This window comes from Tenrec ecaudatus, chromosome 7 (genome assembly GCF_050624435.1).
Source record: "Tenrec ecaudatus isolate mTenEca1 chromosome 7, mTenEca1.hap1, whole genome shotgun sequence".
Taxonomy (NCBI): domain Eukaryota; kingdom Metazoa; phylum Chordata; class Mammalia; order Afrosoricida; family Tenrecidae; genus Tenrec; species Tenrec ecaudatus.
Window position 1 is genome coordinate 61,506,824 of NC_134536.1, and position 144,179 is coordinate 61,651,002.

The following is a 144,179-nucleotide window of genomic DNA, read 5'->3' on the forward strand; positions in this document are numbered from 1 at the left end:
TGCTTCCTCCCACCAACTACCATGATCCGAATTCTACCTTGCAGGCCTGGATAGGACAGAGGCTGTACACTGGTACATATGAGGGCTGGAGGTACAGGGAATCCAGGGTGGATGATACCTTCAGGACCAAGGGTGTGAGGGACGATGCTGGGAGAGTGGAGGGAGAGTGGAGGGTGAGTGGGTTGGAAAGGGGGAACTGATTACAAGGATCCACATGTGACCTCTTCCCTGGGAGAGGGACAGCAGAGAAGGGGGGAAGGGAGACTCCGGATAGGGCAAGATATGACAAAATAACGATGTATAAATTACCAAGGGCACATGAGGGAGGGGGGAAAGGGGAGGGAGGGGGAAAAAAAAAAGAGGACCTGATGCAAGGGGCTTAAGTGGAGAGCAAATGCCTTGAGAATGATTGGGGCAGGGAATGTATGGATGTGCTTTATACAATTGATGTATGTATATGTATGGATTGTGGTAAGAGTTGTATGAGTCCCTAATAAAATGTAAAAGAAGAAAAGAGAAAAAAATGATTAGGGCAAAGACTGTACAGATGTGCTTTATACAATTGATGTATGTATATGTATGAACTGTGAAAAGAATTGTATGAGCCCCAATAAATTGTTAAAATAAATAAATAGATAAATTTTAAAAAAGTGTGTTTGCATATTGATTAATAGTGTTTGTTCCTTCGCTCAAGCATATAGTTATGGGCCCTGTGGATACTGAAGAGGATGGAGCGTCGCCCCAGGTTGCCCTTCATCAAGTTGGGTGCTGCCCTTTTTAATCGCACCTTCTCCACTCATGGCCCTTGTGCATTTTTGTGCTAGATAATGAACAAGAGGACTGGTGGGAGAGCCAGTCAGGGACAGGAAGAGTCACGTGGCTGGTGTGACTCCCCCAAAGCCCTTCCGCATGCAGACAGGTGAATATGAGGGGCACAGGAGAAGCAGAACTGACAGGCATGGGCTTTGACACTGGCCAGACCAGGTCTCATCAGCAGTGTGACTCTGGGCAAATGGTGGAACCTCCAAGAGCCTTACTGTGTTCTCGGGAAGCTGGTGATATTACTCCCTACAGGACTTCTTTCAGAGCCTGGCATCCTGTAGGCATCAAGCGCTTGGTGACAGTGATTGTCCCAAGAAGCCCTGGTTAAGCACCCGGCTGCTCACTGAAATGCCTGCCATTGGAACACAGCACCCTGGGGATCTGCTCCCGTGGAGGTGACAGCCCAGGCAGCCCCAGGGGACAGTTCCAGCCTGCCACACAGGGTCACGCTGGGCCAGCACCAGCAACAGCAATATGATTTCCCCAGAAAAGAGCACAAACCTAGGAACGGAAGAAACCAAAGGTCACCTTGTTACTCTGCCTTGGAAGCTTGGGGAGGGTGCGGGCTGCTGAAGGCTGTGCCCACAAAAGCCATACAAAAACCACACATGCCACCTTGTATGTAAGCCTGTGTCAGGCAGGAGGCAAAAGACAGAACTGGGGCCGCTGGGTCCAATGGGCCCCTGGGTCCCCTATCGCATGGCCTTACTCCGATCCCTGAAAGCAGATGGAAGTAGCAGGGTGCACAGTAGGAAGCCCTTGGGAAGCAGCAGAGTCTGAGACCTTGTTCTATGAAGTCGCTGTCCTCCCTCCGCCCACGTGGCCCACTTCATTCACACACCGGTCGCACTGGGGAAAGCGACTGTGGTAGCTCCATAATCTGGTGTCAATTTGGGACTTGAAGGGGTGCAGTCTAGTCTGTCAATCGGATCATAGCCAATGAGGCCTCTGTGTGGGCGTGGCCTTCTCCTGAGAATTCTGGGAAATCCGGTATTCCTTCCACTATCTCTCTCGGCTCACATCCTTGGAGACTCTCTACTGACAAGGCTGACTCCCTGAGAGACATCCCTGAGGAGAAGCCACATGGACCTACCCTGATGCAACCAGAACCCTGGACCTGGAGAAGCCAGGTGGAGACCCCTGCCAGTGCTGAAATGTCTACAATGCCACTGGATCTATAAGACTTCCCACCCACTGGCCTGTGATCTTCCTGCACTCGGCATCATTGCATGTGTTGCATGAGTCTGAAGTGGACTTTATAGACTAGTATTGGACATATGGGCTAAAATCAGACTTAAGAACTTGATCTGCACTAGGCTGGGATGTTTCCTCAATGTTCAACTGCTCTTGTATATAAACCTCTTTTTTTTTTTTTAACAATTTATTGGGGCTGATACAATTCTTTTCACAGTTCATACATATACATACATCAATTGTATAAAGCACATCTGTACAGTCTTTGCCCTAATCATTTTTTTCTCTTTTCTTCTTTTACATTTTATTAGGGACTCAAACAACTCTTACCACAATCCATACATATACATACATCAATTGTATAAAGCACATCCATACATTCCCTGCCCCAATCATTCTCAAGGCATTTGCTCTCCACTTAAGCCCCTTGCATCAGGTCCTCTTTTTTCCCCCCCTCCCTCCCCATTCCCCCCTCCCTCATATGCCCTTGGTAATTTATACATCGTTATTTTGTCATATCTTGCCCTATCCGGAGTCTCCCTTCCCCCCTTCTCTGCTGTCCCTCTCCCAGGGAAGAGGTCACATGTGGATCCTTGTAATCAGTTCCCCCTTTCCAACCCACTCACCCTCCACTCTCCCAGCATCGTCCCTCACACCCTTGGTCCTGAAGGTATCATCCACCCTGGATTCCCTGTACCTCCAACCCTCATATGTACCAGTGTACAGCCTCTGTCCTATCCAGGCCTGCAAGGTAGAATTCGGATCATGGTAGTTGGTGGGAGGAAGCATCCAGGATCTGGGGGAAAGCTGTGTTCTTCATCGATACTACCTCACACCCTAATTAACCCATCTCCTCTCCTAAACCCCCTCTATGAGGGGATCTCCATTGGCCGACACTTGGGCCTTGGGTCTCCACTCTGCACTTCCCCCTTCATTTAATATGATATATATATACATATATACACATACATATATACATATACACATATACACATATATACACATACATACACACACTTATATCTTTTTTTTTTTTGCATGATGCCTTATACCTGGTCCCTTGGGCACCTCGTGATCGCACTGGCCGGTGTGCTTCTTCCATGTGGGCTTATTTGCTTCTGAGCTAGATGGCCGCTTGTTCACCTTCAAGCCTTTAAGACCCCAGACACTATCTCTTTTGATAGCCGGGCACCATCAGCTTTCTTCACCACATTTGCTTATGCACCCATTTGTCTTCAGCGATCCTATCATGGAGGTGTGCAGTCAATGATATGATTTTTTGTTCTTTGATGCCTGGTAATTGATCCCTTTGGGACCACTCGATCACACAGGCTGGTGTGTTCTTCCATGTGGACTTTGTTGCTTCTGAGCTAGATGGCCGCTTGTTTATCTTCAAGCCTTTAAGACCCCAGTCACTATCTCTTTTGATAGCCGGGCACCATCAGCTTTCTTCACCACATTTACTTATAAACCTCTTTTTATGCACATATGAGTCTCCCTGGATTTGTTTCTCTAGTCGACCCGGTCTAACACAGCGACCCCTGACCTGAGCACCAACAGACGTTTCAGTCTTCACGCATGCCTTAACCGTTATCGATGGTTATCAATGGTTATCGATGGTTATCAATGGTTATCAATGGTCGGTGTCAGGCAGGGTCAGAAGGCCCTCTTCAGCCGATGGGAATCTGATATGAAAGACAGGACAGCACCAAAAAGACAGCTGCCTTCAAGGGACACACGGAGCGCTGAGGGCGAGAGGAGGGAGCGAGGGAGAAGCTGATGCCACCAAGAGGCCCGGGGTTGGCTCCTTGAAGCAGGTGACCTCCAAGGGAATGGGAGGGGGCGTGGGCTGTAAGCCATGGAGACCTTTTTCTTTTTAGCTTAAGGAACGTCATGTGCTGTCTCACAGTTCTCTGTTAGCTCTAGAGGAAATCCTTCCTTAGCTGCAGGGACGAAGGATCCGGGAGGGCCTGTATTTCAGACAGGAAGGACTGAGCTTGCTTAGAGGCGAGTGGTCGGAGCAGAAGGGCTGAAGGCGTGGAGGAGACAGCTCGGTTGCTAAAATGGAAAGGAAGCAGAGAGCTCAGGTTCCGGAAGCCCCGGCCTCCCTTTGCTTGATGAAGCAAGGTGTCAATCCCTGGGACGAAGGATGCTCAGTCAGATGGGGCTTGAGGAGCGGAGTCAGCTTCGCAGCAGCCTCTGCGCGCGGGCTGCCCATTGGCATGGGGGGCTCTGCAGCCACGGAGAGGGAGGCTTGTGGTTTTGGGCTTCGTGGCGTGTGGTTTTCTTTAGCAAACAACAGAAGCATGTCACGTGCATCTGGCACGAGGCAGACTGAGGGGTGAACCACAGAAAGTCAGGGAGGTGGGGTAAGGTTCAGATCATCAACCAAAAGTCTGAAAGGGCAAGAGAAGTCTGCCAGTCTTGGCCCAAGAGGCTTCAACAGTGTGACCGGAGGTGCCTACGAGTCGACAGAGAGAGTGTGGGCGGAGGGAGGATGTGAGGGGCTGAGAGACAGAAAGGATGTGGGAATTGCTGAGCTGGCTTGAGGGATGGCTGTGTCCTCGCTCACTCGTGTGCTCTGTCGTAGCCGTGAGTAGGAGGAGGCTTATCAGAATGGAGAGATGGGTGGAGGTGGACTCCGCAGGAGCTGGGAACTGATTAGATGTTGCACTGGTGGGAGAATACCCAAAAGAGGCAAAGGTGCCCCCGAGTTTCCCAGCAGATCAAGAGGTGACTCACCTGCTCCAGGGTTCCGTGCTCTATCAGGACAGTGCCATCTTCCAGAAGAGGACAGTCTAAGAACTTGGTGATTCAGAAGTTCTGTCATCTCAGGAAAGGAACATGGGGGCCACAGTGCACCATGATGAGTTCTTTGTGGTGAGGGAATGGAGGTGGTAAGAACACATGAAGTAGTCAGAAACTGAGAAACGAAAGAGCGGAGGTGAATGAGGTCATTGCTGAAGTAGCCCCAGCCATTGCTGTACTAGAAGGAAGCGTATTCTTTGGATATCGGTGGAGGCTGGATGCTAATGAGGTATCTTGGGTTATGAAAAATGTCCCAACAAGAGTAAATTGAACGACATGTATGCATTGTAAGCTTGGCGATTGTGGAAAAGCTTCTATGTGAGTCTGCCACAGCAATGAAACAATTGGAAGAAGGCCGATGAAGAGTGCTTGAAGACTCGGCATCTCCCCCAATGGCCTCTAGACACTTGGGTTGACGGAGCTGATCGTGGCTCCCACCTGGCCTGTTCGCAGTATGATTATGAAGCCGTTGTGATGACAGCTGCTATCAGGAAATTCTGGCTCTGCGTCTTTTCTATTGAGCAGAGTCTGCGGCTCCGAAGAAGCTCGTTAACTCAAGTAAGGGCCACACTCCTCGTTCCTGTGCCGAGCAGCCATGGCTGCTTCCCCTACTTGTCCCTGCTTGATGAGGACCCACAGGCTGGTGTGGTGTGGTGTGGTGTCAGACTCCCACAGCAATTTGTTGTTGATGTTTTTCTTTTTTGTTCCTGAGCACAGCCCCTTGGCTTGCATTCCTGGCAGAGAAACAAAGAGCTGGTTAAAGCCAATCCCGAGCCTAATGGAGCCCTGGAGATCAAAGCCAGAGAAGTGATTAGGCAACTCTCCTCCTGGGCCTGACAAGCAGTTTTCCTTGCAGCACTTGTGACAAAAGCTCTCCCTTTGCTTGTTTGTCCAGATGAGTCTGAACTGTAATAGGATCCTCTTGCCCCACGAGACTTTATGCTTGTTTATTAGCACTTTACAAAGGATAGAGGTGAGTAGGGCACAGTAAGATGACAATCTACTCAAGAGTGGAGGCATTTTACCACCAGCCAGCCAGCCAGCTCAGGGCTGCTGATTGAGAGATAAAGGGGAAAGGGCTGGACCAGAAGAACAAGGGGAACTGGTAAATGGAAAGATGTCGTGGCTAAGAGTTCCTCAGCTTGCTCACTCAGTGCCCCATAAGTTGACAAGGTTTGGGGGTCAGTACTAGCAGAGTTCCAGGACTGGTAAAGCAGAAAGACAAGCTTTCTTTCCTCCCTCCCTCCCTTCCTATTCCCTCATTCCACATAGTGAGCATCTGCTACAGGCCAAGCGTCGTATTTCAAAGAAAGAATGAAATGGAATCGCTGCTCTTGTGGAGTGGTGGTGAGGGTTAGGGGCCGCCCGGAGCCCTCAGAGGAGGGAGGGGCAGATGCCGCCTACAGAAGTCGGCATGGTTTCCTGGAGGAGGTGATGATTCAGGTAACTCCAGAAGGGGGAATAGAGATTCTTTAGGTACAAAGCACAGCGTACCCAAACAGGACAGAGTTGTAAAAAACTTATTTTGTTCCAGGAACCGAAGGCTGGTGTGATTCAGGCAGTGGTATGGGGCGCCCCAGACAAGCAAGCTGGAAATATACTACAGGAACTCTCTCCTACATACGGAACTTGCATTTTATCATGTGAGTGGAGCTCTGGGGGAGAGTGGCTTGGTTAGAGCCTCATTTCAAAAGGCTAGCTGGATCCTAGAAGCTGGGAGACTAATCCGAAGGCAATCGCCTCCGGTTGAAGGCATGATAGGCGCAGGGTCCGGAGAGGAGAGGAGAGCTGGCAGAAGGTAATTAGGGCGAGCAGAGAATTCAGATGAACTTTCAGCTCCTTGGATGGGCGACTGGGTGGATGGGGGTGCTATTAGCAAGGTGGAACGTACAAAGTAGGAGGCAGGTTTGGCAGAGGACCCACACATTGGTTTCAAAGGTGTTTGATGTACCTGGGAGCTCTCTGGGAGAGGATCCTCAGGAGACAGCTGACAGGATGAGACTGGAGCGCATGAGATAGAACGCCCGCCCTTGATGGAGAATTACAATGGACACTTGCTGAGAGCCTAGGAATTAAGTGTGAAATTATGAGCAACCAGCTAGATGGAATTTAGAGTAGGAACTCTAAGACGGAGGCAGGAGTGTCATCAATGGAAACAGCCTTAAGAAACAAGTACCTCTAACCAGGAATGTCCAGCCCTCTCTCGCTGGCCAGTATGAAGTTAAGAAAATCCTGCAGGTAGAAAGCAACTGCCTATCTTTCCCCTTTTGTAAAACTCCACCGGCTGTCTCCCGGCTTCCTCTCCAGCCTCAGCCAAGCGTTGCAGCTACGGCGAGTGTCAGGAGCATGGAAGCAGGTTAGTCCTCTCGGGATGGCTGAGTTGTGCAAGCTGGAAAGAACACAGTTTCTTGTACTTTAAAGTTTGTTCTCTCACCGTGATGAAATCAACGCTATGATAACAAAATAAAATGTGGACAATGGAAAAGAAAGAGAACAAAATAAACGACTTACGGTTTCTGACACCACCTTTATCCTGTAGCATATTCACTTCCCATCTTCTTCCTGTGGACATAGAAGTCTTGTTTATTGTTGCTTGCGTGTATGTGTTTCAAAACACTTGTAGAAACATTCCACTATTTTCAAAATCTCCAGGAACTTTTTGAAGCCAATCTTCTTTGTTTGTCTGCGTGTGCATGTACAATTAATTTATAATGGTGGATATGTAAGATGATTCACTTAAAAATCATAAGCTATGTTACACATATTTCACAGATGACACCTTTAGGAACTATATAAATAGTTTTGTTGAAAATAAGCATGCCTTTAAATAAGCATGCCGTCTTTGTATTCCTCAATGTACATTGAAATATGCATTCACAAATCATTCTTCTTCCTCGCCCTGATGATGACATACTATATGTTTCTTCTTCTTCTCCTTCTTCTTCTTCTTCTCCTCCTCCTCCTCCTCCTCCTCCTCCTTCTTTCTTCTTCTTCTTCTTACTTAGCAGAATATTTTGGAACCTGTTCATTCCTTTGCCTGGAACTGTCATTTCTCAGGGCCAGAGGCAGCCTACCAGGACTGCCTAAACAAGCGAGGGACACCAAGACGGAGATTTCCATCTGCTGGCCACAGAGTGACAGGACTCAGATGCTCAGGAATGTCTCTTGTTAATAAATGGAGACAGCAGGGCCAGAGAAAACAAGACTTGAAGAGTGAACTTTGCTCAGAAAAGAAGATGGTTTTCAGTCTTGCGTTCACTAGCTTGTTCAAGTCTGCCTGCCCTAGGAATCTTCCCCAGACATTGACAGCTGTTATTGTCTGCAGTCACGCAAAGGCAGACGGGGTGACAAGGGCCAAAAGGCACCACATAAAACATTTCTCATCAATTGCCAGGGCTCTTTTCTCTGGGTTTTCTGGAGATCATCGAATTAGAGGCGCAGCCTTCTGTCCTCTGCTCTGCTGCTGCTGCACTGCAGAGCACGTTACAGATCAACTAGTCTGTGATTCGACTCCTAAGACAGGAGAACCCTAAAGTTGGATAGAAGCATAACACTGAGTGTGCTTGAGCAAGATGAAGCTCCTAGAAAGAGGAAGATCACTGAAGAGAAGTGTTGGCAATCGTCTTAAGGCCTTGTCAAGAACAACGTTCCCTGCTTGCCTGAACGTCTGTGATCCGTCAAGACGACCACTCCAGGCACAAAGGAAGGTTGGGAGACCCACAGGGCCCCGTGGTGAAGCTCCTGGCCTCAAGCAGCATCCAAGTCACTCTCTGCTAGGCACAGTGCTAGATGCTGTGGGTGCAAGGAGGAGAAAGGCAGAGTTGACGATCTAGAAGGCTCACAGGTGGCACAAAGGTTTGCATGCCACTACTGACATCGAGGTTGAGAGTTTGAACGCAGCCAACATCGCTGTGGAAGGAAAGCTTGGTGGTCGGTTCTGTAAAGATGACAGCCGGGAAACTCTGTAGAGCAGTTCCCCGGGTAGCACGGATTCGCAGAAATCAAAAGGGTCTCAATGGCCACAGGTTCGTCTTTTGGTTTTTAAACAGTCTGAATGGTGATTCGAGACGTTGGCATGAAAAGTCAAGTAATATGAAGGATGCTGTTGTTGCTAGGTGCCATCAGATCACTTCCAGCCTTAGAGACCCTGTCTGTGCACAACACACTGCCCTACCTGCGCCAGCCTCACAGTGCTTCCTGTCCTCTGGCACACTGTTGCAGCCACCAGTCAATCCACTTCCTGGGAGGCCTTCCTCGGTTTTACTGGCCTTCAACTTTGCCAAGCATGGTGTCCTTCTCCAGACTGTTCTCGTCTGACAGCCTGTCCAAAGATTGTGAGTCAGTCTCACCATCCTTACTCCCAAGGAGTTTTCTGGGTGTGCCTCTTTGGAGACAAGTCTGTTTGCTCTTCTGGCTGTCCGCACTGCTTTCAGCAGTCTTTGCCAGCACTGTAGTTCAAGTGCATGGGTTCTTCTGTGGTCTTCCTCATTCAGTGGCCGACTTTCGCATGCATGTGCTGCGTTGAAAATACTATTGGGACAAATACACCCTAGTGCTCAAACTAACATCCTTGCTCTTCAATACTTTAAAGAGGTCTTATGCATTAGATTTTCCCAATGAAATGCCTTATTTGATCTCTTGAGTGATGCTTCGATGTGCATTGATTGGGGATCCAAGCAAATGAAATCTTCAATCTTTCCTCTGTTTATCATGTTACCTGCTGGTCCAGTTGTGAGGGCTTGTATTTCTTTTTCTTTTCTTTCTTTTCTTTTTTTTTTTACATTTTATTAGGGACTCATACAACTCTTATCACAATCCATACATACATCAATTGTATAAAACACAACCGTATATTCTTTGCCCTAATCATTTTCAAAGCATTTGCTCTCCACTTAAGTCCTTTGCATCAGGTCCTCTTTTTTTCCCCCTCCCTCCCCGCTCCCCCTCATGAGCCCTTGATAATTTATAGATTGTTATTTTGTCATATCTTGCCCTGTCCGACGTCTCCCTTCCCCCCCTTCTCTGCCGTCCATCTCCCAGGGAGGAGGTCACATGTGGATCCTTGTAATCAGTTCCCCAGCTTGTATTTCTTGACACTGAGTTGTAATCCACACTGAAGGCTGCAGTCCTTGATCTTCCTCAGCAACTACTTCAAGTCCTCACTTTCAGCAAGCAAAGTTGTGTCATCTGCAGATGTAAGGTTGTTAACAAACCTTCCTCTAATCCTGAAGTTTCATTCTTTGTGAATTTTTCCCGCTTCTCTGATGATTTGCTCAACATAGAGATTAAATAAGTATGATGAAAGGATACAACTGATGCACATCTTTCTTGATTTTTTAAACACTTTATTGGGGGCTCATACAACTCTTATCACAATCCATTGTGTCAAGCACATTTGTACATTCGTTGCCCTCATCATTCTAAAATTATTTGCTCTCCACTTAACCCTTATCAGCTCATTTTCTCCCTCCACGCTCCTCCCTCTCTCATGAATCCTTAATAATTTATACATTCTTACTATTTTTTTTCATGTCTTACACTGTCCAACATCTCCCTTCACCCATTGTTCTGTTGTCCATCCCCCAGGAAGGAGGTTATATGTAGATCCTTATAATTGATTCCGCCTTTCTACTCCACTTTCCCTCAACCTTCTGGTAACGCCATTCTCATCACTGGTCCTAAAGGGGTCATCTGTCCTGCATTCCCTGTGTTTCCAGTTCCTATCTGTACCAGTGTACATCCTCTGGCCTATCTGTACCAGTGTACATCCTCTGGTTTCCAGTTCCTATCTGTACCAGTGTACATCCTCTGATTTATAAGGTAGAACTGGGATCATGATAGTGGGGGGTAGGAAGCATTTAAGAATTAGAGGAAAGTGGTATGTTTCATCATTGCTACACTGCCCCGACTGGCTTGTCTGCTCCCCACAACCCTTCTGTAAGGGGGTGTCCCATTACCTACAGATGGGCTTTGGGTCTCCACTCTGCACTCCCCCTCATTTACAATGATATGATTTTTTGTTCTTTGATGCCTGATGCCTGATCCCATCAACACCTCATGATCACACAGGATGGGGTGCTTCTTCCATGTGGGCTTTGTTGCTTCTCCGCTAGATGGCTGCTTATTTACCTTCAAGCCTTTAAGACCCCAGATGCTATATCTTTTGATAGCCGGGCACCATCAGCTTTCTTCCCCACATTTACTTATTCACACATTTTTCATCAGTGATCGTATTGGGAAAATGTACATCATGGAATGCCAATTTAATAGAATAAAGTGTTCTTGTATTGAGAAAGTACTTGAGTCGAGGTCAAATGTCCATCTGCTGCCTTAACACTAAACATATAAATATATACACATAGACCTATTTCCCCATCACCATATATATATTTATGTATGCACACTCTTGTATTTAGACCTCTATATATGCCCTTTGCCTCCTAGTTCTTTCCTCTACTTCCTTTGACTTTCCTCTTGTCCCACTATCAGGGTCAGCCTTCATTGGGTTTCAGTAATTCCTCTCGGTTACACTCTCTTATTCTGTTCCAATGACAACTTCTTGGTCCATGTACAGGTTGTGCATGAGCACAATGTTCTGAAATTTTCATTATTTTCAATGTTACCCATAGTTTGTTATGACCTGCATAGTCCAATGCCTTTGCATAGTTGATAAGCACAAGTAAACATCTTTCTGGTATTCTCTGCTTTGAGCCAAGATCCATCTTTTGTCAGCAATAATTCTTTGTTCCAAATCCTCTTCTGAATCCGCCCTGAATTCCTGGAAGTTCCCTTTCAATGTACTATTGCAACCCTTGTTGAATGATCTTCGGCAAAAGTTACTTATATAGAATATTGATGATGTTGTTCTATAGTCTGTGCATTCTGTCGCATCACCTTTCTTTGGAAGGGGTATAAATGTGGATCTCCTCCAGTTGGTTAGCCAGGTTGTAGCTGTCTTCCAAAATTCCTGGGATAAACAATTGAGTGCTTCCAATTTTTCTTCAGCTTTTCTAAACATCTCAGAATCTGTCAATTCCTGAAGCCTTGTTTTTGCTAATGCCTTTGGTGCATGTTGGCCTTCTTCCTGCAGTCACATAGGTCCTTGATCATTTGCTGCCTCTTGAAATAGTTGAATGCAGCCTAGTTCTTTTTGGTACGGTGACGATGTAGTTCTCCATCTTCTCTTGCTGCCTCCTGCAGCATTTATATTTTTCCCAAAGAATCTTTCACTGTTTCAACTCAAGGCTTGAATTTTCTCTTCAATTCTTTTAGCTTAAGCCAGCAGTTCTCAGCCTGTGGGTGGAGACCCCTTTGGGGGTCAAACAACCTTTCACAGGGGTCGCCCAATTTATAACGGTAGCAAAATTAACAGATATGAGGTAGCAACAAAAATAATATTCTGGCTGGGGGGGGGGGTCACCACAACATGAGGAACTGTATGAAAGGGTCGCGGCATTAGGAAGGATGAGAGCCCCTGGCTTAAGCTACGCCAGGTATGTTTTTCCTTTTTAGTTTTCTAGTCCCAGGTAAAGACACATTTCATTATAATATTTCACTTTGTCTTCCCAAGCTGCCCTTTGGAATCTCCAGCTCTTGTACTTCACGTCTTCTATTTGCGTTAGCTAATCTAGGATCAAAGCAAGGTTCTGTCTCTTCTAATCCTCACCTTGATCTTTTCTTTCTTCCCTGTCTTTTTCATCCCCTGTCGCCCCCTTCGTGAGTGTGGTCTTGATGTCTGCCCACGGCTTGGCAGGTCTATTCTTAGTGCTCAAGGAGTCAAATCTCATCTTGAGATGTTCACAAAATTCAGGTGGTAGAGACTCAAATTATATTTGGCTCTCGTGGACTTGTTTTAATTTTCTTCGGCGTCACCCTGGACTTACATAGGACAACTGGGGATCTATCTGTTCCACGCGCAGCCCGCCCCTGGCTTGGTATAAGCTGATGGAACTGAGCGGCTCTGTCACTTTGCTATCTGTGTGCTCCATCTGGAGACGACCACGGTGGCTAGATGCTGTTGCTACAAAGAGCCATTCGTGATGGAAGAGTCGTCAAGGTTTGTAATGCTGCCGGCTGCTTAGTTCTGTCACGGCGGCTTTTGTCTCCGCCATAGTAGATCTCAAGCTGCAGGACAGGAACATGCCTGGCTTACTCACAGGTAGAGCCCTAGGACCCATCGATAAGTAGTTGCTGAAAGAATGGATGTGAAGTGTGCTAGCTGGTATTTTTCTGGCCTTTAGGTTTATTTTTAACTCCGTTTGAAGTCCAGAAAGAAGAGAGCGCCCTGCCTTTCTGGATGGGAAAAGAGTAGTGCTTACATACAACTGTTTTGTGCTGGGGAATCAATTCTGGCGCCTAGAGACCTACCAGACAGAGCGGAACATTCCATCGGTGTCTAGGTCACAGCCTTCACAGACGCTGATGCTGCATCTTTCTTTCTCGGAGACGCTGAGCGTTTAACCGCGGTGCGGCCAGGGCTCCTTCTCTGGACAACCACCTCCCTCAGATGTGCTCTGGATTTCAGTAAGTCGTCCCTACCACGGGCCTCGGGGGGAATACTTCCTTGCTTCCTTGAAGCAAAAACAACAAAAAACATTGCCCTTGAGTCTGTTCCAACTCATAGAGACCCGATATAGAGTTTCCAGACTGTAAAACTTTATGGATGTACAGTCTCATCTTTCTCCCCCGAGCGGGCTGGGAGGTCTCAAGTTAGCATCTGGTTGGAAGTACAAGCAATCATCTAGAGCAGTGGTTCTCAACCTGGGGGTAGCGAGCCTTTTGGGGGCCAAACGACCCTCTCACAGGGGTCGCCTAAGACCATCGGAAAACACATAAATATTTCACAATATATAATTACATATTGTTTTGTGATTAATCACTATGCTTTAATTATGTTTAATAGTGTGCAATTTGTAACAATGAAAATACATCCTGCACATGGAAGAAGCACACCGGCCAGTGCAATCATGAGGTGCCCAAGGGACCAGGTATAAGGCATCATGCAAAAAAAAAAGATATAAGTGTGTGTATGTATGTGTATATATGTGTATATGTAGATATGTATATGTATATCATATTAAATGAAGGGGGAAGTGCAGAGTGGAGACCCAAGGCCCAAGTGTCGGCCAATGGAGATCCCCTCATAGAGGGGTTTAGGAGAGGAGATGGGTTAATTAGGGTGTGAGGTAGTATCGATGAAGAACACAGCTTTCCCCCAGATCCTGGATGCTTCCTCCCCCCAACTACCATGATCCGAATTCTACTTTGCAGGCCTGGATAGGGCAGAGGCTGCACACTGGTACATTTGAGGGCTGGAGGTACAGGGAATCCAGGGTGGATGATACCTTCAGGACCAAGGGTGTGAGGGACAATGCTGGGAGAGTGGAGGGTAAGTGGGTTGGAAAGGGGGAACTGATTACAAGGATCCACATGTGACCTCTTCCCTGGGAGAGGGACAGCAGAGAAGTGGGGAAGGGAGACTCCGGATAGGGCAAGATATGACAAAATAACGAGGTATAAATTACCAAGGGCACATGAGGGAGGGGGGAAAGGGGAGGGAGGGGGAAAAAAAGAGGACCTGATGCAAGGGGCTTAAGTGGAGAGCAAATGCCTTGAGAATGATTGGGGCAGGGAATGTATGGATGTGCTTTATACAATTGATGTATGTATATGTATGGATTGTGGTAAGAGTTGTATGAGTCCCTAATAAAATGTAAAAGAAGAAAATAGAAAAAAATGATTAGGGCAAAGACTGTACAGATGTGCTTTATACAATTGATGTATGTATATGTATGAACTGTGAAAAAAATTGTATGAGCCCCAATAAATTGTTAAAATACATTTTAAAAAAAGAAAATACATCCTGCATATCAGATATTTGCATGATGATTCATAACAGTAGCAAAATTACAGTAATGAGGAACTGTGTGAAAGGGTCACGACATTAGGAAGGTAGAGAACCACTGAATTCTAGAGTTTGCTCATAGTGGGGCTGGTGTCAGTTTGGTGAGAGAAGAAGTTAGAAGCAACTGTATACTTGAAATTGGTCAGAATCTAGTCATGTTCAGTCAAGTCCCCCCTCCACGCTCCTTAAAAGAAGACCTCTGAGTCCATTCCAACCCCTGTAAGCAATCCTGATGCATCATTCCCTGGTAACAATCCAAACTTTTACGTATTAGCGTTAAACTCTCACAGAGACCATGCTTTGTAGAAGCCCACGTACAGGGGACGATTTTCCCAACCACCACAAGCATTGAACTGTTGGACACACAAGAAAAAGGACTAGTAAACAGAAACCAGAATCTGCTACACGTCTCTAGCTGCCCAGGCCAGGAGTAAAAAGAGTCCCTTACAGTCTCCACCCTGAGTGTAAAACCTGGACATTCAGAGCTGGGCCTGCCTTGCCTCAGCCAACCATAAACATCTCCTTGTCTGAAAAGAGCTATGCCTGCCAGATTATTTGAACAATACAATTTTATTTTAAGACATCTAAATGTATACAAAGGCAGAGAGGCTGATCATCCACAAGAGGAATACAACCAATTACTGGTGTTCCATTAATAAGATCTACATTTTAAATTTTCCCCAAAAGTTTTATTGGCATAAAATTCACATATCACATAATTCAACAGTTCAATCACACCACAGTCATGTTTTTAGAATGCTTTCTTCAATCTTTTACTCATTATGTTTAGCTCCCCATTTCCCCACAAACTCCCTTACCATCTCCCCAAGGGATCATTAATCCAGTTACTGTCTCCATAGATTTGCCTATCTTGGATTTCATCTACAGAAAACCATTTAAAAGCAACAGCAACAACAAATAAACTAACAAGAACAATAAAATAAAATAGATCAAAATATCAATAGAAAAGAAAGCATATAAAATACTATAAGATTGACTTTTAAAGGTGTTTGTGGCCTCTGAGCATGTTTAAGAGGAGAAAAGAGTTATGCTTGCCTGTTTCTGCCCAAAGAATAAAAAATGGACAGCGTGGCTGAAGAATGAAGTCAGAGCTTTTGCCTCTACAAGAAATCCAAGTATTAGCTTCGCCATTTTCCTCAGGTCAGGGGTGTCTTCTTCTACAGGGACAACGCAGTCCCGAAAGATCATGTGCAAACAATACTTTTGGAAATGGAATCATCTAAAATCTAAAAAGGCCAAATACTTGAGAGAGCTTTATACTAAAAGTAATTTCACAATACTAATAAACCTGTTTATCATGAAAACAGTTACTTTCTAATTCATCTGTCTTTGCAAAAATCAGATTTAAGGGCTCAGTTTTGTTTGTTTTGTAAAACCTGGAAGCTCATTACTATTCAAATAGTAACTGAGCACATAAAAATGTGATATTTTTAAAATAGCATGATATAAAACATTGAAGGAAATTAAACCAGTGAAATGTGAATGTCTTGCCCCTTACAGAAGGTCACAGGGAGGATAGGAGCCAGTCAGGGTGAAGTGCAGCAACCATGAAACATACAACTTTCCTCTAGTTCTTAAATGCTTCTTTCCCCTCCCCCACACTATCATGATCCCAATCCTCCCTCACAAGTCCAGTTAGACCAGAGGATGGACACTGGTACAGGTAGGAACTGGAAACAAAGGGAATCCAGGACAGATGAACCCTTCAGGACCAGTGGTGAGAGTGATGATACCGGGACAGTGGAGGGAAGGTGGGGTGGAAAGGGGGAACCAATACCAAGGATCTACATATAACCCCTTCTCTGAGGGGTGGACAACAGAAAAATGGGTGAAGGGAGACGTCGGACAGTGTAAGACATGACAAAATAATAATTTATAAATTGTCAAGGGTTCACGGGGGTGATGAGGAGCTGATACTGAGGGCTTAAGTAGAAAGCAAATGTTATGAGAATGATGAGGGCAACAAATGTACAAATGTGCTTGACACAATGGATGAATGTATGGATTGTGATGAGAGTTGTACGATCCCCCAATAAAATGATTAAATTTTAAAATGTGAATGTCTTACTTTATGCTGATCAAGAAGTAATAGTGTAATAAAGACTGAAGTCAGGAACTTCTGACCCACTTCCTGTTCAACTTTCCTATGCCCCTTCGTCAGTCTTCCTCCGTCTGTCAACTTCAGCAAATCTTCAAATGTTGAGCAAATATGTCTGCTGCTTGGCCCCTATCCTGACTATCATGCTCTACTCCGAACTCAGAAAGTGCCCTCTGCCAGGGTTGAATGATGGCCTCCTCACAGTGTGTCTACCTGTTAACCCCCAAAATCTGTGACCATGACAACATATCCTTACAAACAGCATTAAGTTAAAGATGGGGAGATGAGATCATCCTGGGCTCTGAATTCAATGACAAGTGTCCTTATAGGAGACAAAAGAGGGTGACACAGAGACAAAGAGGTCATGTGACATTGGAGGCAGAGGTTGGAGTTATGCGGCCACAGATCAAGGAAATCCTAGAGCCATCAGGAAGTGGAAGAGGCAAGAAAGGATGCTCCCTAGCATCTCCCGAGAAGGTATAGTTCACCTGGATTTCAGGTTTCTGGCCTCCAGAAACAGTGAGAGAATAAATCTCTGTTGTCTGAAGCCAACAGGTGTTTGGCAATGTGCCAGCACCGAGTCAAAAACCAAGCTCACTGCCATCAAGTCCATTGGGACTTACAGTGACCCAAAGGGATTGGAGAGGGCTGCTCCAGTGGTTTCTGAAGCTGTCCATTTTTGTGGAGCAGAAAGCCTCCTTTTTCTCCTATGGAGTAGCTGCTGGGTTCGAATTGATAACCTTGTTGCCAGCAGCCCAACGCATAACCTACCATGCCGCCAGGCTTCCTTTTGTGGTAAGTCAGTCTCAGGAAAATGACCCAGCCCATTTCTATCGCCCCTTCTCTTCCAAACTCCCACTTTACCACACAGCCCTGTCCTTACCACACTGGGCTTTTAAGAAGCAATCCGAGGAACTAATTTACACCGACCTGCTAAACCTCGGTGACAGTTTGCTATGGCACCTCTGTTGGGAGCTCTTCATTTTTAAAAAGGTCAGTCAGAAGCTGCCATTCTTTTAATTCAAAGGAACATTGATTCCTTGGCGGATTCCAGAGAGGACTCCTTCTACTGTATTTATCTGGGCTGTTCCAGTGAGGCGGGGTGGGGTGGGCTGGGCAACTGGGGGCATAAAGTCAAAGGGAATTAGAAAGAAGATGGGAGGCAACAGGGAATATCAACACACCTCTAGGAAATGAAACTAGCAGACTGAGCTATCTGAATCCCAAATGCCTCCAGGGAACTGTCAACTAGAAGCAAGTCACTTCGTACTTCCCACTCTGGGCAGGACCCAGCACGGGAGAGACCAGGATGAGAACAGGGCTGAAACAGAGGGCTTGGCTGACAGACTCTGAACCAGCAAAGTGCCAGGGGAATGAAAGGGGCTTCTCTGTATCTCCTCTGGTTAGAAGGCCCTCTCTCTCTATCCCTCACTGCTAGGGGAAAGACCTTCCTTACTGCAGCATCGGTGAACTCAGGAGCGGGATGGTGTTTTTGTTTTTGTTTTGGAAACCAGTGTTTCAGTATTGTTTGAGTGTATAAATTCTGTACACGTCCTAATTTACTTTTTTTTTAAGGAGAGTCTAGACAGCCTGAGGGGAAATGTTCACGTAACATCATGTATGTATGAGTCCTGTCCACATGTATTGGGGTTTTACAGCGGTCTTATTGGCATAGAATTCAAAGATCATACAATTCAATAGCTCACTCACATCAAGAAGTGTTCTACAATCATTACTACCGTCCGTTTTAAAACTTGTCCTTCATTCTGTACATAATTACTCATTTAGTTTAATCCCACTGTGTTCCCAAAAGGAATGAACTTGGCTTTCAAAATGTGATGCAGCCCTGCAGTAGTGCTGATCTCTGAACAGATGCTTGGAGAGACATGTAGGCTGTACAGACGTGAGAGGGAAAGTGGATGCCCGAGTTTGACAGAGAACATTTATGTATGAGTATGGACCTTGACTGAAAACAAACCCATCAATGTGGTGGCGCATACCCGGGTAGGGTTGTGAAAACCAAACACTGTGAGGGAAGGAGGCGCTGGGCCTGGGGGATCAGGGCCACAGTCCCCAGAGACACCCAAGTCAATGCAAAGACAGTCTCCTGTGGTGAGCAACCATTTGTGCCTGAAAAGCTGGTGAGCTGTCACCTAAGGCACAGCTATTGGTCTCTGCCCACCTGGAGGAAGAAGAGTGATGAAACCTAGAGAAGAGATACCTGAGACCCAAGCTGTATCGGCAAGTACACGCTACCGACGGCTTTAAAAACGGGGAGTCTGCCTCCCAGAGAGCTAGCCTGCTTTCTCCCTCAGACGCCACCTCAACAGCGTTTCATGGAAACGAAGGGCACACCCACCTGACAGGCAGTATTTGTAAGGAGCTCGTGAATGTGTTTCATCAGAAATGTCTGGATATTTCTCCTGATTCCGGGCCAAAAAGGTGAAATAAATTAAAGCTAAGGAAAATTAAGCTAGACTGAGGAGATGGATCTCATTCAATTATAAATAAAATCTGAAACATGCCAAAAAAGAAATGTCTTGAAGCTATACACACACACACACACACAGAGTGATGAAGATCTTGAGCTAAATGGAAATACTTAGTTCAATGGACAAATGGGCCTCACAAACATGAGCCTCCACAACCCTGACATCAGAACTAGATGGTGCCCTGCTACTACTACCAATGCTCAGGAAAGGACATCCGGTCTTGGAAAGAGTGGGAGAAAATGTGGAACAAAATCCAAAATTACAAAAGATAGAGATGAGTGGAACCCCCCAAACTATGGCCCTTCACTTTCAGGTCTATAATGGAATTCACTGCTGTGTTAGAATAATCAGTCATTTACGATCAAAAGCATGCACTGACCCAAGGTCAGAAATACCCAGGGTTAGGAAAGAAGAGCAGTGGAAACAGGAAACACAGGCAGGAAGTGGGCAACCCTCAGGGGATCGCAATGGATGTGTTGAGACAGAATGCGTATGAACCATTGACTGCAAAAATGATCATCTGCTCTGTGTACCTTCACCAAATTCACAATAGCAAGTATATATATCTGAGACAGAGGCTATTCCGAGAAATAATAGCTTCACATTTTGATATTTTTGTTTCATAAAAATTTCCATGATTTTGTAGGCTCAAAAAAGTGCATGTGATACAAAATAATTACATAAAATGAAAACAAACGAAGAGAAAATATGGACAGAGAAGAGGTGAAGTGAGGAACAATACAGAATATGAACTCTTACTCCCTCTTCCAGTTATAAGGGAAGCACATCACTTTCTAGCAGCCAGCGCCAAAAAGAATCCAGTACATAAAACTCAGAATATCTCTAGGATCGAACCAAACTGCCTCTGACCTCTAGAATTATAGCAGAGGAAGCTCTGTAAATCCACTACCCAGCAAAACAAGCAAAACTGGTGAAAACACCCCCCCCTTCGTGTTAAGTCTCTAGAAGCTGTTTTAAGTAGATAATAAATATTTAAGAAACGTACTAAGACAGTGAGTGTTTTGGCAGTCTGGTCATCACCCACTGTGTGCTCTCCAGCTCACCTTGATGGAAGCTCAACTCTGGGGTGTACAGTGAAGAACACGGGGTTCACTCTGCCCTCTGTGCCTGAGGGCTACCATATCTCAACAGGAAGGGTAAGCCACCACCATTTTTCATCCAAGTTGCTTTGAAAATGGTAAATTATTGGTGAATGTGGCAGGATTTGGGAACCCTGGTGGTGTAGCGGTTATGTTAGGCTGCTGTCGAATGGTCAGTGCCTACAGGTCAAAGCTACCCACAGCAGTGAGGGAGAAAGATGGTCATTTGCACAATTTTCTACTCCTGTAAACCGTTACAGTCTTGGGAACCCACGGGTGTCAGTGAGTCCGCATTGATTTGATGGCAGTGAGTATGGCTTTTGGTTTGTGGCTATGAGTTAGAGATCTTTTCCTCCACCAAGAAATGGAGGTTCTATCCTTGGAAAAAGGAGCCCTGGTGGTGTAGTGGTTACTCATTGGGCTGTGATCCTCAAGGTTAGCCGTTCAAAACCTCCCGTTCCTCCACTGGAGAAAGATGGGGCTTTCTACTCCAGTAAAGTTACAGTCTTGAAAACTCCCAGGAGCAGTTCGGCCCTGTCCTATCGTGTCACAAGGAGTCGGCATCAACTCAATGCAACAGCAAACTAAGAACATTGTGATCCCTGTTGACCTTGCTCCAACTCAAAGGACAAAAGTTCTAACTCTCCTGAAAGGAACTGACTGCATTTGAAACAGACCATGAAATTCAGCTAGAAAAATTCTCTCCAAAATAATCAAGAGAGTCACTTTGCATAATGTATAGTTGAGCACAGTCCAGCTTCCCCCAGGACCTCCACTCTGCTAAACACTGTGTGAGACAGCGAGTTTAAGCCATAAAAAGGAAATTTTATTTAAAAAAATAAAGGAATGAAATACTAATAGCAGGGGACAACATGGACAGATCTTGAAAATATACCTGCTGAATAAAAAAAGCCAGCCACAAAACAAATATTCCATTTACCATATATACTCGAATATAAGCCAACCCGAGTATAAGCCGTGGTACCTAATTATTACCTGGGAAACCAGAAAAACTGATTGACTCGAGTATAAGCCTAGGGTGGAAAATGCAGAAGCTATTGGTGAGTGTCAATAATAAAATCAAATGAAAATAAAATTACTAAAAATTGAGACATCAGTGGGGTAATATATTTAAATATTTATTTTAAATTAAAAAAAATAAAAGGACAAGTCATTTAGCATTAGTAAACCAGCACAGTAAGTGGAAAATAGGTTCAACAAAAACAAGAAGGTATCAACAATGATACCTTAAGAGTACTATTCCCTGAGCTCAATCAGCAACCAAGCTAAAATGTAAAGAGTTAAAATCCTTCAAAACTGGATTCCTCCTCATCATCCATATTCCAATACAGAGCCTCAGCTGGTGTGAAGTCATCATAGACGTTGTCCTCACTGAGATCGCCATCATCACCATCACTGCTGTCATTTTCACACAAAGCGCAGTCTTCACTGCCATCCATAGCGTTACTAATACTACATTTCTGGAAGGCACGTCGCACCATGTCTTCTGGAATGTCTTCCCATGCATCGTGAACCCACTTTGCTATTAACTCTATGTCAGGCTTCATGAGATTTCCTCCTTTTGTTAGTCAGGCGTGACCAGATGACATCCACTCATGCCACATCCTTCGCACACGGTCTTTAAAAGGCTTATTCAAAGATACATGTCATAGAACGGCTCTGATTGGTTAGATGTGAGTAAACATTCAAAGCCCTGCAATGTCAGCGGGGCTTTGAATGAACAGCGGAGAAACAGCAATCACCCCCGAGATAACGGGTGCTCAACCTGTTCCCTGGGTGTGGGAGGTGGGGGGCTAGATGTTACACCTTGCTGGGGTACCACTGACCCGTATATAAGCTGAACCCGTGTATAAGCTGAAAGGCTCGGCTTATACACGAGCATACATGGTATATCAAATTCTACGGCGCCCTGGTCGCACAGTGGGCTAAGCATTGGGTCAGTAGCCACAAGGACGTTGGTTCAAAATGCGGCCAGCCTAGGAAATGTCAATTAACCCAGAGTTACAGGAAGCAGATCAGTGGCTGTCTTAGGGCTTGGAGAAAAGAAAGATTAAACTACAAAGAGGCACGAGCATCTTTTTGGAGTGATAGAAAGGTTCCACATCTTGATTGGGGCAATAGTTTCATGGATAAAGACAAATGTCGCTCTTGCGCAGCTCCATCTTCTCCCTATTCGGAGCAGGCGCTACCTTTCAGCCGCCATTAAGCAGCTCTTCCTTCGAGCCCAGGGGCTACACACACTCGAGGTGACCGGCCAGGAGACAGTCGCGCAGATCGAGGCCCAGGTAGCGTCGCTGGAGGGCATCGCCCCCAAAGACCAGGGGGTGCTTCTGGGAGGCTCGCCTCTGGAGGATGGGGCGACCCTGAACCAGTGTGGGCTGGAGGCCCCGGCTACTCTAGAAGTAGCAGGCCAAGCCCACGGTTCCCTGGCTCGTGCTGGCAAAGTGAGAGGCCAGACTCCCAAGGCGGCTAAACAGGAGAAGAAGAAGAAGACTGGCCGGGCCAAGCGGCCGATGCAGTACAACGGCGTTTTGTCAACGTTGTGCCTACCTTTGGCAAGAAGAAGGGACCGGATGCCAACTCCTAAAGCCTTTGAAACCCTGACTTGCTAATAATAAAGCCATGTCGCCCCGGGCCAAAAAAATAAATAATAAATAAAGACAAATGTCAAAGATCGCCAAACCGCAGTTTTAAAGAATGCACTTTGTTGTATATAATGTTAATAAAATAGAATTATTTCAATCAATGATTTTTCCCCCCTCTGCCATATTTATCAAGGTTCAGAGACCTTTCTTCGTCTTCATTCCTAGCTCAGGAACACACTTACATAGCTCAAGTTTCTCTGAAGTTGGTGCCCAGAACTAGGACCAATACTATAGATATGGTTTGAGCAGATTAGTGTACCCTCGGCCTCGGTTAGCTCCACTTTCAGCATTACTATATATTCACATCAGGCATTGCCATTTGCAGACTTATATTGTATCTAACGTATAGTATTTTAATCAGCCTGATAGCCCTCCTCTGTGTATGCAGCTTAAATTCCCATGGACCTTTCTGGAAGTCTACTACTCACATAGTGACTGACATTGGGTTGTCCCTTGGGTTGTTTCCCAATGCAAAACTAAATCTCTTTTATCCTAACTGTGTGCATATTTATTTTCCCCCTAGTAATGAACTTTTCATTTATCTTACTAAACTCCTTTTTTGGCTTTAGTCTACCTCCCAGCCTGCCAAGTCATTTTCTATCTTTTAATACTCTCATCTAATACTTTTGCTGCTTTGTGTCCCTCACACACTCAATAAGTGTGTCTTCTTGGTCTTCATTCAAGTGGGAGACAAAATTGTTTAAGAAGACAAAAGATCTCATGATAATGAAAAACTGTTGTCCAAGACTACAAAAAAAGCGAAAAGACAAACTACGGACTGGGAGAATATCTTTGGAAACCATACTCTTACCCCCAACAAGAAGCTAATAACGATAATATATATATATAAAGTGTCCACAATTTAACAACAAAAGGACAAGTAACCCAATTACAAAATGGTCAAAGGACTTGAAGAGACATTTCATCAAAGAACACATTCAAATGGCCACCAAACCCATGAAAACACGCTCCGCAGCATCAGTCATCAGGAAGATCCAAACAAAAAACAAGAGGTTTAAAACTAGTTTACTAAAAAACAAAAAGACATTGCACTATGAGTAGAATGGCTAAGATGAAAAATGAAATTAAACTCAATAAAAACATAACAATAATTTAAAATGTAAATAAGGGACCTTGGAGCCCTTATCCATTGCTAGAGAGAACTTGAAATTGGATAGTGTGACAATTCCTCAACACCAACAAAAAAATAGAACTACCATATGACCCAGCAATTGCACTCCTACAAATATACCCCAAACGATCTGAAAGCAGACTCAAAACGAGATGTGTCAGAATGAAACATTATGCTCGCTAACAATCATGACCTCACAATAAGGCCAGGCATGGCGAACATTATGCTGAGCAGTTAGTCAATTGCAAAAGGCAAACATTGTATGAGACCCTTGCTATAAGAACAAGACAAAGTCATTCAATGTGTGGTATGACCAGGCAACGGGTGGGCTGACCGCCTAATGCTTGTAACCCACTTGTCATTCTCTTATTTGTATATCATAGAGGCCACTTCTCCAGGGGAGACCTCACCTCCGCTAGAGAGTTTCCCAATAGGAAGGGACAGAGAGAGGACTAAATAGTCCACGCCATGTGGTAGTGCCTGTTAGTCATTCTTAGTGCACTCTGGTGGAAATTCATAATCAAGGAGGATGGGGGGGATGTGTCTGATGATCGGACTTCTGTTGATGGTAGAGGAAAGTGGAAAGGCAGCTTGCCCTTGGGGAAAACACTTGACATTGCTTTATGGACCACCCCCCACCAAAGGGGGAGAATCCACCACATACTAATGGCTAATCATATGTTTTTAACTGAGTTTCTTCTCAGCCCTTGGTGACCCATGGCCTATACGACAGACTACCTGGACTTCAGCTCTTGTCCCCTCAAGGTGTACAGCATACTACATAAGCCACACAAGAAAAATCTAAGTCTGAAACGTCACTAAGTGAACTAGGCTTTGCCTTTAACACAGCTGTTTCAGCTTAAAGGAACTGATATATCCCTTTGAACTTAAAATTGCAGTGCCCTAATAAATGAAGTAGAAAAGGACTATTATGCCAAGGTCGTGGATTTGGAAGTGATTGGCGTTCAGTTCAAATCTCCTGATTTTGAGATTGCCCAATAATAGGCAACTTAAGGGTAACATATGTATGCCACTTTCATAGTTTGTTAGCTGTCATGGACTTGTCTTAGTTCTACAGACATGGTTCTGCCACAGTAAATGAGTGTAATTGAATTTGTGCCTTTTAACTCTCATAGTTTTTAATATAGATCAGTGAACACCCCTGTATGTTAATCAAAAAAGCTTTCCTATATATGAATATTCTTCTCATCTCAATAATATTTTAAATTCTGTACCAGTGGCTAGTTTAATAATACTGTTATTAGAATGGCAATACAAAGGCCTCATGGACTACTTAATGATCTCTCAAAAAGCTAACAATGTTGCCACTAAAGTAGAACAGGGATATACATACTCGTAAATCTTAGATATATGAATGGATTTTGAGCTCGAACTTAACATAGATCTAGCCTAAGAACAATCAGTTCTTTTTTTTTTCTTCACACCAACAGCCTTACATCATTTATTGTTAAACTTGATTAAGAAGCAAAAAAACAAGGAATAAACCAGATTATTTGCCAATAGAAGTTCAAGTCATCAGATGGGGACAAAATTTGAGCCTGGGAAAATGCGGCCATGCGTGCCACCCTTCAGGGGGCTCCTTACAGCCCCAGCTTGGTTCTTCTCCAATGTCTTCTCTTGGAGTTGTACCTGATTTTATTACCGGTTTTCATTCGAATCCATTGGGGAATGGGCCAATTCTGCTTCTGTTTCTTGGCCAGGAATCTCTTGATCCTGAAAGTCTTATGAGACGACATGGTGAAGTCGGAGCACCACCACACTCGGGGTGGCAGAGAAACGGAGAGAGGGAGGAGAGGTGAACAATCAGTTCTTATGATACAGTCTTGCTCACTATTTATTTTCCTGAAGGGATCACTAAAGATATGGATGCTCTGCAAAGTGTGGTGAAGAAGTCAGACGCTACCTGGCTATCAAAGAACAGCATCTGAGGTCCTAAGTTTATCTTAAAACTAGCAGCAAGCCATGCCCACTGGAAGGAAACTACCAGACTGTATGATCCAAGAATTGTAAATAATAAAATCCAAAAGAAGAACGTGGCATCAGGACTGGAGGGTTATTAACAACCTGCTGTATGCAGGTGACACAACCTGCTTGCTGACAGTGAGGAGGAACTGAAGCACTTGCTGAGGAAAATCAAGGATCGTACTGTGGATGACAACTCAAGGGAAAGAGGACCCAAATCCTCACAACCGGGCCATGGTCAATGGAGAAAATGTTGACACTGTCGAGGAGTCAATCTTGCTTCAAACCACAACCAATTTACACGGAAGCATCAAAAGAGTATTAGGTAAATCTGCTGCTAAGACCTCATTCGAGTGTTGAAGAGCAAGGATGTTACTTTGAGGAGTAAGGCACGCCTGACCCAAGCCATGGGATTCTCCATTGCTTCATAGGCATGTGAAAGTTGGACACTGAGTAAGGAAGACTATAGAAGACTTGATGTATTTGAATTGAGGTGATGGAGAAGAACATTGAAAGTACCATGGACTGCTAAAAGGACAAACCAATCTGTGTTGGAAGAAGTAGGGCCGGAGTGCTCCTTAGAGGCAAAGATGGCAAGGCTTCGTCTTACATACTTTGGACATACTGTCAGGAAAGATCAGTCCCTGGAGAACATCATGCTGGGAAAGTGAAGGGGCAGCAACGAAGAGGAAGGCTCTCTGTTGTGCATAGGTCGCCCTGGGTCGAAACCAACTTGAGAGCACCTACTAACAAGATCAGAGGAGGGAATTGTAGTAGAGCTCAAATTCTGAGCATGGATGACAGTGAAACTCAAAATCCAATTCCGAATCACCACGGGGCTTAGCCCTACATCGAATTCCTTAGAACAACTGACTGGGAACGTGAATAGCCTTGCCCTCAGGTAGAGTGGACTAAGGCAGACACAGTCATGCCCAATTTAAAAATATTATCAAAAGAATATTATCATTTTCCCCCTTTGACTAATTTTTAATTTGTTCTATTTTGCTTTCTTTTAAATTTAATTAATTAATTATTTTGCTTTCTTTTGAACTCAAATTTTTCTGTTGTATTTTGGCATGGTTTTATGTGAAACTCAAAATAGGTGAATCTATAGACAGTAACTAGATTACTAATTCCTTAGCGTTATGGCAGAGTAGGTTGGGGGAGATTGGGGGAGCTAAAATAATGAGTACAAAAGTGAATAAAACATTCTAAAACTGGTTGTGTTGATGATAGCATAACTCTTATATTCAAGCCACTGAATTGTATGGTACATGAGTTACATCTCAATAAAAATGTTTTTTAACTAGTACACCAATATTCATTGCAGCAGTATTCACAGTAGTAAAAAATTGACAGCATCCTAAATGACCGTCCACAGATGAGTGAATCAACAAATGCGGTCCATACATACAATGATACCACTCAGCCAATAGGAGAAATTAAGTCTTTACATTAACCACAGTGTGGCTGGAGCTTAAAGAGATGGCATTGAGGGAATCAAGTCAACCACAAAAGGAAAAACACTGCATAATTTCGCTTTCTTAAAGACTAGAAAAGACAAATTCGGAGAAACCAAAGTTTATTTGTAGGTCCCTAGGGCAGCTGGGAGTGGGGATAACGAGAGCTAAAGAGGAAAGAAATCTTACATTGATTAACGGCAGGACTGCAAAGTCAATTATTGCCACTGCTGTCAATAAGTTGTACACATGTAAGAAGTTGAATTGGCAATAGATGGGCAATAAAAATGTTTACAATGATGAGAAAGAGAGAGGGGGCCCACACTATTAAAGCTGCTTTTGGGTAATCGAACACCTCATGGCATTTGATTCCTTGGTTTGGAGGTTTAGGATCCTGGTTTCATGGGACATCTTAGTTAATTGTTCTAACAAGCTTAGTGCTTCTGTTCTACCTCTTCGTTCAATGAGTAACACATAGGGCCTTAAAAAGCTTGCAAGTGGCCATTCAGGGCACACAGTTGGTCTCTATTGACCTGCAACAATAGAGGAAGGAGAGTCCAGGAGTAGGAGGATATGGAATATATGACTAATTACCTCCCTTATCACGCAATCAGAACTGGATGGTGACTGGTAACATTTTAATCAAAGATTCCATTGGAACAATCTGGTCAAATGGGCGGAAATCATAACAGAATTTCAATTTTTCATAGATTCCGGGCTTTCATGAGCCGTGAAAGGTGGATGAACTCCTGAAGCTCTTATCCTGAGATAATCTTTTAATCTTAAACCAGAAAAAGACCCTGGAGTCTTCTTAAAATTAAACAATAATTTGGTTTAACTAGTGAATAATGTCTGCCTAGAGCATTGTGTTCTTTTAGTATCTATCTATATGAGATTAAATTGATAACAGCAACTCAAAGATTATATAGAACCATTAGGGGGAGTGAATTTGTATCAGGCACATTGTTGTGGTGGCAAAACCAGACGCCCGTCTGCCCCAAATCAGGTCTTTTTTGTCATACACTGTTACACAATCCTTTTAGAACCTCTAAACAGAAAGCTTGATTAACAGTCTGTCCTGGCAGAATGAACTCCAAATGTACTACAAGTCAACAGATATCCAGAAGCAGGTTTGTCATCATCATTTCACCTTTTTTGAAATGAGAAAACTACTTGGACACTTGAGTTTTTCCCATAGTGCTGTCCTTGTAAGCTGTGTTCAACATCACAACAGTTTAGGGGGCATTCCCCCAAAACAGGAAACAAAATTTCACAGATGCACACTGTACGCTTGTCGGCCATCACAAAAACAAGGTTCGAGAGAAACTGCTTTTATGAAAAAAATTCACTGTGACCAGAGAGAAGCTTCCCAGGCAACACCACTGGGTGCACTAACTCAGAGTGAGTGGCTTGATGTGTACTATGATGCTCCGCCAGTGGAACTATGTTCCTTTTGGGGGGCGGTCCACCCTCATATATAAAATCACTAACTTTGCTTCTCTATACAACTCAACCTAAGACACGTAGTGATCGCATTTTCTCACTTTCTAAGGACAGAAATAAAATAATTTGTGACTTAAGTCTTCTGTCCTATCACCGGACCTTTCCCTTTTCTTACTCTTTGACATACTACTGCTAGACCACCAAAAAAGGCTATTTCTTTACCGTCCTTGGCACTTCTGGGACAACTTTGGGAACTAATGCTCCTAACACTGCTTTTAGGGATTATGATAGCTACGGTTTTGTGTCACTTTGTCTAGGTCAGGATTCTCAGCAATTTGGTGGTTAAGGCCTAGTAATCCTGTATGCAATTTCAAGGGTGTGGCCTGCCTACTTCCAATAGAAGCGGACACTGTGGAAAAGCTTGCTTCTTGCTGAGTCTGGATCCTGCATCTGGCTCACTGATCGCCATTTTTTTGGACATGAGCCAGGGGAATGCTGTATTGCCTACTGCCAACATTGGATTAATTTACCTCTGTAGCCAGAAATTTGACTTTCACTATGTTGATACTGAGTTCACCAGTTCCTGCAGATAATCGAGTCAAAATAATCCTTCAACCTGACATCGAACCCACTTGGAACTTGCCCACTTCTAAAAATGTTTGAGCCATTTGATATGTTTCTCTATCAATATACACATATAAGCTTCACGGATTTTTGTCTCTCTAGAGAACAAAGAATGGTTCTTGAAAAGATAAAATCATGAGTTTTCTGAATTGGTTTCCAAATCTCAAGTACGATTAGTTTTAAAGGTGCTGGTAACTGTTCCCCTAAAGAGGGTGCTGCCAATTCAATGTGCGAAGTGGCAATATTATTACAGGAAATATCACCAATGAGTCAAGTATTGGTGTTTGACCTTCTCCTGCAATGATAACGAGTAAGAGGGAAGCTGGTTGATTAGTCCTATTTTTAAAAAGTGGCAAAGGAAAGAGATGAGCTCAGGACTTCAGAGTTAAGGCTCAAACACCAAATAAAAGTCCTCAGATGTTCCATTTGTTCTGATTTATTTCTTGTACTAACAGGGCTGATTATTGCACACACAAAAGCAGAATCTTACATGAGTGGCTCAACTACACCAACTGATTCCCTAACCTTGAGTGGTTATCTAATATTAAAGGTAGGGCATTGATTGGGAAAAACTGGCATCATGAACATTGAGATGGAGACACATGGGAAGAATTAGGAAGACTAAACCAACTGTGCCTGTGATATAGCACCTGGGGCATTGTCTAGAGCATCACCTATTGTTTGTTTAAGTCCCAACAAGTCTCAAGAAGTTAAATACAAATTGTGACCCAGGAAGAGGTGAGCCACACTTTAAAGGAACTGCTTGATTTTGCTAATGTGTACAGACAGGCCTGGAGAATGAGTGTGGGAGTAGCTATTAATTAAGGGGAATATAAAGGTCCTCGTTAGATCAATCTGTCTGAATTCATCTATATGGATCCACTAAGCAGATTCTTCATTCAATGCTTCAACTTGAGATGTTAGGAAAGGATCTAATAATTTCTTTCATTGGTTCACTGATCGTACGGTGGCCTATAGTAAATCATATTGAGTCACTGGCAGAATCTCCACATTGATTTCTTGACATGTAGAATAAGGGTTAATATGTTAGAGACAACTAACTGGAAGCCATTAGAACAGCTTCTGGCTAGGAAAAGTCAAGCACAATCAATACCACATTGGTGGAGGGATTGCAGAGATTAGTGCCACTATCAAGGATCTGAAAGATGAACAGATAGTAATACCCATCACATGCCCATTGAATGGACTACTGGGGAGCCCTGATGACATAGAGGTGACTTGTTGGGCTATGACCCAAAAGGTCAGCAGTTTGAAATCATTAACTGCTCTAGGGAGGAAGGCAGGACTTTCTACTCCTATACAGTCTTGGAAACTCACGTGGCAGTTCTACCTTGTCCTGTAGAGTCGCTACGAGTTGCCCTCGACTCAGTCTATGCCAAAATCAGGTGAATTCTTCAAGGACAGATTATTGTAAACTTAACCAGATGGTGATTCAAACTGCAACTGCTGTTGCAGATGTAGTTTCATTGCTTGAACAAATACATCCATCTCCTAGAACCTGTTAGGAAACTTGATTTGGCCAGTGCCTGTCTCTCAATTCCCATTTTGAAGGATCACCAGCAGTTTGCCTTCAGTTGGTAAGGCCACTGACACACCTGCACCGCCCCACTCCAAGTATTTCAACTCGGCAGCCTTATGTCATAATTTAGTCTTCAGGGGCCTGGACTTTTCCCCCCGTCCAGACATCACATTGGTCCATTACACGGATGACATTAATCTGTCGTGAAAAACAAAACAAACTGTCATTGGGTCAATTCTGACTCACAGCAACCCTATAGGACAGGGTGGAACTGTCCCCATGGGTTTCTGGGACTCTACGTCTCTATGGGAATAGAATATCCCATCTTTCTCCCATGGAGCGCCTGGTGGTTTTGAACTGTGGACCTCACAGTCCAATTCATAACCATGTCACCAGGTCTCCTCTCTGCTTGCTAGAGGGTGGGTAATTAAAATTCAAGTACTTTTTACCTCAGTGAAGTTCCTCGGGGTCCAGTGGTGTGGGGCATGTTAAGCCCCTACTGAGTGAATAAATTATGTCCCCCCAATAACTTAAAGAGGCGCAATGCCTGGTGCGAACATATCCTTTTTTGGGGATATGCTACCCCAACCTACATATCAAGTGACTTGAAAAGGCACTAGTTTTGAATAGGGCCCATAATAAAAGGCTCCTTAACAGGTTCAGGCTGTGTGCAAGCTGCTCTGCCACTTGGGCCATGATTTAGCTGATCCAATGGTGCTTGAAGATGTAGGGTGGAGTCTTTGGTAGGGCCTTAATGGCAAATGACAACCCAGACCCTTGGGATTTTAAAGCAAAGCTCTGCTGGCTCTTTGCTACTAGGCCTTAGTAAAAGACTGAATGGCTAACCATAACCCACTAGGTCCCCATGCAGCCCGAGCTGCCTATCCATCATGGACTGGGTGTTGTCTGGCCCAGCCATGAACGATGTGCACAGCAGCACTCCTCCATTAAATGGAATGTTTGTAACAAGATCAAGCTGGAGTAGGAGCTGAAGGCACAAGTTGCATGAAGAAGTGGTCCAGATGTCCACTATCCACTCCTCACTTCCAGTCTATCTAGAAGGTTCTCAGCAGACTCCAGATCCAGAGGACATGCTCCACTCCCCGTTCTTTCTCAATGGTAGTGTGGTTCCCTCTTCTGCTAAGAGATCAGCCCTTTTAAGACTAGTGGGATGCCAAGACTGATCAATTGGCTTGTTAGGGTTCCATACACTGTTCTGGTGCTGTAGGTTATTCAAATTTAACAATTTGAAACCAGGTGGCCCACGGGAGAAAGATAAGGCTTTTCACTTTCAGGTTAATCCACTAGGGCAGTTCTACTGTCCTATAGGGTTGCTAGGAGTCAAAATTGACTCTCGCTGATTTGCATAGCCCCACCCAATCATTTTTTTCCTACCCAATCATTTCATCAGGAGTCAGAAGACAATATAAAAGTAGTTCATTGCACTATACCCATTGGCCTCCTTTTATACAGGCTCCAGGTCTACACAGTGCCACACATCTGTTTGGAACCTACTTTCTGATGCCCAGGTTGTGTGCGAGATAGTGAGAGATGGGGGGTGATGGGTTAGGTGAAGTAGAGAGGCTGATTAAAGACCAGGAACAGGAAGCACATTGGTTTCTAGAAAGCAAGATCTACTGTACATTTACGCAGTAAATTTCCCCCAATTGATTCAAGGTAGTTGAAAATTCCTAAATGGGCAAAATTAACATGATCTTGATGGTATGGGAAGCATATAGTGACATCTTTACTATTTTATAACTTTCACACTAAAGCTGTACTAAAATCAGTGGTGAAGAAAAAAAATTTTTAATCAAGTTTCTTCTCAGCATAAACCTCAAGTTGGAGGCCCAATTCATCGTCTTGTCCACGTTATTTCAATGGGTGTGGAACAGTAGTCTAAACAATTGTATAATGTCTATCTACCAGAATATATTCATCTTTGAGATTATGGGTTCTTGTGGTCAAATCTACAATCCATTTAGAGAACACTAAGGACCCAATATGAATACACAGAATGCCTACCCATGGGTCCACTCGCCACGTGGCCTGAGCAACTGAACTGCTAATTTTATGATGGAGGAAAAATAAACAAACAGCCACTGCCCGCAAAGCAACTGTCCTTTGTCTCGTTTTAGTAGTGCTTTAGCTTTCACGTGAAAGCTTGCTTGAATCTTCTGGGCGCACCGTCACACAGCGAAGGCCCTGGCGACCAAAACAACATCAATCAGAAGATGCTCGAGACCGTTCTCCATGTCCGGTCCACACTTGACCTTTACCCCTTCCATGAATGTGGTGTAAGCAGCCCTGGAGATGTGGACTGGGTTACAAGCTGGGCTAACCAAAGTCAGCCCTTTGAAGGCCCCAGCTCCTGAAGGACAAGGAAGAGGCTGCTGCTGCTGCTGCTGCAGATTACACGAACAGCCTGGAAGCCCACAGGGGCAGTCAGAATGTACTGTCACAATGAGCGATGGACTTCTGGATTACACTGTGGATTCGTCTCAAGAAACCTCGTATCAATCACCATTTAAGTTATAAAAAAGAACCAAGTTTTATATTATGTATAAAATAATTTGCAAAAGGGCTTCAGAAAGTTCACAGACAAGTTTTTCCAAGATCTCTTTGAAGATCTTGACAGTAGTCACAAAATGCTTGCTTTGGGCGGAGAAGGGAGGCAGTGTTCAGTATAAAAAAAAAATTAACATTTGCATCTACCAAAATCTGAAGTGAAACGAAACTTAAGATATGTAATTCCGGATATGTTAAAATGAGCATAGTGTCTAATTATGTTTCTTCTGAAGTACAAAACTGGAAATTAGAATGCATTCCCTACAAAAAGCAGTGGTAATTAGTGGTACTTTGGTTCAACATAATATTCCGTATTTTTAAATATATATATATTTTAAAGGGTAGAATTATTATTTTATTGTCATTTACAATCAGATGGTAGCTGGGTATATAGTCTTCATAATTGATTGTTCCTTTTTGTAAATACAAAGATTTACACAGCTGATGGCTAGTTATTTTCAGGAAGCATAATTAACTCATTAATGGTAGCTTCAAGTTTTTCCTTATTAGCACCACAAAATTCACCCACCTTTGGTCCCTTTTATATAACTGAAATGTTGGCATACATTGACTTCGCACTCAGAAGCAGTCATCCTCATCAACCTCAAGGCAGGCTGCATTGCCAGGCTTCGCACAGAGGGAATGACAGAAAGGCCCCACGACGACGCTGAGAAGTGAACCATTCCAAGCTTCTCTCCAGCACTGTTCAGAGCGACCTGAGAATCTTCCTTGCTATCGCTCTGCTTCACCATTTTGACCGTTGGGCTTTGTTGAGCGACCGGGCTCACAAGAGGAACAGAACAGGGCAGGGCACCCGACTGAGCTTCATATATATCTCCTAATAGAGAATACATCCTAATGATTATCAGACAATATTCTACAAGATACAAATTATTATGGGACGCAGAGGGTTGCATGAACAAATCTCGAATCCCCTTAAGCTACTGTTCCAAGTGCTGACAATGCAGTGAGTGCCAGGGCAGGTCTCTCTCACAGGCTTGGGTCCTGCAAGAGGCTGCTGGGAGACACTGCTTTTGTAGGCTGTCACAGAGCCCTGGGCATCAGCTGCATCAGCCAGGGAAGCACACAGCCGGGAAGGACTAGCCAGCCATCCGTCCTTTCTGATGACCCTTTCATGGCTCCCCTTGCCTAGCTTTTGTCAATCTATTTACAGATTATGGACTTTAGTGATTTTAGTCCCCAACTCCCCCATAAGTACACAAAGCTTAAAGTCAAAAGGCCTTCACTTCAGAGAAAATATAGTGTGGTCTTTGGTTAGTTCCCTCATTTTTCTGGGAAGAGCAGGATACAGTCATCTAGAAAGGGCACAGAAGGTAAAATTGAGGCCTTGTGTCAGCATTGTTGACCCGTAGCCAACAAAATCACAATCTCTCTCTCTCACAGCTATGCACAGGCCACAATCTCTCTCTCTCTCTCTCTCTCTCACACACACACACACACACACACACACACACACACACACACACAGCGCATGCACACACGGGCATGGAAGAGCTCTTTGCCATGAATGAAAACAAAAACACCTCTATTTCAAGTAACAGATGATGACTCATGTGTTTGTACTTTTACAACCTAACTGGCTTGTACTTGTGTAAATGGGATTCTTTGCCAGAGACTCCACTCTGGGAGAACAAACATGGAGAACTAGCAGGAAATAGGAAGCTCCATGTTCACAAGCACAGGGCCAGGGTCCAAGAAATTTTCCCATTAGCAGGTTGGTTTATTCTTACTCTATAGGTAAATACCGAGGGTTCTGATGCAACCTTTAGCTACCGAGGACCCTGAAGCGTTCTGTGCTTTAAACTCACCCATTCTCTCCTTCCTCACTTCTCTCTCATCGACGCCTTTCTCTCAGACGGTGTGTGTGGTGGTGGTGGTGGTGGTGGTGAGGGTTGTCTACTTAATCTCAAAAAACCCACTGCCTCCCAGTCGATTCCAACAGTGACTCTATGCAACAGGGGAGAACTCCTGAGACGGGAACTCGCTAGAAGTGAAAAGTCCTGTCGTTCTTCCCCCAAGGAGCGCAGGTTGTGTCAGGCTGCTGATCCTGAGGTTGGCAGCCCAACACAACCACACCACCAGGGCTCCTCAGTAACGGCCTCTTTAGTAGCCCACACTCAGGAGCCAATGGTCTGACAGGGAACCCCCTCTCCACACCCCCACCCATTTCTCGGGGAAATACCACAAAGGAAAATGGCACTGCACAGGGATTAGGGTTCAAACAAACCTAAACTCACTGCCATCAAGTTGTTTCTGGCAACCGTGACCAAAACAAAAACAAAGTAGAACCGCTCCCCAAGGTTTCCGAGGCTGTGGACTGTTACAGGAGCAGACCGCCCAGGGTGAACTGTGTGTGTTTGGATTGCAGACTGGTTAGAGACCAGTACTCAGCCCACCACACCACCAAGGCTCCTTATATCACACGTTTAAACAGCCAAACTCACTGCCATCAAGTACACTCCAACTCATGGTGACACTGATCACGTGTAATTGTATTATCAATCATATGTAACTGACTAAAGGATACTATTAAATGTGGGTAAATTACCTTGACATAAAAATATATAAAATCTGCTAAGAAAATGTGAATGGACTAATTGGTGCTTGAAAATTCCCTTAAATAGAATAAAACAAAACTATAGTTATTGGCTCAACTTCACGAATTTTGTTTCATTTTCTTTGTTTTAGTCTCCTCATTGTCTGCTATCCTTTCTGCTGGCCGTTTCTTCAACCCCTTCATTTTCCTGGTTTGTAATTTGCTTAGGTCTTGCTTCTGCATGTGAATCCTTCCATAAGTTGTGCCAAAAGTGTCTTGGGAGATATTTTTCTTCATCTTTGGCTACAAAACAATAATTAACATAAAAATATTACATTTAATAATCTACCTGTAAAAACTATCTGACTAGCTATACCCAAGCACCCTTTAATGGTCTTAATGGGACAAGAGACCCTTCTTAACTTAAATGTCTATACAGATCACCTGAGGTCTTGTTAAAAATGACCCTTTTTAATGATCCCCAGCTAAGCTGTCAGACTGCACTTTGGGAAGCAAGCACATAGACAACCTCAGTACTGTCATTCATCAAGAGCATTCCCTCTGTTCAGTATAAGTATATATCCTTTTGATCTTTACACTCCAGATACACAATTTGTACCTGTCTTTAAGAAATGCTAGGGCAAAAAAAAAAGGAAAAAAAAGAAATGCTAGGGCTCTAGTAGAAAGCAAATGTTTTGAGAATGATGATGGCAGCAAATGTACAAATGTGCTTGACACAATGGATGGACGGATAGATTGTGATAAGAGGTATACGAGCCCCAATAAAATAGGACAGAGGCTGTACACTGGTGCATATGAGGGTTGGAGGTACAGGGAATCCAGGGTGGATGATACCTTCAGGACCAAGGGTGTGAGGGACGATGCTGGGAGAGTGGAGGGTGAGTGGGTTGGAAAGGGGGAACTGATTACAAGGATCCACATGTGACCTCTTCCCTGGGAGAGGGACAGCAGAGAAGGGGGGAAGGGAGACTCCGGATAGGGCAAGATATGACAAAATAACGATGTATAAATTACCAAGGGCATATGAGGGAGGGGGGAAGGGGGAGGGAGGGGAAAAAAAAAAAGAGGACCTGATGCAAGGGGCTTAAGTGGAGAGCAAATGCCTTGAGAATGATTGGGGCAGGGAATGTATGGATGTGCTTTATACAATTGATGTATGTATATGTATGGATTGTGGTAAGAGTTGTATGAGTCCCTAATAAAATGTAAAAGAAGAAAAGAGAAAAAAATGATTAGGGCAAAGACTGTACAGATGTGCTTTATATAATTGATGTATGTATATGTATGAACTGTGAAAAGAATTGTATGAGCCCCAATAAATTGTTTTAAAAAAATTGTTTTTAAAGATATAGCCACGAAGGGGGAGGGGGACCTAGAAAGAATGCTAAAAAGCTACATAAAGTATATAGACACATGTGGTTTATATACTCTGTACTCTAAATGCTCACCCAACACCCCATCCCTCATTATATCAAGGCCGGTTCGATTCCCACTACTCTTACCGAGATTTTGAATATACAAATTGAGAAAATGTTGTGGGCGTTTTTGTTTGTTTTGTGTGCTGTGCGTGCACAGGCATGTGGACATCAAAAAGATTCTCAGCCCAGTTTCATGGCTAGTTTCTGCAATCCTGTTATCATCCTGTCTAACAGGCGTATTTACTTTTCCCTTTTCACCTCTGACTGTATCTTCATCACTTTCATGATGTGTAGCCTTGAATGCAATAGGCTTATCTATCCATTTAGGAAACAAAAGGATATATGCAAATAACATGACACTACAGTTCAAGTCAGGCACCTTGAGGGCTTTGGGCATTTTCATAGATAACTTATAAAGGTCATCAGAGGCCAGGTGTGTCCTCCTCAGAACCAGATCCAACGAGGGTCCAATCTCTTCCAGTTCAATCCGTGGAGTTCTGCAACCAGATTTCTTCAGCAGCAGCCTGCAGGGATCAAAGGGGGAAAAAGCGAGTTGCACTTTGAGGAACGTCCCGTGCACAAACATCTGCTAATGAGACGGGTAACGAAGCCCCCAGCCGTAGTCAAACCCCCACACAGTGGGTCAGGGCCGGGTTCCCGGGCTGTCCACTGCGCAGGGGCAGACTGGCGCATCTTCCTTCCGCCAAACGCTGGTGGGTCTAGAGTGCCAACCTGGAGGGGAACAGTCCATAGCTGACCTAACCGCACCACCAGGCCTTCTTTGATGAGAACGGAAGCTCCATCAAATGTCTATGATTATAAAAACTGAGACAGTTTATGAACAATGATTAACTAAGTCTTCTGAGACTGTGGGCGGGAAATCAACTCGCTCAATAAACCTCTCTCTATAGCAGACATTTACTGGCCTCTGTAAATTGGAATAAACATTAAAATCTTCATATTAACAAATCATGTGTGTGTGTGTACGTGCGCACGCACAGAGATAGAGACCTATATAAGTTATACTTAATTTACTCCAACAGATGGGATTCCACAAGCTAAAAGGGGTTGAATGGACTAATGGTGTTTATAAAAGATCTGCCTTTTTACACAGAAACGAGGCTGTGGGAGAAGCAGCAGGTGACACAAGAAAAGTGCAAAAAGAACAAAAGAGGAAACCAGGGGAGCAGCAAACACCAAGGAGCCAAGTGCAAAAGACTCTGGGCAGCGTGGGGTCCTAAGAATGCCATGCGCAGCTGGGTCAAGGCAGCAGTGCACTCACGCAGGCACGTCCTCGGCTACAGAGGCGAGATGAAGAGACACTGATTTCTACCCACTTGAACAAGAGCAGTTAGGCTTGCTACTTCGATTCTGACTGGTGGCAGTGGGTTACAAAAAAGGAAAACAAGAAAAGAATAGGTTGTGTTAAAACATCAACCAAGAAAAGCTATGCTAGCCATTGACAATTAAAATTAGTATATCCCATGAAGCCCAGCAGGGGACAAGCACAAGAAAAAGGTCAGTGTAAAGGAGGGCCCTGGACAACGCTTCCAGGAGAAAATGTGGGAAGAATGTTCGCCTCACGCCCACTGTGGGGGAGATGTTTTTAGGAACTAAAATTGGCTGCTAGCAGGACAAGTTCCCCATAAGCTAATTCAAAGACCCAGCGGGAGCAATGACCAGTTAGCTCTACTGTATCACACGTCCATCTGTGTCAATCTCTACATTTTTAGCACAAATAACACGCTCAAATAGTTCATAAAGATACAAGGAAGTCTTAAAGAGTTGATGGAAAAATGGAATTAAAGATCATGAAAAATTTCCACAAACTTTTTGAAACCCCTCTACAGCACAGGAGACCTTCATGATGTAGTGATTATGCACTGGGCTGGTAACCTCAAGGTTAGCAGTTCAAGACTACCAGCCACTCCTTGGGAGACAGACGAGGCTTGGAAACCCACAGGGTCAATGCGACCCTGTCCTGTGAGTCAGAATGGACTCTATGGCGGTGAGTTCTACAGCTCAGTAATCAAGTCAAATGTCAAATGTCAAATGTCACTGGAAAGATTCCCCACCTGCTACAGTGCTCGGTTCTAGCTGTGCTAGGTTTACATGCCAGCTGGACCCATGGACATGTGTGGGTGAAGGTCAATCGGGTCGCAGTCTGATTGGAGGGCAATGAGATAAATAGCGCTGCAAGACCCGCCCCGTCTCTCTTGCTCATTGAGTTAGCTAGTTCTCTGCCTCAACCTGTAAGCGACACTATCTGTCAGCCAGGCCAAGCCAACCCAAAGATCGTGTAGCTAGAGATCGAGGGGCTCCTTCAAGATCTGCTTCGCCAGAGTTTGAGGCTGGTGGATCCTGTCAGCAGGCTCGAGTTCCAGATCCGAGCAGGGCTTACCTCGGGAAGTTCTGGAGCTACTGACTGGTCCTGATCACCCTGCTGTCTGCTGCCTGTGGGCAGACTCTGCCTGCCTTGCCTGAGAGAAGACTCCAAAGCCTGCTTCCTTGACCTTGGGCCAGGAAGCCCATGTGAGTTGAAGGATTTCCAGTATATTAACTGTTCCACAAAGTGAGTTGAACTCAGCCCACTGTACTGCTGTGTGGATTCATTGGCTGTTATATTCCTTCACTCTGTATAAACCTATCCTCTTATACATACATAAAATCATAAGTGTCCTCTAGAGAACCTTGCCTAAACACACCAGTTAACTGCCAACTGAAACCGCTTATTCCATGCCTGCCATATGCACGCACACCACTCAACTGTCACTGTGCATAGCACGATAGTTAGCACTAAAAAAAATGCAGTTCAAACCTGTGGTAGTTACATAATCTGTTGTCAACTTGAGACTATTAACTTCCCTGGCGGTAATACTGAGTGTGGCTCAGGGTAAATGTTAACTGTGTACTAAAGTTTATCATACCTGGAATGTCTACTAGAGAGATTAAAATGAGTAAATTCTTAAGAATTACAGGCCTACAATATAAAACAACAAATTCTATGCAAAACAATGTACCGCTTTGGGTACAAAATTACTGACATAATTAGACCGCCCGGGAGGGTAAAAGCGAAAGGGTGGAGTTTAGCCTGTCAATCAGGTTACAACTTGATGACCTCATTTAGATGTGCTAAGGAGATAAATAGCTCACTGGCGGCAGGACACACACTCAATCCCTGCAAGACATTCCTGTTGACAAGCCACATGGAGCTACGCTAAATCCCTGGAGCTAGAGAAGCCACATGCAGACCCCTGCCACACTGCTAAGATGCTTCCACTGCCACTGGATCCATAAGACTTTCCACCCACTGGTCTGTGATCCTCCTGCATTTGGTGTCATTGTATATGTTGCTTGAGTCTGAAGAGGAATTGGTATTGGACTTAAGGACTTAATCTGGACTGGACTGGGCTGTTTTCTCACTATACAATTGCTCTTTTATTAAAAAGCTCTTGCTTATACACAAGTGTCTATTAATTTGTTTCTCTAGTCAACCCAGACTAACACAAAATCCACCCAGCAGCCCCACGAAGGAAAGACAGGGCTACCGCCTTCTATAGAGCTTACAGCCAAGAAAACCCTGTGCGGCTGTTGTGCTCGGCCACGCAGGGCCTATGCGTTCAGTCAACCTGATGGCACTCAGAACACGTATCCCACTACTGGATAATTAACTTATATCAGCATATATCCGTGTAGACAATCTTTTTATCTTGACCATTTTATAACTATGTTCATAGGGTTATCAAATTGATAGATGTAACAGAAAACTTTTCATATAGTTTACGGTAAAAGAGGCCTATCATACTATCCTTTTACCCAAATTTTTACAGAGAAATCTAGAATCTAAAATACTGAAACTATGATTTCTATTATAGCTTTAAAATAGCTAGGCTTAAATATATCAAATATCATATTCTCATATAAGGAATGTCATGTTTTCTCCGTCTACACTTGAACACCCTTCTATTTTCTCTCCCTTCAGGTTGGAATACCAACTTCAAATAGTTCCTTTAAGTCAAGAGGGTCTCGAGTATCTGGAACATCGTTTTCCTTTGTAAAGTTACTATATACCCTTCATGTTACAAGCTGACCACTTCCGTTTTCGTTAAACTCTGCCTTGTAACATGTGTTGGCTTTTTAAGGACTGTTGATTGCTTCCTGTTATTCCTTATTTCTTCCCATAAGAGCTAACCAAGACCAGAGATAAGAGTGGGGTTCATTCACTGCCATCAAGTCAATGCCAACTGATTGGGTCGCTGTGAGTTGGAGTTCTAACAACGGTTTCTGGGAGTAGAAGGTCCTGTGAAGCAGCTGGGGGTTCTGAACTACTAACCTTGCAGATCACAGCCGCAGGTGTAACCGCTCTGCCACCAGGGCTCCCAAAGGAGCTCCTTTAAGAGCAGCGTGGCAGTTACTCCACGTGCACAGAGGTCCATCCGGCGCTTATTCTCCTACAAGGTCAGTTACATTCGTGTCATTTCATGTGCAGAGAGCCTCTCATTCAAGAAGCTCAAAACCATCTGAGAAGCCACATCACTCCTCACAAATTACATCTGTGAATACTAAGCGTTACCATTTCTAGATAAACTGCTTATGGGCTGACTGAGCGGAAGCAGTCATGAAAAAGGCCAAGGCCCAGGACGGTAGCGTGAGAACGCCTGGGGGCTGCTTTCTTTGTGACACCCTCCTCTGGCCTGCTCCCACCTACACGTACCCCGTCTCCCATAAAGCACAGCTATTGACTCGCACATCTCAATAAGAGCCGATGACCTACGCGGACTGTACATGCACCAGAGAAGACACAGGCACCGTGAGCAGCAGTGGCCTGGCCTGCAGCCACATTACCAGCTCAGAGGTGATGCACCCTTCCACCTCCACCACCCCTCCCAGAGTGGCACATCATGACTGCTGAGTCACGTGTTCTGGGTCTGTTTCCTGTACCCCCACCTCCACTGCCCTGGCCCACACATGGTAGCTCGCTCACAATCATGCTATTTTCAGTTTCAAATCAATCACTAACAGGCATCATAAGGCACACATGAACCCTGTGTAAACTTTTACACACAGTTCTCTGGTGTTACAAACTCAACTTTCTGTCTTCACTAGTGAGAGGCCATGCTAAGCTGTCAGTGATTCAAGTTAAGTTCTTCATAAAGTAACGGGGGGTTTGATCGAAGTAGTTACACTGCTGATTCTGAAGTCTTATTTGCTCATCTTCTGCCCAGATTGCTTTATTGTCCTTGCATTTATTTAATTCTTACAAATTAATCTTTCATTTCACTAAATATAGGTTCTGGTCTAAGCAAACACTTTCCTTAAACTTGTTCACCATGAAAGGATTTTAAGCTGTCCTTATGATTAATTTCTCAATCGCAGCTACTTTTGTATCCCGAGTCTATATGCTTTAAGTTTTCACAAAGATTAAAAGATATATATTCTCGTGATTCTTCAACTTTGTTTCTTATTCTCTTAACAGCAATCCCCTAATAATAACAACTGTTGGAAGCCCCTAAACCAAGCAACACACTTAACACTCTCAATCTGAATTAGCTTTTAATCATGAAAACACTAGTTAACTAAACACAAAGTTATTTGGGTATTCACTGTATTTGGTCTTTTATCTTTTTAATGCAAGGAAAACAGAAAAAATAGCAGTAAGTACTCATGATATGCAAAAAGCAAGTATCTCTGTGCTGAGTCAAAAGATGGAAATCATTCGCTACCAAAAGATTTGAATCTTTTCATCTCACTGGGCTGGTCCAGACCCACAGTGCCCTGCACCGACACACGCACCACCCCCGAAATGCGAAGCCAGGGGAGAAGCGCTTCGGTCCACAAACGGCCGCACCGCACAGGCACCTCAGCCCAGAGGAAGCTAACAGCGCGCATCCAAGTCTGACTCCATCGTAGACACAGGTAGTCTGTGGAAGTCAATGTCCTCTTTGGGAAAGCGGGGGCTGCACCAGTTAGTACAATCCTTTCTTTTAAAAAAGTGCAAAGTATTAAGCTTACTTCCCAAAAGAAAAGTCTGCTTGCTAGGATTTATATCACAGTGGAAGAAGACAGAGGAACTCGGCTGGAGAGAGAAGAGGGGTGAATCTAGCCCCTCTGTCCTCTTGCTCCTGTCAAACTCCACTGTTCACACCCAGGGCTTGGAGAGGTACTTGGGCTGGCTTCCGAATAGCACGGTGCCCCAAACTCAGTGAGGCCACACAAGGAGACGCTGCAGAGAGCCAGGGGAGGTCAGGGCGGGTGTTTTACGCTGAGAGAGAGCATGGTGTCAACGTCTCTGGGGCCCTGGAAAACTGGGAGCTCTTCTGAAAATTCTCCAAACTTTAGGTTTAATACCCATTCCAGGTATGAGTGTTAGAAAACTGTCCCTATACCACCAATCGTGAGGTTTAACAAAAGCACGCTGAACAAAGGGCCTTACTTATAGCTTCGAAGATGAATCTTCCCATTCAGTGCAGTGAAGTGCAGGACATACTCCAATCCAGCCAGGCGGATATTTGATACCGTGGGGCCTCTGAAGAAATCTAAAAGCATGTGTTAAGTTGTAAAAAATAAAATAAAAATAAAGGACACATTTACAATTCAGTTACAAAGTGCTACATCTATTGAAAAAATGCTGAAGTCCCCCTGACCCCCATCCCCACCCCACTCCAACCATGACCACTTAACGTCAAGGCTTTCGGTGTTTAGTTCACTAAGCCATGTGACCTTTGCACTTTGAAGCAGTTCTTCCCCTAAACCAATGCTACTCTCAGAATGCAGCATATCCATCAAATCCAAATAGTTTCTAAAAATGGCTGTTCCAACAGTGACTTTTGAAGTAAAACTGATGACAAAACTAGACTTTTCTTCTAGCAGAGCAGTCAATCAATTTCTAGTAAGAAATCTCAACTATGTGCACAAAGAACAGAGTTAATTTAATACAGCATAGAAATCAGAAAACCTTTGAGAAATCAAGATGGATCGCCTCGCTTTACAACTGAGAAAAATGTAACTGGATGAGGTTAAATGAAAATATATGAGTAGTATTTAACTAAGGAACTATTACAAGTAAAAGTACAGCCAAGTTCATTACTTAAGAACTGCCCCACGGCAGGTAAAGAGCAGCAGCAGGAAATCTTGTTTCTAACCCAATCTGTACAACCCTGGGTTTCCTTCCCACTATAGGCCACTCCAGGATAGGGAGGCCTCCGGGCACATGGCTATGCACACCCTTGGCTGTTTGCTTTCCTCTACTTTTTCTGTGGTAAAATTCCTAACGTTTGTCATTTCAACCATATGCCAGCCTAAAATTCCGTGACATTATATTCAATGTGTTATGCAGTTATCACTGCCCATTTCCAAGCACAAAATAAGAACATGGAAACTATTCTTTACCAGGTTAAATTTTCAACATGATGAATATAGAAGAACTCCAGTACCCAATAGTACTAAAGAGCTGTCCTATTAGGCCAAGGTTGTCCAGTAACCACCGAACTAAAATTCACTAATGCTCACAAAGCATCCAGATAAAACAAACATACGTCAGAAAAGGGTTTCGGACAGCAGAGAAAGGCCAAACTTATTGGCACAAATGCAGGTATGTCTAACAACATGCTATTTTCTGCGATTGGAAAAGAATAAAGTACTGCTTACATATGAAGACCATTGACAAGAATTCACTTAATGATAAATGCTAGAGCAGGGCGCTCACACTCTGTCATCATGCGAGCTACTAATAAAATGATCAAGTCAAAACGATCTAACTACTAAAATGCAAAACATGTAGTTATTACATTATTCATAAATGCACTGAGAATCCTATATATGTACAATGTATGTTTATGTACCTTGCATAACCGCATGAATCCATATTGCACAACAACATAATTTACTATGTATATATTTTGTCATTATCTGAGTTTACTCTGATGACTTGCACGGAGTGGAATGAGCCAGGGATGCATAGTCCGGACAGTAGCTGCTGACAGCCAGCTTCAAGCACACTTCCCAATGCTCATCAGTCATGGTGGATCGGTACATGGACTGAATGATCTCTATGTGGGAAAAGGCTGACTCACATCAATAAGTGGAGCCGAATCATGCAGTCGAGGAGGGAGCACATTGTCTCGTGTTTGGGTACTTTCCTCTGCGAGTAAGTTCCAGAACTGTTCTGTTCATGCGCTCTGGACTTCAGCTGAATGTCGGCTTGTGGTGTCAAAATCTCCCATTCCGTATGAAAGTGATACGTTTTTGTCTTCTTACTTGGTCCAGCTCCCCCACTCACTTTAATACCCTTTCTTACGTTTAAGAGAAAAAAACAAGGTCCAAAAATTGGCAGTAACTTAGCTTGTCAGTTTTACTGCACTTAGCGCAGTTGTTTGCGCATGCGTCTGACACCTAAGATTGCGTCTGATTGGCTGCGCTATATCTCAATTAAGTGACGAAATTGATAGGCTTACATCTTTTTTTTTAATGCCATGTGATCTACCCACACGGCATTTGCGATCGACGTATGGAGCAGCCCTGCACGAGAGCATCTACGACGCACAAAGCACTGTGTTTGACGCAGTGCATGACATCACGATAAATGGTCCTCTCCAAGGACCCACGATTCAAGAGAAACAAGAACAACTGCTACTTAAGATAGCACCTTAGTAGGAGGGCAGTACAAAGGAAGGCCTCTGGCAGACCCACGGCAGATCAAGTTTCATGGAAGCCCTGCTTGAATGTGAAGGATGTTGATAGTACGAAAGGAAAAACAAGCATTTTAAGTGAAGTAAACACTGAAAAATGGTTTCATTTGAATCTGCATATGTATAAAGTGGAAAAGGTAGGCTGGAGCAAAACGAGGCATTGCAGCTTTATTTGATGGACATTGGCGAGCAACACGATTTTGTGCCGATCTCTGCTAAGAAAGAATCAAAGTGGCCGACAAGCCCAATCATGAGTGGCATGCAGAAGAGAATTCAGGGGTTAGATGAGCATGAAATATGAATTTGTTGCCCATTTACAGAAGTAAGGAAAAATGGGACAAGAAGCCTGTTGGAAAAAACAGAGGAAAATGTAAGAGCTCAGTATTACTCATATTATTTTGAAGTTCCAACAGAAATTTCAATAAATATCTGGTAGGCACCTTGCAGTTTATGATCTGAAAGACGTCCAGGTCAGAGAGTTATTACAGAATGGCTAAGATAGTGATTACAGTAACAAGAGGCTGGCGAAAAAAAGAAATATCTGCGTGTGTGTATGGCAACTCTGAAACAGCAAAAGACAGAAAACTCAAGGGCTCATTGGTAAAGTACTGGATTAAATTATGAATATTTACATAATTAAGTATTTTACAACTATAAGAAGGTATCAGGCATCATAGAACAAAAAATCATATCATTGTGAATGAGGGAATGTGCGGAGTGGGAACCCAAAGCCCATTTGTAGAGGCAACTGGACATCCCATTACAGAGGGGACGAGCCAGTCAGGGTGCAGTATAGTAACGATAAAACACAGAGCTTTCCTCTAGTTCTTTAATGCTTCCTTCTCCCCTACTATCATGATCCCAATTTTACCACACAAATCTGGCTAGACCAGAGGATGTACACTGGTACAGATAGGAACTGGAAACACAGGGAATCCAGAACAGATGAGCCCTTCAGGGCCAGTGGTAAGAGTGACAATACCGGGAGGGTAGAGGGAAAGTTGGGTATAAAGGGGAACCCATTACAAGGATCTACATATAACCCCCTCCCTGAGGGACGGACAACAGAAAAGTGGGTGAAGGGAGATGTTGGACAATGTAAGATATGAGAAAATAATAATTTATAAATTACCAAGGGTTCATGAGGGAGGGGGGAGGAGGGAGGGGAAAAATGAGGAGCTGATGCCAGGGGCTTACATGGAGAGCAAATGTTTATAGAGAATGATGATGGTAACGAATGTACAAATGTGCTTTACACAATGGATGCCTGTATGGCTTGTGATAAGAGTTGTATGAGCCCCTAATAAAATGATTTTAAAAAAAGAAAGATGTCACTGCCAAGTCAGTAGGGGAAAGGAAAATCTTTCCAGCACATGATACTAAACAATTGGGTACCATGGAGGGCAGAGGGTACTGAACAGTGACCCTTACATCATACTATACACACACTAAATGCATCATAAACCTAAATTAAATGTAAAATCTAAAAGTAAAAAGCTTCTAGAAGAAAATATAAGAAAAGTAACTGTAATCTTGGAATAGGCAAGGATTTCTTAGATAAAACATAATAAGCACATACCATTAGAGAAAAACCAACATAGACTTCATAATTAAAAAAAATTAAAACTTCTGTTCTTTGAAAAGCAAAAAAAGAGCCTTCACTGCCACTGTGCTGATTCCAACTCTGTGGAGGGTTCCGGGCTGTAAAGCCCTACAGAAGCAGCCAGCCTAGTTTTCTTCCTTGGAGTGGCTGGTGGACTTGAACCGCCAACCTATGGCTGGAACACAATGCTTATGTGACAGAGCCACCAGGATTCTTTGAAAGGTACCATTAAAACAAAAACGCAAGCCAGACTGAGAGAAAATATTCACAGAGCGTATGTCTCAAAGGATTTATAGTATACATGCAGGCCAAATACGAGCAAGAACGGAGCACATAGAACTCTCCTAGGCCACCTGCTGGTGATGACACAATCAGTATACCTGGCAAAACAGTTGTGAGTTTTCTTTTAAAATTAAAATTATACTATTCAAGTCTCCCAATCATTCTATTTCTAGGCATTTATCCAAAGGAAATGAAAACACATGTCCTCACAATCACTGGTACGTAAGTCTCCATAGCAGCTTTATTTGGAATAGTCAAAATCTAGAACCAACCTGAATGTCAATCAGCAAATGACGAAATAAACAAATTGTAACTGAACACTGATAAATGTTTGAAAATGAAAAGAATAAATTCACCACAAATGAATTTCAAAATTATTGTGCTAAAAGAAGGCACAGTCAAAAACTACATTCCATTTATCAAAAAACCTAAACATGCAAACTATTCTAAAGCAACAAAAAAACAAAGCAAAGTCTGCATGAAAGGAGGAAAAAGATGGGTCGCAAAAAGGCACAGGGACACTTCTGTGATGGTGGGCACAGTTCTGTATCTTGACTGCAACCATGTTCTCATGGGTTTGTCAGAATCCAGCACATTTTAAAACTTTACACTGCACCTCTAGTGAATTTGGAAAACCAAAGACTGGGTGCACCTCTGAATGATGGTGATGGAGAAGAACACCGACTACACCATGGGCTGCCAGAAGAGCAGAATAATCTGTCTCGAAGAAGTAGAGCCAAAATACTGCCTTTGGGGCACGCTGGTGAGAGGTGGGACATGTTGTTATCAGGAGGAGGACATCCTGCTTGGTGAAGTAGATCAGAGAAAAAGAGGGAGACTCTCAATGCGAGAGACTGACAAAGAGCCTACAACAATGAGATCAGGCACAGCAATGAATTTGGGCAATGTTTCAGCTCTGCAAGGGGTCACCAAGTAGGAGCTCTCAAAAGTGCCTAACAACCAAATACTGAAAATACGGGGAGTTGGGGGTGGAGATACAACGGTAAGGCCAATGAGGTTAAGTGAAATCGGCTTCCTTTGCCTTAAATTTGAACCAGAAGTCTGAGATATATGCGTAATTTATCTTAAACACATTGCATAAGCAATGACCAACTCAGAAGCACTTCGCATCCTAGAATCCATATCCATTCTTTCCAAAATAATTTTGCATTTACAAAAAATAAAAACCAACACCTAGGGCTCCTTGGAAAAATAATTGCCCCCAGAGTTGGAGCCAAGACAGTACAAGAAGAGCCTGGAGCATCCACTAGAGCACTGATAAAACGTCTCCCTCTAAAATGGGCAAGAGTGACATTCTACATTGAGTTACAAGCAATGAACATTTCCAACAGTAAATGGCAAAAGTTAAATGAAAACCCACCGACACAAGAACCTGTTTGCAGGTGGCTGACGTTCCTATCACACGGTCAACAAACTATGACGATGATGTTCTAGAAGATGTGGACAGGTGGAATCCAGAGGGTGAGCAACCTCAAGGTTGATTAAGACGCACCTCCTGATTTTGATTCTTGGACAAGAGCTCTCCCCTAGTGGCTGACATGAATACAGCCTCGGCACCCAACTTTTGATGTCTCCCTTCCTAACACAAACATTCCCAGGAAGTCTTGAGATTTCACTGATCTCACACCTCACCTAGCTGTTGTGAGGTGTCACCCAGTCAGTGCTGACTCAGAGCCACCCTACAGAAAGTACAGGCAAGCACTGCCTGGTCGTGCGCCATCCCATCGCGTGCTGTCCTTATCCAGTCCCTGTCCCTTGAAGGTATTTGGTGCTGTCCAAAAAGCTCTCCTAACATTGCCCGCTATGTGCTCCAGGCATATATTTGCAGTAAAGGGAATTCACATCTACAATATCCTCCGTCAAACCTGTGTCTGTGGGCCTACTCGCGCTCTCCTCCCACACCAAGTCTCCCTTCACAGATCACTGCTACTACAGGGCAGTGTACCCAACAGTATTTCCTTGGGTTCTCTTTAGCTCTTACAAACCTCCCACTAGCTTTCCTCCTTCCATCACATTTTCATAACTCTCCGCTTGCTTATTGCTGTCCCCTTTTTCCCAAGTTCACACTTGCTGAGGGCATTTTTTAAGCCCAGCAATAAAATCTGTAATTCATTTCAACCCACTGAAATTTTGGACTATGTACTTTTATCCCTGCCCAAGGATACAATTCCTTATTTAACTTTTCCCTCATTTAAAAACAAAAATTAGAGCAGTTTTCCCATGGGCTTTCTCATCACGAAAATGTACAAATGTATGGTTTTTTAAATATCATTTTATTAGGGGCTCATACAACTCATCACAATCCATACATACATCAGTTGTGTAAAGCACATTTGTACATTCATTACCCTCACCATTCTCAAAACATTTGCTCTCCACATAAGCCCCTGGTATCAGCTCCTCATTTTCCCCCCTCCCTTTCTGCTCCCCACTCCCTCATGAACCCTTGGTAATTTATAAATTATTATTTTGTCATATCTTACACTGTCTGACATCTCCCCTCACCCACTTTTCTGTTATCTGTCCCCCAGGGAGGAGGTCATATGTAGAACCTTGTAATCGGTTCCCCCTTTCTATCCCACCCTCCCCCAACCCCCCAACCCCCCAACCCCTCTCACCCCTCACATTTATGTTTTAAAGGCAATTTGAGGAGTTCATGAACCCACTAGAGCCCCACAGATGCTTTGAAGTCATTAAGCGTCAAGTTTTAAAAAGCCTTTATATTAGGAACTACAAAGTGAGTCTTTTTGCAACTAAGGGACATTTGGTGTTAGGGTAAACTTCTGTAACCAACCAGTAAGCCTCCATCCATCTCGCAAGACCCACACTGCGAAACCTTGTGGAAATCAAAATGTACTCCATGTATTGTAACAGCAGAAAAAGTCAGCTCCCCTAAAAGCCACTGCCATCAACATCCACGTCATCTGAGAAACAACTGACGCTGGCAACAAGTTCATTCAACCATCAAAATCCACGGCTACCACAGTGAAGAAATGCAACAGCATATGGCACCAGGCAAATCTGAATGCTGGAAAAGACCTTTTTCAGAGTTTCAGAAGGTAAAGTCCCTTTGAGGACTGATGTCCATCTGACCCACGCCACGGTCATTCAGTCACCTCATATGCACGCCAAAGCTGGGCACTGACAGTCCATGCAGAACAAAAACATGCATTCCAACTGTGGTCTTGGCAACGAACACCGAATACACTGAAGGCTGCCAAAAAGAATGAACAAATCCGTCATAGAGGAACTACAACCAGAACGTTCCTTAATGGAAGGTGAGATTTCCACTTGCTGACTTTGTTTGGACACATCAAGAAAGGCCCGTCACAAAATAATTTAAAAAAAAGAAAAGGCCCGTCACTAGAAAGGGGCGGCCTGTTTGGTAAAATACAAGGTCACAGCAAGAGGAAAGGAGTGTTGAACTGACACAATGGCTCACGCAGATGGCCCAGTACACAATAAGCCTTTGTTGCCCGAGATCACTGTCCTCCTTCCCTGAATAGTCTCTGGAAGGCACATGGAATTTGTCATCAGAAAACAACAGGGCCAGATCCCAATTTCTCCAATTTACTCTTTTACCCTGTGTACGTAAATGAGCAACTGGTCTCAGTTTCTTCATCTAAAAATTAAGCCACAAGTCTGTAGAGCTGTAGGGAGGCCTAACCTTACAATTATTTAGCCCAATAAATGGCAGTTCTTTTTATTTCATTATTACATGAAGAGCCCATATTTTTCAGATGAGCAAAGTTAAAAACACATAAAACAATAACCAGCAACCGAAGAAAAAGGCAAGGAAGAAAAAGCAACAACCCAATCGGGTAGCTAAATAATGGTAGGCCTTCAAAGAACCTTTGATAAAACTAACCTGCTGCTTGGTTTGCTATCACCTTCGTGTGAAAGAACAGAGTCACCGTAAAAATTAGGATGGGTTAAACTTAAAGACAAATAGTTACTGGTTTTCAAATAAAGAAAAGCAGGCTGTACCAAGAGTGATTTACAAACTGATGTAACATTTAAGATTTTAAAAATCAAGATTAAGAATTGCCAGAAAATAATCTCCAAAAAGTCGATAAATTTCTCACCTCTACGGAATTACTTGATTTCATTTGCGCACAACAAAAACCAATGATGAGCCATGTCTTACTTCATATTTATACTGAAAACTCAACTTCCCTCAACACCTCCTCTTCTACCTTCCTTTTCCATCTATGATCAATCACATTCCTCTTGGGCTTTGAGGCCCGCCCCTCACTACTGCCCCTCCTTCCTGCCATCTAGTGGAAGCACGAAATAAGGCAGCGGGAGCTGGTAGTAAAGCTGTGTGCTTGGGTGGTGGGTGGTTTTTCGGTTTGCCAGTATGTCAGTTCCAACTCTTTATAACAGTCTAACTGCATGCCCCTTCCAGGAAGCCCGCCCCCGCCCCCCTCATCTGTATACCTGCCTCCCTGACAATAACACAAGGAAAGGTTGAGGGACACAAGGGCGTACCAGAAGGCGTACACGTTAACAAGCCTATTATCTAGGTGTATAATACTGTAAAAGAAGGAAATTTTAGTCATTAACTTTCATTATGTAGACAAGGGGGCTTCCACACCCTCCCCCACAAACCTGTGAGGCCTCCTTGTGTGTGTGTATGTACAACCCAGTTTGAGGGGAAATTCCAGTATCTTTTCATTACATTTTTCTATGAACTTTTCTATGAACTTCCATATGTGTATGGAAACTTCAAAAGCATATTCATGTATATATAAGCTATATACATATATTAGTTTATGACAAATATAGCTGAATACCTGTAGGCAATGATTGTACAAGGAACTGTGTTCTGCACAGAAACAAGATGGACAGCAGAGGCAGAAAGAGAATTCAGGCTTACCCTACATACTAGTCCTTAATGTGTCTAAGCATTCCCATCTATAAACTGGCATAAATGCCCCACACTTGAGAGTAATTTTAAAGATTATATAAGCAAAAGTAGACCCTACCATTAGGAAGTAAAGAAATCTGATTGAAATCCTGTTAACAACCACCAAAAATGAAAAAGGAAATCCAATAAGGAAAAATGAAAGCAATGTGTGTACCCACATGCCGTCCGTCTACAGAAGGTTCCAAATTATAAAGAACATGTACACAATTTAATACAATTTACCAAGAGTGACAAAAGGTGTGGCATAACGTGTAAGAACAGTGCACAGCAAGCGAAACAAACCATTTACACTTCGGGTGGCGTGGCGCATCAGAAGGGGGCTGAGTTGTCAAAAGGAAGCCGAGGAGAGGGCATAGGGGCTGCGGTGGGACTAACAGTACAGCGGAGGAGAGGACTCTCAACCCCTGGGACCCCGTCTTCTGTCAAGGAAGGATCTACACAGAAAGAAGCAAAGACTCAAGGAGGGGCTTTTGTTTCTTTGGATACATACAGACAGTCTTGGATCTTTAAATGAGCTCAAATTTTCTGAATACATTACTTTCAGAGTAATAAAAAGAATTTGCAGATGCAATCGCCTAACACTAAACATCAGCAACCTTTAAAAAGTCACTGAGAACAAGGCAATTCCAGCTTTCCTGCAAAGGGGGGAAAGGCTCTATATTGAGTACAATAACTCCATCATAGAGCATGAACAACTCTCTAGTGGGTTTTTTTAAAGGTGGCCTGTAAACACAGAGGAGAGAACACAGTGATGTCAAGACAGAGCATGGTTCACTGAACAGCAGCCACCTATACGCCTCTAGCCTTACAAAGCTGCTGTGTGGTACGTGCCTGGCACGTCACTGAGAGCTTAATGGAAATCCATCTGAACCTTGAGAAGTGATAGAAACGGGATAAATAGGAAAGGGATCAGAAGAGACAAAGCGGTGTGTACACTTTCAGTAAGTGCTTTATGGAAGTGGGCATCAGGAAGGCAAGTGATACTGGGATGACAGTACTACCTAAGCTGAAGGGCTCCACGCACAAACTTTCTACGACTTGAACGGCAAAGTTCCAAAACTCTGCTCCGCGTTCCTAACTTTGCTCAATAATCGAACCAAAAACCCAACTTGGAAAAGCCTGCACGAGTGAAAGTGAGCACACATCCGCCGCTCTCAGACAAAACACACAGAGCTTGTGCTCGTGCATGAGACCTTTCTTTCATCACTGTGCTTACACAAGCTGTCATAATAGTGCTTAGGCAGGCAGTCTACTGTACTTATTGCGCTTAGATCGTTTACGGGATATTTCCACACCCCAGGGCTGCTAATGTCCTTTTGAGAGTCCTAAAAAAATGAATTTTAAGTGTTAAATTTCGAGCCTCAGAACCAATTCTTTGTTTTGCCATTATTTCTTACGGAAAAAATATGTTCAGTTCTCTAACTGTACAGTGTTCAATCATGACTAGAAATAATTGAGTTCAACAACCAGGTATCACTTCATATTGTGAAAGCCCTTTATTTATTTGGCAGAATAAGAAAAACATATTTTTGAGTAACAAGTGAGTGATGTGTAACAGAACTTGAAAACAAAGCGTTCCTACTTTCTGAAGCTAATTTAAGAGTCCAATAATCACTGGGGCTGGATACTGGCATTTCATAACTAGGTTAAGAAATATGCACAAATTGGTTGGTATCCAACTGATACACAGAGTATAAACATGACCTTTAATTCTACCAGCATAATTAAGCCCATGCCTGATACTGGCATGGAAAAAAAGGAGACCAGAAAGAGAAAAATCTGGGGCAGTGTTTCCCAAAGTAGGCGACACTGGCCCTGGGGTGGGGGTTAGGGGGTGGCACCCACAGGAACAATCCAAGGAGCTACAAAAGGAGATACCAACACTTTCTACTGGATATGGGCTACCAAGGAAGCACTGAGTAACGTTTTCTGAAAAGAGGGCAGTACGCGAAATAAAGTTAAGAGCCTCTGATTTGCTGAGAACTGACACAGGCAACAACAGAAAACCCATGGAGTCCTCACTGGCTCATAGCGACCCTCTAAGACACGGTAGAGCTGCCCTGTGAGTTCTGAGACTAACTCTCTATGGGAGCAGAAAGCCCCGACTTTGTTCCACGGAGAGGCTGGTGGTTTCGAACTGCTGACCCTGCAGTTAAGCAGCCCAATGTGTAACCACTATACCAACAGTGCTCCGTTTTATAGCCAACAAGCACCTGGAAAATGTTCAACATAATTAGTCATGAGGGAAATGTAAATCAAAACCATAATGTGTTCTCATTTCTTACCCAAGAATGGCTAAAATTAAAAAAAACCACACAGACATACACGTTAGAGCAAGGAAACCGAGAAATTGGGACTCTAAGTTGGGAAGGTAAAATGGTATAGCCAATGTGGAGGCTTGGCAGTTCCTCAAAAGGTTAAACACAGAATCACCACAGGGTCCAGCAAGGCTACTCCTAGATATATAACTGGCAGACCGGACCAGTGCACAAATACACAGTACTTGCCTCCCAAAATTGGAGCACGACTCACACCAGCCATAAGGTGGAAAATACTTAACCACCCATCAACACATGAATGGATAAGCAAAACGGAATGTTACTCAGCCACAAAAGGAAACAATGTCCTGAGGCAAGCTATACCACCTCAAACCTTGAAAACATTTTAAGTGAAAAAGTTTAAAAGTCCAAGGGACAAATAGTGGAGGATCCCATTTATATGAATTACCTAGAATAGGCAACTGTATGGAGACTGTTGGCGATTACCCCCAGGGGACAAGGGGTGTGTGTGTGGGGGGGGAGTATTCAGTGCTTAGGGAACACTGAGCATCTTTTTTTTTTTAACGTTTTATTAGGGGCTCATACAACTCTTATCACAATCCATACATATACATACATCAAATGTATAAAGCACATCCATACATTCCCTGCCCCAATCATTCTCAAAGCATTTGCTCTCCACTGAACACTGAGCATCTTTAAAGATGATAGAATCATTTGGGAAAGGCTAAAGGTGATGGTTGAGTAACTTGATTATCAAAATTGATCCCCTGAAATGGCAAATGTTTTGTTACATGAAAATAAATAAACTAAACTTCGTATTCTTTAAGTAACGAGTGCTGTCCACCTAGGATGAAGTGGCCGTGGGCCAGCAAGGATGGCCTCAGAGATGGTATAGCTGCGCTACTTACCTGTGAAAAGACTTTTCAGCCTTCTGTAATCTTCAGTCACATCGAAATCATTTCCAGCAAATATTAGCATGGGTTTTGTTCCTTCAGGACATTTACTGTTCTAGGAAATGAAAAAGTGTAATTAGGTAACTATCAAATTGAAAACTTTTTATTTTGTTTTAAAACAGGTTGTACACAGTAACTTGTTTTTACTTTAACTTACAAAAAAAATTGTGTACACTGATTTTAATTTTAAACCCAAGAATAAATATTTTTCAAGCTCACTGATTCTTATGGTTTTAAAAAAGAAAATTCTTCCTCTCTCACATTGCCAAATCAAAGAAAGTGAGCTAGTTTTAAATATCAATCTTTGCAAAGAACAAAAGGGCTAGCTTTGCTAGAAAAAATAATAACCAATAGCCACCATCCTAAAGTTAAAATGAAGATTTTCAGGGTGTATAGTTGTTGTCTTTAGCGTTCTCATCTCTCGGGTCTAAGATCCACTTGCACTGGCCACACAGAACTCAGAGACAATATTCAAGATCCAAGGGTTTATTGAGGAAGGTGACAGGTATTAAAGTGAGGACAATCCCAAAGTTCTTTCAGGTGTTCTAATAACCCCCAAAGGGGCTTACCACTCTGCTGGAAGCCTCAACCCAAAGGCTTCAGTTCTGCAAACCAAGTTCCCTGAATTAAGTGCCCAGACACCCCACTCCAGGAAGCCTCCGTCTGCAGGCACTTAGCTCCCCCTCCATGAAGTCAGCAAGCCCAGCTTCCCCAATTAAGTGCCCAGAGGCACCTCGCTCTATAAGCCAGCAGAAAAAGCACTCAGCTTCACTTGCTTCATGAGTTGGTAACTCCACTACTTTATTCCATGCTGCTCCTAGTTCTGCCGCTGCTCCCTGATGTTATTTATAGCTGTCTTCTGGACCCAAGATGTGCAGTGCAAAGGAATCTTGGACCCAAAGGACTACTATACTCCTGGCTCTAGGAGATCGTTCCTCCTCCTTCTAGGAGGGCTGGGCTTATTTTATATGCAGCAGAATGGCATTCCAGGAAATCCTATTCACAATTACTCAGAGATGAATCTTCCCAACCTTCTTACCAGACCCATGCAGGGAAAAGTCATTTGGCGGCAGTCAATAACACACTGCCCTGATGGTCATCCCCTGGCTCTTCTAGCCACGGCTCCTTTCATACTGAAGGATTACCTTCCTTCCGAGCTGTTGTTCTTGTGTTTTTTATTAAAAGATCGTTTTATTGGGGGTTCTAATAGCTCTCAGAACAATCTGTAAATCAATTGTATCAAGCATATTTGTATATATGTTGCCATCATTTTCTTTTTTATCATTTTATTAGGGGCTCATACAACTCTTGTGTAATTGTGTAAAGCACATTTGTACATTCATTGTCCTCATCATTCTCAGAACATTAGCTCTCCACTTAAGCCCCTGGCATCAACTAATTTTTTTCCCCTTCCTCCCCACTCCCCTCCCTCATGAACCCTTGATAATTTATAAATTATTATTTTATCACATCTTGCACTGTCCGATGTCTCTCTTCACCCATCCCTTTGTTGTCTTTCCCCCAGAGAGGAGGTTATAGGTAGATCCCTGTAATCGGTTATTTAAATTATTTCTCAATAAGCTAATAATGATCCCTCTAAAGTAGACCAGAGATAGACATATACTTAATCATAAGAACTAACCTAAGAACAATGAGTTCTTATGATGTGACACCTGCCCTCACGTGATCACTGAAGATATAGCAAAATATGGTGCTACAGCAAAATGTAGGGGGAGCAACCAGAGAGCTCACAGCTAGCAGAAAGAATAACATCTAGGAACTTAAAGATCTGTCCTAAAACAAGCAGCCATCTAAGTGGGCTAGATGTCAGCTAAGTCCACATAGACGCACACAAGCCCGTGAGATCTAAGAATTGTAAATAATAGAATCCAGACCAAAGGAGGAAGTTACATTCGAGCTTAAACTCTAAGCATCTGGCTTGTAAAAGGCTATGAACAGGCTGACAGCGAAGGCCTGAGATCCACTTGCAGAGTCCTCATGAGGAGCTAAGCCTCCAATGACCTACTGAGACCAGTGACTAGGGATGAAGTCCTGCCCTCAGACAAGTGCACTGGAAGATAATTTGCCGCAGGCATTGTTAGATTAAAATGTAACATTTTATCATGTGTTTTCCCTATTGACTAATTTTTCATTTGTTCCAGTTTTTATTATGATCTTCTGCTTTCCTTTTGATTGAGGTTTGTCTGTGTTATATTCTGTTGCTGTTGGCAGGTTTTTTGTATGACTTCCTTTATATGAAATACAGGATAGGCAATCTATACACACAGTAACTAGAATAATGGTTCCTTACGGTTATGGCAGGGAAATTTCAGAGGTAATGGAGATCTAATAATAATGGGTTCAAGATCAAAGAAAATGTTCTAAAACTGATTCTGGTCAAGACTGCAAAACTCATTTTAATACATTTAAACCACTGAATTAGACGGTACACGAACTGTCTACCAATAAAACATAAAGTTAAATGAAGACTAAACTTAAACACTCAAAAGCAATACAATGACATATAAAGTGAGGGGTTTGGTGGCACAGTGGATTAAACAACATTAACATCAAAGGATGGCAGTTCAAACCTACCAGCTGCTCCTCAGAAGAGAGATGAGGCTGTCTGCTCCCATAGAGATGTACAGCCTCAGAAACCGTATGAGGCTGTTCTACCTTGTTTTACATGGTCACGATGAGTCAAAAACCCAACTTTTTACCCCATAGAGTGAAAAGCCAAAACCCAAACTCACTGCCATTCAATTGATGCTGAATCATAACGGCTCTAAAGAATGAAGAAGATCGCCCCCTGTGAGTTTCTGAGACTATTTACTCTTTATGGGAGTATAAAGCCCCGTTTTGCTCCCCAAAGCAGTACCCTGCCACTGGTTTCCACACACAGACCACGCCATTAGCAGCCTACTAAATCACCATGGAGTCAAACAAGTTTTATACTAACTTTTCTACACAAAGAAAAAATTACCCTATCTAAAATAAACTGTCTTAAAATTGAGTTATCTTGTTTATTCAAGCTTATTCCATACAGAGTAACGATCCCACTAAGTTTGGCCAGCTTAAAAAACAGGCTCGAGAATACTTACTCAAATAAATCCCTGAGTTCAACCACCTGTTAAAATTATCTTATTGAGCTTGCTTAACAGTCAACAAAGAGAAAATAGGAGAAATTGAAAGTAGTAACGACTGCTATAGCTAATTTGTCTAATGTCAATGCAATGTACATGTTAAAAATGTTGAAATGGGAAATGTTTTGCTACATACATATTTTAACCACTTTTTTGCTTTCTTTAAAAAGGAAAATGAGTTAACAGAAGAGGCTCTGCAATAAAAGTAGACAAGTGAAAACCGAAGCAGTTGGTGAAGGTGTCGTAACGATGAGAAGCTGGAAGTAAAGAGAAATAAGTATGGCGGGAAGTACAGTCAAATACGCAACCAGAGAACAAAGAACATAAGCTCATAGACGAGTAATGGGGTAAAAGGAAAAGACTGCCTAACAATCCAGCTCTATAAATGGATTGCCAATGAAAGCATAGTCTCATCCACTGTCACCTTTTATAGGTATATAGAAATGCCACAGTATATATAGTCCTGATGGTCTAGTGGGTGACGTGTTGAGCTGCTAACCAAGGGTCAGTAGTCCTAAAGCACCGAGTGCTCAGCGTGGGAAAGATGAGGCTTTCTACTCCAGGGGGCTTAGTTCCAGAAACCCTCAGTGAAGTGCTGCCCTGTACTATAGGGTTGCAGTGAATTGGAATCAACTTAGTAGCACTGTTTTGGTTTTGGAGACCCTGCATAAGAGAAAACGTAGTACTCAGTGTTAAGTGGTTCCTGCTAAAATTGAGGATGGACGAGCAATATTGGTTTGTGGTTGTTTAGAAAGTCCCCAGGGCCTACAGCACTTCCTTGCTTCAGGAGTGAAATGCAGCAAAGAGTAGGATTGGGGTACATGAGTCACCAATGCTCAGGTCCACTACACTGGTGATCAAGCTAACAGTGGTGGTGAAGATAAAATATGCTCCGAATGGTCACTTCCAAGAATTCATTCATGCCTGGCTCCAGAGAGGAACTGTACTAATATGAATAGCTCTTCTGAATTAGTCTTCTGCATCACAGTTTTTTACCTTTATGAAACACCTCCCAAATCATTTATCTTCACTAATATGCAGTTTCATATACAGAGTCTGATTCACTGTCATACCTACGGTACAAGTGGCTCCAACAAAGGGCCAGAAAAGTAACTGACTTGTCAGGTCACAAACATCCATGAAATAGACAAAACAGATCTGAAACCCAGGTGGCGCTCTCTCTCTCTCTCTCTATCCCATCTGCCAGGTAACTCAGGAGGTTGGGGTGGCTAAACAAAAGAGAATCTGGTAAGCACCATTACCTAAACTAAGTCTAAGGATACTTTGTTGAGAGATGCTACAAAACCTGCAGAGTGCCGCCCCTTTTTATGAGACTGAGAAAATGAGTGATTATATTTGCTAAAGAGCACTGGTAAGAATAATTCAAAGAAACAAAACTAGCTGCCATTGAGTTGCTTCTGACTCACAGCAACCCGAAAGAGCAAAGTAGAATTGCCCCTGTGGGATTTCTGAGACTAACTTTTTATGGGCGTAGAAATCCTCATCTTTCTCCCATGGAGGAGCTGATGGTTTTGAACTACTGATCCTGTAGTTATCAGCTCAACACGTAGCCTCTACACCACCAGGGCTCCCATAGAAAAAGGCTTCCTTGACTGGGGTCTAACCTGGGCCATGGCAATGAATGCGCTGAATACTAACCACTGGACCACTGGTAGAGCAAGGGTAAAGAACTTGGCTGCCATGCAAAACATAGGCAGTTTAAATTACTGGTAAAATAATCTACGGGAAAAATATAAGGAAGTCTACTCCATAAACATTCATAGCCTTGTGAAGCACATCCTGGCCCTTGACGATGAGATTCCCGCTCAGAGCAGCCAATCCACAGAGAAGACCACATGGCTGGCCCCACTATGAGACACGATATCCCTCACTGACCCATAGCCCCACAGGGGACAACACTGGAGACACAGTGTGGGAAATGGGCCCTATCTGATCCCACCATACCGAGGCAAAACACTTAAGGGTGTGCAACAGAACAGCAAGGGGAACAGAACAAGAAGTCCCCAGGGAATACCAAAAATAGACTTTGAGGCCAGGGCTTGGCACCCCAACAGACTCGACTGGAAAACATTCCTAAAGGTCAACAAACAGGCCTTGAACTAACTACAAGCTTTTATTTTTTGTTGTTGTGTTTTGTTTTTTGTCAATAGCTTGTTGTTTTTTCGTTTTATTTTGTTGCTTGGCTTTGCTCTGTCTTGTTTTTGTGCATGTTATTATCTCCGCAGGTCTGTCTAAATGAGTGGTGTTAACAAACCCAGGGAAAGGGAACAAGAGATCCAAATCAGTGGTGAGGAGGGTGTAGGAGGCCTGGTAGGGCATGATCAAGGGTAATGTAACCAAGAGGAATTACTGAAACCCAAATAAAGGCTGAGCATGATAGTGGGACAAGTGTAAAAGGAGATAGAGGAAAGAGCTTGGGGGCAAAGGGCATGTATAGAGGTCTAAATAAAGGCATGTACATATGTAAATAAATTTACATGTGAGAATGGAGAAATAGATTTATGTGCATATATTTATAGATTTAGTACTAAGGTAGCAGATGAATATAGGACCTCCACTCAAGTACTCCCTCAATGCAAGAATACTTTGTTCTATTAAACTGGCATTCCATGATGCTCCCCTTCCCAACACAATCGCTGAAGACAAAGCGGGTGCATAAGCAAATGTGGTAAAGAAAGCTGATGGTGCCCAGTTACCAAAAGAAATCGCATCTGGGGTCTTAAAATTGAAGGTAAATAAGCGGCCATCTAGCTCAGAAGCAACAAAGTCCACATGGAAGAAGCACACCAGCCTATGTGATCAAGAGGTGTTGAAGGGATCAGGTATCAGTTATCAAAGAACAAAAAATCATATCATTGTGAATGAGGGGGAGTGTGGAGTAGAGACCCAAAGCCCTAGGCAATTGGACATCCCCTTATGGAAGAGTCGTAGGGAGGAGACCAGGCAGTCAGGGTGCAGTGTAGCAACAGCCAGTCAGGGTGCAGTGTAGCAACGATGAAACATACAACTTTCCTCTAGTTCCTAAATGCTTCCTCCCCACCCACTATCATGATCCCAATTCTACCTTACAAATCTGGCTAGACCAGAGGATGTATACAAGTACAGATAGGAACTGGAAACACAGGGAATCCAGAGCAGATGATCCATCCCTTCAGGACCAGTGGTGAGAGTGGCAATACCGGGAGGGTGGAGGGACGGTGGGGTAGAAAGGGGGAACCGATTACAAGGATCTACATATAACCTCCTCTCTAGGGGACAGACAACAGAAAAGTGGGTGAAGCGAGACGTAGGACAGTGTAAGATATGACAAAATAATAATTGATGAATTATCAAGGGTTCATAAGGGAAGGAGGAGTGGGGAGGGAGGGGGAAAAATGAGGAGCTGATGGCAGGGGCTTAAGTGGAGAGCAGATGTTTGGGAAATGATGAGGGCAATGAATGTACAGATGTGCTTTACACAATTCATGTAAGTGTGGATTGGGATAGGGGTCATGTGGACCCCAATAAAATGATTTTTTTAAAAAACAAGGGATGTATGGAATGTTATAAGAGCTGTAAGAGCCCCTCAATAAAATGATTTATAAATAAATAAATGAAAAGATTCACCGGCTTGGAAATCTTAGAGGGCAGTTCTACTCTGTCCTACAGAATCACTAGGAGTCAGAATTAAGGGCAGCCAGGGACTGAGTGAGTTTGGCTTGGTTTGTAGGTGTGCTGTGCTGCAACCCTTCAACTACACCATGAACCTTAGAAGCCCATCAACAGAATGGTTACATTACCAACTGCAATCTCCTGTTCCTGGAAAGCCTAATCCTGGCCACACTACTTACTTTATGCAGGGCTCTCGTTGACCAATGGCCCTTCCCTAAGCTTCAATCTACAAATCTATAAAATAAGAAAAATAACTCTGGCCTTATAGAGGGTGGCTGGGAGAGTGATGATACATTTGTATTTGAAGGACTAGGACAAGACAGAAACAGAGTTCTGGAAGAAGCAAGAGGCCAAACTTGGACCCAGAAGCAGAGGCAGTCTCCTGTCTTCCCAAGACTGTTTACTTCTATTTCATGTTCTCATTTAAACACAGAGGACAAGAAGAGGCAAGTCCCCGAGATAGGACTGAGCTACAATTTCCTGGCAAGCAATCAAAAAAAGAATAGGATCAGCTCTAGCTTCCCAGGTTTAGAACAAAGCTCCCTCTGAAAATCTTAGTATTTTGGAGAGTCTACAAAATAGCTGATGTGGTCACTCAAAGGGAGAGGTGAGCATTTAAACTGTTTGCTAAGACTATTAAAAGTTAGTAATTAAAATCTAATTGGCAGAAGATCCACGTATGCTACACACTTAAAATACTCCGAAGTGCAAACCTGCCAGCCACTGCAAAGGGAAAGGGAAAGCCGCCTGCTCCTGCAGCCTTGGAAACACTACAGTCGCTTAAGAAGCAACACGACAACAGCGGCTTTGTTGTTCTGATTTTTTGTCATTGACCCTATGTAGGGTTTCCAAGACTAAATCTTCAAAAAAAAATTTTTAACCCACACCCATAGCAGTTGAGTTGATTTCTACTTAGAGCAGCCCTACCTAGAGTTTATGTGTGAGATAAGCTCAGCCGCAGTGGGCCGGTGTGGCTATACAGTGTCAGGGGCTGCAGGTCAACCGTTGGGAGCGGACCATCTCAACTTGCTCCTGGGTTCAACCAACCTGGAGGGCAGCACCCAATGCTGAACCGGCAGCACAGCCAGGCTCCTTGAAGAGCAACATCATTAACTGCTTTTTAGTCTTATGGTGTCTTACCTTAATATCTTTGAGAGAGACAAACTTCTCGATGCCTAATTCAATCATATCTAGCACATGGTAGTCATACATACGGCCTAGAAGAAAAACACATTTGCTTTTTAAGTATTTCGTTCTCCCCAAGAGGTGTCTTACATAAGGGGTGTCCACAAGTGTGTGGGAGAAAAAGTCCATTCTATCTTAGTTCCACAAACTTTTTGAAGCTACCTTGTATGTACCCACTTTTCTGCATGTCCTAAATTTACCTTTTTTCTTTACTTCTTATATCCCCAAGCATGCCCTTGTTTGTTTGGGTTTAGCATTTATTTTAATCATTTTATTGGGGGCTCTTACAAATCTTCTAACAATCCATAATTCAATTGCATCAAGCACACTTGTACATACGTTGTCATTATCATTTCCCAAACATTTTTTTAACTTGAGCCCTTGGTTATCAGTTTTCCCTTCTCTCCCCCACCCTCCCACCCTTGTGAATCGTTCATCAATTATATATTATTGTTGTTATTTTATATTTTACAGCATCTGTTGTCTCCCTTCACCCATGTTTCTATTATTCACCCCTCTCGAGAGGGTGTGTGTGTGTGTGTGTGTGTGTGTGTGTTGTATATCCAACTTTGTGATCAGTTTCCCCGTTCTTCTCCTTCCCCCATTTTATTTTATCTTATTCACTGAAATCCCCTTAAGGCCCTTTCTTAACTAGTAAACTTTGCCTAGGATTGATTCCTAGGACCTAAGCCCTGGAAAGGATCTCAGATATCACTCAGTACAATTCCCTCATTTAATAAAAAACTGAAGGCCTCCGAGGGTAAGGCATGCAAACAAGCATGCCAAAGTGGCCCTCGGTGCACCTAGGCCTGAGTTCTTGTTAAGTGTACTTATCCAATAGCTATTTGACAGAAAAGCGTCCACTTATCTGAGAAGGCAAGTTAGTTTGCTTTCCTAATTCCAATACTGATTTGGAGGTATGAAGGTGCTTCCAAAAGTTGGTGGGAATATATGTGAATACATATGAATGAGGTAACTTCCAAAATCCGAGGAGAAATTTTATTAGCTCTTAATTGCATTTTCCATAAACTTTGGGAAACCTTCTCATACATTCCATATTAGAAAAACATCCTACAATTTGAGGTTGAAGAATTTTTATGTGCCCCTATTCTTCACCTGGACAATAATAGCTAAAAGATTTTACTGGGCGGCACAAGGAAGAAACAAAACAAAACCAGTTTAGCAGTTAATGATGCTCCTGAATGTTCCATACCATCAGTTAGCCTAAGGCAATGCACTGACTCTCAAATACTAGGAAGTAAATGATACTCACCTATTACTAGATTATTTGGTCGCTTCTTATTATGAGAGCCAAACATGAATAAAGAACAATCTGATTTCTTTGAGAAGAATTCCTATAAAATCAAAGAAATCTCATTAGTCAATACATAAATAAGAGCCATTTAAGAATGGTAGCTTTAAAAAAATGGTATCTTAGAACTAAATAACAAATCTTTTTAAAAAGCTTTAAAGGAAATGTGTGCATACATATATATTTTTTTGCATGAAAGATTAATGAAGGCAGAACTAGGTTAGATCATATGGAGGAAAATTTTTTTTTAATGTACAGCCATTTCATATAGAAGGAGGACATTAAAATAATCCTCCCTCTTCAGATCATGGCAGTGTTAATCTATCCCACAAGCATAACCACTTTAATCTATTATTAAGATCTGAAGCAGTAGTCAAATGGGAAGGAGGAAAATATTTTATTCTAGCTTTTCAGTTTAAATTATCCAGTTTGGGGTACTGCAAAAAAAAAAAGATGTAAACTCAAGACTAAAATTGCATGAAAACTATTATGTGATAGAGTAAAAAGAGAGCATTTGTTTTTAGCTAACCCATCATCTTCAAATCATTCATTTGCGGCCATTGAATCAAATGTTTCATCTGTGGAGAAAATGTCTTTGCCACAGGCTATTCCTGGTGGTACATCTTACTATTCATTTAAAACACACAGGAATGTTCACGGCACCCACGGACATCAGTCAATGCTATGGTTTTAAGTGTTCCCAATTAGGTTAATCGGTTTACAATGCACATAGCTCTTTCTCAGTGCAAACTTCATCCACCTTCCTTCACAGATGAGAAGAGGGAACACAGTTATGGGGTCATAGCCCTGGACAGCTCCTTTTACACATGTTGATCCTGTTTCCTTCCCACATAGGTCAATTCTGCTTATTCAGCTCCCCAAACTCAACAGAAACATTAGATTCAATGTGGTTCAGTCCAAAGGTCAGTTGGAAAAGCTTCATAAATTAATAACAAAAAAAACTAATGAAAAAGTAGGCAATGAGGAGCTATTGCTTCAGGCGTACTGGGTTTCTTCTCTTCACGGCAGATGGAAACAGCAACAGTGCATGCAGGACATGGTGCACACTGAATTACACATCCCCAAATGGTTGGAATGGCTAATGCTCTGGTATGTGTAATTTCACCCCAATTACCTTTTTTGAGGAAATAATTCTGGATTTAAAAATCATTAAGACAAGACAGGCCTTGAGTAGTCCCTATAGTTCAATGTATTCACACACCCTCACTCCATGGATATTTTTGATAGATGAAGGAACATAAATTTTGCTTTTTAATTATACTATGTACCTTAATCATGTTAGGTAACTGGTTAATATTATTGTAATCAAAAATGGGTAAATGAACTTCTAAAAATGAAAGAACGAATGGAATAGTCTTATTTTCCACTTTTCATGTAAAAGCCTCAGCTGTGGGCCCCTGTAGTTCAGTTTCTCATTCATTCCAGCAAATAAGCAGAAAGCAATCGGGCAGACAGCTGTGTGCCTGCCAGTTCTACTCCCAGTGGGGAGGACACAGCCACAAAGTCAAGATTTAGTCTTGGCCACATGCATGTGATTAGTCAAATTAACCTTTCTGAAATTAGTTTTACCTTCTGTATGTTATTTGTGAAAGGAACTGGTATAAAGTCTGGCACAAAACAGGTGTTCAAAAAACGTTTTAAAATGCCCTAATCAGTGGAAGCTGTCTTAATATGTATCCTGTTTTATTCTCTTTGTCATGGTTCAATTGTGTCCTTCAAAATATTGCCAACTTGGCTGGTGCATGATTCTCAGTGGTTGGGCAGTTATGCAATGATGTCATTTGGACATGAGTAATGACATGATAGCTAAGTTATAATGTAATCATCCCCTATGTCAGGGGTCCTCAAACTGCGGTATGTGTGCCACATGCGGCCTGCCGAGGACATTTATCCGACCCACCAGGAGTTTTTGCCTGTTTTGTTTTTTTACTTCAAAATAAGATATGTGCAGTGTGCATAGGAATTTGTTCATCTTTTTTTTTTTTTTTTTAACCTACAGTCCGGTTCTCCAACAGTCTGAGGGATAGTGAACTGGCCCCTTTAAAAAAGTTTGAGGACCCCTACCCTATATGCTCTGGTGTGATTAGGTTCCATTTGTGATGTGTTCTAAATACTATCTTCTACGTGTTAATAAGGCACAATTGAGTTAAGTCAACATGGATGAAGTGCTGTTGTGTTAACAAGACAGGATACAAAATCTACAGGATTAGGTTGTATTCTAAGTCAATCTCTTTTGAGCAGAGAGAGGTACCTGACTTACCACCACGAAGTAACAGTCAGGAGCACAATACCTCCTTTGAGCCCAGGATCCCTGTGCTATAAGCCTCCTAGACTCGGGAGAATTTTGATGGCCAGATTACATGGGAATCTCCAAGGGACACTGGGCCCACACATATTGAAGGGAGACAAACACTTTCCCCAAAGCCAACAGAAAAAGCCTTTGCCTAGCCCCTTGCTTGTCCTAGAGCCCTGGACTCCTTGCCTCCTAAATTGAAACGGAATAAACTTCTAATTGTGGGAATCATCTGTGCCATTTCTGCTATAGCAATACAAATAACTAAAACACTCGTGCTGGACCCCTGATCTCTAGCAGTAAGAAAGCAAAAAGACCTAGAATGTCACCATGTCAGACATAAGAAAGACTGCTCTATCGACTCTATATTGAAAAAGCAAGAGCGGCCATTCCTGATAAAAACACACAACAAAATAGGAATAAAAGGGAAATTCATCAAGATAATAAAGACATATATGCAAAACCAATAGCCAACATCTTACTCAGTAGAGAGAAGTGGAAAGCATTCCCCCTGCAAGTAGGAACTAGCTTACGGATGCCCTTTTATCACCACTTGTATTCAGCATTATGCTGGAAGTCTTCACCAGTTATTCGACAACAAAAAGAAAGCAAAGGCATCCTAATCAATAAAGAAGAACTCTATTTGTTGGTGATATGAAACTATATGTAGAAAACGCCAAAGACTCAACAAGAAAAAACTGTAGCCCTAATGGAAAGATTCAGCATGCCGAGGGGTATAAGATCGACATACAAAAATTAATTGAATTCCTGTGTACTGCTGAAGACAGCTCTGAAAAGCAAGAAAACACACTGATCTAGGGCAGCCACCTATGATAGGTAGGTTTATTATGCCAACATGGCCAATGAACAAATGGGATTAATTGAAGGGCAGAGAGAGAAATGGCTCGATGAGCCTTGTCTTTCTTGTCTCTAGCTCTTTGATCATAGGACCAGTGTGAGGCTGCCTTAACTTGTTCTCTGCCTCAATTTGTAAGCTACACTACCTGTGGGACACCTAACCTGTGGACTGTATCGCTGTAGTTTGAGGTTCAAGACCTGCTTCGCCACGCTACTGGAGTATACTTTGCTTGAGCTAGGGACGGTCGAACCCTGTCACCTGGCTGACTGTTGGTGCCCTGCCTTGCTGTTGCTGCCTATGCCGGGATAGCCTGAATTGCTCTACAGAGGACTACCCGGCAGCCCTCAAGACTAGGACTGCCAGTGTATTAGCTGTCTCACGGAAGTGAGTTGCACTGAGCCATTTGTACTGTTTTATAGATTAATTAACTGTTTATTTCTTGTTATCTATCTATCTAATATATATAAAAATGGTAGTGTCCTGCTTTTGTTTGTCCAGAGAACCCTAACATACCACCTAAAATATGGAATGTTTAGGAATAAACCTAACCAGAGAAACAAAGTCTGTACAAAGAAAACCACAAAACACTACTCACTCAAACACCATGGAGCAGTAGAGCACCGATGAAACACACAATAGTCCTCTGGTTCCCTGAGGCTTCCTCACCCCACCACCATGACCCCAGTACTACCTTTCACTCGGAGCATGTACACAGGCACTGATAGAGCTCAGGACACATGGAATACAGGTCAAAGAAGCTCCTCAGGAATAGAAATGGGAGTCACGATAGGGGGGCCGGCCATGGGAGGTAGGGAGAAGAAGGGAGAAGAAACTATGGAGGAAGGGAGAAAGCTGTCAGTGTCAAATATGAAAATAATAATAATTTATAATTTATCGAGGGGTCAAGAAGTTAGGTAGGGGAGGAGGGGGAAGGAGCTGATACCAAGGGCTCAAATAGAAAGTAAATGTTTAGAAAATAATGATGGCAACATATGTATAAATATGCTTGATACCATTGATGTATGGATTGTTATAAGAGGTCTCGAATAAAACCTTGATCCCGACTCACGGCAACTCTTAAGAACAGCGTAGAAAGGTCCCTGTAAGTTTCCGAGACTGTACTCTTGACAGGAGTAGAAAGCCCTGTCTTTTCTCCTTCGGAGCGGCTAGTGGTCTCAAACGGCTAAACTTATGGTTAGTAACTCAACGCTAAAACAGAAAGCCAAGAGACCTACATAAATGGAGGGACATACCACATTCACAGATGGTAAAACTTAATGTTGTAAAAATATCAATGCGACCAAAAGTAAACTACAAATATAACGCAATTTCCGATCCAGATCCTAGCGTCATTCTTTAAAAGTTGGAAAAGGTAATCACCAGCTTCATATGGAAAGGAAAGGTCCAGATTATACAAAGAACTGCTAAAGAAGAAGTGGGAGACTTTTCCTTCCCGATCTCAAAGCTGTCTGTAGAGCTGCAGTAGCTAACTCAACAGCCTGGTGCTGGCACACGAGATGCCAAGAAAGAGAATGCTACCCCAACAATAAATGCATGCACCTACAGACAACATATGGAATGGGAAAGAGATAGTCTTTTCAACAAATGGTGTTGCAAACGTAGACTGACACTTGCAGAAGAATAATGAAATAGGGCCCATACCTTACTCTATATAGAAAAAACAGATGGATTTAAGACCTAAATGCAAACCCAAGAACTATGGCGATCATCGATAAAAAAATATGGACAGAAAGAAAAAAATATGAACAAACTTACAAGCCCTAATACATGGCATAAGCATACTAACAGTCAACAACAACACACACACAAACACACCAGAAAAAGAAATGCTGACCCAGGAGCAGAGAGCTTGAAATCCTCACACACTGCTGATAGGACAGTACAACAATGTAACGACCGTGAGAAGTGCTAATAGAGCCTCCTCATAAAGTCTGGGTAGAAATTCTTCTACTTGGTATATGCCCTACAGAAATAAGAACCTAACATAAACAGATATAGGCACACCCATGTTCACACAGGACTATTCACAACAGCAACAAGATAGAAACAACCTAAATGTCCATTGGTGGAAGACAGGATATGCAAATTTTGCCACATATACACAATGGAATATTACATAACTTCTTAAGGAAAACGAGGTATCAGTGAAACATTTCTAAACATGGATGAAATTGGAGGACATTTTACAGACTGAAAGTAGTCAATACAAAACAGCAACTGCTGTATGAGGTCATTTGTATTTAAAAAAAACTCAAGGAACATCTTTGACACAAAAACAGTTCAAAGGTTACCAGACATGGGAGGGGAACTGAAGGAAGAGGAAGCAATAGACCAGAGGACCAACAGGTGTTAGCTAGCTTTGATGAAGGCGAAGTAACACCCAACAAAAGAGTTTGAGGGAAAAAAATTTTTAATTATATAAACAGGGTAAGCCATTGGGAGATTAACGATAAACCCCTCAGGACCAGTAATGAGAGTAGCGATACCAGGAGGGGCAGGGGAAGGTGGGGAGAGAAAGGGGGAACCAATCACAATGATCTACATATAACCCCCTCCCTGGGGGATGGACAACAGAAAAGTGGGTGAAGGGAGACATTGGTCAGTGTAACACTGAAAATATAATAACAATTTATAAATTACGAAGGGTTCAGGAGGGAAGGCTGGGGGAGGGAGGGATAGGGGAAAATGAGGAGCTGACACCAGGGCTCAAGTAGAAAGAAAATGTTTTGAAATGATGACAGCAACATAAATACAAATATGCTTGACACAATGGATGGATGGATGGATTGTGATAAGAGCTATATGAGCCCCCGATAAAATGATTTTTAATTATTATCTAATCTGTATCTAAACCCTCACCTAATTCACAATAAAAAGTTAAAAAAGAAATAAAGAACGCTACAAATCCAAATCAGTCTTAAGTGGTGTATGAGAGAGCTAGAATTTTGGGCTACCCCCTCTATTTTGATTTTATGATCCTTTCCACCAATGGTGGAAGAAATGAGACAAAGGAATTATCTAAAGGAAGATTAACATTTATTTCACCACTATTTTTAACATTTAAATTTTACATTTTAAATCAGTTGCCACATTAGGATAAGATGTTCAATTCTAGTCTTCTCATTAAGCATAGAGATTTTAATCAAAGGTTTTTTCCCTTTCAAATACACTAAATGAAAGAAACAAGCAAGGACCCTCCAATCAAGGTAACAATCACTTTTTAAAATTTAAATATTTTAAACATTTATGTCCTTAAAATTTTCTAAACCAAAACACCTACATCATAAAGTCCATTCATTATGTATGATAAGCTATCTTTATCTCTTGATTTCACTCACTATTCTTTTTCATTTCACTTTTGTTAAAACAAACAGAAATTTGTTAACTAGTAAAACAATGAAAATGGTTAGCTATAATTCAGGTAGAGTTCCTTTTTTTAAATCTTTACTTAAAAAGGTCAAGTTTTTACAAATAAACCTTATTTTATAAATCAGGACCATAAAACTTTCACAATCTGCTAATTAAACTAGAAATATAATTCAAATCTTCAAAATTTATTAATTTGCTTATAAGCAGTGACTAATGCATCTAGTACGAACCATTGTGAGATTTAAGGTCTGCAACTGTATTTTTGAAAGTGGGTCTGTCTCCATTTTATATAAAGATTTCTTCACACTAGATTACTCCTAATTAAAAAGGAATTCAATCATATTTATTGAATCAGAAATCTCTTACCAGTGATGTCTGATCTTCAAATGGCCTTGTAATGTTCTTCCTAAGGATATTTAAAAAGACAGTTTTAAGTCAGTCCCAATTTTATTCATCGTGAATTTGCCTAAAACAATTAAGTAATATATTAAGTAAATTTCATGCATAGGCGTTTTTAAAAAGCCGCACTGGAAGGATGCTCATGCATTTAAATACTCATTTAGTGGCTCACCTTCTAGGACCTGGGGATGCTACTGCTGACCATGTGAACTGTGACAAAACCAGCCTCTGTATGTTAAAGCCACCCACTCGGGGTATTTCTGATACAGCACCAGTAGGTAACTAAAACAACAGCTAACAGTAATTTACAAATAAGGAAACAGGAACTACTGGTGATATGGAAAATATAAATTAAACAATGATCAGTTTTCATTTAATTATATAAATATGCAAAAATTAGATAAATATCCATAAAATCTATATTACATTCACTCAGAACAAATTTTTCAAAAAGCTGCATTGAGCATCTAATTATATCCAGTATATAATGCCATTTTTATAAATCTCATGCAGAAAATGCCAAAGAATAACTTATTGTTATTTCAAAGTAAAAATGGTCATTTCAACATAATTTATGAGAATTTAAAACCTGAGAGAACCTAAATTGCTAAAATTAAGGAATAGTTATTTTAAATCATTTAATAAGCATCATACTACCATTAAAAATGACACATAACTATCAAAAGAAAAATGCATTGTAATAACACAGTAATCAACAATAAATGCTAAAATTGAGCAAATGTTTTGAGAAGGATTGATGTTTTTACATAGTCTAAAAGTATCTATGCAAGGATATCTAATTACACACACACACAGAGTAACTTTATATTTGAAAAACCAGGAAACATAGCTTTAACCAAGGATAACGCTACCAGTAAAAAGACTTACTGGTATCATCTACCTCGGATGTGGAATACTAAGGAGGGACATACTTCACCTTTGTGGCATTCCCAAAAATGCATAACCTTAGTCTATTCATGAGGAAACTTAAGATAAACACAAATTGAGAGACATTCTACAAAATAATTAACAAGTACATTTCAAAATTGTCAAGATCATCAAAGACTGAGGAATTGTCACAAATTGGAGTAAAAAGACTTGACTTCTAAATGCAATAAGGGATCCTGTGGGGAAAGAGGGGATCCTATGTAGGAAAATTGGTAAAATTTAAATTAAGCTTGTAACTTAGTTCACAATACTGTACTAACGATCACTGTGCTATAGTTATGCAAGGTTTGACAATAGAAGAAGTGGGTGAAAGGTATATGGAAATGATAACAAATTTTGTAACTTTTCTCTAAGTCTACAGCTTGTCATACTGTGGTGGCTTGTGTGTTGCTGTGGTGCTGGATGCTATGTCACTGGTACCAGCAGGGTCACCCACAATGAACAGGTTTCAGCAGTCTCCAGATTAAGAACAGAAGATGAAGAATTCCACTGCAGAGAAATCAGCCACCAAAAAACGTATGGGCAGTGTAAAAATTCTGATCTGAAGGCCTAATAAATATTGTCAGAAATAGTGCCGGCAGAAAACAGAGCCCCTTGGGTCTGAAGGAGGAGGTATGCCTTCTCAAAGAAGAGTGGCCGTAATGCTGTGGGTGGAGTAAAGATGTGGGAGAAAAGCGTGCCGGACGTGTATTTGCTGACGGAGATCTCTACTCAAATGCGGAAAACAGCTGTGAAAATCTACTAGACTGGTGGTGACCAATTTGTATGAGAAAATCTTATGGTTGACTTTGCTGGGAATGACACAACAATAAGAATGGCATTGCATTCATGGTCAAAAAGGACATTTCAAGAGCTGTCTTAAAGTGTAAGGCTGTCCGTGATAGGAATATCAATCAATACCACTATTATTTAAATGAATACTCAAAGAAAATCAATACAACTATTATTCAAATGTATGCAACAGCCACTAAAGCTAGTAATGAACTCTACCAGTCTGCAGTCAGAAATTGATCAAACATGCACTCAAGAGGCACTGATCATTATTGGCCGCTGGAATGCAAAAGTTGGATATGGTTTCAGACACACAAATTTGGAATAAGTAAATCTGCATGGTCTTTGTGATAAAAACAAAGCTGGAGATCACAGGATAAAAGTTTGTAAGACCAAGGACTTCTACATAGCAAATATCTTTTCAATACAGATGTCGACTATACAAATGGAAACTTCCCCAGATGGACTACACAGCAATCAAATTGCCTACATCTGTGGGGAGAGGCAATGGGAAAGCTCAATATCTACAGCTAAAACCAGGCTAACTGTGGGACAAACTATGAATTGCTCCAGTTGAAGCTGAATAAAACTAAAACAAGTCCACAAGAGCAAAAGATGACCTTGAGTCTATCCCATCTGAATTTAGAGAACATCTGAAGTACAGATTTGCTGCACTAAGCACTAATGAAAGAAGACCTAATGAGCTGTGGGAAGACATCAAGAGCATGCTATGTAGATTCATGAAGAATGCAAAAGGTCATTAAAAAGACAGGAAAGAAAGAAAAGATCAAGTGGATGTCAGAAAAGTCTGAAACTTTCTCTTAAACGTAGAGTAGCTAAAGCAAACAGCAGAAATAAACAGAACAGACCATTTCAAAGAGCAGCTAGAGCAGGCAAAGTACAATATAATGAAGCATGCAAAGACCCGATAGCGGTATCTCCATGGTAAACGGAGGAAAGACGGAAGATGTCGAGGATTTTGGCCTGCGTGGCTCCACAATCAGTACTCACAGAAGCAGCAGTCAAGAGATCAACAGATGGTTTGCAACTGGCTAAATCTGCTGCATAAGATCTTGTTGAAGTGTTGAACAGCAAGGAGATTACTTTGAAGACTAAGGTACTGACCCAAGCCATCATATTTTCAATTGCCTCATAAGCATGTGAAAGTTGGACGTTATTTATGGAAGACCAAAGAAGAAACAGAGCACTTGGCTTACGGTGCTGGCAAAGAATACTGAGAGTACCATGGACTGGCAAAAGGACAAACAAATCAATTTTGGAAGAAGTACAGCCTGAATGCTTCTGAGAAGCAAAGATGAGACTTCATCTCTCACGTACTTTGGACATGTTGTTCAGAGGAGACCAGTCCCTAGAGAAGGACGTCATGCTTAGTAGAGAAGCAAGGAAAAGATGAAGGCACCCGCCACGAAATGGATCAACACAATGGCTGCAACACTGGGCTCAAACCTCAGGACAATTGTGAGCCCTGCGTGGCACAGGGCCAGCTGGTGTTTCAGTATGTTGTACACAGGGCTGCTACGAGTTGGAACCAACGCAATAGCACCTACAACATAATTATTTTAAAATAAGTTTAGGAAAATGTTTTTAATCTGCACAAATGCTATGATCACACCATGTAAGTGCGCTCAGTACAAACGAGAAAGGCCTAGGAAGAAATTAAGGCGCTAAGAGCTGTGCATGAGGAACTATAGTGTTTTCAAAAGGAGAGATTCCAAATTCCCCTAGTGCTTTACTTTTATAATGGAACAAAATAAAATAAGGTAAAATAAATTATTACTTACTTTTTATACAGAACGCCATATGGTTTTTTCAGTGAATACTGTAAAACATAAATAGCTTTCAAAATAAAGCACATTCTGAAAAGCAGCAATCACAATACTGCAGTAAAAGCAGTCATAAGTCATGATAATCGGGATAATCCTGGCCCCTGAATCCTATTCTGACGTCTTCTGTTTGGCTCCTTTTTGTTCATGTACAGTTCCTACCATATAATTTATAACATAAGCTTAATAGTCTTACACTGGACTTACTTTCCTACCTAGATGTTTCTATGTCTTTTCCATATTATATCCAATTCATAATTTCTTGGAAGTCTTACCTATTTTGGTTGCCCCAAAAAACCACTTGAGAGTACAATACATAATACAGGTAGTCCCCAACTTACCACTGGGTTCTATTCCGACAACTGATATATATATATCATTTCTGATATAAGGGGAATTCAAAAAGTTCAGGGAAACCTTCCATTCCACCAACTTCTTGATACCCACTCTCTGAAACCCACCACTTCTTTTAAGTTTTCATTACTATTGCCTTTTATTATCAGTGTCTTTAGAAATCTGAGTTTTACCTTTGTGGGTTGGAACCATTACATAGAAACACGAGAATGGTAACATCAGCAAATCTGAATAAATTTCAACCCACATCAATGAAACTCACCTAGACTCCTCTCAAGTCAGTCCCCATTGTTTACAGATCCCCAAATGCAGCAGGCTCCTTCACACTCTCTTCTTCACAAACTGTTTCTTCTGCTTGGCAGTCCTTCTCTTTCTCTCCTGTTTAAACCCCACCCTTCCTTCAAACCAGAGCCCAGGTGGCATAGTGGTTTCGAGTTGGGCTGCGATCCAAAAGGTCAGCAGTTCAAAACCACCAGCTGCTCAACAGGAGAAAAGATGGGGCTGTCTACTCCCATCAACAGTTACAGTCTTAGAGACTCACAGGGCAGTTCTACCCTGCCCTACAGGGTCACCGTGAGTCGAGTCGGCACCGACTTGACAGCAATTAGTAAGTAACTTCCTTCAAAATGGAATGCAAATGTCACCTCTGAAAGCCTATGTGAAACCCCCAGGTGATTTAGCCCTAGCTCCCACCCTCCCCTGTGACTACCTGAGCACAGTACGTAATTCACAAGGTTACAGTTGTTTACTTGTCAGCCTCCCTCGCTAATTGATGTAACTGTGAACCATGCACAGGAACTAAAACACCCAACGCACTGACATCAAGCCAATGTTCCTTCACAGCAATCCTTTCAGAGCGGGTAGAAATGCCTCTGAGTTTCCAAGACTGCAACGGTTAACACAAGCAGAAAACCCTTTCTTCCTCAGTGCGGCAGGTGGTTTAGAACTACTGACCTTGTGGATCGCAGCGCAACACATAACCACTACAACATTAGGGCTCCTAGCATTGTAAAATAATATACATGGGGACTTCAAAAAGTTCACAGAAAAATGGAATTGAAAGACAAAGGAATTTTAAAAACCTTTTAAGTCTCCTTCATAGAACAAATAAATATACAGGAATGTGTCCTTATTACACTTGACAAATTAAATACTTTCCTAAAATTTGAGTCAAAGTCTATTCATTCAAAGCCATTAAATTTTTCTAATTTTAACTAAGGGAGCTAGTTAATTTCCATAAAACTTTAACTCGTCTCAAAAGCTCCCTAGTGACACACTGGTTACATACTTGGCTGAGATTGAAAAGTCAGCAGTTTGAATCCACCACACATTCCCAGGGAGAAAGGCGTGGCAGACTTCTGTCAAGATTACAGCCTGAGAAACCATATGGGGCAGTTCTACTCTTGCCCAATAGGTTTCCTAGGAGTCAGAATTGACTCGAAAGTAGTGGGTTTAGGTTTTAACTCTATTCTAAGACAAGCAGTTAAGTCAAGGTAAAGCTATGTGAGGGGGTCTTCAAATTTTTGTGAAATTTCCCCCAAAATGACTAGAAACTAAACTTCTATACATACCACATCTCTCAGGACTTGTGTCACTGTTGCATTTGCATTTCCTCCTTTAATCAGCATGGCATTTTTAATGTTCTCACTGAGCTTCGGCTCCCTCTCCTCAAGAAACCTCTTGGCCCTTTTTGTTTTGGGCTTTCTGTTTGGAAAATTCAAAATACAGAAGAACAGCATAAGACATTTTCCTCGTATTTCAAAGCTAGATCTTGACTGATGTGCAAATTCTTAAAAATCAGCTGAGATAGTGCATTATCTTAGTTATCAATTAGGAGTCCACCATTAAACAAGCTCTCATTTTTAATGATATATTAGTAAAAGGTTATTGCTGTTCAGTGTTAATTTTCCTAACATTTGGTTTAAAAAAAACATTTTTATAGTCCCAGGGTTTTTATTGTTTTCCAAAATTTCATTGATGTTGTTCAAAATACACACAGAACATACACCAATTCAACACGTGCTACATGGACACAGCAGTGACATGGATTACACGCTTCAAAGTAGGCTGCCATTCTCACCGCCCTCCTCTTCTGGCTGCTCCTCACCTAGTCATATACGGTTTCTAGCTGATCTTTTGAGTTGCTGTAAATGCGGTTCTACAGAGATAGATCTTCAAAAAGTACAGTGCAGATTGTACTTAAAGACCATACACACAAATAAATACTATCAATTGTTTAGTGGAAAACTGTTATGCTCTGTGTGTTGGACAGGGTTCTCTAGAGAGACAAACCAAATTGCTAGTAATCATATATAAATATATTTATAAAGATAGGTATATAACATAAGAAATGAACCAGTAAATTATATACAGATAGATGATACAAGAAATTTACAGTTAAATTATAAAGCAGTGAGACACTAGCAGTCCTTTAAGGCTTGAGAGCCGCCAGTTGCCAGTCCCCAACTGTCATCAACTGTCAGTCCCCAGCTCCAGAGATGAACATTCCAATCGTGTGGGCTTGAAGGGGCCTCAACTTACAGCGACACAGTCCACAGGCTAGGCATCCCACAGGTAGTGTACCCCTTTAAACTGAGGCACAGAACAAGCAAGGCGAGGCTCACTGAGCCATTTATCCCGCTGCCCTTCAGTTAATCTTACTTGTGTTTATCGACCAGGCTGGCACAATAAACTATAGCAATCCACCCCTTGCCAGCCTGACACCTGTACACAATTCTTTACCCATACACACTTATATAATTTCCAGATATTAATGAAATCACACTTATACTTATCATCAATCATCTATCATACATATAAATGAAAACAGAGTCAAATTATATCTGATGTATCATACTTGAACAAAGGAAATATATGCAATAATCACATACAAAGACTATACATTGACAATTACAAGCCTCGCTTTTGCAATTGATCACGTGGTCGTAATTGATAGGTAGAACTACCTTCTACTGCTACCCATTCTGTATTACCTTTGCCGTCAGCAAGCACCTCAGCTGCAACTCACCTAATTCACAATAAAGCGTTTTTGTTTTAAATAAACAGGTACAATGCTCAAAGCAGACATTCTTTAGTAGTTAAGCTAAACTGAGTTGATGTTGAAGGGGCACTGGGGGCACAGTGGTTAGGAGTTGGGCTGCTAACTGCAAGGTCAGCAGTTCAAAAGGCAGGGAGTCTCAAAGATTATCTCAAGTCAGTAGTTTCAGGGATTCATCCAGCCGACCATGGCTCCTGAAGCCTTAGATACAATGAAATCTGAATTTTTGTTCTGTCTCTTCCCCCTTTTGATCAGAATTCTTTTATAAGCACCACCTAGTTCTAGCCTGGAGGCAGAGGAAGCAGCAGGGTTTAGGAGACAATCAGTGATGCATTCTTTTTCCTATTCCTTTTCCTGACTTTGTGGCTCTGTCTGGAGTAAGGGTTGAAGGGCTAATGGTGGTTTAAGCCAAGTGCTCATGGGAAAAAGACAAGGCTAACTGCTCCCCTAAAGATTTACACTTCAGAATCTGCACCAACTTGTTCCAGGTGAACAGAGACCAATAGGTTTACCTTGGATGGCTGCTAGCAAGCTTTCATAACCCCTAACATTGCTTTATTTTAGTAAATCTTATTATTTAAAATATTAAAATGGTCCAAATTAATACACTGTTACTATTCTTCGATCTTAAAGCAGTCAAATTATATCCTAATACACAGATTTGCACAGGAAACTGCTAGTGAACCTTTAGGCTGTTACTTAATGTAGCTTATGAATCCAGATCCACTAATGATAAACAGGCTATTGTTTATCTTTCTTCCAGTTGCCATGCAATAATGCCTGCCAGCAAGTACATATTGTCCTTCTCCATCATCACTGCTGAAAAAGTTACGTATTGCCACCAAAGGGGAATAATGGCTCATCATTTTATAGATTCACTGTTTTAAGGCATAATCCTCACAATCCTATGAGATAAGGTATAATTATAATTTTCTGTTTATAAAGGAGGCAACTGGGGCAGACAGGTAATGTGCACACTTATTGGATTAATCTTGAAAATCCCAGGCTTTAAAGCTCATTTAAACTATTTACTCTATAAAGTCTTAAAATAAATATTATTGTTAATTGAAGATGTAGCAGCATAAGTAGCACCTTTTTAGACATTTCTGTTCAGGAAGGGAGCTGTAAGAGGAGGTACCCCAAAAGAACTGGAATTTTGCTGGGCAGAGTGGAGCATTCGTAGTACGCATTCCCCGCACTAGACTAGCATCAACCAACTCACTCTGCAGTCAGTGCACCCAGTGGCATCCCTGGGAAGGTTTTCTCTGCTCACAGTGAATTTTTTCATGAAAGCAGTTTTGCATGAACCTTGTTTTTTGTGATGGTCGATTTAAGAGAATAGCATGTGACTGTGAAATTTTGTTTCCTGCTTGGGGAAAAATGCTGCAGAAGCCGTTGTGGTGTTGAACACAGCTTACAAGGACAGCACTATGGGAAACACTCGTGTGTGAGTGGTTTTCTTGTTTCCAAAAAGTTGAAATAGTCATTGATGACAAACCTTGTTTGGGGAGGTCAAGTTCACGAACGAAAATAATGACTCCTAGTGTATTTGGAGTTCGTTCCACCAGGTCAGACTGTTAACCAAGCTTTCTATTTATTCTTTTCTTTCTGAAAAGATTGTGTAACAACAGTGTATAACCAAAAAAAGCCTGATATGTAGCAGACGGGGGACAAGTTTTGCCACCAGGGCAAAGCACCTGCTCATGTGGCCATCTCAGTGTGGCAGTTTGGGGCAAAACCCAGCATGCCTCTCTTGTAGCTGATTCACCTAACCTAGCTCCCTGCAATGTGCTTTTGCTTCCGAAAATGAAGACTGGCATGAAAAGACAGCAATTTGATGATGTAGGAGAGGTAGGGAAAAAATGAGGGTGGTGCTATCAGCTATCCAGACACATGAGTTTGAGAAACGTTCCCAAGAATGGAATCACAGATTTGACAAACGTATTAAGTGTAATGGAGTGTACTTTGAAGGTCATGAGGTTGTTTTGTAAAAGAACTTAAACACATAACTTGGGGGGGCCATTCTGTGGTTTGAGGGTACCCCCTTAAGGTGTTTCCTCTCTACTGAGGATCTTACTTTCCTACAGATTTTTGCCATCAGTGAAAGCGCTTCTCTCTTAAAAAACTATGACCCTCCCTGTTCCAGTCCAATGGACAGTTCAGGAGGAAAGTAAAAACATGCACAATTTAGTTGGCCAAGCTTTTTTTTAATTGCTCCCAAGCAAAGTGCACATAAGACTTCCACATATTTACTAGCTGATAAAATATACACATTATTTATTAACTCAAATCAAGTAGTTCATGGCAATATAAGGCATGCAAGTGGTATAGTGGGTTACAGGTTGAGCTGCTCACTACCAAATCAGCAGAGAAAGATTACACCTTTCAGGCCTGTAAAGACTTACGCCTTGGAAACCCAAAGGGCTCGTTCTACTCCATGTACAGGGTCACTATGAGTCAGAATCATCTCCACGGCAGCTGAATATGCCTTGGCATATGGCAATAAAGGTTCTATATATTCTATATCCCCAGTTGTCACTTATCATTAACCAACCGCAAGGCATATAGCACCTTACATATTTCATCAGCTTTTTATCCCTCAAAAAGACTATAAACGAGTCTGAGTCATCCCATCTATAGATACAGTACATACAGGAATATATAGCAAGTACACAAAATCTCTGAATGACTCACAAGAAACTCATTTTAATTACACACTAACGCAGGTAAATTGCAAGAAAATCAAATAGTAAGAATCTTTAAAGGTTCAATAAATACCATTGCCATAAATCTAAAATACTATCACTCAAATGTGGCAGAGAAGCGTACAAAATGGGAGCAAAGAAATGACTGTGTATATTCTTCGCGCTGCAAAATGCTTCGCCTACATTTTCACAACGCATCTCAAAAGTTCTACAAACAAAAACTAAACTCGCTGCCATCGAGTCGACGTCCACTTACTAGCGACCCTACAGGACAGAGCAGGACTGCTCCCGTGAGTTTCCAAGTTTTAGGGGAGCACAAGTCTCATCTGGTGGTTTCAAACTGCTGGGCTTGTGGTTAGCAAGCGGCCCAACGCAGGACGACCACGCCACCAGGCATCCTACAAAAGGGCTTCCAAGTCACCAAGGAATGGCAATTCACGGGGTCCTTCAACTTCTCTAACGTACGACTCCGAGTAAGGCCGTATGAAGCATGTATGACTACGATAACCGCTATTTTACAGTGACCCGACACGTGGGGAGATTAATTGCCCCGAAGTTGCACTGTCACCTAGACCCGTCAAGGGCCGCAGTCTGCGCTCAGACCCACACTTCCGTGTGGGGGAAGCAAGCGCCCGACGCCCCCGCCCCACCGGCCGCCACGGACGGCCCGGCGCGAACGGGCGCGAACGGGCCGGCCCCGCGGGCGGAGGAGGCGGACAGCACCTCTCCCCGGCCCAGGAGCCCGTCCCCCGCGTCCCGGAAGCCGAGAGCCCGCGCGCACTTACACCACCCGATCCAGGGCGTCCATCGCTCCCGCAGGCCGAGCCGGGCGAACAACGTGCGCCGCGCGAACACGCGACTGACGTCCCAGCCGCCAACCAAGAGGAACCGGAAGTCGAGCGTGACGTCACTTCCTGGGTCCGCCGCGCAGCGGGTCCCCGGAGGCGCCGGCGGCCGTTCTGAAGCGGCTCTTCTTCCGTTGCCTTGGTAACGAATTTTTGCCCAGCCGTTCAACAACTACCAGATGCGAAATAATGCTTTAGGTGGCGTCACCTGTCCCTGCGCGTGTATACTCGCATCAGCTGCCTGGAGTGAGGTGGCATTCTTCAGAGAATCGCCCGCCGCGCTTCCCAGTCGGTAGTCATTAAAAATATGAATGCGTTCTCACGGAACTGGACAGGTAAATACTGAAACGAAAAATATTTTGTTACTTATGTGTACCACGATAAAAATAGAAATGCGCACTGTTGACTAAACTGAGATCAGTGAGATAGTTTGTGACCCTCACAGTGCTCGAAACATAAAAATGCTCAGAAGTGATATTATCCCCGCCCCGCCCCCGTTTTTAAATTGAGCTCACGTGTCAAGAAAAAATTCACCCTGAAAAGTGGACAATTAGGTAGTTTTTATTAGAATCACAAAACTGTGTAACCATCATCAATCACTATCCGATTCCAGGGCGTTTTCATTATCAGGAGCTGATACCAAGGGCTCAAGTAGAAAGCAAACGTTTTGTGAATGATGATGGCAACAAATGTACAAATGTGCTTGACACGATGGATGGATGGATTGTGATAAGAGTTGTACGAGCCCCCAATAAAATGGTTAAAAAAAAACCATCCACAGTAGCTATCACTCCTATTTCTTGCGTCCCACCAGCTGCAAGTAACTACTAATTTAACCACTGTTCCAAAGGCCCTCAATGAGATGCATTGACACAGTGGCTGCAACAATGGACACAAGCATAGGAACAATCAGGGGGTGCAGGACCTAGCAGACTTTTGTTCTGTGTATGGGCAACCTGACTCATACTCAGTGGAGCCTAAAGACAACAAATTACTCTTTAGGACATCTAAACTTTAGTTAATCCCTACTTCTCAATCCACCTCAGAAATGGTCCTCACATGGCCCATAGGACTAAGCTGTATAACTCAATTAAGGATATGTCTTTCTCTTTTTTCGATGCCTCTCTACCCAGCATGATGTCCTTCTTCAGGGACTGGTCTCTCCTAACAACATGTCCAAAGTACATGGGACCTTCTTGCCAATCTTGCCTCTAAGGAGCGTTCTGGCCATACTTCTTTCAAGACTTTGTTTGTTCTTTTAAGCAGTTTAGCAATTGTGGGAGAAATATTTTCGGTTAAGTTTTCATCTAGTTTTATTTGTGTCTATAATCTAGGCATAGACAACTAACCATGGGACTGCTTTTTCACATGGGACAGATTTTCGCTTTGGGTTCCACTTTTATTCAGTTAATAAATATTTCCTGACTGCCTACCATGCAACGGCCATTATGCTAGGTACCATAGAACTCACGTATGAGTGAGGTGGTTTCTGCCTCCGAGAGAATTCACACTAGTCAAAGAGATAATAGCTTAATATAAGATCTTAAAATATAAGGACGCCTTTTACCCTGATGTTCAGAGAAAAATACATAAGTAAAAGCCAAGTCACCTTTCTGATGATAGTTACTTTTCCGATTCATCCCTGAAATGTCCTAGGAAAGGAAGAAATGTCAGTGAAGGCGGCGAGCCAGAAATCAATGGGCCTGCCTAATTTTTTTCTGGATCTTGTGAGGTTTTCACCTTTCTGGATCTTGTGAGAGTGTAGTTGTACCCCTGTTCTATTGCTCTCTATTCGTGGAAGAGATTTGAGTTTTACTTCTCTGGCAAGTTTCCACTTTACACTGTATTGATCTCACTTTACTGGCAGGCTAAGCTTATTCGATTGTATTACCTAACCACACGCCATCAACATCACGCTACTACTTTCAGGTTACTCACTGATTCACAGACTTTTCTTCAACTTGCCTTTCTTCTGATACCCCTTTCTCTAACTTTTATGTTATCTTATTTCCTGAATTGTAAACATACTCAAAAGAGAACCTATACTCTTTTAAGTTTAACAAGTGTCCAGTAAGCGCATATAGTAAGACATTATAGGACCAGGCAAAATTTCATTGTTATCCATGAGGTCACTATCAGTTGGAGTGGACTTGACAGTAAATAACTGACAACATCCTGTGGGGTCCAGCCCCACAGTCAAACGATCCTGTGGGGTGCAGCTCCACAGTCAAATGGTCCTGTGGAGCAATGGGCACATTTAAAAATCCAAAAAGAGAGAATAGTGGGGTGCAGGGGACTCGACCCTGTTCTCAGGAGAAGCAAGAAGCAGAAGAGTCCTGAGATTATTTAACAATGGGTTATTACAGCTCTTGATACATGCCAGGTTCTTGTTGATCACATACATCAAACAAATGGGCAAAGCATTAATCTTGAATACTCCAAGCCTTCAAAGGGAATACTTCAGAGAGAGTATGTAACATTCGAGAGACGAGTAGCAAATGCTCCTTGAGATAAGCATACACTATCTATGTATGACAGGAGTCAACCATCTGTAGAAAACAGCGTTGTCCAAGTGTTAATGGGACCCAGGTGCTGTGTGGCAAAACATCCTGGAATATTGTGTATAGAGGCGCTTTCTTTACCTCAGACTGTGGAGGCGGCATGCCTCTCACTGAGGCAGGTGGACAAACCCTGTGTTCGCCAGTGCTGAAAGCAGGCTATCTACACTTTCTTCCAGGTGCTCAGTTTCCCACAACATGCAATGTGTATTAATAGTCCAAATGATTAATGTGTGTGGCTAACGCAGTGGTTCTCAACCTTCCTAATAATGCGACCCTTTCAGACAATTCCTCATGTTGTGGTGACCCCCAACCATAAAATTATTTTCATTGTTACTTCATTACTAATTTTGCTACTGTTATGAATTAGGTGACCCCTGTGAAAGGGTTGTTTACCCCCAAGGAGTCACAAACCACAGGTTGAGAACTGCTGGGCTAAAGGTTTAGGTCCATTCACAGACACCTCTTTATTTTTCCCAACAGTTTTATTGGCATAAAATTCACATACAATTCAATAGTTCACTCACATCAAGAAGAGTTGTACAATCATCACCACAATCAGTTTCAGTAAGCAGGACTATTCATATCCCTGGTCCATGGTCAAGGAGGATTCACCAAGGGCTTAATCCACATGTATTTCCTTCACTTAAAAATAAACAAAAAACTAAAATAGCTTTAAAATGGGTCAAAAGGGAGATCAAATGATGTTACATTTTGACTTAACTACATTGGCCATAATCAACTTTACAATACCCTCTGTCTGATAACAGGCTATTCATATCTCTAAACTATGATTGGAAGGGGATTCGCCAGAGGCTAAATCCATGTGTGGACCCTGCAAATGAACTTTGGGCTTCCTCTGCCATCCACAGCTTTCAGCAAACCAGGTGCTCACAATTTAAGCTCCTATGCCATTCCCTCCTTTAGATTTGGAGTATATTATCACAGTCCTTGTGTGCTGCTTCCATGTGGGCTCAGCAGTTTGCAGACAAGCCATTAACCCCCAGAAGTATTCTGACGGCAGCACCACAACTTTTGTCACTGTCCTTTTCTATAGCACCCAGATCTTCAGTGATCTCTTTAGCTTGATTGGCACATAGACACATACCATACAATTCAATAGTGCAGTCATATCAAGAATTCCACAATCAGTACCACAATCAATTGTAGAACATTTTCATTCTTTTTTCTGCATGGTTTTAAAATGAGCTGTGTAAGTGATCTCATGAGGTCGAGCATCACGCAGAACCATATCTTAAGAACTAATTGCTCACCAAAGTGACCTCTACTCAAGTGGTCATGATTGGGTTGGCAGACAAGAAAGAGGGCTTCCCCCTTCTATGGAGGGGGGTATCCCCCACATGATCCTACACCATTTCCAGCCGTGGGAGCATCAAGAGGCGGTGGCCGTGGAGGAAGCGGTCTGATAGAAGGGGAGGCAGCACCAGATACTAAGAACAAACAAAACTTTGGACAAAATACATGTTCAAAGAAACAAAACAAAATGCAAACTGTTCTGTCATAACTACCCGAGGACTATTAAGGAAAATTGTTATTTTTAAAACCTGTTTTAAATTCTCCCATAATGTTTATGCTGAGGAAAAAGGAAAACCTGTGTAATTTTGATTTTTATGACATTGCTTTCCACAAGCAGATGTTCAATGTGTAAGACTTGACTTGTGTACTGGGGTTGTAATACTCTTTAAGTTTCCTTGAAGGCCACTTCCCCTTTGATTCTTGCCAGTACATGAGGCCAGCAATACTAAGACCTTCCATCAACATCTCGCCATCCAAAATGGAGAGATGAGGCCGCCTATAAACGAGCTAGATAATAGAAGGGTGGTTGGGGTTTCTGCCACTCTTTAAGATTGCAGTGTCTGAGGAGGAAAAAAAAAGAAAATGATTAGGGCAAAGAAAGTACAGATGTGCTGTATACAGTTGATGTATGTATATGTGTGGACTGTGATAAGAGCTGTATGAGCCCCTAATAAATTGTTTAAAAAAAAAAGATTGCAGAGTGTCTTCAAACTGAAATCCCCAAAATGTTCTCAGTGGGGAAGAACCTGAGGTCAGATGCGTACTTAGGAAAGTACTGTCCACTCAGTAAACCCAAACAAATTCTGGCCAATATGTTGCCTTTCTGACATCTCCTTGGGAATCTGCAAGAACCTCCCTTTCCCCCTCCCCAGTTAAGACCATTTAAAGTGTGTGAAACAAATACAGAATACTAAATAAAATTTGGCCAAAACCAAAAAAAGAGAACTAACTGCTCTTCAAATTGGCCTAGAATTAAGTGCAAGCCTAAATTCCATTCCTGCATTTTCTGTGTGGTTAATCTTAGTCATCACTCAACTCGTGTGTTTCCCAGGACAGTTAAGTAAGCATTAAAATGAGGCTCGGTGTGGTGAACAGAGACATGTCCAGGTCCGAATCCTCAGATCCTGGGTTACCTTACATAGCAATGTGGAGTTTGCAGAAGTGATTGGGTTAAGGAACATGAGCTGGGACAATTATCCTGGATTTTCTGAGTGAGCCCAAAATAATGACAGGGCTTTTAAAAGACTGCAGAAATGTGGCTGCAGAAGCAAGCGAGAGCAGTATTTGAAGGTGCTGTACTGCTAACTCCCTTGGTAGAGGAAGGGCCAGAGGCCAAGGCGCGGAGATGGCCTCTAGAAACGGAAAAGGGCAAGAAAATGAGTTCTGTTTGGACCATCTACAAAGAACCTGCCATCTTGACCGTAGCCCTGAAGACTGATTTCAAAATTCTGACCTCCAAATTGTAATTTATGTTAAGCCACTCAATTTGCAGTATATATTATAGCACCAATAGAATATTAATAACAAACAGACACATAAGTAGAAGGAATTGTTAAGCTATGATAGAAGAAGAAATCTTTATTTTTTTATCTGAGGAAACTTAGGACCTTGGCTACTTTGACATCTTCATTAATACACTACTTACCTTAAACCCAGATAAATTTGTAAAATACCTAGAAATTAGTAAGTTGTCATTATTTTATTAACACAAACTGTATTTTTGACACATTTATGAACAGAATTTGCTTATTCCATGAGGAAATGACAGTGGAAATCATAGAAGATAGCAAATCCATTTTCATAATCAATGAAGATACTGCATTCACATAAACTGTTTAAAATAGGGAATGAAAACAGTAATTTAAAATAAACTGCTATACCAAGGGTTCAAGCAGAAAGCAAATGTTTTGAGAATGATGATGGCAACAAGTGTGCAGATGTGCTTGACACAATGGATGTTTGTATGGATTGTAATAGTTGTATGAGTCCCCAATAAAATGATTAAAAAAATAAAATAAACTGCTAGTGTGTGAATAGAAAACTATAAAACCAAGGGCTTAAGTAGAAAATGTTTGGAAATGATGGTAACACATGTACAAATGTGCTTGATACGATTGGTGTATGAATTGTTATAAGCTATAAGAGCCCCCGATAAAATGATTTATTAATTTTTAAAAAGAAAAACTATAAATCAAGTTTCACTAAGCTATTTCTGTCGGGAAGCTTTTTATGGCCAGATTTGTAGTATATAATGAGTAACAACAACAAAAATCCAAGCCCACTCTCTTTATGTCGGTTCTGACTCCTAGCAAACCTACCCAGGGTTTCTGAGGCAGGGTCTTTATAGAACAGATAGCCTCCACTTTCTCCCAAGGAGCAGTTGTTTTTTTTATTTTTGTTCTTTTGTTTACATCTTTTTAAAATCATTTTATTAGGGGCTCATAGAACTCTTTTCACAATCCGTACAAACGTCATTATGTCCAGCACATTCATACGTATGTTGCCATCATCATTCTCAAAACACCTGCTTTCTACTTGAACCCTTGGTATCAGCTAATTTTCCTCCTCCTTCCCTGCTCCTGATAATTATTTTATCATATCTTACACCATATGACGTCGCCTTCATCCAGTTCTCTGCTGTCCACTCTACAGGGCGAAGGTTATATGTAGACCTTGTTATCTGTTCCCCCTTTCTCCCTCACCCTCCCGATATAGCAACTCTCACCAATGATCCTGAGGGGTTCATCTATCCTGGATTCCTATCTGTGCCATGTACATCTTCCCATCCAGCTGGTTATGTAAGGTAGAATTGGGATCATGATAGTGTATTGGACAGGGTTCTCTAGAGAGACAAACCAGATTGCTAGTAATTATATATAAATATATTTATAAAGATAGATATATAATTCAAGAAATGAACAGTTAAATTATATACAGATAGATAATACAAGAAATTAACAGCTAAATTATAAAGCAGTGAGACACTAGCAGTCCTTTAAGGCTTGAGAGCTGCCAGTTGACAGTCCCCTTCTGAAAAAAGAGCTGGGCTATATATATCCAGGCAGCAAACAGTAAGGCAGGTCCCCAACCGTCATCAACTGTCGGTCCCCAGCTCCAGAGATGAACATTCCAATCAGAAGGGCTTGAAGGGACCTCACCTTACAGTGACACAGCCCACAGGCTAGGCATCCCAGAGGTAGTGTACCCCTTTAAACTGAGGCACAGAACAAGCAAGCCATTTATCCTTCTGCCCTTCAGTTAATCCTACTTGTGTTTATCGGCCAGGCTGGCACAATAAACTATAGCAATCCACTCCTTGCCAGCCTGGCACCTGTACACAATTCTTTACCCATACATACTTAAATAAATTCCAGATATTAATGAAATCACACTTATACTTATCACCAATCATCTATCATACATGTAAATGAAAACACACTGAGTCAAATTATATCTGATATAACATACTTGAACAAAGGAAATATATGTAATAATCACATACAAAGAAAATACATTGAGAATTACAAGCCTCGCTTTTGCAATTGATCACGTGGTCGTAATTGATAGGTAGAACTACCTTCTACTGCTACCGATTCTGTATTACCTTTGCCCTCAGCAAGCACCTCAGCTGGCTGTGGTTTTTGGCCTGGCAGGGTGACACAGACCTTCATTCCTGAGGGGTCTGGGTCATTATAAGTCCTATGAGGATTGGGTTTCTGTAATTTACCATTTACTTTAATAACAGGGCATGGTAACACTGAGAGTCGGCCTATGGGATCTCCTGGATTCCAGACATATTCTTCTTTATCTCCATTATGTAGTACCAGTCCAATTTCTCCTTGGTAATCAGGATCAATCACACCACCTAGTACGGTGACACTCTTCCTGACCTGTTGATCCAAAGGTATGAGAAGTCCAAAGTGGCCAGGGGGCATTCTCAGATGCCAGTTCAGTGGAATCCGTGCTGTGTTTCCAGGTGGGAGAGTTCCTTTCTTCGGGACCAGGACCTCCAAGCCTGAGGAACACAGGGTTGCTGGGACAGGAAGCAAAAATGCTGCAAGGGGATCACTAGGAGTAATAGTGAGTGGTGCCACCCCAGCTTCCACCCCTTGGTTCCTGGACCCATGAATTCTGGCTATTGGAGACACAACACCATATATTGGCCGCTGGTTTAGCGCGTATACAGCTTCCTGGAGAACATTGCCCCATCCCCGCAAGTTGTTGCCACCTAGTTGGCACCGTAATTGTGTCTTTAGGAGCCCATTCCATCGTTCTATCAAGCCGGCAGCTTCAGGATGATGAGGAACATGATACGACCAGTGGATTCCATGGGAATGGGCCCATTGCCGCACTGGATTTGCTGTAAAGTGAGTTACTTGATCTGAAGCAATGCTATGTGGGATGCCATGCCAGTGGATGAGGCATTCTGTAAGTCCACGAATAGTAGTTTTGGCAGAAGCCTCACGTGCAGGGAAGGCAAATCCATATCCAGAGTAGGTGTCTATTCCAGTAAGAACAAAACGCTGTCCCCTCCATGATGGAAGTGGTCCTATGTAATCAACCTGCCACCAAGTTGCTGGTTGATCTCCCTGAGGAATTGTCCCATATCTTGGACTTAATGTTGGTTTCTGTTGCTGGCAAATGGGACACACAGCAGTGGCAGTGGCCAAGTCAGCCTTGGTGAGTGGAAGTCCATGTTGCTGTGCCCATGCATAACCTCCATCCCTGCAGCCATGTCCACTTTGTTCATGTGCCCATTGGGCCATAACAGGAGTGGCAGAGGAAAGAGGAGGACCAGTCTCCACTTGATTATTAAAGTCCTCCTCTTCAGAGGTAATCCTTTGGTGAACGTTCACATGAGACACAATTAACTTTACTTTCTTGGCCCATTCAGAGAGGTCTATCCACATACCTCTTCCCCACACCTCCTTGTCACCAATTTTCCAATCATGGTCCTTCCAATTCCCTGACCATCCAGCCAAGCCATTAGCCACAGCCCATGAATCAATATACAGTCTCACATCCTGCCATTTTTTCCTTATATGCAAACTGAACGGCCGGCCAGGTGCACTGCTTGAAGTTCTGCCCATTGGGAAGATTTCCCTTCACCACTGTCCTTTAGGGAGACCCCAGAAAGGGGCTGTAGTGCTGATGCTGTCCACTTACGAGTGGCACCTGCATATCGTGCAGAGCCATCCGTAAACCAAGCATGACTTTTTTGGTCTTCACTTAAAGTATGGTAAGGAACTCCCCAGGAGGCCATAGGTGCAGACTGGCAGAAAGGAGGCAATGTGACAGGAGTGGAGACTGTGGGCATTTGGGCCACTTCTTCATGCAGCTTACTTGTTCCTTCAGGTCCTGCTTTGGCCCGATCTCGTATATACCACTTCCATTTAACAATGGAGTGTTGCTGCGCATGTCCAACTTTATGATTACGTGGGTCAGACAATACCCAGTTCATGATAGGTAATTCAGGCCTCATGGTGACTTGATGGCCCATGGTGAGGCGTTCAGTCTCCACCAAGGCCCAGTAACAGGCCAACAGCTGTTTTTCAAAGGGGGAGTAGTTGTTGGCAGAGGATGGCAAGACTTTACTCCAAAATCCCAATGTTCTACGCCGTGATTCACCAATAGGGGTCTGCCAAAGATTCCACACTGCATCTTTATCTACAACTGACACCTCTAGCACCATTGGCTCAGCTGGATCATTTGGTCCCAGTGGCAAAGCAGCTTGCACAGCAGCTGAACTTGTTGAAGAGCCTTTTCTTGTTCTGGGCCCCACTCAAAAATGGAGGCTTTTCGTGTCACTTGATAAATAGGTCGAAGTAGAACACCCAAGTGAGGAATATGTTGCCTCCAAAATCCAAAGAGGCCCACTAGGCATTGTGCCTATTGTTTAGTTGTTGGGGGAGCTAAATGTAATAGCTTATCCTTCACTTTAGTAGGAATATCTCGACATGCCCCACACCACTGGACCCCAAGAAATTTTACTGATGTGGAGGGTACCTGAATCTTTGTTGGGTTAATTTCCCAACCCCTTGTATGCCGATATTGTACCAATGAATCGAGAGTCTTTGATACATCCTCCTTAGTGGGTCCAATCAGCATAATGGACCAGTGTGACATTTTGTAGGATAGACAGGTGGTCAAGGTCCCTTCAGACTAAATTATGGCCCAGGGCAGAAGAGTTGATGTACCCCTGGGGGAGAGTTGTGAAAGTATATTGTTGCCCCTGCCAGGTGAAGGCAAACTGCTTCTGGTGGTCCTTTGAGACTGGTATTGAGAAGAAGGCATTAGCCAGATCAATAGCTGCATACCATGTACCAGGAGAAGTATTAATTTGCTCCAGCAATGTAATCACATCTGGGACAGCAGCTGCAATTGGAGTCACCACCTGGTTAAGTTTACGATAATCCACTGTCATTCTCCAGGATCCATCTGTCTTCTTTACAGGCCAAACTGGTGAATTAAATGGGGATGTAGTAGGAATCACCACCCCTGCATCTTTCAAGTCTTTGATGGTGGCACTGATCTCTGCAATCCCTCCAGGAATGCGGTACTGCTTTTGGTTTACTATTTTCCTAGGTAATGGCAATTCTAATGCTGTCCACTTGGCCTTTCCTAGCATGATAGCCCTTATTCCACATTTTAGGGATCCAATATGGGGTTCTGCCAGTTACTAAGTATGTCTATTCCAATGATGCATTCTGGAACTGGGGAAATAACCACAGGATGTGTCCGGGGGCCTACGGGACCCACAGTGAGGCGTACTTGAGCTAAAACTCCATTGATAACTTGACCTCCATAAGCCCCCACTCTGATTGGTTGGCCTTCGAAACATTTTGGGTCTCCTGGAATTAGTGTCAGTTTTGAGCCGGTGTCTAGTAATCCCCGAAAAGTTTATTTCCTTCCCCCAGTGAAGTCACTTGTGAAAGGCCGCAGGTCCCTTGGGGAAAGGCTAGAAGAAAGACTAACAGTATAAACCTTCAGTGATGTAGCAGGATCCTCCTTACAAGGGACCCGGCCTCCCCTTCATTCAAGGGGTTGTGGGTCTGTAAACTGGCTCAGTTCTGGGATTTGATTGAGCGATCGTGACTGTCTATTCTGCTGTTCACCTGATCTACCATTCTTTCGCCTGTACAGATCACGTAAATATTTAGTAGCCTTCCCATCTATTTCATTCCTAGGGACACCGTGGCTAAGTAGCCAATGCCATAATTCCACACTAGACAGGTTGCTTTATTATTGAAAACGTGTTGTCTATTATAACCACGCCCACCCTGTCTCTGTTGATTCAGTGCTGACACCTGCCTTCTACCATCACGGGGACCAATCAGCCCCATTGTGGGCAAATGTCGGAGTTCGCTTAGGGCAGTGCCCACTGTTAATCCTGGTGCACATAAAATAGCAATTACAGGAGACTTAAGAGATGCTGGGGCCCACTTCACAAACTTGTTCCTTATGGTTGTGGTAAAGAGTATGTCTTCAGGACACCCCCTTTTTGGGTCTATGGGAATATCTTGATAGATCCATTCTAACATACCAATTTCTCTAAGCTTTTGGATGCCTTCCTCTACAGTGTACCAAGGTAGGTCAGGTACTTCAAGTTGGTCTAATCTAGGCCATCTGGCAGTCCATGCTTAATTGAACCAACCAAATAAAGACTTGGATCCTTTTTTAGCCTGTCTCGCAGAGACATTGAAAGAAGAGTCTGTGCTTAGGGGTCCCATATCCAGAAACTCAGACTGGTCTAATATTACATTTCATGCACCAGTATCCCACGCCCTTAGTAACCATTCCCAGGGACATTCTCCAGGCTTTTGCTTGTACGTATTTGAGAACTCGAGCAGGTCTTTGTGTAGCGCACTTCTTGGATAATCCTCTAAACCTCACCTTTAGATTTCTGAGACTTAATTTTAGTGACAGGTCTAGCGGAAATAATGGGTGGTGAGGGTGTTTCCTGGGTGCTCTCAGCAGTATCTTGCAAGGCATCTTCCTCAGGTAATGCTACTGATGCAGCCCCACCTGGCTTATCAACTCGAATAGTTTGGCTAATCTGCTCAGGTGTTTGTAAAGGCTCAATATCCTCTTCTGGATCATCAGCCCGTATGTTCCCATCCCATGTTTCAGGGTCCCAACTTTTCTCTATTAATGCCCTTATTTGGTTTCAGACACTACTCTTGATCTGCAATTCAGCTGCCGTTGTAATTCAGCCACTCATACAGAGACTCTGGACCTGGTTCTCAGCAATGTCAGCTCTTTTACTAGAGAAGGCTCTCCTTTGTAGCACAGATGGACGTTTTCAAATGTTAGTCTGCACCTGAGGCGTGCTTTTGAGGCTCTGAGATCATCCCTCTCCTTAATTACACTTTACATTAATTACGAAGGACCAGCCAACCAGCTTCCCTATACTTGTCATTATCACAAAACTGGAAAATATCAAATATACGATTTGCCTAGAGCATCTCCCTTATCCAGCACGTCATCTACTTTAGCTAATATCTTTGCTATTTCACACCATGGATTAGTACGGGTGGTAGACGTATCCACGTCAAGAATAAATAGGTTAGAAAGCCAATTTAAGAAATCCATATTTAGTTTATTTCTCTAGAAGCACTCCTGGTACCATTTAAGAACTAGAGGAAAATTGTGTTTTGTTGTTGCTACACTGCAGTGACTGGCTTGTCACCTCCCCACAGCCCTTCTGCAAGGGGATGTCCAATTTCCCCCAGATGGGCCCTGGGTTCCCACTCTGCACTCCCCCTCATTCACAATGGTATTTTTTTTGGTCTTTGATGCCTGATACCTGAAATCTTCGATGCCTTGTCTTCTCACAGGCTGGTGTGCATTTTCCATGTGGGCTGTTGTTTTTCAGTTAGATGGTCCCTTGTTTATCTTCCAGCCTATGGGACCCCAGATTCTATATATTTTGACAACTGGGCACCATCAGCTTTCTTCACTGCACTTGCCCATGCACCTGCTTTGTCTTCAGCGTTTACGTCGGGGCAGGCTGGTGTGCTTCTTGTGGGCTTTGTTGTTTCTTAGCTAAATGGCCGCCTGTTTGTCTTCAAGCCTTTGAGACCCCCTGATGCTATATCATTTAATAGCCAGGCACCATCAGCTTTGTTCACATTTGCTTAGGCACCCACTTTGTCCTCAGTGATTGAGTCGGGACAGGCCGGTATGCTTCTTCCATGTGGGTTTTGTTGTCTCTCAGCTAGATGGCTGCTTGTTTATCTTCAGGTCTTTAAGACTTCAGGTGCTATACCTTTTGGTAGCCAGGCACTATCACCTTTCTTCACATTTGCTTGTGCACCCCTTGTCTTCAGCGATCATGCCAGGCAGGTGAGCATCTCAGACTGCCAAATTGTTAGAACAAAGTGTCCTTGTGTTGAGGGAGTACTTGAGCAGGGGCCCACTGTCCATCTGTTTCCTTAATACTAAACCTATAAATATATATACATAGATCTATTCCCCCCTTGTCATATATAAATATATGTACATCTTTATATGTCCGTATTTAAATCTCTATGACTACAAGCAATTGGTGTTTGAACCACGAACCTTGCAGTTAGCAGTCTTAACATATGAACAAATGGGTGAATTTTCAAATATTTCTTTAATGGCCATGAAGAATTCTCCATGATGTACCTTAATAAGATGACCATTTTAGGTAGAATATCAGTGTGTGTAAGCAAAAGCGACTCATTTCATTCAGGATCAAAAGTAGTAGTTATTATGACACTCATAGAGACTCTGGTTCTAAGATTAGTTTGTAAGTAATTCCAGTAAGATCATATGACAGTGAGTTGATCAATGGCTGAGAAATTTGCATATAAAATTTTAGTGTCACAAAATGCTATGCACATATTTGAAAAATCAGACTTTATTTGAGTCAATTTCACACATTTCTCCTTATTAACAGATAGGGAGTTAAAGCACACTACCTTCTCTCCAGAATTTTAAGAGTTTATTCTCCTTTTCCAACATAAGGTTACTCATTCAGTGACATCGAGGTGATTCTATCAGAACTTATGATAATCTAGATCAGCGGTCCTCAAACTTTTTAAACAGGGGCCAGTTCTCTGTCCCTCATGCCATTGGGAGGGCCAGACTATAGTTAAAAAAAAAAACTATGAACAAATTCCTAAGCACACTGCACATATCTTATTTTGAAGCAAAAAAGCAAACGAGGCAAAAACACCCGGCAAGCCGGATAATGTCCTCAGCAGACCGCATGTGGCCCATGGGCCATAGTTTGAGGACCCCTGGTCTGGATCAATTTCCTTTGTAGGATTAACAATCTCAAGAATCTTCCACTCTACTTCTTGATACTTCTCTAGACTTTTTTTGTTTTAAAAAATGTATAATGTATCCATTAGGAGTAAGTTTGGCTGTACCAGAGTGACTGAACCAAGAGAAGTCTCTTTCTCTCCCACACAAAAGGCGGCGAGGTCAGCGGTGGCAATGCACTCTCTGCCTGGGCAGCAGCAGCAGTCACAGGATTGGCATGACGTCCACACTCACAGGACCCAGGAAGCTTTGTGAGATCTACTCTGGCACCGGGCTCACTTAACTGTGCAGTTTACAGAGCAAGAGATGCAGTCTGATGCACAGTAGCATCAAGCTTTTCAGCCAGAAGAATCTTCACTCTCCTCCCAATCCCATTGTACCTGGGGTCAACCACCATTAACTGTGACTCCATGGTAGCCAAAAACACAAGTTTATGGTAATTTATGGTATTTGTAATTAAAAACTAATATACTTACCTTAGTAAAACAACCAAATTTAAAGGATTCATCAGAGATGAGTCTAGGATTAATTTAGCCAGTTTGGAGTTTGGTTTTTAATTCAATTCATGCTTGCTCTTGGAATGACTGCTATATTAGGTTTTGCTATCATTAGAAAGCCAACAAAAAGAATAAAATAGATGGAACCTACAGTTGTAAAAACTACCAAGTTCAAGATATGCGGTATTAGGAGGAACATTTCATCGAGGAGTGGCTTCCAACGCACCATCTTGAGAATCCATAAAAACAAACCCTTCTGTATCAAAAGAAGGGATCTCGATAAGAGGACTCGAATCCTCTATATCTAAGTGCAGTGGTTTCTCCTGTTCGTAACTCAGATCTGAATTATCTTTCATTTGAATATCTTGCTCCTTCAACTCTAGAGATTTGTGTGGAGCTGAAGCAACCATGTCTTCGTCTTCATGTAGAAAGCTACAAATCATGCTGGGTCTATTGGAGGAATCACCATCACTGATACGCAGCCATTCCACACCACCTAATTTGAGGCGTGGAGAAGGCACGCCAAGAGAAAAAAAAAAACACGCAAAAATTTTATTTATTTAAGTTTTGTTAAATTAATCATATTGATTATGTTTTTCTTTAAATTTTTATCCCATAAATACATGTCAAAGTAAAACCCCAGCAAATACTAAGGAATGGCATGGTGGCTATAACTGATAAAATCATGTAAGTTCCATCTTCCATGGACACTTTAGGATGTTTCATCAAAAATCACTGTAGGATAGGCTTCATTAAAAAGCAATAAACATAATCAACTCGATTTGATATTCTCAGCACTCTTTCCAGAGGTTCAATTAGCTTCTCATTCTGAGAAATAATTTGAGTTCTTACTACCTTCTCATGCCTTAAAGCAGTGGTTCTCAACCTTCCTAATGCTGCAACCCTTTAATATAGTTCCTCATGTTGTGGTGACTCCCCCAACCATAACATTATTTTCGTTGCTACTTCATAACTGGGTCGTTCAAAGGGGTTGTGACCCACAGGTTAAGATCCGCTGCCTTAAAGAAAACGCTACAATATTTTCCTTGCCTACTCAATTTCATAATATAATGGATACTACTACTTTATGGTCTTCCAAGTCAAGACTTCCATGTCATCTTAAGGTAAAACATCTACTTGTGAAAATAATCGTTTCTAAATAAATAATCTTTTGTTTCTTTCTGTATTTGCTGTCAACGCCTTAATCTCTCAACGAGTCTCCTAGAATTTCTCCAGGAATGCTACTGAGTTTTTCTTCTTTATTACCCTTTTAAACATTTGTAATGACACCTCCATCACTTCTTCAGCAAGCTCAAATTATTTACTCTCAACCTTTAACACTCCCTTGGCTATCTCGAAGATACTGTGCTGTTCCTACTCCCCAACATCAGCTAACTCCTCTGTAGCTGTTTATTTAATGAAACTGCTTCACTGCTAACTTCATGTCATCTTTGTGCTATTCCACAGTCTCTCATCAAAAATAAATTGATCCTTTTCTTTGCAACTCTCCTCCAGCTGTGTTGACTTACCTACTGTTTTCCTTATAATAACATTACTTTCCCAGTCACTTGGGCTTTAAATCTGGAAGCTGTATTTCACTGCTGTTATTTAACAAAGTACTCCGTATATAGACACACTATAAACAGTAAGTTGAATGGAATGGGTGTAGTCACAGTCACCCATATCTATTGAGTGTCTCCCGTCTTTATTGTGTTCTGTCTCTAGCACAGCGCCACATTTGGTAGCCAGCCTCCAAGATGGCCTCCAGCGCCCCTCACTATTGGCATCGATGCTCCTGTGTGGTAGCAAAGGAGCCCTGGTAGCAGAGTGCTTAGAGTGGTTGGCTGCTAGCCTACAGGTAAGCTTTTGAACACGTCAGCTCCTCTGTAGGAGAAAGATGTGACAGTAGTGGCTTCCTTCAAGATTTACTGCCTTGGGGACTCTCTGGGATGATCAGATTCTGTCCTAAGGTCACTATGAGTTGGAACTGACTCCAGGGGGATAACCCCCTCCTACACTACATTAGGGTAACGGGTAACTTCTGATGCTAGATCATAAGACACTGCTCTCATGGATCAAGCCTAGAAGTTAACTACCAGGCTCAAGCAGTTCGCTGAGGAGGTCCATGTTGCATGTGGCAAGGAAATGAGGCCCCAGCCAAGAGCCAGCATAAACTTGCCAGTCATATGAGTAAGCTGTCTGTCAATCAGGTCTTCTAGCCTTAGATGATTAAGGCCCCACCCAACATACCTCAACATAAACTCCGGGGAGGTCCTGAACCAGAACCACCCAGCTACGAGGCTCCCAAATTCGAGACTCATCGGGATCACACAAGCTAGTGGATTTTGTTGTTTCATATCTTTGTAAGTTGTAGAGGTTACTGCTTCCTCAGCATTAGATGACCATTAGAACCTCAAATTAGTTGGTTGCTAACCAACTATTAAAGGAAATACGCTACCTTTCCAAAGATAATGGGATTATTAAAGACTATTGGAAAAGAAAGCCCTAAAACTTCCTTTAGAAATAGTGTCTAACTCATAGCCAAGCTTATCTATTATCTGTCTGCTTCCACGTGCATTCTAGAATTTCAGGTACCTCCTTCTGCCTCTTAAGTCTGCAGGGTGCCATAGACAAGGTGGTACTTTAGCTACCTTCAAATATTTATTCCTAGTTTAAAGTGTACCAAGTTAGGAATGCTCATCACTGGAGCCATATTTGTCCAAGTTTCAAATTTTCCATCGAGCCTTCAAAGCACCGAGCAGTTATTTGCGTTTTACAACATGTGCCTGCTATGAGTTCAAGAAGCAGTGGTCTAAAACGTCTCTAGTCGGTGACATCCAGCAACTGAAGGGCACTCAATGGATGCTGATTAAGAACTAGCCTTAGGACCAACAACCAGTGATACTAGAGTCTCAACTACACATAAAACCAATTTCTCCTAATTGTAAGCTTTTTGAAAAAGGTTGTTGCACCTGCCAAAAGTTCCTACAGGATTCCCTGGGGTTACACTTTAGGAATCCAGGAGTCCTGCTGCCATATTTTCTCCGATTACAAGGAAGTCTTCCTTAATAATAAAAAAAAAAAGACTGAAGTCTCTTTGGGTTGGAAATCATAGTTTTTTGGCAAATCTCTTAAAAGTTGTTTCTAACGACAAGAAAATACCAGAGAGATTTCTTACCTGCCCCCCTTGCCCATTGCTATATTATAGTTCCACTGAGTTTTAAATCTATGCTTGTTACTTTTTATGGAATACCGCAAATTTAATATATTAAACATAGTACATGTAGTTACTACTATAAGAACCAGGGAATGATGACAAAATAACGATGTATAAATTACCAAGGGCATATGAGGGAGGGGGGAATGGGGAGGGAGGGGAAAAAAAAGAGGACCTGATGCAAGGGGCTTAAGTGGAGAGCAAATGCCTTGAGAATGATTGGGGCAGGGAATGTATGGATGTGCTTTATACAATTGATGTATGTATATGTATGGATTGTGGTAAGAGTTGTATGAGTCCCTAATAAAATGTAAAAGAAGAAAAGAGAAAAAAATGATTAGGGCAAAGACTGTACAGATGTACTTTATACAATTGATGTATGTATATGTATGAACTGTGAATAAATTGTTAAAATAAATTTTTTAAAAAATTCAAAAAAAGAAAGAATTTCAAACACAAAAAAAAAAAACTAGGGAATGTTCTGGCAGCAATATGTCATTGTTAAAGCCCATGTTGAATCGCCTATTTTCAGAAAATCAACTGAACTAACCTATGTTTTCTTCTCCTTCCTTTTTTTCTGTCAGAAGAGTTCTCGTCATGTTGAGCTTCTTCATTGTATGGCATTTGTATTTTAACATTGTTTTATTATTGCCTTCGGCATCCACTAGGACATAAAATGAAAATTATCATACTGACTGACACATCAAAGAATCATGTTAAGTCTGGATAGTCTCAGTTTACGGAGTTATATTAAAAGTATTTCATGTCAAGATACTGTAATTTAAAGTTTACTTCAACTTTTCAGCTCCAAGTACAGAAAAAAAGAAAACCTTAACAACCAAAGGTCCAACCAGACTTAAAAACAGCAAGGTTATAATGAGATTAAAGCCCTGAGCCTACTAGACTCACGCCTTGAAGTAGCAATTTGACTCCACAGATCATGAGTTCTAGGAGCCCAGGTGTTGTGGTAGGCTGTGCACTGAGCTGTTAGGAACAAGGCCAGTAGTTCAAACCCATCAGTCGCTCTGTGGGAGAAAGATGAAGCTGTCTACTCCTGTAAACATTTAGCCTTGGAAACCCAAAGGATAGCTCTACCTTGTCCTATAGGGTTGCTTTGTGTTGGAATTGACTTGGTGGCAATGAGTTTTTGTTTGGTAATGAGGTCTAAAATTCACTCAAAATGGAAGACCAGAGTCAAACCCACTATTTTAAGCCCAAGGCTGGAGTGAAATGACCCAGCTCATGAGGGTTATACGGGGGAACCCAGTTCACGAGGGGGGCGGGGAAACAACAACTGCCTAGAAATAAGCTTTTTAGAAAACTACAGAGTAGAAGGAGGCAGAGTCAAGGAAGTGTGTGTGTGTGTATACACATACATACAGCTGTGAGTATAAGCTGATACATTTCAGACATACATATTGGTATCTTTGACTAAACCATATGGAATTATCTATACCCAACTAAAAGTGGTAATTTAATATGGTTCAACTTAATAGAGTTGAAGATACACTCATTAGGTTAGCAAGGAAAAGTTATGACCTTTTTACACATGTATAAAGTGATATATATATATATAAAAGAATATTCATGGAAGCATTTTTCTTTTTAAACCAACGTAACAACTTCCACATTTACAACTCAATGAGTGATTACATATTTTCATATTGTGTCATTTATCACTCTCCTAATTCAAAACACACTACTATCATTAAATCAATTCAATGCCTACATATCATCCTGGCTCCCCCACCCCCACCCCTTTCTCATTTCTGGTAACCTGTGCCAATTTTTTGCTTATTTTTATTGAGATGATGCAGTGTTTCCTTTTGTGCCTGATTTTGCTCAGCATGATGTTTTCAAGCTTCATCCACACTGTGGCCTGCATCACAACTTCTTTTCTATTTAGAGGCGTATGATATTCCAGCCACTCCTCAAAACAAAGACAAGGCTTTCTCTCCCATAAACCCACAAGGGCAGTTCTACCCTGTGCTGGGGTCACGAGGAGTCAGAATCAACTCAATGACAGTAATATGTATTTTTTGGTTTAATATTACAATATCTATCACACTGTCCTTATCCACATTCATCTGTTGGCCTTTGGACTTGGGAAAAGAACTAAGCACGAATCCACAGGTTCTATCTGTACTGCTGCCTTCACTTCCCTGGGTAAGTAGCTAGGATCGGAATTACGGGGTCACACGTTAATCCCAGGAGCTCTAGCAGTGTACTAGGGATGCATCAGCTGCTAAATGCAAAGTCAGTAGTTCAAAACCACCAGCTACTCCGTGGAAGAAAGACAGGGCTTTCAACTCCCAATAGTTAGTCTTGCATGAGAGAAGGGGAGGTGGGAGGAAAGGTAGTGGTGTTAACAAACCCAGGGACAATGGAACAACAAGTGATCCAAATCGGTGGTGAGGAGGGTATAGGAGGCTTGGTAGGGTGTGATCCAGGGTAATGTAATCAAGAGGAATTACGGAAACTCTAATGAAGGCTGAACATGATAGTGGGACAAGAGGAAAGTAAAAGGAAATAGAGGAAAGAGCATTTATAGAGACCTAAATACAGGCATGTACATATGCAAATGCACTTATATATGAGGATGTGGAAATAGATCTATGTGCATATATGCACAGATTTAGTATTAAGGTAGCAGAGGGACATTGGGCCTCCACTCAAGTACTTCCTCAATGCAAGAATACTTTGTTCTATTAAACTGGCATTCCATGATGCTCACCTTCCTGACACAATCGCTTTAGACAAAGCGAGTGAATAAGTACATGTGAAGAAAGCTAATGGTGCCTGGCTATCAAAAGATATAGCATCTGGGTCTTAAAGGCTTGAAGGTGAACAAGCGGCCAACTAGCTCAGAAGCAACAAAACTCACATGGAAGAAGCACACCAGCCTGCGTGTTCACAAGGTGCCGAAGGGATCAGTTATCAGGCATCAAAGAACAAAAAAATCATATCATTGTGAATGAGGGGGTGTGTGGAGTAGAAACCCAAAACCCAACTGTAGGCAATTGGACATCCCCTAAAACAGGAAGGGTCACAGGGAAGAGACTAGCCAGTCAGGTTGCAGTGTAACAACGATGAAACATACAACTTTCCTCTAGTTCCTAAATGCTTCCTCCATCCCACCCCCCACTACCATGATCCCAATTCTACCTTACAAATCTGGCTAGACCAGAGGATGTACACTGGTACAAATAGGAACTGGAAACACAGGGAATACAGGGTGGATGATCCCTTCAGGACCAGTGGTGAGTGGCGATACCAGGAGGGTAGAGTGACAGACAACAGAAAAGTGGGTGAAGGGAGACGTCGGACAGTGTAAGATATGACAAAATAATAATTTATAAATTACCAAGGGTTCATAAGGAAGGGAGGAGCGGGGAGGGAGGGGAAAAATGAGCTGATGCCAGGAGCTTAAGTGGAGAGCAAATGTTTTGAGAATGATGAGGGCAATGAATGTACAAATGTGCTTGACACAATGAATGGATGGATGAATTGTGCTAAGAGCTCTATGAGCGCCCAATAAAATGATTTAGGGAAAAAAATAGTCTTGGAAACTCACAAGAGCAGTTGGTTACACCCTTCACTATAGGGCCATGAGGAGTAAGAATTGACGCAATGGCAGTGAGTGAGATGGTAATTCTATGTTCGTTCGACTTTGAGAAGCTGCCAAACTGTTTCCACAGTGGCTGTACCATTTTATGTTCCAACTAGAAATGAAAATTCCAATTTCTACACATTCTTTCCAAGACTTTTTCCTGATTTGAAAAATGTCTTTATTTATTTTTCATCATCACCAGTCTAATTAGGGTGAAGTGGTATCTCATTGTGGTTTTGATTTGTTAATAGGGAATATAAGGAGCAAGCAAAAAGTCGTGAAAAAGACAAGAATCAAGGGATGGGGGAGCAGGAAAGGAGGAGAAAAAAAGAAAAATGAGGAGCTGATTCCAAGAGCCCAAGCGGGGAAAGCAAGATTTTTGAGAATGATGAGGGCAACAAATGTGTAAGTGTGCTTTACACAATTGACGTATGTATGGATTGTGAAGTTTTATGAGCCCCAATAAAATGATTTAAAATATATTAAATAATACCTCACAGATATATTAAATAATACCTCACAGAAAGCAATAAAATACACGAGATGAAAAAAAGAGACAAGAATGAAAGAAAAAAACAAAATGGACGTCAGAAGAGACCGACCCTGAAATGTACTCTTAATACCAAGTTGCTAAAAGCAAATGGAAAAAATTATGACATAAAAGGACTGAAGATTTCAAAAGTACAGTATGATAGTGAAATATACAAATACCCGGAGCTAGAAAACTGAGAGGAAATACACAAAACAATGCTGTTTGTGGTTTGTGTCTACTTGAAACTCACTGCCACGGAGTCCGCAGCAACACTCTCATACAGTGCAGGACTGCCCAGTGAATCTCTAGGGCTGGACCTCACCTTTCTTCTGAGGAGCAGCTGGTGGTTTCAGCTGCTCCCAACATAGCCACTATATCACCAGGGCTACTCTTACATATACTATGTAATATAAAAGGTTTATTCACTCATTGCCAAGGAGTCATTTCTGACCCAGAGTAGAACTGCCCCTTTGGGTTTCTGGGACTTAAATCTTTACAAGTAGAAGGAAGCCTCATTTCTCTTGATAAGCAGCTGGTAGGTTCGAACCACTTAACTTTGTAACTAGCAGCTTAGTGCATGGCCCACTACACCACTGGGGCAGTCTTAAACAGTACAAAGACAAAGTAGCTCCTTTTAGAATCTGGTGACAGAAAAGGTAATCAAATTCAGGAAGGATTACCTCTAGTGAAAATAGGGAACAAGTCTGGAGAGAGACAAGGGGCTCCAAATGTAACTGGGACGCTTTAAGTATAATCTGAGTCAAGATTGGCAAAATGGTAGTATTTGATACAGCTAGACAAGACAATGGATAAAAGAGATGCTAATATTAACTGTACATAAGCATGCTTGAAACATTTCAGAGTGAAATAGTTGGGACAGTATAGCAACCACTTACCATGTTCCTCCCCATCTTCTTCAAATATAACACAGGTCCCAAGAGTGTCTGCAGAAAAATTTGAGGAAAATTGTTTTCCGAAACCAGCAGCGCTACCATAGATATATATTTAAAAGGGTGGTGGTGGAATTCAATCTATCTGCTATCCTCCTACCTTCATACTCCCCAGCAAAGACATAATTGTCCACCTGCATGATAGGCTTCTCAGTGTCAATCCCCTACAACAGAATATAGGATCATAAAACCACCTTTAGAAAAAGCCATGGAGCATGCACCCTTGCAACCAGGAGACTGCTCTCCCAAACTGATGAACCTCTGGAGCTTCTTGTCCCAGCACATTCAATATAAGCTAAAACTACTTTGTCCACAGCAGCTAGTGAAGACCACTTAATCAATCAACATCCTCTTCATGTCTCAGGTAGTTTTGTCAAAACTTTTAGTCACGAGTAGCTAAAAGATTTTAAAGTGACAAAAACAAAGGTCAACAAATGATGCAAGTCAACATCAGAGTGAGCGAGGCCTTTGAGGTCTTGCTTAGGTGGCTTCCTTCCCTGTTCCAGTGTGTGGGTAACTGATTTTCCTTCCTTCACTGTCTTTCCCTCGAATGTTCTAAAACACATATTTTTTTCCAAATATACTGCATCACTATGTATCAACATATACTAAAATCTTACCCCTTCTAAACATTTTCACTCCAGCCATACATTCCCCCAAGCTGAATCCAGGAGTCTCCTATCTGCTCCCATAGTCCTTTCATGTACTTCTATAATGTACACTGCTTTCTATCATGGAGTAAATATACTAATCTTTGGGGACCAGTTATTCCACTATTCTTTCCAGTTTTAACCCGAAGAAAATCAACAACAATCCCAATTCTGGAAAACTCACCAAAATCTTGCATTTATTTTCACATTTTGAGAGAAAGTCTGAATCAATAATTCCTGACAATTCCACCAAAACCAACTGCTCCTGGTGGAAGAAAGAGGGTTAGCATATTAGCACAAAGGGGGGAAAGATCCCAAATTCAATGGTTTTTTCACAGAGCCTCCTTTACGAAGTCTTAGAACAAAGAAGGCAAAGATAAACGAATCGTCTGGTTGAGGGAGCCCACAATATGAAGCCATCATCGTGTGGCTAGTGGGTACCATTGGGCTGTGATCCCCAAGGTTGGCAGTTCAAAAATACCAGCAGCTCCGAGGGAGAACGAGGGGAGCAGCTGAGCTGCCAACCTCAAAGTCAGCAGTTCACAACCACCTGAGGGTTAAAAATGACGTTGGCTGCTCCCATAAAAATTAATAGCCTCACACACCTACTCAACAGGGGCAATTCCACCATATCCGGAAGGGTCAGAATTGAGAATCCGGGCAGTAGGTCAGAGTGAAGGATTAACACCCATCTGATAATTTAAAGTGGTCCGTAAACAAAGGAAAGTCACAAAATTACAATTGGCGGGAAATTAATGAATTACAAAAGGTGGGTCTACTAAAGTGGGAAAGCGACCATGACTGGGATGCACCAACGAACTAGGAAAGTTTACAAGGCTGGTTCCGGGTCCTCCGATCAATTGGGGGGAGCGGCGGGAGATGTGGGGGTGTGATTCACAACCTAGTACTAGTTTGCATCAAAGCCCCGCCAGGCAAGTTGTCAAGGGCCAGGAGAGCTGCAGCACAGAGCAAAGCTGTTCACGCGGCAGAGGAGTGGTCAGCGAAGTCAACGCAGGCTGCTGAGCCCATGTGGAGGCTCAAAATGGAGCTAGGGCGCTCTGTAAGCCGCAGCCTTCCCTACGCCTACTGTTCAGAATTCAGGCTCTGAATGAGCGTGCCGTAAAGTGACGACAAAGGAAGTTTAAACAGCACCGCGATCAAACCCTAGTGCAAGCGCGGTCCTGCTCCCCAGGAGGGGCGGCGCGTTCGTTCGCTAAGGCCGTCCCCTCGTACCCGCACCCTGACCACACCGGCAATCGGGGTAGAGGCCCCACTCTCGCAGGCACCGGCAGCCGGGGGCCGCCCTCCAGCCCCCCGCTTCGGGAATGCCTGCGCCAAACCGTCGGCAAAGCCACCCCCGAGACCGCCGGCCCGGCACGGGGCACACACTTACTTCCTCCTCTTCCCACTCCTCGCAGTCCCAACTCTCCGCCGCCGCCATGATCGCGCCGCCGCGGAGGTGCGTCCCCCTCCCTAGCCCCGCCCCACCGCCTCTCACCCTAGCCCCGCCCGCTAGCCCCGCCCGCTAGCCCCGCCCGCTAGCCCCGCCCGCTAGCCCCGCCGCTCCCGCGGTGCGTCCCGCCCCCACCGCCTCTCACCCTAGCCCCGCCCGCTAGCCCCGCCCGCTAGCCCCGCCCGCTAGCCCCGCCGCTCCCGCGGTGCGTCCCGCCCCCACCGCCTCTCACCCTAGCCCCGCCCGCTATCCCCGCCGCCGCCGCGGTGCGTCCCCCTCCCTAACCCCGCCCCCCGCCGCCTCCCTCTTGAGTCGGGGCGGGCGCTTCGTGACGCCATTCCGGTCTCGGTTTGCCGAGCGCCCCGGCCAGAAGGGGCGGAGGCGCCCCCCAGCGTCTCGGCGGTGTCCGCGCTCCTCCGCAAGGCCTCGGGCCTGCCTGCTCCGCCCGCTCCCTTCCTTCCTCGTGCTCGTCAGGCTCCGGGCCCACGGCGCCCCCGGACGGGCAACGGAACCACCGTGGAGCAGGACGGTGGAGAGGCTTTGTGTGAACCCCAACATACTGTTCTGGGCGATTCTTTTTTTAAAATATTTTATTAGGGGCTCATATAACTCTTATCACAATCCATGCATATACATACATCAATTGTATAAAGCATATCTGTACATTCTTTGTCCTCATCATTTTCGTGGGAGCATTCGTTTCAATTCAACGCCCGCCGAGTCATTTTGAAGGCACATTTCCGTTAAACTTGCGATGCGAGTGGACCGCATGAACTCGCCGAGCTAGGAGAGCTGAAAACGTGGCAAGCGGTCTGGGTTTTAGCTGCGGGAACACGGCCCGGTGGTTAGAGCCTGAGAATGGATTCGGATGCAGTGACCCCAGGTGCGCCCGTAGAACTGCTCCCCCGGGTCTCTTTCTGTCATCTTAGGAAAGCACATCACCTGTCCTTTTCTTCCTTGGTGCTGCTGATGGCACTTGCTGTTGGCAGTCCAGCGCCAGCCGTTTGTGTCACCTGGGATTGTTAAATTGTCGAGTGCTGTGGAGTCGGAGAACCACCCCCTGTGCGTTTCCGAGCCTGGATTTCTGCATGGGTGTACAAAGCTTCATCTTGCACCCCTTGAGCACCTGGGGCTTCAAACGGCTGACTTTGTGGTCATTGGGCCAAGGCATAACAACTATGACACCAGAATTCCTCTTTCTAGAACCCTTTTTCTTTTTAGCTCACCTACTTTGCTAAGCATGATGTCATGGGCCAGGGACTGAGCTCTGCTGATAACACCTGCGAAGTAGGTGAGGCCCAGCCTCTAGGAGGGCTGTGTGAATGTTAATTGGCATCAAGTTGAAACGGACCCAACCAATGTACACTCTAATCAGATTACCCCAAATGCTGTAGAGATACAAATTGCTATGGGAAGGAAAAGACTTGATTATAGAGTTTTGAGCAGAATTTTTAAAATACCCTCCTGGGTTTTCTGCTTGTAAAATAAATGGTCTTTGTGCTTGAGACCAGATGACTGATCTATTGTTTATGAACTTTGAGTCAGAGTCCATGCCAGTTCTGCCGGTTTTTTAATAGCAAATTGGTTATTGGAGAATGAAATGAGATTATATGTACGTTTATATCCAATGGATTTGGCCCAGATCTCTGTGCATACTAAATGTTTTACATGCATTTAATTTATTTGCTGTTGTTAATTGCCTTGGCATCCACTCCAGCCCATAGCAACAGCATGTACCACAGAAGGAGTCATTACCCAAACATTACCCTGGCTTGTGCCAATTCACAGTTGTTGGTACGTTTGTGCCCATGGTCGCAGCCATTGTATCAATCTGTCACTCTTCTCTGTTTGATGTTTCTTTTGGAGACACTGATAGAAATGTCCTGGAATTAGTGGCGATGGTTACTCTGAAAATACTGGAAACTAAATTTTAGCCTCCTAACCTGCAAGAGAATAAAATTCTGTTTATTAAAGTCAACTATTTACAGTATTTATGTGATAGGAGCACAACGTAACGGATTCCAGTGCGCCTAAGCACCTTGTAACTGAAGCAATAGGGCACTGGTGGCGCAGTGATGACGTGCACGGTGCTATTCCCAAGATCGCCACCTGGAAATTGTCAGTCACCCTCTGGGAGGAAAATGTGCCCTTGGGCTTCTGTAAAGATTTGCAGCCTTGGAAACTCGATGGAGCAGTTCTACTTTGTTCTACATCGTCACTGAATCGGAAATGACTGAATAATGGTTTATAACTGCAGCCATTTTGAGGTCCTTGACAGTTCCAAGTAGTAATTACTATCAAGGTTGGTGTTCAAAATATTTAACAATTTGTAAGGTGAAAGTGGGCACAGTAGTGGTGCAGTGGCTAATACCTTCCCTGTGGGAGACCGAGGTTTGGTACTTACCTGATGTAGAACCACCACCCATATGTCAGGGGAAGCTTGCATGCTCAACAGGCTTTAGGGGTTCTTCCAAACAGATGTCTAGGCAACATGCTTCCAAAAGCCCCTGATCTGAAACGATCACGTTAATGACACAGGGCCAGCCAGCGTTTCGTTCTACGGTGTATGGAGTTGTCAACAACAACAATGGACAACAACAGGATGCAGTTACTTAGCCAAACGACAGTAGGTTCCTGGAGAAATTGAATCATGGTCGGGGCAGTTGGTTTTTAGTAACCGATAGGGAAAAACTTCAATTGATATGCCTTTTCAGAGTGCATATCAACTAAATTTCTACTACTTGTTTATTATTTTGTTGAACTGTGGAGGTGTGTGTGTTGCTGTAATGCTTGAAGTTATGACATTGATATTTCAAATGCCAGCAGGGTCACCCAAAGTGAACAGGGTTCAGCGGAGCTTCCAGACTGAGGACAACAAAGAAGGACTCAGCTCCCCACTTCGGAGGAAGTAGCTGCTGAAAACCTTATGCGTAACTTAGAAACATTGTCAGATACTGAGGGCCTAATGAATAGAAGCAAAACATTATTGGAAGTCGTGCTGCAGCTTGGGCCCCTTGCACCAGAGAACACTCAAAATGTGGCTGAGGAGAAGCTGACTATGGTGATGTGAGTCAGGTAAAGCCTGTGGGAGTGGAGTCTTCATGATTCTCATTTGCTGATGCAGAATGACTTAAGGTAAGAATCAGCTACAAAAATTTGCTAACAATCTATGATGCTCACCTTCCCAAGACGATTGCTGAAGACAAAATGGGTGCTTAAGCAAATACGGTAAAGAAAACTGATGGTGCTGGGCTATTAAAAGATATAGCATCTGGGGTCTTACAGGCTTGAAGACAAACAAGCAGCCATCTAGCTGAGAAGCAACAAAGCCCACATGGAAGCAGCACAACAGCCTGTGTGGTCATGAGGTGATGGGATCAGGTATCAGGCATCAAACACCCAGAACAAAAAATCATGTCAATGTGAATGAGGGGAAGTAGATAGTGGAGACCCAAAGCCCATCTGTAGGCAATTGGATATCCCCTACTAGAAGGGTCATAAGGAAGAGACGAGCCAGTCAGGGTGCAGTTTAGCACCTATGAAACATGAAACTTTCCTCTAGTTCCTAAATGCTTCCTCACTCCAACCCCCACTACCTTGATCCCAATTCTACCTTACAATTTTGGCTAGACCAGAGGATGTACGCTGGTACAGAAAGGAATTGGAAACACAGGAAATCCAGGGCAGATGATCCCTTCAGGACCAGTGGTGAGAGTGTCGATACCTGGAGGGTGGAGTGGAAAGGGGGAACCAATTACAAGGATCTACATTTAACCTCCGTGAGGATTGGACAACAGAAAAGTGGGTGAAAGGAGATGTCGGACAGTGTAAGATGTAACAAAATAATAATTTATAAATTATCAAGGGTTCATGAAGGAGGAGGGATCAGAGTGGGAAGGGAAAAAATGAGGAGCTGGAGGATCTGATGCAAAGGGCTTAAGTGGAGAGCAAATGCTTTGAGAATGATTGGGGCAGGGAATGTATGGATGTGCTTTATACGATTGATGTATGTATATGTATGGATTGTGATAAGAGTTGTATGAGTCCCTAATAAAATGTAAAAAAAGAAAAGAGGAGAAAAAAAGAAAATGATTAGGGCAAAGAATGTACAGATGTGCTTTATACAATTGATGTATGTATATGTATGGACCGTGCTAAGAGTTGTATGAGCCCCTAATAAATTGTTTAAAAAAAAAAAGTCAAAAGACAAAAAAAAAAAATGAGGAGCTGATGCCAGAGGCCTACATGGAGAGCAAATGTTATGAGAATGATGAAGGCAATGAATGTATAAATCGGCTTTACACAATAGATGCATGTATGGATTGTGATAAAAGTTGTATGAGCCCCTAATAAAATGATTTTAAATAAAAGAAACATACAACTTTCCTCTACTTCTTTAATGCTTTCTCCCCCCACTATCATGATCCCAATTCTGCCTTACAAATCCAGGTAGACCAGAGCATGTACAAGGGTACAGATAAGAGATGGAAACACAGGGAATCCAGGACAGATAAACCCCTCAGGTCCAATAATGAGAGTAGTGATACCAGGAGGGGAAGGTTGGGGGAGAAGGTGGGAACCAATCACAATGATCTACATATAACCCCCTCCCAGAGGGCAGACAACAGAAAAGTGGGTGGAGGCATTGGCCAGTGTAAGACATGAAAAAAAATAATAAATTATCAAAGGTTTGTGAGGGAGGAGGGGGCGGGGAAAAATAAGGCGCTGATAAGGGCTCAAGTTGAAAGAGCATGTTTTGAAAATGATGATGGAACAAATGTGCCTGACACATGGATCCATGTATGTATTGTGATAACTGTAAGAGTCCCCGTTTTTAAAAATCTGCTAATGATCAGAACTTGGAATGTGCGAAGTATGAACCTAGGAAAAGGGGAAGTCATCACAAAGGAAAAGGAATGCATAAAAATTGATATATTTAGCATTAAAGAGCTGAAATGAACTGGTTTTGGCCATTTGGAATCAGATAATCATATGATTTACTATGCTGGGAAAGAGGAATGGGTTGCATTCATAGTCAAAAAATACATCGTAAAAAGAAAAGAAAAATAAATAAATAAATAAAATACATCACAAAATCAAGCATGAAGTACAATGCTATCCTCTGTGATAGCATCATACCTACCCACCTTCAAGGAAATCCAATCAACACGACTATTATTCAAATTTATGTACCAACTACAAAAGCTAGTCATGACAAATTGAAGAATTCTACCAATGACTTCAGTTGGAAATTGATAAAACATACAATCAAGATGCATTTCTAATTATTGGCTACTGGAGTGCAAAAGTTGCAAACAAAGAGCAAGGAACAGTAGGTAGAAAATATAGTCTTGGCGATAGAAATAAAGCTTGGAGATCTCATGACAGAATTTTTCAAGACCACGAACTTCTTCATAGCCAATAGCTTTTTTCAGCAGCACAAAAAGTGACTGTACTCATGGACTTCTCTAGATGGAATACACAGAAATCAAATTGACTACATCCATGGGAAGACACCAATATCAGCAGCTAAAACCAAGAAAGGGGCTGACTGTGAAACATCATTTGCACATATGTAAATTCAGGATGAAGTTGAAGAAAATTAAAACAAGTCCATGAGAGCCAAAATACGCCTTGAGTATATCAGTCTGAAATTCCAGAACTTCTCAACAGATTTGTTGCATATTGAACACTAATGACAGAAGAGCTGATGAGATATGGGGGGGACCTTAAAACCACCAGTTTTAAGAAAGCAAAAGGGCAAACACCATTTGATTTCTTGACTTCAACTCCCATAAATATTGACTAAGTGTATTAGTCTGGGTAGACTAAAGAAACAAATTCATAGACTCATGTTTATAAGAAAGAGGTTTTTTTAAAATGCTTTATATACAAGAGCAACTGAATAACGAGAAAACTTTCCTCTGAATATTGAGAAAACATCCCATCCCAGATAAAATCCATAAGTCCAATATTAGCTCATATGTCCAATACTAGTCCATAAGTTACTCTTTAGACTCACATACCCATGCAGTAATGCAGAATTCAGGAAGGTCATAGGCCAGTGTGTGGAAAGTCTTGTGGATCCAGTGGTGATAGAAGCATCTCAGCGCTGGCAGGGTTCTCCACATGGCTTCTTCAGCTCCCAGGGCTCTGGCTGCTCCAGGTGTCTTGTCAGCTGCAATGTGTCCCAGGGAGTGAACCTGTATCCCACCACAAGTGAGCTTTTTGTCTCCTTAGTGCCTCCAAATGAGGTCATCAAGCTGTGACCTGATTGACAGGCTAAACTCCACCCCCTTCACTCTTAATCCTCTCAAATTGACAACAGATTATGTAACGACCGTACTCAGGATCCAAGTAAAATGAAATCCATGACAACTTCAATCTTTTCTCCTTTTATCATGAGGTTGTCTATTGGTCCAGTGGTGAGAATCATTTTTTTTTGCACTGAGATATAACCCATGCAAAATGGGTATTGAAACTAATAAAGTGGATTGATCTGTTTTGCTGTTACACTAGTTATAAAACGAGCCATTTCAGGAGTCGGAAAGAGAATCCATAACGAGCAAGAAAGAAGGCCTAGGAGTGAATCATGTTCAAGGTCCCTGCCTGGAGAGGCAACAGAGGGCAGCACCGAGGCTGAGTAGGCTGTGCAATGAGAACAGCCAATTGTGTGCAGGCAGAAGGCAGGCCTGTGGAGCTGATGCCCTTTGGGTGTTTCTCAGTGCAAAAGGAGCTTTGTAACACTTGTCTAAGCAGGGCAGAGTTGGATGTGGGGAAGCACCATGTGATTGAGAGGCACCATGTGGCTGAGGCCAAGGATCAGAGAGGGGGAGAGAGAGGTGCATGCCAGCATTACTGAGAAAAGGCATTGCCGTGGACAAGAAAAGACTGCATCCTTATATTTGTTGATTTGATGTGACTGTTGCTTTCCCAATTAAATCCTGATCATCCTAAGTATTGTCTATGAGCTCTGGGTGGCCATTACAAAAGATTTTCAAACCCAACGGAGAAGTTGTGTCATGGGAGGATTAGTTGGTGTCAGAATAGGGTCAAGGAAATTGGAGGGTGGAGGCATGTCTGACCTCTGCCTCATAGGATTCATACTTGGGCATTTTGCAGGTTCAAATAAATACAGCCACTGTAAAGTGTTGAAATTTAGAAGTCTTTATTCAGCTAGCTGGGCTACCAAGAAAATGAAGTTGTTTCCCCTCATAAGAGCCCTGAATGACTCTTAGTCCATTTTTAAAAATTGTTTTATTTGGGGCTCATACAACTCTTATCGCAATCCATACATAAATCAATTGTGTAAAGCACATTTGTACATTCGTTGTCCTCATCAGTCTCAAAACATTTGCTCTCCACTTAAGCCCTTGGCATCAGGTCCTCATTTTTTCCCCTCCCTCCCCGTTCTTCCTTCCCTTTTGAGCCCTTGATAATTTATAAATTATTATTTTGTCATATCTTGCCCTGTCCGACATCTCCCTTCACCCACTTTTCTGTTGTCCGTCCCCCAGGGAGGAGGTCACATGTAGATCCTTGTAATTGGTTCCCTCTTTCCAACCCACTCTCCCTCTACCCTCCCAGCATCACCACTCACACCCCTGGTCCTGAAGGGATTATCTTCCCTGCATTCCCTGTGTTTCCAGTTCCTATCTGTACCAGTATACACCCTTTGGTCTATCCAGATTTGGGAGGTAGAATTAGGATCATGATAGTGGGGTGGGGGGAGGGGAAGCATTTAGGAAATAGAGGAAAGTTGTATTTTTATCATTGCTACATTGCACCCTGACTGGCTCATCTCCTCCCCTAGACCCCTCTACAAGGGGATCTTCTTAGTACATTTTTAAAAAAACATTTTATTAGGGGCGCATACAACTCTTATCACAATCCATACATATACATACATCAATTGTATAAAGCACATCAGTACATTCTTTGCCCTAATCATTTTCAAAGCATTTGCTCTCCTTTAAGCCCTTTGCATCAGGTCCTCTTTTCCCCCCTCCCTCCCTGCTCCCCCCTCCATGAGCCCTTGATAATTTATAGATTATTTTGTCATATCTTGCCCTATCCAGCGTTTCCCTTCACCCCCTTCTCTGTTGTCTGTCCCCCAGGGACGAGGTCACATGTAGATCCTTGTAATCCCCTTTCCAAACCACTCACCCTCTACTCTCCCAGTATCGCCCCTCACACCCTGGTTCTGAAGGTATCATCCACCCTGGATTCCCTGTGCCTCCAGCTCCTATATGCACCAGTGTACAACCTCTGCTCTATCCAGACTTGCAAGGTAGAATTCGGAGCATGGTATTGGGGGGGAGAAAGCATCCAGGATCTGGGGGAAAGCTGTATTCTTCATCGGTGCTCCATCGCACCCTGACTGACTCATCTCCTCCCCTAGACCCCTCTGTGAGGGGGTCTCCAGTGGCCGACCAATGGGCTTTGGGTCTCCAGTCTGCACTTCCCCCTTCATTCACTATGGTAAGATTTTTTTTTTGTTTTGATGATGATGATGCCTTATCCCTGATCCCTTTGGCAGCTCATGATCGCACAAGCTGTTGTGCTTCTTCCATGTGGGCTTTGTTGCTTCTGAGCAAGATGGCCGCTTGTTCATCTTCAAGCCTTTAAGACCCCAGACACTTTCTCTTTTGATAGCCGGGCACCATCATCTTTCTTCGCCACATTTGCTTATGCACCTGTTTGTCCTAGGCGATCATATCATGGAGGTGTGCGCCCAATGATATGATTTTTTTATTCTTTGATGCCTGATAACTGATCCCTTCAGGACCACGTGATCACACAGGCTGGTGTGTTCTTCCATGTGGGCTTTGTTGCTTCTGAGCTAGATGGCCGCTTGTTTATCTTCAAGCCTTTAAGACCCCAGACACTATCTCTTTTGATAGCCGGGCACCACCAGCTTTCTTCACCACATTTACTTGTTCACCCGTTTTAGCTTCAGCAGTTGTTTCAGGAGGGTGAGCATCATAGAATGCCAATTTAAAAGAAGAAAGTATTCATGCGTTGAGGGAGTGCTTGAGTAGAGGCCCAAGGTCCTTCCGCCACCTTAATATTAAGCCTATAACTATAGACACATAGATCTATTTCCCCATCCTCATATATATATATTTGCATGTACATGTCTTTGTCTAGACCTCTATAAATGCCCTTTGTCTCCTAGCTCTTTCCTCTATGTCCCTTGACTTTCCTCCTGCCCCATTATCATGCTCCGTGACCACCTGGGTTACAGCTATACTTCTTCTTTACGTAACCTTACCCTTGATCATTCCCTACCAGGCCTGCCACTCCCTCCTCACCACCAATTTGGATCCCATGTTGTTCCCTTGTCCCTGGGTTTGTTAACACCACTTCCTTACCCCCACCCACCTCCCCCTATCCCAAGTCTCCCCGAAACTGTTGGTCCCATTGTTTTTCCTCAAGTTAGTTCATCCAGCCTATCTTATTTAGACAGACCTGTGGAGATAATAACATGCACAAAAACAAGACAGAGGAAAATAAAGCAACAGTATACAACAAAACAACAACAAAAAAACGCTGACAAAAAAAAACCAAAACACATTAAGAAAGAAAAGCTTGTAGTTAGTTCAAGGATCATTTGTTGACCTTTAGGAGTGTTTTCCAGTCCAGTCTGTTGGGGCACCACGCCCTGGCCCCAAAGTCCACTTTCAGCATTCCCTGGGGACCTTGCCACTCCATTCCCTTGCTGTTCCGCTGCACTCCCCCACTGCTTTGCCTCGGTGTGGTGGGATCAGGTCAGGTGCAATTCCCACACTGTGTCTCCGGTGCTGTCCCCTGTAGCGCCATTGGTCACTGAGGGGCATCATGTCTCGTAGTGGGGCCAGCCATGTTGTTCTCTCTGTGGACTGGCTGCTCTAATCAGGAACATCATCCTCACGGCCTGGTGGGCCAGGCTGTGTTCCACTGTCTCCTCCTCCCCCTTCATCTGCTCCTGTGTGCTCTGATCAGATATGTCCCTCTCCCGGAGCTGCAGAGTCAATGACATCCTTTGAAACAAATTCTTCTCTGGGGAAGGGCAGGAATCCACTTAATTTTTGGTGCTGGGGCCAGCCTCCCAGACCTCTCCACTGGTTCCCTACTCCACGCCAGAATGTTCCATTCACACCTGCGGTACTAGGTTGAAGTCTGGTCCCACTTTCCCTGTGGAGATATAAACAATACCCTCCCTTGGGTGGGTTAGTGCCCCATGCCCCCGCTCCCCATTTCTTCCTTATATTCATCCTTTTATTTTCCTTTCCCCACCTCCTCCCCAGTTGTCTACCCTTAGTACATTTTTAAAGGCAAAAACTCATTTATCATTTGTCTAGAAGTTAAGTGTGGACAGAAGCAGAAAGCAAAATTAATAGGTTAATTGTAATCTTACAAAGAGCAAGTAAGCATTGCAAGGTATATCTTTTATCAAAAAGGAAACAAAACCAGAAATTGATTATAACATCCTGATTAACATAACAAGATTAATTACACCATTAGATTATAACATCAAAAGGTACAATATTGAAGAATAACCAAAAGAAACAATATATCGAAAAATAGTAAAAAATACTCATTATAATAATGTCCTGAACCAGGAAACATGCAATTACATTCTAAAATCCATCACCAGTAGAGATTTCCCAAAAGGAAAGAAATGGGTAGGTCAACTAGCAGTCAGCTTTCCAAGAGGGAAGGGGGAAGTAGACAAGTCCTCTGGCAGCTGACAAAAATGGAGTTTCTTTTGCTCCTCTGTCTCAGGCAGATAAGAAGTTTGTGTAGCCGGAGGTCAGATATGGCGCCCACTCATTTCTCTAAGGACTTACGTGTGCCTCACACAAACCCTGGCATTTTCAATGGCTTCCACTGTGTGTGAAAGCTAGACAATGAATAAGGAAGACCAGAGAACAATTGAGGCATTTTGAATTATAATGTTGGTGAAGAAGATTGAATGCACCCACGGACTGCTGCTTTTTCAGTTTGGCCAGAAAAATAATGAACAAATCTGTGTTGAGTGAAGTAGAGCCAGAATGCTCCTTGGAAGTGAGGATGGTGAAATTTCATCTCATGTGATAGGTTATGGGAGAGACCAGTCTCTGGAGGAGGAGGTCATACTTGATGATAACGTAGGGGTCGTGGACTGACCTTGGCTGCCACAACATGCTCAAACCCAGCGATGATCGGGAGCACGTCACAGGGCCAAGCAGCAGTCCATGCTGTTGTACCAGGGGTTTCAAACGATCGGGGAAATGATGAAACTACACGACAGTAGAATTTTCCACAAACCTTCTTGCATATTGGGTCTCTAGGAACTGGCACCGGCTCGACAGCACCTAACAACAAAATAAGAACAGGTTAATAGAGCTGAGAAACTGGAGGTCCCTTGAGGGGATTCAGTGGCCATGGCTTCTGCTGCCCTAGCATCCCGGGTGGCTGAGAGGGAGTATAAGAAAGAGCGCAGTGAAGGGGCACAAGGAACACACCAGGATGTTTAAAAGAAACCGAGTCCGAAAGAGAAGTAATGAAGTTCTACTGTGTATAAGTTATGGGATAAGAAGATGAGGGGAAATGTACCATCGGACTGAGAAGAGCCATGGAGACGCTGCTCTGGTTTTCTGCGTGCGCTTTCGGGTGATGCTCGCTGGTGCAGGGCCGGTGCGTGCAGGGCAGAACTGTGAGCTCTGGGAGCCCGAGGAGCCGCCCTGCCGGGTGGAATCACCCATCTTTCAGCACTTAGCCCTTCGTGGCCAGCCAGGGACCGGAGGTACAGCATAGAAAGGAGAGCCACCGCCGGTCACTTTCCGTTGCGAGAAACTGCACCCCTAAGAGCGGTGACCTCACTGTCAGTGGTGCCCCGGGCACATGCCACACCTGCCGCCCCTTAGGGACGCCACATCTCCGGATGTTTACGATCTGGTCAGGAGAGGCGATTGATTTTAATTGAAATTAAAAAGAAGAATCTCATGAAAAAAATTCAGAAATATAATGGAATGTCATGGTCAACATTTAGGAGTCTGCCACTAGGAGGAGACAAATGAATGAATATTTGTTCTACATTTTCAGTGTAAGAAACGCCTGTATGAAAAATTCATTTACTGCAGACATTTTGTCACAGCCTTTTACGAATAATAACACTTTGTCTTTAAAATAAAATAAAAAATTTAATTTAACGGGCATTTTCCACCTACATAATAGTGAATATTCCCCTTAAGGACAATCGGGTGTTTTTTAATCCATATTTTAATCATTTAGATCTGAAAGTTAAATGCTAGGTCAGTGGGTATCAAACTTCAGCTGCACTGGAGATCACCTGAGGTGACAAATTGCCTGAAACTGCCTTCATGTCTCAGCTGTGTGACTCAGTGGGTCAGAGTGAGGCCAGAGGGCAGGCCCGCCTTACCTGTGTGTGGGGGCCAGGGGTGTGTGCCCTGAGAAGCCTAGGCCTGGGGACACAATTTGGGAACACAATTGGGAAGGCAAGTAGAAAAGGAACTATTTGGGAAAAAAGGAAAATGAGCTGATTCCAGGAACCCAAGTGGAAGGCGAATTTTAAGAATGATAAGGGCAACGAATGTATAAAGGTGCTTTACTCAATTGATGTATGTATGGATTGTGATAAGAGTTGTATGAGCCCCAATAAAATGATTTATAAAAATAAATAAATTAAAAAGAAAAAGAAAAGGAACCATTTACTGACAGCCAGATTCAATAAAATATTGAAGACAACGTATGACAGTCTGCGAGTTAAATCAGATGGTGTGATCATTTTTGTGGGGCTCGCCATGTCCTTTTCAAAGCAAAGCAGTTTATACTTCTTTTGATGTCTGCTGGGCTTTCGGCTGTGGTGTGGCTGTGGCGTGGCTAGAGAGCCTGAGAGCAAGGAGCCAAACTCACCAAACTCTGCCATCAAGGCAAGGCCAACTCACAGTGCCCCTATAGGTCAGGGTGGAAATGCCCCCCACCCAACCCTGTGTGTTTCCGACACTCTAACTCTTTATGGGAGTAGAAAGCCCCTGCTTTCTCCCAAGAAGACTGAGTAGGGGACTAGTAAGAAGTTCTTCTCAAAGCCAGGCACAGGCGCCCAGTGTGAATCACCTACAGGCGTCCTCAAACTACGGCCCGCCAAGGACATTTACCCGGCCCACCGGGTGTTTTTGCCCCGTTTGTTTTTTCACTTCAAAATAAGATATGTGCAGTGTGCATAGGAATTTGTTTATAGTTTTTCTGGGTTTTTTTGAACTATAGTCCGGCCCTCCAACGGGTCTGAGGGACAGTGAACTGGCCCCCTGTGTAAAAAGTTTGAGGACCCCTGCACCAGATAAACAGAAGGGGGGAAAACGTTCCTCCCCCCCCCCACAAAAAAAAGAATGTTCGCAAACAATTTGGCTCGCTAGCAAGTAACCCATTATTATGTTTGTTTTTTAAGGAGAATGTAAAATCTGCATAGTTATTCAACTGTCCATGACTGGAACATTTTCTGCTTTGACTCTTTTTTAAAAAAATCATCTTATTACAGGCTCACACAACTCTTTTTATAATCCGTACATACATCATTTGTGTCCAGCCCATTTGTACATATGTTGCCATCATCATTCTCAAAACACCCACTCTCCATCTGAGCCCCTGGCATCAGCTCCTCATTTTCTCCTCCCTCTCCGCTCCCTCCTCCCCACCAAACCCTTGATAATTCATAAATAATTATTATTTTATCATATCTTACACCATCCGACGTCTTCCTCACCCAGTTCTCCGCTGTCTGTCCTCCAGGGAAGAGGTTACATTCTGCTTTGACTCTTTATTGTTGTTGATACCATGAGGTTTTTTTTGAAATTGAAGGCATTCTGAGATCAAGAAAAAAAACAAGGTAATAGGGGTTTTGATACAATTATATGGGTCACCTATGTTCCAAGTTAGGATTGATGGGTGAGGTCTTTTTCTTCAGAAGTCCCCACCAGGTGGCAGCATATAGTAGAGCTGGGATCCCTCGTTCCCAAGAATCTGAAGTATTGGTGGGCAATATAACAGGATGATTCCAAAAGTAATGCTGTAAAATAATAGACACCTTTATTACACAAAAGTATAAAAATATAACATGATTGTTTTCAATATATCCTCCACCTTTTTGGAGGCAAGCCTACCCCCAAAGAATCCTGTGAACTTCAGTTTGACATCCTTGAAGAGGCTTCAAATCATGCTCACTTAAACCATGCTTTGAAGTTGGTATACAAAAAGAAATCTGAAGGGGCAAGATCGGGCTGAGCGTGGATGGGGTGAGGTTTCCCAGCTAAAGCCGCACATAGCAGCCCTTCTTATCCTCGAAGAATGAGCAGGTGTGTTGGCAGGATGGGGGAAAAATTCCTCAGCACAACTTTCCTAGCCTTGCCCTCTGCCATGCAGTTTCCAATGTTCCTAAAACTACTACATAATAAGCCCTCATGATCATATTGTGCCCTGTGAGAAAATCTACCGAGATTATCTCTTTGTTGTTAAGTTCCATCGAGTTGCTATGGCTACAGCTTTTACCCGCCTTATGCACCATAGAACAAAACACCAACCAGTCCTTTGTCAGCCTCACAATTATTCCAATGCTTGGGTCCATTGTAGCAGCCACAGTGTTAATCCATCTGATTGAGGGCCTTCCTCTTTTTTGCTGCCCCTCCACTTTTCCAAGCATGATCCAGGGGTTCTCCAGGGATTGGTCTCTCCTGACAACATGCCCAAAGTATGGAACACAAAGTGTTGCCATCCTTGCCTCGAAGGAGACTTCTGAGCTGACCTCTCTGCTTTGAGTGGAGCTGGCCCAGCAGGTCCCCTTGGAAGCTACTTTTGATTCATAAAGACCCTATAGAACAGAGTAGATAAACAGAAAAGAAAAAAAAAAGAACAGAGTAGAACTACTTCATAGGGTTTCCTAAACTTTAATTTTTTTCTAGTTCTTCCTGTCGTCTTTATTTTCTATAAGAGAAAAAAATAGGTTTCTTACCAAAAACATTCCTTTACATAAAAGTTGATTTTGTGTTAGCCAAGAATCCATTAATCTAGAATCAATCCTTAAGAGAATTCAAAGAATCCCTTGGAAGTCTTAGACTTATTCCTTTTGAGTAACTCAGATTGTTTATCTTTCTGTATCACATTTTCTCATTATGTCCCATCTTCTTTCCTTAGTACAATAAATAAAGAACAGTTTTCCAAGAGAAAAACGACACACTGGTCCTGAATTGTAAGTAATCATCTGTGTGATTTCTCCCCTCCTCCCTCTCTCAGTTTGTGTGGTCACTTAGTTTATCCTGTCCCTCAAATTTAACATTTATCCTGGAAAAACTATTATGATCTGAGCACAGCTGTCAGTCTTAGGGTGGTGGAAGACATCATTTAAGTGTAGCATGTCACTAAATTGAGTGATGTTTTGGTGTTTTTAAGTCCAAATGCAGCACCCAACCAACCTTAGCTCTGTTACATGTTTCACCCATGTCATCCGTTCTCTGCATTTCCTGGAGCAGGGGTGTGGGGGGTGCTCATCAGAGCTCTGGAAACGTACTATAATCTAAAGATGAGACTGGGTGGATGGTGTCGTGATTGTTCACTGGTCCTAGAATTGACTTTGAAATTTACTCGTCTGTAATGCCCAAACAGAAACCTATGTCTATTCCTTGGCTGTCTTTTGAACCGTCAGAAGTCAAGGGAAAAAATACTGGAGGTTTTGCCCTGGTTGAAAAGTCCGATAATTAATCTGGGGATGGGCTTGCATTCCAGGTTTGTCGAGTGTACTGAGTGTGCAAGGAAGATGCATCAGATCTGTGTTCTCCATCGTGAGGTCATCTGGCCAACTGGGTGAGGCTCGCAGCAGCATTCGTTCCAGGAGTCTCCTGTGACTGAAGACTCTTTCTCTTCTGTGCAACGACTATCCTAGTTTCACAGTCGCTCTTTTTTTACATTGCTCATGCTCTTCCCAATAATTTGCTAGGAGGTAGACCACGAGCTCTTACAGTACCCCGGCGCCCCCCTTCTACACGGACGCTCCAGTGGGATGCGGGCGCCCAGCAGTCTGGCAGGGGCAGCAGGCCACACTGTCTGCGGGCCGGCTCGGGTACAAACTTTAATTTTTTACAGAAGAAAATTACAACACTTTCCTTCTGCAGGGCAGCTAGTAAGTTTGAACTAGTGACGTTTCAGTTGGCAGCCAAACTCTGAACTACTGTGCCACCACACTCCTTCAAGTAGATGGAGGGAGTTGTAAAAACTGCTTAGGGTTAGCAGTCGCTAAGAATCCCCTCGCCCTAACCCATTGTTGTCAAGTTGATTCTGACCCAGAGTGACGCTGTCGGACAGAGTAGAATGCCCTGGAGGGTTTGAGACTGCCAATCTCTAATGGAAGACATCTGCCACACCGTTCTTCCACTGAGCGGCTGGTCGGCTCCAATCACGAAACTGGATGAGGAGCCACTTGCCTTGCTCCACAGCAGGGCTTCTGGTCACCCCTCCTTGCCCGTTACGCAGTCTCTGCTGCTGTTAGGTACTTCTATGGGAAACTTTGAGAAGCACCGGTCCAAGTTAACAGCTGGGAACATCATGGTGACATTTGTCGTCCTATCCTATGTGGTTGAATGGTTGACATATCTGACCCTGACTAGATGGACTGGGGTCAAGCAAAGAGAAAGAGGGGCAGTTAGAGAGAAGAATCCAACTTACGAGGATTCAAAGGCTGGATGCCTGGTGACAGGGGAGTATTTTAAAAATACACGAAGAGAATGAGTTTGAGAGGATAAATGCTTTGGACACCGAGTTTGAGCTTCAGGGAATCCAATTAAATGGAGCTAACTGCGTTCACTTTCTGCCCTGAGCCGTTGAAGACACTGTCATGCAACCTGGAGCGGTTGAGGTTCAGAGCCCAGAATCATCTTTAGAAAAAGTTGGAAAAAGTTATCTTTAGAAAAAGTTGGAACCCTGGGTTAGCAATTAACGGGGTCCTCCAGCCAGCTGCCCTGTCCTCCAGCCTCCAGCAGGGGCTCTGACCCACCTTGCCCCGCCCACGCTGTGCACGGACCTGGCTGGTAAGATCATGGCCATCCAGGAGAACCGGCTATTGTTTGGTTGATGATTGAGCCTTGAGAGCGAGTTCATTTCCAGACCTGAAAGGGTAACGTTTGCCATTTGAACCTCCTCACCAACCCAACAGAAGAAATGCCTGGTGATCTGCTTCCATGAAGAGAAAGCCAAGAAAGCCCATGTGGATGAGACTCTTTCACATGGGGTCACTAGGAGTGAACATAGATTCGAAGTTACCTAACAACAGTGTTAGTGGGGCCTCTGTTGGTTAGACATAATCTCTTCCTCTTCCTACCTGGCTACTGCAGTAGGATCAAGGCAACATATATAAATTACAGTAATTCACAAAATGTTTTACCATCTGGTGGTGTAGCGAGTTTGTCAGCGGAGCTACAAAGGTCAGCCTCTTTTACCTTTGGGTGGTTGAGTTCTCCTCCTCCTTCCTCGGAGGGAGCCACCCACAATGAAAGCCTCAGGAATGTTAGTTGCACCTGCCGCCAGAATATTAGCAATCGCCCTCCACGATCATCCACTTATAGAGAGTGGCCTGTGTCTTCCATTGCCTTTGAGCTAACACTCTCATGTTAGAACTCTGCTAATACAAATCATTCTTGTCTGTAAATATGCAGATATACTTGCCCATGAAAGGTAACTGATTATTTCTCTGTGGCTAGTGAACAGTTTTAAAATATTAACAACTCCTAATATTGCCTCAGCTTCTCCATTGAGCTAGTTTTTACATTTGACTGAATTTTTCATTAAATACTTAAATAAAAAAAATTTTTTTTAAGAAAGAAAAAGTTGATGCTTTTCCCCCCTAAATTTCTGGTGCTGAGAGGTGTGTTCCCAGGAGACAGGTTGGAAGGTCACAGTTGAAAGGAACTACCAATGGGAACAAAAAAGTAGATATTATTGATTGAAGAGCAAAAAGTTCAAACCTGTTCCAAAGTTTGCTTTAGGGTGTTTATAAAAGGAAGCCAATGGAACTTCAGAGAAACCATAACACATTTGAGGTCTGTCAGTGGGAAAAGTAATCGCACAACAATGTGTGGGGTAAGAGGTACCCTAGGCTTTTCTGTAGCTATTGAGGTCTGAGAAGAGGCTCTGAGTTAGGGCAGTGATTGAGGAAAATCACAGGAGAACCTGGAGCCCTTACAGTTGGAAAAGTGATAGGATTTGAGCAACTGCCTGAATGAGAAGGCTGAGAAGAGAAGGAAGGTGGAAAAAAGAACCCAAACAACTCTCTAATTACAAGTCCTAGAGTCAAATCCAGAAGATGATGAGATAGTTTATTGTGCCAGCCTGGCCGATAAACACAAGTGGGATTAATTGAAGGGTGGAGAGATAAATAGCTCAGTGAGCCTCGCCTTTCTTGTCTCTCGCTCTTTAATCATTGGACAGTGTGCGGCTGCCTTGCTTGTTCTGTGCCTCAATTTAAAGGGCACACTACCTGTGGGACGCCTAGCCTGTGGACTGTGTCGCTGTAAGTAGAGGTCCCTTTAAGACCACAGGATTGAAATTTATACCTCTTGAGCTGGGGACTGACAGTTGGTGACCTGCTTTGCTGTTTGCTGCCTGTGCTGGGATAGCCTAGCTCTCTCTCTACAGACTTGAAGGACTGGCAGTGTCTCACAACTCTCTCACGGGAGTGAGTTGCACTGAGCCATTTGTACTGCTTTATAACTTAACTGTTCATTTCTTGTGTTATATATCTATCTTTATAAATACATATATAATTATCAGCAATCTGGTTTTATCTCTCTAGAGAACCCTGTCTAACACAAATGGATTGGCAATATGACATAGTTGGCCTGGGTTTCTCTGCCCAAACAGATAAAAAACTACTTGATTTCAAGTGTGGTCACCAGAACAGTGTAGTTAGCATTTGCCTGGGATTTGTTAGAAATGCAAATTCTGACAACCCAGGCCCTGCGGTGACTGTATATTGAACTACTAACAGCAAGAGCACGGTTCAAATCCACAAGCTGCTCCTCAGGAGACAGATGAGGCTGTCTGTTCCTGGAAAGATTTGTGGTTGCTAAGTGCCATCGAGTTGGTTCAACTCAGGGTGTCCTATGTGCAGCAGACCAAGACACCATATAGTTCTGCGCCATCCTCACAATTGTTAGGTTTGAGCGCACCATGTGGCAGCCACTGTGTCGCTCCATCTCCCTGCTCTTCCACCTCACCAACCATGCTGCCCTTCTCCAGGGACTGGTCTCTCCGGATAACACGTCCAAAGTACGTTTCACCACTATTCCTAACACCATCGTTCAAATGTATCGATTTTTCTTCGGTCTTCCTTATTCAGTGTCCAACTTCCACATACAAATGAAGCAATTGAAAATGCTGAGACTTGGGTCAGGCACACGTTAATCCTCAAAGTAACATCTTTGTCTTTAAATACTCTAAAGAGGTCACGTACAGCAGATTTACTTAAAGCAACCATCTTTTTTTAACCCAGTTTTTAAAAATCTCTTAGCTGCTGCTTCCATGAGCATTATTGTTAATCCAAGCAAGATGAAATTCTTGACAACTTCAATCTTTTTCCCCATGTATCATTGTATCTGCTATTGTTCATGAGAGTTTCAGTAAGGGACAATGTTTCGATCCTATCTACAGGAAGTTGAGCGGCTAATTCCTCATAAGTGGTCAGCCAATTCCTTCTTCCTAGTCTGTTCTGAGTCTGAAACCTGGTTACTCTGGGTGACCCTGCTGATACTTGAAATACCAGTGACACAGCTTTCAGCAACACACAAGCCACCACAGTATGGCAAACTGACAGACAAATAGTGATAGCTATGATGTATGATTGTGCTTTTGTGCCAGTTTCCTTTTACCTCCCATGTCTTATTTAAGCTGCCAATTCTCTGTAAATCTTTGGACTTGTATAGTGAACTGTATTGACCTTGGACTTGTATCTTGAACTGACTTGACCTGCTGATGTTTCCTTTATCTAAGTGATTTGCCTGCCTTGTGTTCATTCTCCTCTTTAAAGTAGAGTTCTCCATAAAGTATAGTTCAGATTTGGAGTAGTATAGTGGTTATGCATTGAGCTGCTAACTGCAAGGTCAGCAGTTCGAAACCACCAGTTGAACCTTGGGAGACTTTCTATTCCTGTAAAGATTTACAGTCTTGGCAACTCACAGGAGCAGTCCTACCCTGACCTATAGAGTTGCTGTGAGTCAGCATTGACTCCGTGTCAGTGAGGGGTTTTGTAAATTTGTTTTTGTCCCTCAGAACAGTATGTGTGACAAAATATCACCACAATGGCTTCTAAGGAGCACACTGGCTGTACTTCTTCTCTGACAGACTGTACTTCTGACTTACAGACTTCAGATTCACAGCCTCAGAATGGACATGCAGTTGCTGAGTCAGAATTGACTAGATGACAGTGGATACTAAACGAGAGGGAACAGTGGGGAGATTTCAGGATGACGTACTTTGGACATGTTTTCAGAAGGGACATGTCCCTGGATAAGAACATCATTCTTGGTAAAGTAGAGGGGCAGCAAAAAAGAGGAAGCTCTCTATGAGATGAATTGACCCAATGACTGAAACAATGGGCTCAGGTATAGGAACAACTGTGGGGATGGTGTAGGACCAGGGAGCCTCTAGTTGTGTTGGTCACTGATTGGGAACCCACTGCAGCACCTAACAACAACAACAACAATCAGGACACTGGAAATGGGGCCCAGCAGTTTCCTGCGCTCCAGGTGATGTCAAGCCACACTGAAGGTTGACACCTGCGCTGGGCCAGCCAGAAGTTCTTCAAGAATCTTAACCATAACCTAAGCACCATGGCTCAGGGAATACATAGGCTAACTGCAATAGGGAAGAGTACACACATAGGTGAACCTGAAATCAACAGATGGGATGTACTAAGGATAAAACACCTGGGTATCGAAAGACTTCACCAAGAGAGTAACAAGAGAACCCACAGACACAGAGAGGATTCTTAGCAATGACACCACAGAATCTACAGTACCCTCCTAGCATGAAAAAGGAGGAAAACACTTCCCTGAGGAAGTGGGCAAAAGAACTGAACAGAAGTTCTTTAGGGAGAGCCGAATGGCCAATGAACATATGAGAAAATGCTCCCGATCATTAGCTATCAGAGAAATACAAAATAAAAAAACCGTGAGATACCACCTAACACCCTTGAGGATAGCCCACATCAGAAAATCAGAGAGCAACAAATGTTGGAGGGGATGTGGCGAGATGGGAACTCTCCTCCACTGCTGGTGGTCATGTATATCCACACATCCTCTGTGGAAAGCGATCTGGCAATATTTAAAGCAAATGGAAATTGAGCTACCTTATGACCCAGCTATCCCTCTACTGGGCATATACCCAGCAGAGGTAAGAAATAGACCACCACCAATTGTCTGTGCCCCAATGTGTATTGCAGCACGATTCATGATCACAAAGAATTGGAAATGATCTAGATTTCCACTGAGAGATGAGTAGATTAGAAAACTCTGGCACATACACACAATGGAGTACTATTGTACTCCAAAGTACATCGCTAAAAAGTGCTGATGATTGCATGAAGCCTCGTGGGAAGATGTGGAGGAAATCATGCCAAGCGAAGTCAGCCAATCACAAAAGGACAAGTACAGCATGAGTCCCCTGAGGTAAGTATAATCAGCACAGTAGGTATAGAGTAGAGGGAAGGTGGGTTGGAAAGGGGGAACCGATTACAAGGATCTACATGTGACCTACTCCCTGGGGGACAGACAACAGAAAAGTGGGTGAAGGGAGATGTCAGACAGGGCAAGATATGACAAAATAATAATTTATAAATTATCAAGGGTTCATGAGGGAGGGGGGAGCGGGGAGGGAGGGGGAAATGAGCTGATGCCAGGGGCTTAAGTGGAGAGCAAATGTTTTGAGAATGATGAGGGTAATGAATGTACAGATGTGCTTTACACAATTGATGTATGTATGGATTGTGATAAGAGTTGTATGAGCCCCTAATAAAATGGTTAAAAAAAAACAAGAAGTAGTTATAGAAGAAAAGCCACTTATCTCACACTATATGGCTAGGGGGATAGGTAGTTGGGTGGGGAATAGGTCAAATCCAAGAATGTACATGTCATTCCAAAATAAAGAAGGGGAGTGGGGGAAAGGGGAAAGGAGAAAAGGGGAAGGGGAGACGATGACACTGGGGGAGCAAGGCGCTAACCCACCTAGGGGGAGAGTATTGCTTATGTCTCCACAGACTTGGGAGTGTGCATGCAGATCCCACCACGGAGAACCAAACCTTGAGGGTAATGTAACCACATGGAGCAACTCATAAACAGAGTGAGCTAGAGGGCCCACCCCAATTAGAGCCAAACTGATCCCCTCCCTAGAAATATGCCCTACAGAGGGAAACAGTAAACTAGTGGTCCTCAACCTTCCTAATGCCGCTACCATTTAATACAGTTCTTCATGTTGTGATGACCGCCCCCAACCATAAAATTATTTTTGTTGTTACTTTATAACTATAATTTTGCTACTGCTATGAATCGGGCGACCCCTGTGAAAGGGTCGCTTGACCCTCCAAATGGGTTGCGACCCACAGGTTGAGAACCTCTGCAAACCCTGAGGTTGGGGTCAGGGTCCAGTATGCCATGCCCCCAGGAGGCAAACCAAGCCCCTGCACGGAGCTGCTGAGGCACAGAGAGGACTGTAGGGCTGACAACAGCTGGAGACATGATCCCTCGCTGGAGCATACTGTCACAGAGGACAATACTGGGGACACACAGCAGGGAGTGAGTTCAGTCTGAACCCCCCCCACAGTGGGGCGAACCAAGAAGGGAACATAACAGGTCAGCAATGGGAGCAAAGTGAAGCCACAAAGCTCCTAAGGAGCCCTAAAAATAGACTTCAGTCTAGGAAGGGCAGTTCCCAGGATCCCCAGGGCCGGTGGGGGAGATAGTCATAAAGGTCAGCAGAGAGACCTGGAATTATCTATGCTTGGGGGGGGGGGGTTCTTGCTAGTTATTATTTTTCTTTATATATATATTTCTATTTGTTTCTCTATTCAATTTTTTTCTTTGTATATTGTCTACATTATTGTTGGTTTGCCTGCCTATATAGAATAAGGATGGGAAGCAACCCTGAGGAAAAAGCAGAGGGACTGAAGGCTCCAGAGGGACTTAGAGGGAGGAGGGGGCAGGGGAAAGGATCGGTGAGCAAACAATGCTATAGACAGGGGAACAACTAGGGAATTAAAATCAACAATGAAGAGGACATAGAGAGCCTGGGGTGTTGGATCAACATCAATCTAGCTGAGAGGAATTACTAAGAGGCAGAAGGACAAGTGTGATGGTGAGAAAGGAGGAAGGTAAAAGGAAACAGGAAAGATCTAGGAAGCAAAGCTATGGATAGAAGTAGAAACATAGGTGTGCACATATGTAAATATATTAATTCATTAAAATAGAGGTATTGGCTTAGGCACATATTTATATGACAATACACTGAGGAAGTAGACGGACTTTGGGCCTCTGCTCAAGCCCTCCCTCAACACAAGAACACTTAGTTCTAACAACCTGGTATTCTGTGATGCTCATAAAATGAGTGCATAAGAAAATGAGGTGAAAAAATCTGATGGTGCCCAGCTATCAAAAGATAAAGCATCTGCGGTCTTAAAGGCTCGAAGTTAAACATGCAGCCATCTAGCAGAGACGCAACAAGCCCACGTGGAAGAAGCACACCAGCCTGTGGGATCGTGAGGTATTAATGGGATTAGGTAACAGGTATCAGAAGACCCAAAACAAACAAACAAAAACATATTGGTGAGGACAAGGAGGGTTGGAGTAGAGGCCCCAAATCCATCTGTAGACCATGGGACATCCCTTCACAGAAGGGTTGCAAGGAAGGGATGAGCCAACCAGGATGAAGTATAGCACTGATGAAACACACAATATTCCTCTGGTTCCTTGAGGCATTCTCACCCCACACTATCATGACCCCAATTCTGCCTGTTACTGTGGGCTAGGCTGGAGCATGTACACAGGTACAGATAAGAGCTCAGGACACACAGAATCCAGGTCAGATAAACCCCTCAGGAACAGAAATGAGAGTAGCAATACCAGGAGGGTAGGCAGAAGGTGGGGACAGGAGGAGGGAAGAAACCACAGGGAAAGGGAAATGGCAATCAGTGTAAGATATGAAAATTTTAATTTATAAAGGGGCCATAGGGGAGCAAGATGATAAAAAGAGGAGCTGATACCAAGGGCTCCAATAGAATGTAAATGTTTAGAAAATAATGATGGCAACATATGTATAAATATGCTTGATACCATTAATATATGAATTGTTATAGGAGCTGTAAGAGCTCCCAAAAAATGATCTTAAAAAAAAATCTGAATCAAGTCATACAGAGAGAGAAAGGGAGATCGAATGTTGCTTACAAAGAGGCCATGAGTCAACTGGAGTTATGAGTAAGCAGAAGTGATGACTACATGAGATCGTTGACGGGGAGTCAGAAACTGCCCAGGGTGACAGTTTTGCCTTATCTCTCGGTACGCAGGGAATTTGTCCAATTCCATATGCTTCTCAGTTTCTCAATGAAGCCCGGCTACTGCTATGTCTATATTCCTATGACATTCTTGTCATCTATACCCTGACAGCAGTAGATAGATCTCTCTTTACTCGAAGTAGCCTCATTGAATCTGTGTTCTAAGGCTTAACTAGATGATACAGGTTGAAAATAGATGGAACAAAAGTATTACATTAATTATTTTAATTGCTACAACATTTTTGCTTCAGTGCCCTGGATAACTCTTTTCCTTTTTTATTAATTCATGTCATTTAGAGAAAGAATCAAATAAAATACTTAATTTTCTAAATTTGAATTGCATGTATTTAAATCTACTCAAAAGAAATTTTGCTCTATATTCAGTTTTCTGCATCTTGAGGTTTTGTGTTTTTATCTCATAACATAAAATTTACTTTAAAAATGATTTTTTTAAATGAAATTGTTCTAAGGGCGTCATCACTTTTTCTCATAAACAGCTACTATCATCAAGGCTGACGCTCAGTTCATAGCTGGAGATGTCACTTTTGCTTTCTTCTCACATGGGGACTCTATGAGTCCGAATTGACTTGATAGTGAATTTGGGTTTTGTTTGCTCTTATTGGCCACCTCACTCAGGCAGATGCCTGAAAAAGTCCTACAGCACTTTCTACCTCACTTTCTTTCACTTCCCCCCATCCTTTTCTGTCTCCCAGTCCTGGTCTACACAGCCCACATCACACCTCAAGGTCTTTTGCAAATGGTGTTTTATCTTTTCTTTTATTATTAAAAAAAATTTCAGGCTGTTCATCCTCATCTTCAACTCAGGCAGAGCTGTAAACACAATGATTCCATCACCTATTGGTAAGTGAGGCAGCAGCCTAGCCCGGTGCTGTCAATACCTTGGACAGGACCCTAAAGGGCCTTGAGTTTGTTTTGTTTGTTTATTTTGTCTCATCTGATTGAAAAAAAATAGTTACCATTAAGTCAATTTTGACTCATGGTGATCCCAAGTGTTACACAGTAGGACCACTGTGTTTTCTTGCTTTGTTTTGTCATCATCTTTATAAATACAGTGCCCTGGCACAGTCCTGGAAACTCACAGGGACAATTCTACCCAGTCTGTGGTAGTCTGGGTAAACTCGGAAAACAAATCCACAGAAACTCATATGTATAAGAGAGTTTTATATAAAGGATAAGTGTACATTAAGAAAGCATCCCAACCCAGTGCTGTCCAAGCCCAAAAGTCCAACATTAGTCCATATGTCCGACACTGATCTATAAAGTCCTCCTCTAGCTCACAAAACACATACAATGACGCCGACTGCAGGAGGAAAGCCGAATCAGTGAACGTGTAAGCATCTCAGCACTGGCAGGGTTCTCCACAAGGCTGATCAAGGTAGGTTCATGTGGGTTCTCCTCAGCGATATCTTGCAGGAAGTGAGCCCTGCCAGCTGAAGCAGGGAACTGGCTAAGGCAGCTGCACCCTAGTCCACCCACCAGAAAGCAAGAGACCTGAGAGCTAGAAAGGAAAGGCTCACAGAGCCATTTATCGCTCCATCCTTCAATTAATCCCACATGTGTTTATTGGCCAGGTTGGCACAATAAACCTTACCTATCTCACAGTCCTACAGGGCCATGATGAGTCGGAATCCGCTGGATGGCAGTGAGTTTGGTTGGGTTTTGGAGGCATAATGGTAAAGCACTCAGCTACTGACCAAAAGGACAGTGGTTCGAGACCTCTAGTGTCTCCATTTGTAAAGTGTAGTTGGTCGTCTTTCTGTAAAGATTACAGCCTCGAGAAGCCTGTAAGGCAGTGCTACCCTGTCCTGTAGGGCCACCGTGAGAAGACATGAGTGGACAGCATGCACCGACAATCTCTACAGAAGCAGACTGCCAGGACCTCAGGTAATCGCTAAAGCCCTTTCATCCGTGACATTATTTACACCAGGTTAGTCTTTACTTTGTCAACCTTATAACATTTCTCTTTTGTCTGTTTGCAAACTGTCATTTCTTTAAATAAAACGTGCTACCATCGATGTATGAATTAAGCACTGTGAAAGTGGTTTAACTCAGAGGAAGTTGAGCAAAATAATGCACTTATATTTAAAAGTCATTCTAAGTCCAAATAGTTCTGAAGGTCACATGATAGATAAGGAAACGGTGCGTCTCTATACTGTGGATGACTATCTTGGGTTGGGATTATCTTTTTTTTCTTACCCTATTCGCTGTGTAGATTATTTCTTTTATGGAAATAATGTAAAAGACTGTCATGTTGGCGAATGTTCAGCAAATACTTCTTGAATTATTGAAACCAAAATAATTGCTATCCATTCAAACTCATGCCCCACGTGTGTTTCCGAATCGAACTGTGCTCGGTAGGGTTTTTAGCGAGTGGTGTTCCCTAAGCAGATCAAGAGGCCTTTGGACCCAGACACCTCGAGTAAACTCGTACAGCCAGCCTTCGGGTTTATAGCTGAACATGGTAAGCCAGAGACAGGGGTGGGATTCAGCTGGGTCACACTGGTCCTGCAGAACTGATACCTCATTTTTTGTTGAGTTCAGGGAATCTGTTGTTAAAATGGTACTTGTAATTAGGCTTCTCTCTAAAGTGGTGGCTGGGCAGTCACCCAATGTGGAAATCACTATTTATATTCCTTACTCTTTTAAAAATATATAAATAATATATTGGGGCCTCTTAGATCTCCTATAACAATCCATACATCAATTGTATCAAGTACATTTGTACATATGTTGACATCATCATTTTCAAAATATTTCTTTCTACTTGAGCTCTTGGTATCAGTTACACTTTTTTCCCTACCTCCTCCACCCTCCCTCCTCATGAACCCTTGATGAATTATAAATTATTATTATTTTCATATCTTACAGCATCTTCTGTCTCTCTTCATCATGTTTCTATTGTTCCTCCCCCTCCTTATTCTTTTAAGGTTCATCTGCCCAACAGTGTATTCTAAACACTCACAGTAAGTTCATTCTGTACATAGATGGAAAAAAGAGAAAGAACTATGCTTGTAATATTTATTTATTCATTTCACAAAACTCATTATACTTTTGATGAGATACTACATCTTTATTCTCTTGCATTTGTTACTTCAGTAAACAAACATAGAACATAAGAAGAAAAAGTGCCCAACAACCGGCGGGTGACACACTGTCATTCATTTCAGCTTTGTGATCCGGTGTGGATTCTCATGAGAATAATGAGTGAATTATGCCCTTTTTGAAAGTGTTCAAACACCAAAAAATACTGTCAGAACAATTGCTGTAAGTTCAGCAGAATCAGAAAGGGACTTTTCAAAGACGAACATACTATGTTCAGAGAAGAGGGGTTGCCTGTGCTAATGTAGCAAACACATGACTATTGTCTAATTAAAATAATACGATCCTACTCCTACAGTGAAAAGATGGTTAAGGGTAAATCACTCGGCCGATGATGCTTGGGTAAAAGTGACAATACTGCAAATGAGGATGCCAGCCAAGAAGCAGTGTGGAAGTGTCTTAAATAGCAGCTTAGTGTTTTTTGTCAGGTATTATTTAATATTTTCCATTAATATTTTAAACTCTTATAATCTAGTTTTGTGTTCTTTTATTGTTCTTGGTTAAGTATTAACTGTGTGAAATAATATTCTACTTTTCAGTGTATCTTTTTTCATACTTAAATATGTCATTAGGGCAGTGAACCATTTGTTAAATTATTTGAATCCCACCACTGCTTAGGGACTTACTGAAATTATTTTGTGTATATTATACTTGTTGTTGTGTGCTGTCCAGTTGGTTCCAACTCACCGAAATCTGATGCACAATAGAACCAAACACTGCCTAGTGCTCCGCCGTCCTCACAATTGTTATGTTTGAACCCATTGTTGCAGCCACAGTGGCAGTCCATATCCTTGAAGTTTGCTTTATCAAGCACAATGTATGAAGGTTTGCTTTATCAAGCATAATGTAGTTTTTCAGAAACTGGCATCTCCTGGTGACATTTCTAAAGTACTGGAGAGATGTCTAGCCAGGAGCATCCTGACTTCCTGTCCTTCGTTCAGCACAGGTTTGTTTGTCCTTCTGGCAATCCATGGTACTTCTTCACCAATCCCATAGTTCAAATGTATCTGTTCTCCAATATTCCGTATTGATTATCCAGGATATGAGGTGCGTGAAAATACCATGGCGTGGGTCAGGTACACTTCGGGCCTCCAAGTGGCTTTCTTAATCTTCAACATTTTAAAGATGTCTGGTGGGTTTGAACTGCTGATCTGCATAATCCCTATGCCACAAGGTTTCTTTCTGAGTTTATGGGGATGCTTAACAAATAGGGATTTAGGGGAAAGTAATTCTCTTTCCCTAAGTCCCTATTTCTGAGTATCATACTGGATCCCTTACACTAGTCATTTGGCACACTTGTTAAGAACATGGATTCTCCAGGCCATGGAATCTGAACCTGGGAGGTGGGCTCTAAAGACCAGAAATATGTACGCTCAAGTGATGTCAGAATAACCAGTCTCTGATGATATCACGGGCCTGTTGGTGCAATTGTACAGCGATAATATATAAAGTTTACAGCAAAGTCATAGAGAATAGGGCAGATAGGAGAGAGGATAAAATAAAGAAGTCAGGCACATTTTGTAGTAGCATGCTCATCTCCTGGATGGCCGTGATCGCAGCAGCCAGGTCCACGCAGATAGTGGGGGGAGGAGAGAGGGGGAGGAGATATATTTCTGACCAAGGCTTATATATACTTAGGGGCATGCAAGTCCTCCTGATTACAGGTTACCACATACGTCACAGGAAGGGGTTGTGCCATAGGCAATACAGCAATGGGAGGGGGATGCGCTAGGAATGTACAAACAATAGGAAGGGGAGGGATTAGGGATACACATGTGACAAGATGAGCAGATCCTAGATTCAAGATGGCAGCCTAACTTTAGTTGTCCTTGAGTGGGCTTGACCTCTACTCTAGGCTCCCCCGGAAAACAATCTCTATCCTATCAATAGGATGTGAGCCCCACCTCAGGTGGGATAAACAATAGTGTCTGATTGCCCTGGATGGCTGATGCCTTCAGGGAGAAAACGTCTAAGCAGCTTGCTTCCAAGTGTGCTACAATCATTTATCAGGTCTTGCAAGCAGTGTCCTAGGGCTGACATCAACTGGGGGAGACAAGCTGGGGAAAGCCTTTTTGTAGCCCACAAAGTGATGCTTTCTGAAGTCTGAGCATCATTGCCCTAAGTGCACAGTATCCCAACCCAACCCAACCCATTGTCGTTGTGTGTCTAAATCATAGCAACCTGATAGGACAGAGCGGAACTTCCCCGTAGGGTTTCCAAGCCTAGAATCTTTGCACATCTTTCCTGGTAACATCAAATGCCACCATTTCCTAAGTGTTTGTCCTTGAGCAAGTTATTTGAACTCTGAACTCCTTTGTCCTGTAGGGTCAGTATGAGGTGGAATCAACTGGATGGCAGTGGGTAGCTACCTCAGTTTAGAGAGCCCCTGTGGCACACTGGTTAAAGTACTGGACTTGCCGGCTGCAGGCAGTCTGCTTTGGTAAAGATGTACAGCTCCAACGAGGCAGTTCGACTCTGGTCCTACAGAATCCGAAGTGGCACTACAGCAGGAGGTGTGGTTTGGTTGCTTGGACCTGTTTCCTCGTCTATAAGATGAGGAGTATAGTCTGTTGTATCCAATGAGTCAAAATACGTAAGGTTCATAGAACAAAGCCTAAACATACTGTGGAAGCACTATTCTATGTTTCCACTTATTACAGTTATCATGTCCACTTTGTAACAGAAAAAGGAGCCCTGCTCCTTAGCGGTTACTTGGTGGGCAGCTAACCATGAGGTCGGCAGATCAAAACCAGCACAGAGGAAAGGCTGGCCTTTCTATTCCCATCAGCAGTTACAGTCCTGGAAACGTACAGGAATGTTCCACTTTGTCCTATAGGGTCTCTAGGAGTAGGTGCCCCCTGGCTGACAGTGAGTTTGGGTTGTTGGTTTTTGTTTGTTTGTAGCAGAACCATGCATTTGTGCCTAAAGCCTTTCATGCTGTAGAAAATCCAACCCACGTCACTTGCCCTGGTTTCCTTTTCAGAGAAGCAGACACTGGATGCCAGGAAGTTTTTATTGCAGTGCAAAGTTGCCCCATGAAAGCTATGCTCATTCACCACATGCTGACAAGACAGGGGATCATGCCTCAATCTTTTGTGCAGCTTCCCAAACCAAGTTCCCATAATTAAAACCCCATTAAAAGGGCAGGGATTCAGATGAGTCTACGTGTTTCCTCACTTACCAGAAAGCGTTTGGCTGACTACAAAGTGTAACATAAGGCCCAGCAGAGCTGCGCCAAGTTACCTCCTGTCCCAGGGCTCTGTGGAGGTCATGTCGACTCCACGGCCTTGTCTTCCTTCCTGTTCCTGTTGCCAGGAGGGTTGCCCTTCTCTGATAGACACAAAGAAACGTTCCCGAGTCCAGAGCTTAGAACTCCCCATCCCTCACCCCTTGTAAAGTGGGAAGAGCTTTGGCAAGTCATCAGTCGTGGATAGAGCTTTGAGAACAGGTGTGTCTTGGGACATTTAGGACAGTTTTTCTACAATGGGTGCCTTGTTTGGGTATGTATTCAGCTGGAATGTGATTGAGTCTTAAAATGAGCTTTTCTCTTAACATGTGACTTCTGCAAAGTTACTTAAAATTAGTTTCTATTTCCCTATTTGTAAAAAAGGAACTTGTAATAGAAAGTGAGTGCTAGCAGATGCTTCTAACACCATTTAATATAACTCCCTAGATTTAAAAAAAATAATTGGATTGGGGGCTCATATAATTCTTATCACAATCTATCCATCCATTCATTGTGTCAAGCACATTTGTACAATTGTTGCCATCATCATTCTCAAAACATTTGCTTTCTACTTGAGCCCTTGATATCAGCTCCTCATTTCCCCCCTCCCTCCCAGCTCCCCCTCCCTCATGAACCCTTCATAATTTATAAATTATTATTATTTTGTCATATCTTACCCTGTCCGACATCTCCCTTCACCCACTTTTCTGTTGTCCAACCCCCAGGGAGGAGGTTTTATGTAGATCCTTGTAATCGGTTCCCCTTTTCTCCCCCACCTTCCCACCACCCTCCCTCCAGGTATCACCACTCTCACCACTGGTCCTAAAGGGATCATCTGTCCTGGATTCTCTGTGTTTCCAGTTCCTATCTGTACCAGTGTACATCCTCTAGTCTAGCCACATTTGTAAGGTAGAATTGGGATCATAATAGTTGGGGGAGGAAGCATTTGAGAACTAGAAGAAAGTTGTGTGTTTCATCGTTGTTACCCTGCACCCTGTTTGGCTCTTCTCCTCCCTGTGACCCTTCTGTGAGGGGGTGTCCAGTTGCTTACAGATAAAGCCCATCTGTAGGCAACTGGATACTCCCTAGATTTTTTTTTTCAGCTCAAAAAAAGAAAAAAAAAGCACTTAAGGAAAGTTACAGACAACTACAAAAACAAAACAAAATCCAAACCGTTCTCCCTTCTCCCCTCTCGCCTTCCCCCAACACAACAGTATCCTGTTTTAGGTTTCCTGCCTGCCGCCCCTCCATCTAGGAAGCCAGGGCATGGCTGCTGGTGAGTGTGCCGGGCACACAGTGGGCAGAGCCCCATCTTTGGCTGGAGGGAGGTGGGTGCACCAGGCCTTGCCATGGCCTAATTGCAAACACCCCTCAGCACTCCCTAGATTTTTTATGAAGAGGAGCTGGCTGGTTGAAGGTTGAGAGATTGTTAGTACTTGGACCAGGTGTACATTTCATGGGATTTAGTTAACTTGGATAACTTGGGTAGATTACTGAAATCTGTGCTCATTGGCCAAAAATGTAAATGTCATTAAATATTTTACTTTGGGGTAATTAATTATTCCTGATAGTAGTTAATAAGTACACGAGGACTTATTTTCTAACATTTCATCTAGTAAGAGTATAATATAATCTTTGTTACCAAACTTAAGAGATAGAGGTAAGTTTCCGCGACTATTTCCCACAATCATTTGGCAAAATAGTAGTTTAATTCATGCTTAAATGAATCTTGAGTCTCATAAAAAAGTGATTCCATGATAGTTTATGAATTACAGCTCAAGTCTTACTCCAGTTTTCAGCACTCACTCAAAAATATGTCATGTCTATGAATCCTAGTTAATTTAATTTTAAAGCTTTTTACATGAAATTTCAGTGTGAAGACTAATCAAAACTGCTCTTCACATTAAACGCACACACATACTTCTTGCTGTGGAGACACATAAGAGTAAGTTAGACACGATGTCCTTCTAACCTTAATTCCTAACTGGAAAAATACACTGCACCCAATAAACTAAAATCTGGTGTCGGTCTTTTCAGCAACACCCACTCAGAAGGGTAATAATCATTGTTGGTAGCCTCACTTTCAGATTGTAGCAACATCTGACATGAATTATGGTAGATGAAAGTCTAGCTATAAGCACAAATATTGGTTTTCAGCTCAATAAATATTTACTAAAAGGCATGCTGGTGTGTTAGCGGATGGAGCAAGAGAAGTCCAAGGTTGCTGCTCATTTGAGAGTTGCTGGGCTCATCGAAGATGCCTTTTTGTTGTGCTTTCTCTCCCCCCTCCCTATCCCACCCTCACCCCCATTTTCTCTTAAAAGCTGAAATAATTTATTTCAGGGTGCAAAGAACATTTAAGATAAAATTTCATTTGTTTATAGACGAAAGATCAAAGGATCAGTTCAGAGACGGGAAACAGCCAGTTCTGAGCTCTTTAAGGAGTGAATTTGCTCTTCGGTCATTTCATTTCTGTGTTTCCTTGTTAACTGTTCTGTTGAAGCGCTGGTGAATCTGGAGGGTGTCCAATAGCTCGCGAATTAAGCAGGCACTTCTGTGTTTTTGTTGCCAGTGGACTGTCTTCCAATGAAGATTAGCATTTATTAACAACTACCTCATCCAGAGGATGCTTACAGTAAGTACATCCAGGTCTCTGCGTGAATCTTCATTCCTGTGACATGAGTAGCCATAAATTTTGTGAGATCATGGTAAGCATGCAGTGTATAATTAAAACGAACCCCAAGCTCAAATCCTTTGCCGGCAAGTAGATTCTGACTCATATCAGCCTTACAGGACCGTGAACTGCCCAGAGGGTTTCCAAGGCTGTCATTCTTTATGGAGGCAATTTTTACATCTTTCTCCCATGGAACAGCTGGTGGATTTGAACCTCTGACCTTTTGGTTAAGAGCCAAGAGCTAAAGTCACAGCACTACCAGGGTGATTTCATACTGAACACAAGTCCCTCAAGAGGACAGAGGCTCACTTGCAGTACTCGGCCTGTGCAGTGAAGGTTTTCATTCTATTCATTGTGAAGGGTGTCTGGTGGCACAGTGGGTCGCATGGTAGACTGGCCAGCAGCCGGAAACCACCAGCTGCTCCTTGGGAGGAAAATGAGGGTTTCTACTCTCATAAAGAGTTACAAAGGAGAGAATGCCAGACAGATGCTTACCTATGTTTTACTGACTATGTCAAGGCATTCAACTGTGTGGATCACAATAATCTGTGGATAGCCTTGGGAAGAATGGAACCGCCAGAACACTTCCTCGTGCTCCTGGATCAACAGGTTGTGTGAACAGAACAAGGATGGTTTAACATCAGGAAAGGTGTGCATAAGGGTTGTTTCCTCTCACGGTACTTATCCAGTCTGTAATATGAACAACCTGTGATATGCAGATGCCACAAGATAGTTCGCTGAAAGCTAGGAGGACTGGAAGCCCTTGCTGATAAAAGCCAAGGGCTGCAGCTTTCAGTATGGATTACAACTCAGTGTACAGAAGGCCAAAAAAGACTAAAATCCCCGAAAATGGGTAACATCATGATAAATGGATAAAAGATGGAAGGTATCAAGAATTTTGTCTTACTTATGATCCATAATCAAAACTCATGGAAGCAGCAATCAAGAGATCAAGAAATTTGTTGTATTGGGTAAATCCGGTGCACAAGACCTCTTCTGAGTATTGCAAAGCAAGGGCATTGCTTTGAGGACTAAAGTGTGCCTTACCCAAGCCATGGTATCTTCAGTTGCCTGATATGCATGTGAAAGTTGGACATTAAATAAGAAACATTGAAGAATTGCCACATTTCCATTGTGATGTTGGAGAAGAACATTGACAGTGCCATGGACTGCCACAAGGACAAACAGATCTGTCTTGGAAGAAGTACAGCCAGAGTGCTCCTTAGAGGCCAGGATGGTTAGACTCGTCTTACGTACTTTGGACATGCTGTCAAGAGAGACCTGCCCCCGGAGAAGGACAAGCAGAGAGGCAGCAAAAAAGAGGAAGGCCTTTGGCGAGATGGATGGACACAGTGACTGCAACAATGGACTGACACATAGGAACAATTATGAGGATGATAAAGGACCGGTGGGCAGGGTCACAACTGACTAGATGGCATCTAACAACAACAGAGAGTTATAGCTTGGAAACCCACGGGGGCAGTTCTACCCTATTTGAGAGCCTTGCTCTGCGTCCTAGAATGGAGTCAATGGCAGTGAGTTTGACTTTGGTTTAGATCCTGTGTGAACACAGCCCGCCTGTAGAAAGTTAGCACCACTGTATGGGGAAATGTAGCATTACAGAGAGCAAAGGGCTTCCTTGAAGTCCCGGAGCAAGAGAGGCTGATAACACCCAGCAGACTCCTTCCAGGTACTCAGCTAACCACGGGAGCACCCCTGTTTCTTATCTTGTACAGCTCACATTTCTGAAGCATGCTTGAGATCGGCTATGATTTCATCTGTGCCCCTCGTGGGAAACTGCTTACTGGATGAAATTGTTGGTGTTCGGTGCTGCTAAGCCAGCACCTACTCCGAGCGACCCAATGAACACCAGATCAAACCACTGACGGTCCGACACCATACTCACAATCATTCCTATGTTTGAGGCCATTGTTGGAGCCACGGGATCAAAGAGGGTCTTCCTCTTTTTCAATGACCCTTTACTTTAGCAAGCATCATGTCATTCTTACTGGACGAATCCCTCTTGAAGACATGCTCGAAGTAATTTTGGCAAAGTCTGATCATCTGCCCTCTAAGGAGCATTTAGGCTGTACTTCTTCCAAGACAGACTCG

General features: G+C 42.9%; 2 protein-coding genes, 1 non-coding gene and 1 pseudogene across 4 annotated transcripts; 1 reads left to right on the forward strand and 3 right to left on the reverse strand.

The window, feature by feature from the left end:
• The first annotated feature begins 17,619 nt into the window (after positions 1–17,619).
• On the forward strand, positions 17,620–23,047 carry LOC142452378 (ubiquitin-like FUBI-ribosomal protein eS30 fusion protein pseudogene; annotated as a pseudogene).
• A 10,030-nt stretch (positions 23,048–33,077) lies between these two features.
• On the reverse strand, positions 33,078–83,482 carry RPF2 (ribosome production factor 2 homolog). The gene is made up of 10 exons (XM_075554665.1): positions 83,349–83,482; positions 78,372–78,504; positions 76,405–76,442; positions 72,851–72,890; positions 65,883–65,964; positions 64,565–64,641; positions 56,565–56,664; positions 44,285–44,387; positions 38,231–38,375; positions 33,078–36,715 (listed from the first exon to the last, which is right to left on the reverse strand). Exons 1-10 carry the CDS (start codon positions 83,369–83,371, stop codon positions 36,533–36,535), a joined length of 924 nt encoding a protein of 307 aa, XP_075410780.1. The 5' UTR covers positions 83,372–83,482; the 3' UTR covers positions 33,078–36,532.
• On the reverse strand, positions 66,166–66,306 carry LOC142454103 (small nucleolar RNA SNORA29). The gene has a single exon (XR_012785629.1). It is a non-coding gene; the product is annotated as a small nucleolar RNA SNORA29 (small nucleolar RNA).
• Positions 83,483–97,143: 13,661 nt separating the features above from the next.
• GTF3C6 (general transcription factor IIIC subunit 6) lies at positions 97,144–108,490 on the reverse strand. Of its 2 annotated transcripts, XM_075554667.1 has the most exons (6): positions 108,426–108,490; positions 107,217–107,297; positions 106,483–106,546; positions 106,329–106,376; positions 101,841–101,954; positions 97,144–98,569 (listed from the first exon to the last, which is right to left on the reverse strand). In XM_075554667.1, exons 1-6 carry the CDS (start codon positions 108,471–108,473, stop codon positions 98,274–98,276), a joined length of 651 nt encoding a protein of 216 aa, XP_075410782.1. In that variant the 5' UTR covers positions 108,474–108,490; the 3' UTR covers positions 97,144–98,273. The 2 variants fall into 2 exon arrangements, with proteins under 2 accessions (XP_075410782.1, XP_075410783.1); XM_075554668.1 differs by lacking the exon at positions 101,841–101,954.
• Between the last annotated feature and the right edge of the window lie 35,689 nt (positions 108,491–144,179).

Coding starts and splice junctions, on each gene's coding strand:
- RPF2 (XM_075554665.1), bottom strand. CDS start 83,371: ATGGACGCCCTGGATCGGGTGGT. Junction 72,891..76,404: donor TATGGCGTTCTGTATAAAAA/GTAAGTAATAAT, acceptor AAATATCCTTAG/GAAGAACATTACAAGGCCAT. Junction 36,716..38,230: donor AAATGCCCAAAGCCCTCAAG/GTGCCTGACTTG, acceptor ATTGTTTTGTAG/CCAAAGATGAAGAAAAATAT.
- GTF3C6 (XM_075554667.1), bottom strand. CDS start 108,473: ATGGCGGCGGCGGAGAGTTGGGACTGCGAGGAGTGGGAAGAGGAGGAA. Junction 106,377..106,482: donor CTTTGCTGGGGAGTATGAAG/GTAGGAGGATAG, acceptor ATTTTTCTGCAG/ACACTCTTGGGACCTGTGTT. Junction 98,570..101,840: donor GGAAGGAGAAGAAAACATAG/GTTAGTTCAGTT, acceptor GCCTCAAATTAG/GTGGTGTGGAATGGCTGCGT.